This window comes from Leucopleurus acutus (assembly GCF_964270905.1).
Source record: "Leucopleurus acutus genome assembly, chromosome: 10".
NCBI classification, from domain to species: domain Eukaryota; kingdom Metazoa; phylum Chordata; class Mammalia; order Artiodactyla; family Delphinidae; genus Leucopleurus; species Leucopleurus acutus.
This window is the reverse complement of record NC_139153.1, coordinates 3562641-3706422: the sequence shown is the minus strand read 5'-3', so window position 1 is coordinate 3706422 and position 143782 is coordinate 3562641. Positions and strand designations below refer to the sequence as shown.

At 51.4% G+C, this 143782-nt stretch overlaps 1 protein-coding gene across 2 annotated transcripts; it reads left to right on the top strand.

Moving 5' to 3' along the window:
* Positions 1-40744: 40744 nt before the first annotated feature.
* On the top strand, positions 40745-108768 carry WNT7A (Wnt family member 7A; the record flags this gene model as incomplete). Of its 2 annotated transcripts, none has more annotated exons than XM_082847663.1 (4): positions 40745-40815; positions 45519-45745; positions 62967-63238; positions 108239-108768. In XM_082847663.1, the coding sequence occupies 4 exons, from the start codon at positions 40745-40747 to the stop codon at positions 108716-108718; spliced, it is 1050 nt and encodes a 349-aa protein (XP_082703789.1). The 2 variants fall into 2 exon arrangements, with proteins under 2 accessions (XP_082703789.1, XP_082703790.1); XM_082847664.1 differs by having other exon boundaries at positions 62967-63083; positions 108239-108270.
* Positions 108769-143782: the final 35014 nt, after the last annotated feature.

Genomic DNA, 143782 nt, shown 5'->3' with positions numbered 1-143782 from the left:
ATGAAGAGTAGCCCCTGCTAACTGCAACTAGAGAAGGCCCACGCACAGCAACGAAGACCCAACACAGCCGAAAATAAATAAATAAATAAACTTATTAAAAAAAAAAAAGTAAATGGATGGAGAAAAACATACCATGCTAACACTAATCAAAAGAAAGCAGGAGTAGCTATATTAATTTCAGATAGAGCAGACTTCAAAGCAAGGAAAGTTATCAGGGATAAAGAAGGCATTACATGATGATAAAGGGATCATTTCTCCAAGAAGTCTCAACAATTCTTAATGCCATATACCTAAAAATGGAGCATCAAGTTACATGCAGCAAAAACTGGTTGGGCTGCAAGGAGAAACAGATGAATCCTGCATAATAGTTGGAGACTTCAACACCCCCTTATCAGAAGTAGACAGATCCAGCAGGCAGAAAATCAGTTAGGACACAGTTAAACCCATCAATATTCAATCAACAGGATATAATTGACATCTATTGCTTCCATTGCCCATCTGTTCTTACATATTGTCTACTTTATCCACTAGAGCCCTTAGCATATTAGTCGTAGTTATTTCAAATTCCCAATCTAATTCCAACATCTCTGCCATGTATGCTTCTGATGCTTGATTTGTCCCTTCAAATTATGTTTTGATATGCCATGTAATTTTTCTCTGATAGCTGAACTAGATGCACCTGGTAAAAGGAACTGCTGTGGAGGAAAAACAGCATCTTTGGCAGTGTGAGTTTTTCCTTTTTTTCTCTCCCCCCCGATTTACAACTAACTGGATGTTCATAACCAAACCAAAGTGCCTCTGCACATTATGCCAGGACATCCAGGAGTTTCTACCACCTGTGCATGCAGCACGGCAGACAGGCCTTCAGTGGGGTTGTGGGTCCACGGGAGTCGGTGAGCCTGCCCCACACCCACTTTTCACACCAGGAAAAGGGAAACGTGGAGAGTGTAACACAGGGCGCCATTCATGGGAGACAGAGAATCTGTGGAGGTCCATCCAACCCGATGGGAGAAAGTGGTGTGCCATCAGAGCAGGACAGAGATGAGTCTGGAGGAAGAGAAGACAGAGGAACTCACCAAGCAGGTCCCCCTCCCCAGGGTGCCACTGTGAGGTACTGCGCTTTTTGCTGGTAACGGGGACAGCCGTGACCTCCCTGGCAGAGGAGTGGGATGCAAAAGCGGTGAGTGACTCACTGCCCGACTGAACACACTGCAGCTGAAGGAACCCGTTTCTCTACAGCAGCACCTGGATTGCTGAGGAGAGACTTCTGTGACGGGGATGGGGGTTGGGGAGTGAGAGGAGAGGGAAGGAGGCAGACAAGAGTATCAAAGCGCATTGAAGGAATGCATTTCCTGCTGCCTGCTCCAGGATTTCAGCAGGAGGTCTGCCTATGAACCTCTAGAGTCTCCCATTCGATCCCCCAACAGAGCCAGGGCACCCACAGCCCCAGGTGCTAAGGCCACACCTCCTTTCACTCTGCTGCCACCTCTTCTTGCATGGTCAGTAGGACTGCTCTGAAAGCCAGAGCCAGTAAGAGAAACCAAAAACTTGAGCTATAGTGCCACCTTCTGAAATACAAAAGAAAGGTTTCTAATTGCCAGCCTGTTGAACTGTAACAGCTAAAAAAGCCCAAATCCTTGCCTAAGGAGAGTGTTTGCTACTTCGAATGTGAAAGCAGAGGTGCATATCCTCAAACACTATGAAGAATCAGGGTAATACGTCATCGAAAAAGAAAATGATAATTCTCCAACCACTGAATTCAAAGGCATGGAGTACTGCAATGAAACTGATAAAGAATTCAAAATAGCTATTATGAAGAAATTCACTGAGCTACAAGCAAACTCAGAAAGGAATTCAATAAACTCAGGAATAAAATCAATGAGCAGAGGAGTTCTCTACTAAAGAGATTGAAATTTTAAAAAAGGAACCAAGCAGAAATTCTGGAGCTGAAGAATTCAGTGATCGAGACGATGCATACATTAGAGACCACAGGTAATGCAGAACAGATGGAAGAAAAAATAAGTGACTTATAGGAATTTAGAAATGATTTGGTTGGAAGAGGAGAGAGAACTAAGATTTTTAAAAAGTGAAGAAATTTTATGAGCACTATCAGTTTCAATCAGAAAAGAAAACATAAGAATAATTGGTGTAGCAAAGGAGAAGACAGGGAGAAGGGGGCAGAGAGTTTACCTAAAGAAATTTTTAAAAATAAATAAATAAATAAATAAATATTTATATAAGAAATAATAGCTGAGAACTTCCCAACCTGGTACATACAAGTCCACAAAACCAACAGAATACCCTATTACTTCAATGTAGAAAGATCTTCTCCAAGACATAATATAACATAGCATAACTGTCAAAAATCAATGGTGGGCTTCCCTGGTGGCGTAGTGGTTGAGAGTCCGCCTGCCGATGCAGGGGACACGGGTTCGTGCCCCGGTCTGGGAGGATCCCACATGTCACGGAGCTGCTGGGCCCGTAAGCCATGGCTGCTGAGCCTGCGCGTCCGGAGCCTGTGCTCCGCAATGGGAGAGGCCACAACAGTGAGAGGCCCACGTACCACAAAAAAAAAAAAAAAAAAAAAAAAAAATCAATGGTAACTAAAGACTCTTAAAGGCAGCCAGGGGAAAAAAGAAAGTAACCTACAAGGGAACCCTCATGAGGCTATCAGCAAATTTCTCAGCAGAAGCTCTGCAGTTCACGAGAGAATGCAATGACAAATTCAAAATGTTGAAAGATAAAAATTGCCATCAGTAATTCTTCATCTCACAAAGTTATCCTTCAGATATGAAGGCTAAATAAAGGGTTTCCAGACAAACAAACGCTGTGGGAGTTCACCACCTCTACACCTGCCTTGCAAGAAATGCTAAAAGGAGCTCTTCAAAACAATGTGAAAAGACGTTAACTAGTGACACAAAACATATGAACGTAAACAACATGCTGGTTAAGGTGAAAAATAGACAGTATTAGAAAAAGTAACTCTATTAGAATACTGTGTTAACCACTTAATTATAGTATAAAGTTTAAAGAGAAAGAACACTGAAAATAATTACAGTTATGATAATTTTAAAAATTCACAGCATAAAAAGAGGTAAATTGTGACATCGAAAATAAAAGGAGAGGAGTAAAAAGGTGGAGTCTTTATAGGTGAATGAAGATAAGCTGCTATCAGTAAAAAAGGGACTGTTTTATCAATGAAAAGTTTAATGTAAGCCTCATGGTAACCACAAAGCAAAAATCTAGAGTGGATTCACAAAACATAGAAAAAGGGGAGACTGAGCCTATCACCACGAAACACCACCAATTACAAAGGTAGGCAGAAACAGAGGAGAAAAGAAATGGTGGACACACAAAACAGCCAGAAGTCAAATGATAAGATGGCAAAAGTCAGTCCTTACATACCAATAATCACTTTAAGTGTAAATGGATTGAATTTACCAATCAAAAGGCATGGAGTGGCTGAATGAATAAGAAAAATAAGAACCCACCATATGATGTCTACGGGAGACTCATTACAGCTGTCAAGACATACATAGGCTCAAAGTGAGAGAATGAAAGAAGACATCCTAGCCACTGGGAACCAAAAGAAAGTGGGGACAGCCATAGTAATATCAGACAAAATAGACTTCAAACTGATAGTAGTAACAAGAGACAAAGAAGGTCATTACATAATGATAAAATGGTCACTATATCAAGAACATATATCAACCATAAATATATATGCACCCAACATTAGAGTACCAAGATATATTAAGCAAATACTAACAGATTTGATGGAGAAATAAACAACAATACAATAACAGTAGAGGACTTCATTATCCTACTGTCAGCAATGGATGAATCATCCATACAAAAAATCAACAAGGAAACCTTGGAATTGAACCATGTTTTAGACCAACTGGACTTCACAGATATATATAGAGAGAGTATTCCATCCAACAGCGGCAGCATACACATTCCTTTCAAGTACACATGAAACATTCTCCAGGATAGAGCATATGATAGGACACAAAATAAATCTTAGCAAACTTAAGACTGAAATCATACCAACTATCTTTTCTGACCACAATGGGTATGAAACTAGAAATCAACAACAAGAGAAAAGCTGGAAAATCTACAAATATGTGGAAATGAATAACACGCTTCTGAACAAATAATGGGTCAATAAAGAAATCAGAAGAAAAATAAAATATCTTGAAACAAATGAAAATGGAAACACAACATATCAAAACTTACAAGATGCAGCAAAAGCAGTTTAGAGATGAAAGTTTATAGAGATAAATGCATATACTGATATATTCGAAAGACCTCAAATAAACAACTTAACGTCACATCTTATAACAATAGAAAAAGAAGAACAAATTAAGCCCAAAGTTAGCAGAAGGAAGGAAATAATAAAGATCATAAAGGAAATAAATGAAATAGAGACCAGAAAAAAAAGACAAGACCAATGAAACTAAGAGTGGGTTTTTTGAAAAGATAAACAAAATTGGAAAACCTTTAGTTAGACTCACCAAGTAAAAAAGAAGACTCAAATAAATAAAATCAAAAATGAAAGAGGAGACATTACAACTGATACTGTAGAAATACATAGGGTCATAAGAGACTACTATGAACAATTATATGCCAATAAATTAGATAACCTAGAGGAAATGGATAAATTTCTAGAAACACACAACCTACCAAGTCTGAATCAGGAAGAAACAGAAAATCTGAACAGATCTATAATGAGTAAAGACATTGACTCAGTAATCAAAAACCTCCCCACAAAGAACCCCAGGACCAGATGGCTTCACTGGCTAATTCTACAAAACATTTAAAGAGGAATTAACACCAATTCTTTTCAAAAACTTCTGAAAAATTGAAGGGGAGGGAACAATTTCAAACTCATTCTACAAGGCCAGCAATATCCTGATATCAAAGCCAGATAATAACACAAAAGAAAAAAAACTATAAACCAATATCCCTGATGAATATAGATGCGAAAATTCTCAGAAAATATTAGCAAACTGAATTGAAGACTACATTGAAAGTGTTACACACCATGACCAAATGGAATTTATCCCTGGAATGCAAGAATGTTTCAACATATGAAAATTAATAAATGTAGTATATCACATTAATAACATGAAAGATAAAAATCACATAATCATCTTGATAGATGCAGATAAGGCACCTGACAAAATACAACTTCTTTCATGATTAAAAACCCTCAAAGAAGGCTTCCCTGGTGGCGCAGTGGTTAAGAATCTGCCTGCCAATGCAGGGGACATGGGTTCGAGCCCTGGTCTGGGGAGATCCCACATGCTGCGGAGCAACTAAGCTTGTGTGCCACAACTACTGAGCCTGCGCTCTAGAGCCCAAGAGCCACTACTACTGAAGCCCGCACACCTAGAGCCCACGCTCTGCAACAAGAGAAGCCACCACAATGAGAAGCCCGCACACTGCAATGAAGAGTAGCCCCCGCTCGCCGCAACTAGAGAAAGCCTGCACACAGCAACAAAGACCCAACTCAGCCTTAAATAAATAAATAAATTTTAAAAAACCCTCAAAGATTGGATACAGAAGGAACATATCTCAACATAATAAAGACCATTTATGACAAACTCACAACTAACTATACTCAAAGGAGAAAAATTGAAAGCTTTCCCTCTAAAATTAGGAAGAAGACAAGGATACCCACTCTCACCACTCTTATTCAATGTCCTACTAGAAGTCCTAGCTAGAGCAATTAGGCAAGACAAAGAAATAAAAGGCATCAAAAGCTGAAGGGAAGAAGTAAAATTGTTGCTATTTGCAGATAATATAATTTTCTATATGGAAAATCCCAAGACTCCACCAAAAACTGTTGGAACTAATCAATGATTTCAATAAAGTTGCAGGATATAAAATTAACATATAGAAATGAGCTGCATTTCTGTACAGTAATTATGAAATATCTGAAAAAGAAGAAAATTATCCCATTCACAATAGCATGAAAAACAATAAAATACTTACGAATGAATTTAACCAAGGAAGTGAAATGTCTGTACATTGAAAACTTCATTTTTTTTCACTACTTTGTTGAAAGAAATAGAAGATACAAACAAATGGAAAGACATCCTGTGTTCATGGATCAGAAGAATTAATATTGTTGAAATGACCATAACATTGAAAAGCATCCGTAGATTCAATACAATTTCCATCAAAATTTTAATGACATTCTTCACAGAAAAAACAATCCTAAAATTTGTATTGAACTACAAAAGACCTCAAATATCCAAAGCAATCCTGAGGGGAAAAAAAACAAAGCCAGAGGTATCACACACACTCCTGATTTCAAGCTATACTTCAAAGCTATAGTAATTAAAACTGTTCGATACTGGGGAAAAAAGACACAGATCAATTGCCTAGAATAGAGAGCCCAGAACTAAATTAAATTCCTGCTAATACAGTCAACTAATATTCAACAAGGGAACCAAGAACATTCAATGGGGAAAGGATAGTCTCTCCAAAAAATGATTTTGGGAAAACTGGATAAACACATGCAGAACAATGAAATTGGACCCTTATTTTACAGCACTCACAAAAATTATCTTGAAATGGACAGAAACTGAAATATAAGACTGATACTGTAAAACGTCTAGAAGAAAACATAGGGAAGAAACTCCTCAATATTGGTCTTGGCAATTTTTTGGAAATGACACCAAAAGCACAAACAATAGAAGCAAAATTTTAAAAATGGGATTATGTTCAACTTAAAAGCTTCCTCACAGGGAAAGAAAAAAAATTAATGAAATTAATAAAATGAAAAGGCAGCCTACAGAATGGGAGAAAATGTTTTGCACACCATACACAGTCCTCCATATCTGTGTGTTCTGCATCTTCAGATTCAACCAACCTCAGATCAAAAATCTTGGAAAAAATTCCAGAGAGTTCCAAAAAACAAAACTTGAATTTGTCACATGCTGGCAACTACTTACATGGCATTTACATTGTATGATGTATTATAAGTAATCTAGAGATGATTTAAAGTATATGGGAATATGTGTGTAGGTTATACACAAATACTACACCTTTTTTTTTTTTTTGCAGTACGTGGGCCTCTCACTGTTGCGGCCTCTCCCATTGCGGAGCACAGGCTCTGGACACGCAGGCTCAGCGGCCATGGCTCACAGGCCCAGCCACTCCGCGGCATGTGGGATCTTCCCGGACCGGGGCACGAACCCGTGTCCCCTGCATCGGCAGGCGGACTCTCAACCACTGCGCCACCAGGGAAGCCCAATACTACACCATTTTATATAAGGGACTTGAACATTTGTGGATTTTGGTATCCATGGGGGGTCCTGGAACCAATCTTTCATTGATACTGAGGGAAGACTGTATCAGATAAGGAGTGAATATTTAAAATATATAAAGAATGCATAACAACAAATCCAATTGAAAAATGCACAGAACTAAATAAATAGACTTTTTTTCTAAAGACATCCAAACAGCCAACAAGTACTTGAAAAGACGCTCAACATCACTAATCAGGGAAATGCAAATTAAAATCACAATGAGATATCACCTTACAGCTGTTAGAATGGCTATCATCAAGTAGAAAAGAGATAACAAGTGCTGACAAGGATGTGGAAGATCCTACAAAGTTGGTAGGAATGCAAATTGGTTCAACCACTATGGAAAACAATATAGAGTTTCCTCAGAAAGTTCAAAATAGAGCTACTACATGATCTAGCAATTCCACTTCTAGGTAAATACCCAAAGGAAATGAAAACAGGATTTCAAAGAGCTATATGCACCCCCATGTTCTTGCAGCATTTTTTATTCAGACATGAGAAAGGAGGACATCCTGCCATTTGTGACAACATATTTGTTTAATTTTTTCATTTCCTTCATGTTTATTACTTGCTTTACTTTATTGTTTCCTCATTTTCATTTCACCTGCTTTTTTGTTCAAGGTGTTCATTTCACTTTCTTTTCCTTCCTAATAAAGAATTTCTATTGTCAGTTTCCATCTATTGTTAGATTTCCTTTCCCTGATCTTGTAATCAAGCACTCTGTACCAAATATTTCTCAGAGTAAGATGCTCAAATTCCCTTCTATTTCCTTGAACACAAATAAGATAGATCTTTCCAATATTCTTTAAAAATTTATTTTATCTTTATTTATATAAATTTGTTTATAATTTGTTTCTGTCTGACTTATCTCACTTAGCATAATGTGTTAAGCACATTATGCTAAGTGAGATAAGTCAGAAAGTAGAGTACTGAATGATATCACTTATATATGAAATCTAAGAAAGCCAGACTCATAAAAACAGTAAAATGATGGTTAACAGGAGATGGGGGTGGGTGGACAGGACAGATGTTTAAGGGTACAAAGTTAGAATGAGTAGTAAATAAACTCTAGTGATCTAATGCACAGTACAGTGAATATAGACAACAATATTGTATTATAGTCATCAAATGTGTGACTCCACTAGAAATGTGGTTGCGAGGTATGAGAGGAGGGGAAGCATTCTCTATTTCTATGATTAGGTCGCAATCTTTCAGCGAGCCCATGCCTCTGGGCTGTGAACTTCACAACTGTTTCTCAGTTTTTTTCTGCCCGTTAAGGTGGGACAGAATGGCTAGAGAGAGCTGCAGTTGGGTATTCCCCTTACCTGGGTCAGTTAGGCTCTGATAATACCCCAGTTTAGCCACCGGTTAACCAGGTTCCTCTGAGGGCAGGGTTTGTAAAGAAGAACAGAGTGCTCTAGTTTATTTTTAAATGGTTCCTTTCCCTCTCCCCCTCCAGGAAGCCAGACGGGATTTTTCTTTGATATTAACTGTGGGAATACAGTGGAGCTCCTGAAGGTAAATCTCCCAATATAGTGTCTCTCCACCACCACCACCAAGGACTGAGTCCCCCTGGAGTTTTTAACTCTCTGAGTTGTCCACCCTGAATCTCCAGCAATCCTTTAATTACAGTTCAGGTCTTCCTACCCTGGCACTGGTTCTTGCAGCAATTTCCACTTGTGAGCCTCTGTTTTATTAATCCACGTCTTCCTGTATTTGCCTGTCTCTCCAACCTTGGGGGCCGTGGTTTACCCTGTGTCTTCCCTTCTCAACTGGATCCAAGATGAGTTAATGGTTTTTCAATCTGTTGAGCCATTTATTTGTTAGAATGGAGCGGTGACTTCCAAGCTCCTTACATGCAGAACCAGAAACTGGAAGTCGCGTTAACCCATTTGTTTTAAAAGAAGTATAGTTGATGTACAATATTATATGTTTCAGGCGTACAATATAGTGATTCACAATTTTTAAAGGTTATACACCATTTATAGTTACTGTAACATATTGGCTATATTACCTGTGTTGTACAATATATCCTTGTAGCTTATTTTATACGTAAGTTTGTACCTCTAAGTCCCCTACCCCTATATGGCTTCTACCCCCTTCCCTCTCCCCACTGGTAACCACTAGTTTGTTCTCAATATCTGTTAGTCTGCTTCTTTTTTGTTACATTCACTAGTTTGTCGTATGTTTTTAGGTTCCACATATAAGTGATATCATACAGTATTTCTCTTTCTCTGATTTATTTCAATTATCATAATACTCTCCAAGTCCATCCATGTTGTTGCAAATGGCAAAATTTTCAGTGTTTTTTTAATGGCTGAGTGGTATTCCATTCTGTATATATACCACATCTTGTTTATCCATTCATTTTGTTAAACCTTTTTTTTTTTTTTCGGTATGCGGGCCTCTCACTGTTGTGGCCTCTCCCGTTGCGGAGCAGGAGCACAGGCTCCGGACGCACAGGCTCAGCGGCCATGGCTCACGGGCCCAGCCGCTCCGCGGCATGTGGGATCTTCCCGGGCCGGGGCATGAACCTTGTCCCCTGCATCGTCAGGCGGACTCTGAACCACTGCGCCACCAGGGAAGCCCCATTTTGTTAAACCTTTTTAAAATCCTAATACCGGTGATTTGTTTTTTCTTTTTTGTTGGATCAACGTAGCTAAGAATTTGTAATTTCTGATCTTGGAAAACAGCTTTTAGGTTCATTAATTTTTTCTATAATTGTCAGATTATTTTTCTTTCCTTCCTAGGTATATTGTTTTTATGGATTTCTAGTCAAGTTGCTTGTGGTAAGAGAAAACAACTCTGTATAGTTCTGTTTCTCTTAAATTTACTGAGGCTTGTTTTATGTCCCAGCATATGACTTATCTTGGTGTACCATGAGCATGAAAAAAATATTCTATAGTTTTGGGATGTAGGTCTCCGTATTCGATAATTAGAGCAAGGTCATTGATAGTGTTGTTCAAACTACTATGTCTTTTCTGAATTTTTCTACTATTAATTTCTGACAGAGGGGTGTTAAAATCTCCCACCATGACTGTATTTCTCTCTCTTGATTTCTCTCAATTTTTGCATCATGCATTTGAGGTCATATGCATAGGTGAAGACACGTTTACATTTGTTATGCCTTCCTGATAAAGTTTTGCCTTTATCACTGGGAAATATCTCTCTTGTTATCGTAAATGCTTCATCTTTATGTTTACTTTATCTAGTATTAAAATAGCAACTTGAGGGCTTCCCTGGTGGTGCAGTGGTTGGGAGTCCGCCTGCTGATACAGGGGACACGGGTTTGTGCCCCGGTCCCGGAGGGTCCCACATGCTGCGGAGCGGCTGGGCTCGTGAGCTATGGCCGCTGAGCCTGTGCGTCCGGGGCCTGTGCTCCGCAACGGGAGAGGCCACAACAGCGAGAGGCCCGCGTACCGCAAAAAAAAAAAAAAAAGCAACTTGAGATTTCTTATGCTTACTCTTTAAATGGTGCATCTCTTTTACTCCATATTTAATATTCCTATTTTAGAAAACATATAATAGGGACTTGTTTTTTATCCAGCGTGTCCATCTTTGCCTTTTAATCTGACAGTTTAGATTATCAACATTTTATGTAATTATTAGCATGGGTGGACTGAAATCTATCATTTTTCTTCGTTTCTGTTTGTCCCCTATGCGTGTTGTTGCTGCTCCTGCTGCAGTTCTTCTTCTTCTCCTTCTCTTCCTGCTTGCTTTTGAATTATTTGAATAATATCAGTATTCTAATTTATCAATTGGAATTTTGGTGGTATGTCTTTGAATTATTTACTTCATTATTACCCTAGGAAAATTAATGTATATATCTAACTTTTCATGATCTACCTAGAATTAATAATAGTACCAATTCATATAAACCACCAAATTTTTAATATCATATAGGTTCATTTACACCACCATCATTGTTTATAGGTAGTACATTTGCACACAGAAAATCCCCAGTCCAAGTGTTAGAAATTTTGCTTTAAACAGTCATGTGTATTTTAAACAAAATCTAAGAAGGAATAAAAGTAGTGTTTTCTTGTTACCCATACATTTACCATTTCTGTGCTATCCTTTAAGTCCTAAAGATCCAAGTTTCCCTCATCCTTCAGAATGAAGTACTTTATTTAGCATATCTTGTAGAGCAGATATACTTGTAAATACTTCTTTAAGTTCTACTTCAGTTGAGGATACTTTTGCTGCATATAATGTTCTGGGTTAACAGGTTTTTTTGTTTTGTTTTGTTTCCTTATAGCACTTTAAAGATATTTTCACTGCATTCTGACATCCATTGTTACTGATGAAAAACCCATGGTCATTCCAATCATTGTTTTCCCACTTTTAATGTATCCTCTACCTCTGGCTTCTTCCAAGATATTTACATCTTTGGGTGTTAGCAGTTTTATTACCATCGATCTAGGCTTGGTTTTCTTTGAATTTACCCTGTTTGGGGTTTGCTGAGCTTCCAGGTTGATAAATCTATGTCACGTGTCACATTTGGGTAGTTTTCTGGCTATTCTTTTTTTTCAAATATTTTTCCCTTTTCCTTCTCTATTATCATAACACCAATTACATACACCTTAGACCTTTAGATATTGTCTGCTAGGACCTCGAAGCTCTGTCCACTTCTTTCAGTCCATTTTCTCTTTTTCTCTATTGGTCTTTCATCAAGTTTGTTGATGATTTTCTCTGTCATCTCCATTCACTATTGAGACTATCAAGGAAGATTTTAATTTGGTTGTAAAATATTTCAGTTCTAAATTTTCCATTTGGTTGTTTTTTTATAATTTCTGTTTCTCTACTGAGATATCCTATCTTTTCATTCATTTTTAGAGTATTTTTCTTGACTTATGGATCACATTTATATTCTATATTAGAAATATATAAATATTTACAATATAAATAAATATATAACATATGTTATATTTATAACTTGTAACAGCTTCTTTGAGTCTAGGTTTGGCTTCTATGTTTTATTATACCTTAGTATTGGTCACATTTTCCTGGTTCTGTCTTTCCTGAGTAATTTTTTTTTTCTTACATCTTTATTGGAGTATAATTGCTTTACAATGGTGTGTTAGTTTCTGCTTTATAACAAAGTGAATCGGTTATACATATACATATGTTCCCATATCTCTTCCCTCTTGCATCTCCCTCCCTCGCACCCTCCCTATCCCACCCCTCTAGGTGGTCACAAAGCACCGAGCTGATCTCCCTGTGCTATGCGGCTGCTTCCCACTAGCTATCTATTTTCCGTTTGGTAGTGTACATATGTCCATGCCACTCCCTCACTTTGTCAGAGCTTACCCTTCCCCCTCCCCATATCCTCAAGTCCATTCTCTACTAGGTCTGTGTCTTTATTCCTGTCTTACCCCTAGGTTCTTCATGACACTTTTTTTATTAGATTCCATATATATGTGTTAGCATACGGTATTTGTCTTTCTCTTTCTGACTTACTTCACTCTGTATGACAGACTCTAGGTCTATCCACCTCATTACCAATAGCTCAATTTCGTTTCTTTTTATGGCTGAGTAATATTCCATTGTATATATGTGTCACATCTTCTTTATCAGTTCATCCGATGATGGACACTTAGGTTGTTTCCATCTCCTGGCTATTGTAAATAGAGCTGCAGTGAACATTTTGGTACATGACTCTTTTTGAATTATAGTTTTCTCAGGGTATATGCCCAGTAGTGGGATTGCTGGGTCATATGGTAGTTCTATTTGTAGTTTTTTAAGGAACCTCCATACTGTTTTCCATAGTGGCTGTACCAATTCACATTCCCACCAGCAGTGCAAGAGTGTTCCCTTTTCCCCACACCCTCTCCAGCATTTATTGTTTCTAGATTTTTTGATGATGGCCATTCTGACTGGTGTGAGATGATATCTCATTGTAGTTTTGATTTGCATTTCTCTAATGATTAATGATGTTGAGCATTCTTTCATGTGTTTGTTGGCAGTCTTTATATCTTCTTTGGAGAAATGTCTGTTTAGGTCTTCTGCCCATTTTTGGATTGGGTTGTTTGTTTTTTTGTTATTGAGCTGCATGAGCTGCTTGTAAATTTTGGAGATTAATCCTCTGTCAGTTGCTTCATTTGCAAATATTTTCTCCCATTCTGAGGGTTGTCTTTTTTTTTTTTTTTTTTTTTTTTTGCGGTATGCGGGCCTCTCACTGTTGTGGCCTCTCCCGTTGCAGAGCACAGGCTCCGGATGCGCAGGCTCAGTGGCCATGGCTCACGGGCCTAGCCGCTCTGCGGCATGTGGGATCTGCCCGGACCAGGGCACAAACCAGTGTCCCCTGCATCGGCAGGCGGACTCTCAACCACTGTGCCACCAGGGAAGCCCCTGAGGGTTGTCTTTTGGTCTTGTTTATGGTTTCCTTTGCTGTGCAAAAGCTCTGAAGTTTCATTAGGTCCCATTTGTTTGTTTTTATTTCCATTTCTCTAGGAGGTGGGTCAAAAAGGATCTTGCTGTGATTTATGTCATAGAGGGTTCTGCCTGTGTTTTCTTCTAAGAGTTTGATAGTTTCTGGCCTTACATTTAGGTCTTTAATCCATTTTGAGCATATTTTTGTGTATGGTGTTAGGGAGTGATCTAATCTCATACTTTTACATGTAGCTGTCCAGTTTTCCCAGCACCACTTACTGAAGAGGCTGTCCTTTCTCCACTGTACATTCCTGCCTCCTTTATCAAAGATAAGGTGACCATAGGTGTGGGGGTTTATCTCTGGGCTTTCTATCCTGTTCCAATGATCTATCTTTCTGTTTTTGTGCCAGTACCATACTGTCTTGATTACTGTAGCTTTGTAGTATAGTCTGAAGTCAGGGAGCCTGATTCCTCCAGCTCCGTTTTTCGTTCTCAAGATCACTTTGGCTATTCGGGGTCTTTTGTGTTTCCATACAAATTATGAAATTTTTTGTTCTAGTTCTGTGAAAAATGCCAGTGGTAGTTTGATAGGGATTGCATTGAATCTGTAGATTGCTTTGGGTAGTAGAGTCATTTTCACAATGTTGATTCTTCCAATCCAAGAACATGGTATATCTCTCCATCTATTTGTATCATCTTTAACTTCTTTCATCAGTGTCTTATCATTTTCTGCATACAGGTCTTTTGTCTCCTTAGGTAGGTTTATTCCTAGATATTTTATTCTTTTTGTTGCAGTGGTAAATGGGAATGCTTTCTTGATTTCACTTTCAGATTTTTCATCATTAGTGTATAGGAATGCCAGAGATTTCTGTGCATTAATTTTGTATCCTGCTACCTTACCAAATTCATTGATTAGCTCTAGTAGTTTTCTGGTAGCATCTTTAGGATTCTCTATGTAGAGTATCATGTCATCTGCAAACAGTGACAGCTTTACTTCTTCTTTTCCGATTTGGATTCCTTTTATTTCCTTTTCTTCTCTGACTGCTGTGGCTAAAACTTCCAAAACTATGTTGAATAGGAGTGGTGAGAGTGGGCAACCTTGTCTTGTTCCTGATCTTAGTGGAAATGCTTTCAGTTTTTCACCATTGAGGATGATGTTGGCTGTGGGTTTGTCATATATGGCCTTTATTAGTTGAGGAAAGTTCCCTCTCTGCCTACTTTCTGCAGGGTTTTTATCATAAATGGGTGTTGAATTTTGTCAAAAGCTTTCTCTGCATCTATTGAGATGATCATATGGTTTTTCTCCTTCAATTTGTTAATATGGTGTATCACGTTGATTGATTTGTGTATACTGAAGAATCCCTGCATTCCTGGAATAAATCCCACTTGATCATGGTGTATGATCCTTTTAATGTGCTGTTGGATTTTGTTTGCTAGTATTTTGTTGAGGATTTTTGCATCTATGTTCACCAGTGATATTGGCCTGTAGTTTTCTTTCTTTGTGATATCCTTGTGTGGTTTTGGTATCAGGGTGATGGTGGCCTCATAGAATGAGTTTGGGAGTGTTCCTCCCTCTGCTGTATTTTGGAAGAGTTTGAGAAGGATAGGTGTTAGCTCTTCTCTAAATGTTTGATAGAATTCGCCTGTGAAGCCATCTGGTCCTGAGCTTTTGTTTGTTGGAAGATTTTTAATCACAGTTTCAATTTCATTACTTGTGATTGGTCTGTTCATATTTTCTCTTTCTTCCTGATTCAGTCTTGGCAGGTTGTACATTTCTAAGAATTTGTCCATTTCTTCCAGGTTGTCCATTTTATTGGTATAGAGTTGCTTATAGTAATCTCTCATGATCTTTTGTATTTGTGCAGTGTCAGTTTTTACTTCTCCTTTTTCATTTCTAATTCTATTGATTTGAGTCTTCTCCCTTTTTTTCTTGATGAGTCTGGCTAATGGTTTATAATTTTGTTTACCCTCTCAAAGAACCAGCTTTTAGTTTTATTGATCTCTGCTATCATTTCCCTCATTTCTTTTTCATTTATTTCTGATCTGATCTTTATGATTTCTTTCCTTCTGCTAACTTTAGGGTTTTTTTGTTCTTCTTTCTCTAATTGCTTTAGGTGCAAGGTTACGTTGTTTATTGGAGATGTTTCCTGTTCTTAAGGTAGGATTGTATTGCTATAAACTTCCCTCTTAGAACTGCTTTTGCTGCATCCCATAGGTTTTGAGTCATCATGTCTCCATTGTCATTTGTTTCTAGGTATTTTTTGATTTCCTCTTTGATTTCTTCAGCGATCACTTCGTTATTAAGTAGTGTATTGTTTAGCCTCCATGTGTTTGTATTTTTTACAAATCTTTTCCTGTAACTGATATCTAGTCTCATAGCGCTGTGGTTGGAAAAGATACTTGATACAATTTCAATTTTCTTAAATTTACCAAGGCTTGATTTGTGACCCAAGATATGATCTATCCCGGAGAATGTTCCATAAGCACTTGAGAAAAATGTGTATTCTGTTGTTTTTGGATGGAATGTCCTATAAATATCAATTAAGTCCTTCTTGTTTAATATATCATTTAAAGCTTGTGTTTCCTTATTTATTTTCATTTTGGATGATCTGTCCATTGGTGAAAGTGGGGTGTTAAAGTCTCCTACTATGAATGTGTTACTGTCGATTTCCCCTTTTATGGCTGTTAGTATTTGCCTTATGTATTGAGGTGCTCCTATGTTGGGTGCATAAATATTTACAATTGTTATATCTTCTTCTTGGATCAATCCCTTGATCATTATGTAGTGTCCTTCTTTGTCTCTTCTAATAGTCTTTATTTTAATGCTTCACATTTTTAAAATGCTCTTTAATGTCTGACTTAAGAGAAAAGAGCTGGATTCCTATATATATTACTCTATGCATAATTTGTGAAATAGTATCATGGCTGAAGCATATGGAGAAAATCTGATCTCACATGGATATGTAATTGGGAAATGGAGGAGTATTTTCACAGCCTTTTCATTATAGTGTACATTGCTTTTGAAACTGCATCAAAATGCAATGAGTGGTAGTCCTTTAAAAATTAGTTGCAAGATAGAAAAGAAACACTTTACAAATAGTAAGCATAATACATCTGGGATGTCTATTCTGATAACAGATAAAATGGGGGTATTTCATAATAACAAAAGGGTTAAAATTATTCAAGAGGACATAGTAATACTAACTGTGTGTACAACTACTTACAGAACTTTAGAACACATATAGAAAAAATGACAATTCAAAGGGAAGAAAATGACAATATAAAGGGAAGAAATTGACAAATCCACAATCATAGATTTTAAAAGTCCCCAAATGATAGAATGAGCAAACAAACAAGCAAAAAACAGTAAAGAGAGCAAAGTTTTGAAAGACACATTAATCACCTTGACTTGACTGAGAGTTATAAAACACTCCAAGAAGACATAAAGATCTTTAATATATATGTGCCTAGTAACGGAGCATCAACATACATGATCCAAAACTGACAGAACTGCAAGGAGAAACTGATCCATCCACCATTATAATTGGAGACTTCAATCCCCCTCAATCACTAATGTGCAAATCCAGCAGGTAGAAAATGAGTCAGAACATAGCTGAACTCACCAGCCATTCATCTAGATCTAATTGATGTCTATAGGCTACTTTATCCAACAAGGGCAGAATTATATTCTTCTCAAGTTCTCATGGAACATTTACCAAAATAGACCACATCCTGGGCCAAGTAACACATCTCAACGAATTTTCAACAAGAGAAATCATACAATATATGCTCCAGAGCGCCAATGGAATTAAACTTTTTCCAACAGCAAAAAGTTAGAAAATTCCCAAATACTTGGAGATTAACAATATACCCCTAAATAACACATGGGTCAAACATAAATCTCAGGAAAATTATAACTATTTAGAACTAACTAAAAATGAAAATACAACTTGTCAAAAATTGTGGTATGTACTGAAATCAGGGCCTACAGGGAAATTTACAACATTCAGTGCATATATTGGAAAAGAAGAAATATCTAAAATAGAAAATCTAAGCTTCCACTTTAGGAAATCAGAAAACAAAGATCAAATTAAATCTAAAGTAAGCAGAAATAAAAAAATAATAAAAATAAAAACTTAAATCAATGAAACCCAAAACACAAAATCAATAGAGAAAATTAATAAAACCAAAGTCTGGTTCTTCGAATTGATAAAACTCTTACCAGAAATGAAAGAGAAGTAAACACTACTGATCCTACGGACATGCAAAGCATAATAAAAGAACATTATGAATAACCCTAAACCCATAAATTTGATAACGTACATAAAATGGACTAATTGCTTAAAAGACACAAACTATCAATACTCACACAAAGAGGAACAGATAATCTGAATGGGCCTACATCTATTAAAGACATTAAATCAATAATTAAAATGTTTCACAAAAAAGAAGCAACAAGCCCAGATGGTTGCACTGGTGAATTCTACTAAACATTTAAGAAAGAAATGATACCAATTCTTTACAATATCTTCCAGAAAATAAAAGCAGAGGGAAAACTTTCTAACTCATTCTAAGAGGCAGAATTACCCTAATATCAAAACCAGATGAAGACATTACAAGAAAGGAAAACTACAGAACAATATCTCTTATGAATATAGATGCAAAAATCCTCAACAAAATATTAGCAAATCAAATCCAACAATGCATAAAAAGATATAAACAGCAGGACCAAGTGGGATTCGTTCCAGGTGTGTAAAGGTGGCTCAACATTTGAAAATCAATGAACATAACCCATCATATCAACAGGGAAAAAGAAAACATCATATAATTATATCAATAGATGCAGAAAAATCATTTGACAAAACTCAACACCCATTCATCATAAAAACAAAAAACAAACTAACACTACAGGGGGACTTCCCCATCGTGGTAAAGAAGAGCTAACATGCACCTCTAACATCATACTTAAAGGTGAGAAAGTAGATGTCTTCCTCCTAAGATCAGAAACAAGGTAAGATAATAATACCCTATTACACATCCAGTAGAACATATGAAATTACAGACCAAACAACAAAAATGTGGCAAGGATGTTAATCAGCTAGAAGTCTTACATATTGCTGGTGGGAATGTAAAATGATACAATGACTTTGGAAGGTTGTGGCAGTTTCTTATTGAGTCAAACATACAGCTACCCTTTTGCTCAGCAATTCCACATATGTATCTACCCCAGAAAAATGGAAACACATCCACAAAAAAGACTTGTGCATTCATGGGTAGACGACAATTGAAACAACACAAATGTCCTTTAAGATGTGAATGCATGGGGCTTCCCTGGTGGCGCAGTGGTTGAGTCCGCCTGCCGATGCAGGGGACGCGGGTTCATGCCCCGGTCTGGGAGGATCCCACATGCCGCGGAGCGGCTGGGCCCGTGAGCCATGGCCGCTGGGCCTGCGCGTCCGGAGCCTGTGCTCCGCAACGGGAGAGGCCACAACAGTGAGGGGCCTGCGTACCGCAAAAAAAAAAAAAAAAAAAAACCGGAGGAGACAAATAGAAAACACATAAGAAAATGATAGATCTCAATCCAACTGTATCCATAAGTATATAAAATGTTAATAATCTAAAGAATCCAAATTCATGCAAAGATGGAGAATGATTTTCGAAAGTCCATATTATATGTATGCTAAAATAGGAACAGTTTATTTTATTATTTTATTTAAAGGTTTTTTTTTTATGTGGACAAATTTTAAAGTCTTTATTGAATTTGTTACAATATTGCTTATGTTTTATGTCTTGTTTTTTTTTGCCGTGAGGCATGTGGGATCTCAGCTTCCCGACCAGAGATTGAACCTGCACCCCCTACACTGGAAGGGGAAGTCCCAACCACTGGACTGCTAGGGAAGTCCCCGAACACTTTACATACAAAGTGAGAGAGATGCCATGTAAAGAATGAGCACAAGAAGTCTCTTTTTAATGTCAGGTAATATAGACATAGAGTCAAAGCATTTACTTTTTAAAGACTGGGATACAATACATAAAAAAAAATTTAACATCTTCACCATTTTAAAATGTACAGTATAGAGGCATTAAGTACATTCACACTGTTGTGCAACCATAAGCACCATGCAGCTCCAGAACTCTTTGCACTTTAAATAACTGAAGCTCTGTCCCCGTTAAACACAACTCCCCAATCCTCTCCTCCAGCCCCTGGCAACCACCACCCACCTTCTGTCTCTATGAATCTCACTACATTAGGACCTCATATAAGAGGAATCATTCAGTATTTGTCATTTTGTGACTGGCTGATTTCACTGAGCACACTGTCCTCAAGGCTTATCCTCATGATTCAGAATTCCCTTCTGACTCTCAGAGGCCCCTTCTCTTTTTCCCTCTTTGCCAGAACAACATGGTTTCTGTTATTACTTCACGAGAGAAAAGAAACGGGAAACCCACCCTCATGCAGGATGCATCTCCAATGGGCTCCCTCCACAACTGGCCTGCTTTTGTTTACTTTTCAGAGCCCTCAGATAGCTGTCTTTTATATTTTGCCCAAAGATTTTATGTGTAATTGGCAAGAGCAATGGGTTTTACCATAGCAGAATTGAAACTTTTCCATTGTATTTTCATTTCAATTTTTTAATTTTTCATTTTACTTCTAGAACTTTCATATGGATCTGATAGTGAGGAAAGTTTTCCTTCTTGTTAGTTTGGACTTCAAATTAACAAATGTGTGTGATAAAGAATATATGTTCTCTAGTTGTTAGTCCTCAAGAGCAAGAAAGAAGCAAATAACAATCCATTCATAAAATATTCTCCAGAGTAAAATCAGCTATATATGAGTGAAAATCTAAATTTTCAATACATTGAAAAATCAAATTTCCATTGAAATTAAAGAGGAAAGAACTCCAAAAGTCCAGATCCTGTAATTACCACATATGTAAGATAAGCGTGAAAAACATTAAAGAAATAAATATGGGAATTAAAACATAAGCAAAGATCTAAAGACTTTAATAATAAACCAGATATATATGTATGAGGACAAGGTTTCCATTTCTTTTCTCTCATGGATTTTTTTCACCCATGAATTGGCCTGGCAGTAGTAACAGAAACCATATCCGCCTGGCCGGAGGATACAGAAGAGGTGCCTTTGAGGGCCAGAGAGTGTGGGAGGGAATTCCAGAGGGGAAAACCTGCAAAGGGGTCCTAATCCATCTATGTCCCTGCAGGTGTCTCAGCCTAATCTCTGAACACATATGGCTCACACCCGAAGCAACAGAGCTGTTTGATCCAACACACAGAAGCTGAACTAGACACACAGGCTGAACCAAACCAGGCTGATTGCCTTCTATAGCAAAACAAAACCTCAAAAGGTAGGGAACAGGACTGAGAACATAACATTCAAAAAGTTTAAATATAATTAAAAATAACTTAATATATAAAGAATCAGGAAAATGTGACCAATTTTAAGGGATAAACATCGTCAACAGATACCAAGCCTATACCATACAGATGTAGAAAATATTAGACATTTGTTATCAGGTCAGACTTCAAAAATGGATTTAATGAAAAGCATAAAATCACAGAAAGAAGTCCAATTCACGATTTTAGCCAAGATTTTTGGTAGAGGGAGAAAGACCTCATTTTGTGAATTAGGGCTCAAATTCAATGCTCTTTCTCTCTATACCTAATGAAATATTACTGAATTACCATGTAGGTGGGAGACTCTACAATGCACTTATGACCCATATCTCAACATCTTTGTATCATGATACATTTTATAATCTTTGAAATGACATAGTTTAATTGGGAATTTTTTTTAAAAGTCTTAGTGATACATAAAATAGTGCTACATTTTATAATTTGTAGCAATTCTGATTTGATAATATGTGGTGCATGACCCTCATAAAAATGTCTTTCTTAATTTGTTGTTTAAAAGAAAAGTAAGATATTAAGAAAATAGTAACTGTTAGTTATATCCTATTATATTCCTATTCCATTCGAATGTATGGAATTTTTACTCTGCTACCTGAATTATTTAACACGGAAAAAATTACAAACTTATACTGAAGACTTATGGTCTTATAAGTTTTTATCTTTAGTTTGGTATCAAATAATATCAATTTTTGAATATGTTTATATGAGTTTCACATTTTCCAAATTAATAAAACAATTGGGTTTGCTTTCAAGAAAAATTTAGTGATGTACAAAGAGGTTTCATTTCCAGATGATTTTCCCAGATTGGTTTTCCACCTACATATGTCTCACGTATTTTTTATTCCCATGTATGAGTTCTTGCATGGTAAGGAACTCAGGAACTTTCACACATTCTGATGAATTTATTACATTAGTAAGAGCAGTGTAAATTGGTGCAGCCACTATGGAAAACAGTATGGAATTTCCTCAAAAAATTAAAACTAGAACTACCAGATGATCCAGCAATTCCACTTCTGGGTATTCATCCAAAGAAAACAAAAACACTAATTTGAAAAGACATCTGTACCCCTATGTCAACTGCAGCATTATTTACAATAGCCAAGATATGGAAAAAACCTGTATCCATAGATGGATGAATGGATTTTTAAAATGTGATATATATATATATGAAATATATATATAATGAAATATTATTCAGCCATAAAAAGGAACGAAGTCTTGTAATTTGTGACATGGATGGACCTTAACAGCATTATGCTAAGTGAAATAAGACAGAGAAGGACTATAAAAGTACTATATGATCTTGGGCTTTCCTGGTGGCACAGTGGTTGAGAATCCTCCTGCCAATGCAGGGGACACGGGTTCGAGCCCTTGTCCAGGAAGATCCCACATGCCGTGGAGCAACTAAGCCCATGCACTACAACTACTGAGCCTGCGCTCTAGAGCTCGCGAGCCACAACTACTGAGCCCGCGTCCCACAACTACTGAAGCCTGCGCGCCTAGAGCCCATGCTCCGCAACAAGAGAAGCCACGGCAATGAGAAACCTGCACACCGCAACGAAGAGTAGCCCCTGCTCGCTGCAACTAGAGAAAGCCCGTGCGCAGCAATGAAGACCCAATGCAGCCAAAAATAAAAAATTAATTAATTTTAAAAATTACTATATGACCTCACTTGTATGTGGAATCTAAAAAAAAAAGAACAACAAAACAAACAAACAGAAACCAAGACCTCAGCTTACAGATACAGAGAACAGATTGGTGATTACCTGAAGAAAGGGGGGGGGGCAAAAATGGGTGAAGGCCTCCCTACATTTATTACACTTATAGGATTCTTTCCACTATTAATCTCTTGAGGTCTTACGAGGTTTGTTATGACTGAAGGTTTTCCCACACTGATTACATCCCAAAAGTTTTCCTGCTGCACAGGTTCAGCTATTGTAGAATACTTTCCCTCACTCATTATGTCCATGGGAGTTCACGCTAGCACAGTTTCTCTCAACTTTGCCTAAACTACATTAGAAATGCCCTCAAACAACTATGGGATATTTTTCTTAGAGGAATAAACTCTGAGCTTACATGAAATTGGCTTCCAATTTTACTACATTCGTTTCCTTCCTCCACCACAGTCAATGCTTTACTGAAAATGAATGTAACTGGCTGAGATCTCCTTTTTAAATAAATAACACAAATAACTATTCTTTGTGAATATTCTTATAATCTACCTAGGTGTATCCTTGGTCAGAAGTGTCCTGTTGTGTGTCTGGTTTCATGTCTACTTTTCCAGAACCAAAGAAAGCTCAAGTGCAAATAATCCCTTCCCTATCTGAAAAAATACCTGACAAAAGACAATCGGTACAAAAAATTTTTGGACAATTTGGGGAGGAGAACATATGAATTACTTCACATATGAACTTATACTATGCAGAAAACCCATAAAGTACACACAAGAAGTAAGCAGAAAAGAGCAAAAGAGAAAATGCACAGATTGGAGAGTTAGTAGAAACTAAGGAGCTAGGAAGACATCAGGGGGATGACATAGTAAGTGCCCCCAACATACCCTGCTTCATAAAAGTGATGACAACACCAGCAAAAATAGTCAAAATCAACTCTTTCAGAACGCTTGACATTAACAAGGCTTGTAACAATCAGGAGAGCATTTATTCAAGGAAGGTAAGAACAGCCAGCTCTGTGGCATTTAAATTGCTCTAGGGCTTCCCTGGTGGCGCAGTGGTTAAGAATACACCTGCCAATGCAGGAGACATGGGTTCGAGCCCTGGTCTGGGAAGATCCCACACGTCACGGAGCAACTAAGCCTGTGAGCCACAACTACTGAGCCTGCGCTCCAGAGCCCGCGAGCCACAACTACTGAGCTTGTGTGCCACAACTACTGAAGCCTACACGCCTAGAGCCTGTGCTTTGCCACAAGAGAAGCCACCGCAATGAGAAGCCCGTGCACCGCAACAGAGTAGCCCCCACTCGCCGCAACTAGAGAAAGCCCGCGCACAGCAACGAAGACCCAACGCAGCCAAAAATAAAAACAAATAAATAAATAAATAGCTCTATTTATACTCCCTTTACTCCACCTGTGGGTATCTTTGAAAATCAAGAGCCAGCAATCAGGGTGAAAATCTACAGTCCAGCAGCCACTGAAGGGGAAGGACTGGGCTGGAACACATTCAAAGCCCCGTTCCAAGAGAACTGTTATTATTTCACCTGTCTGGAAGTTCCCGAGATAACCCCACTCAAGGGCCTTCTCTTATTTTACCTTACTCAGAATCACCCACTGTGAAAAGCATTTTCTCCAGGTGCATCTGTCAAAGAAAATCAGCAGCAATTGAGCTAGCTGAGATGATGATAACAGGGTAAAAAACAAGCTAACCAAAAACCTTTAAAAAGTAAAATCTGGAGAATGAGGTGTCCCTAGGGGGCTTTGAATTCCTGGGGGATATAAAAGCCCACAAGCACACATACGGTAGTGAGCGTACTCAGGGCTGTAGGTATGCTGGAAAAGGCATTTTGCACAAGCAGGAAGCAAAGACTACAAGTTATAAACTGCCTCACCACGTTGAAGGCATGTCCCAACACACAGAGTGCGTCTAAACTACAAGACGTATTAGCTCCGTGTTTTTAAGCAAATCTCTCTCCAGTTATGAGCTGACCAATATGCTAACACAGCAGAGATTTCAGTGGCCACAAATGAGAAAAAAAATGCAGATTTTACAAAATTACACGAATTCCACAGCTCCAAGATCAACAATGTTAACACCCTGGGCAGGTATCCTTTTATCTCATTCTCCTTAATCAGAAAAATATCACGTGTTGCCTTCATGTCCTCTACCCACATTCTGCCATCAACTCACCCAACTGGCTTCTGCTCCCAACACCTGAAGGACACTGGTTCCATCGAGAGCATCCGTAACCTCGTTGGTGCCAAATCTCATGGTCTCCTCTCGATCTCCCTCTGCTCGTTCCCAGTGGTGCTTGGCTTGAGGTGGCCCCACCTGTCTTCCTGAAATCATCTCCTCTGAAATCCATGTCATTACACTTACCTGGTGTGCCATCTACTGACCGAACGTCCGTTCTCTGTCTCTTTCAGAGACTTCTCTGTCTCTAAGTGTCCTGTGCCCCAGGGCTCAGGGCGAGGCTCCCCAAGCTTCTCTAATTGGTCACCCTGTCTTGACCCTTGAACAATGCAGGGAGTTAGGGGTACCGACCATCCACACAGTCGAAAATCCACATGTAATTTAATAGTCGGCCCTCCCTATAAGTGGTTCCTCCCTATTCGACATTCAGCCTCTGGGGATTCAACCAACCAGGGATCATGCAGTACTGCAGAATTTACCATGAAAACAATCCAAGTAGAAGTGGACCCATACGGTTCAAACCTGTGTTGTTCAAGGGTCAACTGTAAATACTATCCAATGCCCGTAACTTCCTGCCGCCCCGCTGACCTGCAGTCCTCGCCGCATGGATATCTAATAGTATCTCAAACTTAACAGTGCAAACACAGAACTCTCCAACCCCAGGAAAAACCAATAGTATTTTTCCTGCCCCAAGTCTCCTCCCCTCTCTGTCCAGTATCAGGTGGCATGAACCACCTGTGTTGCCCAAACCAAAAACTCAGAAATCAACTTTAGTTTCTCTTATCCCTTATTGGTCACATCCATCTCTCAGCAAACCCTGCCTAATCTAGAGCCAAAATAATCTGTATCCCAGATCCAACCACTCTCATTCTTCTCTCAGCTAGTCATGCCGTCACAGAATACAATATGTATTCTATTGATACCCGGGACTCTTCTGGCGAGATCTGCTGGATGCTCACAAATCCCCGCCTCCGCCCAGATTTCATTCCCAGTCTCTCTTGCTATTACTTTAGACCATAGGACTGAGTTCAGGCTGCTGGAACCTGGGGAAGGAGGTAGCGTCAACTGCCTCCAGCCTGGCCCCTAAAATGTCCCCCTCAATCTTCCTTCCACAGGACAATTTCTCTTTGGAGAAAAACCACCTAAAAAAGGATGGCATGTTTCCTCATGAGCTGGCAGCAGAGGCTAGGTCAGGACCACTTCTGAATTTCGGATGAAATTCCATTTTGTGGTCCCTCCTAAGATAGGGAGGGGCCTGCATGTTCACACATTTGAAATGAAGGAAATTTTGGTGAGAAAGCAGCGCAAGTAATATCTGCTTTTGACCTAATCCTAGCGTGGGTGGAAGGTAAATGCGATCGGGGGATGGGGGGCAATCCTTCTGATTGAACTGTTTCCTGGCTTATGAAAAACAGAGCCGGACAAAGAGAAGGGAATGTCCCCAACCTTGGCCCAAGTTCCCTAAATCATCCTGGCGACGGAAGTTGCGGGAAGAGGCTGTGAGTTCGGACTTTGGGCCAGGTTCTGAGTACAATTACATGGCTCGCTCTCCGAGGGCGTTGTGATGGTACTGAAACAGTGCGGGCAGGTAAGCTGTATAATACTCCCATCTCTGTTTACCTCTGGAAAATTAATTAGATACATAAAATTCATTGACAGCTGTGCTAAAAATATATAAGCTGCTAATAAAACAAGTTTTAAGTGGCTTCCTAAAAGGTCCAACAACCAAGCCGGTTTCCAGGAAGCCCATGCTCAACGGCCACTAGAGAAAGCCTTGAGTACAGTTCTGGCGCCATCTCGTGTCAGTATTGAGCTCAGCACTTCTAAACAAGAAAAAACAGACAACCCACCCAGAGCAAAGGGATGCAGCGAAGCGTTCCTGAAATTTTGGGGAGAGAAAGGAGGTGCCACCGGAGAGGTAGGCTGGGGGAGCCCTGAGGGAGGCCTTTATCTCATAGCACTGAAGGGCTCTTAGTACCTAAGTGACATGATCAGATGTGTGTTTCAGAACAATTCAGCTGTAGGAATACAGGCTGGGACTGCGAGAAGGGATCAGACGCCTACGGGGACAGCGTATCCAAGACTATGCTTCCGCCTGAATTTGGGGGCCAGACCACAGGAATAGTTGCCTCCTACCAGGATACAAGCAGGGATTACTGACTTGTTTGTTCGCGTCTGTGTCCTCACTGCTTAGAACACTGCCTGGTACATAAGAGTTTTTATTAAAAATCAAAAGGGGTGGTATTTTACTATATAAAAGACCACAGGATAATACTGTCAAAATCCTGATCCCCTACCCCAACCATCCCCAAATCCGCTTTCTGAAAATTCCGAAGTTAGCTCCGGGCTGCACACCAGCCTGAGAGGCAGGGGTGTCTCCCCACCTTGCAGCCGAAAACTGAGGCTCGGGGCGGTTGCCCACACCTGGGACTCTTTCACCGCCCAGACCCCAGGGAGCGCCTCCTGCTTCACGTCAAGACGCCGGCCTTTGGGCGCAGCCCAGGCTCAGCTGGTGTCGGCTGTGTCCCACTCCCCGCTCCGGACCGGGGACAGTACCCACCGCACGACGAGGCGAGGACACGCTCTCCGAACAACGTGACGGAGAATTTCTGCCCCAGAGAAGCAGTCTTTTAAGCGACATCCCCCAGAACCCTTCCCAGGTTAACTGGACCCGAGGGACCCCACCGAGAAAGGTGACAGCCAGTCCCACCAGAAAATGCGAAAGGTCTACAACATCCCCTGAGTCGGAGACAGGCTGAGCCCCCAGCGGCTTCCGCCCCGCTCCACGGCCTCAGGTGTGCAAACGGGGAAACAAGGGCCTCCACAGGAAAAGACTCCTCTGACGTTACCTCGCGGGCTTGGTGAACGAAGTGCCCTGCTTTCCCTGTTTAGCCTGAAAATACGGGGTCTAAATGCGAAGGATCACAGGACTGCCAGAGCTGCCTCACCTCTACCAACTCCCACCGCCTCCGCTAGGCGGGACTCTCAGCCTCCTGGAGGTCGCCAGCGCTGCTCCGCGGGACTCGGCCCCGCTCGGCCCCGCTCGGCCCCGCTCGCCTCCGCTCGGCTCCACTCGGCCTTGCTCGGCTCCGCCCGACAGGCTCCGTCCACGTGCTCGGCCTAGCTCGGCCCACGTGCTCTGCTGCTCTCCAACTGTAGAACAAATTCGAATGGCACGCTTGCCGCGTTGGGCTTTGCGGTCGTGGCTGGGTCCGGCTCGGCTCTCTTCGGCCCCCCTCGGGTTGTGTCCTGCACAGCCGCTTCCACCCGCAGCCTCGCCCCCTCCTCCAGTCACCTGAGAAGACCCCCGGCACCTTCCCACCAGTCACCGACCCGGCCGCTCTGGGGGAGCCTGTCGCACACGACCCGCAAGGTTCCCCCGGGTTTCCATCGTCGCTGAGGCCGCGCGGGCTGAGGGGTGGCCCTGGGTTCTGGACCATCGCGGACTCGACCCACATGGCAACTGGATGACCCTGGGGCCTCTGAATCTCCGTCTCTCCTTATGCAAAATGAAGCTGCTGATAACCCCGCTCTCCTGGGGCTCGTGGCGGGGCTCGTGGCGGGGCTTGTGGCAGGGCTCGTGGCGGAGCTGGGGAGCAGTGAGTGCGTGTTGCGCGCTGTCGGTGTGCCAGGCCGAGGGTGGACGCAGGGGAGAGGCTGGGACAAGAGAGCGAGAGGCCTGGCCCTGAATGCGGAGAGGCGCGCGGAGAGGCGCACGGAGAGCTGGCCCTCTCTGCCTGTCCATAGCTGTGTGGCTTCGAGCACGTTGCTCAGACGCACTGAGCCCAGTTTCCTCTCAGTAAAGGCCTAACTCCTGGGCAAGTAAAAACTATCTGTGCGCGCCCTGCCTCCAGCCCCAGACATCGCAGAATGAGGCTGCACAGGTGTCAATCCCATTCGTCGTCCTTCAGAAGGTTGGGTTGAGGGAAGGACAGCCTCTTACAATGACTTCACTGTGACTGAGGTTCACCCACAAACCTTTAATAGCCTGGAACTCAGTATTGGGGAGACAGGGCCACAGTTGGGTACTTGAATTGCAAGCTGCAGAAACTGACCGTAGGAATTTACATGAAAACAATTGTTGAACGGATAGTCAAGAGATAAGGAATTAAGGGAGGCCTGAAGACAAGAGTCAACAAGGCAGCAGCTGGGCTGCCCCAGGTGGTCTCAGTACCCAAAACCTCTGAACAGTCACCCCTGGACACTGGGCTGCCACTGCTCAGACTATGTGTCCAGAGAGAGGATCTGATTAATGTGTCAGGAAATTCTTCACACTGGAGTAGCTTTTGAAGGATAATAGAAATTTGCCAAAGGGAGAGGGAAGGCCTTCCAGGTAGGAGAAGCAGGTCCAGGGCATGTCCATGAGAGGGCAGGGATCTTGGGGCCATCGCAGAATTCTGCTTGCCACACTACACCAGATGCTTTCCTGGCCCTCTTGTTCAGTCAGTGCTCACAAAACCCCACAAAAATAGGTGCTATTAATTTTGGGGAAAATGATTTTATTTTCTCTATAAAATTGCTAAATGCTTTCAAGCTTTACAGGAAAATACTGCAAAAGTGGGGGGGGAGAATCACTGTGAATATTAGTACCCCAAATATCCAGTATTAATATTAGCAGCATCATTCCAGATATCTTTCTAGGCATGTATATGACAGGAGGCAAGGAGGAGAGAAGAAAGGAGGAAGGTTGTGTGGAAGGAAGGGAGGGAGGGTAAAAGGAAGCAAGGAAAAGAAAGAATTCTATAAAGTGGGATCACACTCTATTTGCTAAATTTTAAAATACATGGAGCTTATTTATACTTGAATTTAACAAAATAAAAAAATTTAAATGAACTAAAAGCAGTTGCTAATTTTACTTATGGTTACCATGACATGTTATTTCCTACAAGACTCCCCCAAGATTATGAAGAACATTAAGAGGTTGGGGGTCATTTATTTTCTTAAATTACATGTTTTACTCTTGGCTCGATTTTTCCCTACTGTGGAGGATGAGAAAAGTAAGTCCCTCACACTCTCTTCCGTGCCCACGCCCAACATTCTGCCGTTGGGCTATTGTTTTCATAATGCCAAGGTCTTCAATATCTACATTTACTCTGCCACCTCCCTTCCCTGGGATGTTTAGTCCTAGTTCTGGGTTTATTTGGAAGCATTACTCACCTCTATCCCTGTTACCTTGGCTTTTCCCTCTCTGAGTTCCGTGTTTAGATTTATCTCTTGGTGGCCATAGCCTCAGTTGACAAATGTGAACATCGCGATTTGTTCAAAGACACTTTGCCCATGGCAGATCAGTGCAGGCGTGAATCCAGTGCAGGATTCAAGAGTCTGAGCTAGATTTTCCTGACTCCAGAGACTGCTTAGGAGATGGGAGATTTTGGTATGAGGTTGGTCTCTGGGGAATGAGACAGTCACTCTCTCTTCCTGAACCTTCTGGGAGGCCAGAGGAGTCTGGACAGGACACAGGGCTAACTCTGCCCAAGAGGTCAGATTTGAGGCAGGGCAGGTTTCCTAACCCAGCCCCAGGGGTCTGAGGAGGGAATTAGTGACACCGGCTGCTGATCTTCTTGTCCTATATTTATCTGGAGGCTGAGGACTGTGGACAGAAAGTAGGACAATAAGGAAGTTCAAAGCATCTGTTTTCCTTCTACTAGAAACAAAAATTCCCAACCAGGGGTCTAAACAATGACAAGTTTCTTTCACTTGGGGGGAAAAAAAATAAAGCCCAGAGGTGGGCAGTCTGGGCTGCTGTGGCAGCTCGGCCATGTCCCCAGATCCTCCTTGTTTCCCATTCTGGCCTCCTTCTCAAGATGGTGGCCAGAGGTCGGGGAGGAAGGGGGAACCCCAGGGACTAGGAGCCCCGAGACTTGCACCTGAGTCTCATTGGCCAGAGCAGAGGCCTGCAGAGGATGCTGGGAAATGTAGGTTTTTAGGTCAAAAGACAGAAGCTTTGTCTTCATGGTAACTGATATTTCATCATCACTTTTTAATATACAGTGACGACAACAGCTGCATTTATTCACTCACAGATGTTTGTTTGAAGTGCCAGCCGTGGGTCAGGCACAGAGCCAGCTGTTGGGTATATAATGGTGACTAGACAAGGGTCTGTCCTCACACGGGTCACTTGGGGGCTATGTGCCGAGCACCTGATAGTGATTCCTCCCTTTAATTCTCCCAACAGCACTGGGAAGTAAGCACTATTTCCCCATCTTATGGACAAGTAAACGGAGTCTCTGAGAAGCTAACGATCTATTCAAGGCTTATATAAGAGAGTCAGAATTCAAACCCATGTTAGTTTACTTTAAAACTTCGACTCTTTACAATTTTTCCACTCCTTGCTGTGCCCAGTGCCTGGGACCTGCTCCTCAGAAATGCTGACTTAATTGGTTGGAGGGGTAGAGCCTGGGCATCTGTGTACTTGTATTACCTTATTTAGCCCTCACAGCAACTGGAGATGGTATTTTTCTCTCTGTTTAAAATTGGGGAAACTAAGATCCAGAGAGGTAGGCTCACTTGCCCAAAGTCACAAAGCAAGTTCACGGTGGAACTGGGATGTGTGTCCACATCTCTTTACCTTCTGCAAAGAGCTGTCCTTGGCTCCAGAAGAAGATCGCTTCCATAAAGTTGGGGGGTACACTGGCCAACCCCTCTGCTCCAGCCAGCCCAGAAACCTCCCTGGGAATGTATGTGCCCGAGGGGCAGGGCACCACGTGGCAGCCGGGTGATAAAGGGCCGGGCCAGGCCAGGATGTGCAGCGGAAGCCCAGCCCGCTGAAGGCAGAGGTGTGGCTGGGCCCAGGTCGGGGCAGGACGTGGGGATGCACTTTTTCCCCAGCACAACAAGCTGTGGGTTTCCTCCTCCCCAGCTGAGCCCTGCCTGATATGTCAGGCCCAGAATGGGTCCCTAGCGAGGGACTGGAGGGCTGGCAGGCGGGCAGGGGCCCAGGGCCAGTCCCCGGAGGAAGTCACGTGGTGGGGGTCACAGGCCTGACCCAGGAACGGTGGAGGGAGGGAGATATTTCAGGCCTGAGAGGAAGGGCCCAGCCCACGAGATGAATCACCAGGGACAGATTATCCTGAGGAAGACCTTGGGGGTGGAATTGTGATAAGCACCCTCCTCCCAAGGTGACCAGAGCCCACGTCAGTGATCAGTGAGGCCACGTGTGGCTTGAGCACTCAGCTGTGTCTAAGAATAGTTCCAGGTGCTTTCCAGAAGAGGCTTTTTGGTGACCTTACGCCATGAGGATGAACACCTCCACGTTCGAGATGAGGAAAAAAAAAAAACAGAGACTTGGGGATAAGTCACTCGTTCAAGGTCACACGGGCAGAGGTGGGATCTGAAGTGGGAGTCTGCCTATCTGTTGCCGCCAGCTCCTCCCAAAGCAGGGAGCTCCTGCCCTCCTGTTCCCGCAGCTCCCGGCCTGGATGTGAAGTCTCACAAATAAAACCACAGGCTCTCGACTCCTCATGGCAAATCAGGCCTCGAGTCTTATGCTTGCTTCTAGAAGAGGCACTAGACTTGTCCAAACCCCTTGATGTCCAAATGGGAAGGGTGGAGTCCAGAGGGGGCAAAGGGGATTTTGATGCCACTGAACTCCAAGCTCCCCATCCCCCCACCCACACTATAGTTAGTGTAAAATGGCTCGTAATGACTCTAAGCCCAAAGTTCAGTGGAAAATCCCATGTGGTGGCCCACCTACGAGCTCATAAACCATGACGGTCCTTGGAAACCAACAGGGACAGTGTTTCTCGAATTTGAGAAAGCTGTCTGTGTGCTCCTCCCCTGCACCAAATGGTGGTTTGACCAATTTTTATTACAGGCATACCTCGTTTTATTATGCTTTGCAGATATTGTTTTTGTTTTGATTTTACAAATTGAAGGTCTGTGGCAACCATGCGTTGAGCAAATCTGTCAGTGCCAATTTTCCAACAACATTTGCTCACTTTGTGTCTCTGTGCTACATTTTGGTAATTCTCGAAATATTTCAACTTTATTATTATATTTGTTAAGGTAATCTGCAGTGCGTGATCATCGGTGTTATGGTTGCAAAAAGATCATGACTCACTGAAGTGTCGGTTAATGGTTAGCATTTTTCAGCAGTAAAGTATTTTTAAATTAAGGTGTGTACTTTTTTTAGACATAATGCTATTGCACACTTAACAGACTATAGTATAGTGTAAACGTAGCTTTTATATGCGCTGGGAAACAAAAAAATTCTTGTGACTCGCTTTCTTGTGATATTTGCGTTACTGTCTGGATTTTCAGTGGTCTGGAACCGAACCCACAGTAACTCAGAAGTCTACCTGTATTCCATTGTTTAATATACACTATCATAAAACTAAGTACAGGCTCTTCTAAAATCAGCAAGTTCCAGATTAAATATAGACAACTACAATCAACACAGAGACAAACTCAAGCAGGGAACTCAGCGGAGGGTGGCCCTCAGTCAGAAAGCTGTCATCCCGATAGTCCAAGGTACGTGGATGTTAGATTCCCATTGAATTGAAACGACAATTTAAAAATTCTCACTCCTGGAGCCTTGAGCCTGTCTCTGGAAAACTAAGGGTCTGCAGAAGTCCCTTTTGGGGAGATGCAGACTTAGGGCAGCCACGCCTGGCCCCATGTCTGAGCTGGAGAAATCAAGGCCCAGAGAAGGTGGAGACCCACTCTTCCCTTCTCTGATCCCTCTGACCCCCATCAGCTGCTTTCCCGTTGGTTTGACGAAGAACTGTGAACCTGCCACTGCTGTCCTCGAATGCCAGGGGCTCAGCTGAAGTAAAGTAAGCTGCGCTCCCTGAGAGAGGTCTGAGCACAGTGGCCACCACTCAGCAGGGATGGCACTGAGGGAGGATGGGCGCTGCGTTAGGACTGGGCGCAGCAGGGTTCCCCGAAGGCCTAGCTCCCCAGACGTGGCCGGCACCTGGGGAGCTGGTTAGAACCAGAGAGGTGACAACCTCCTTCAGGAAGTCCAGGAGGGGGACCTGGGCATCTTTTTATTTTTGTAACTAATTTATCCTGATGCCACGGAAGTTTGAGAAATACTGACTTAGATGACCTTTAAGATTCCTGAAGGTCCTTAAGGGCTGGATTCCAATATACATGTTACCACCAAAATCATCATCACCTTCTTCACCCACATTGTTATCACCATTATCATCATCAAGTAGCTATCATATGTCTCATGCATGGTATATAACAGACACTCTGCTAAATGCTTCACACATACGACTGCATGTAATTCATGAGGTAGCCTTATTATAATCATCCCAGTTTACGGAGGAGGAAGCCGAGGCTGAGGGAGGTTAATCACTTTGCTAAGGTCACACAGCAAGTGGCTGAGCCAGGACTCAAGGCTGGACCTGCTGCCCCAACGCCCTCAGCAGCGTTTCACATCTGACCCTGCCTCAAGCTGGCCGTGTGTCTTCGGAGCCTCCTGTAGCGGGGTCAGTATTCAGTCTCCTCAAGTATGGAATGGACAGTCTCTTGCATCCTTTGTGCTCCACGATCTCTGTCCCAAATCTGCAAACAGGCCTTTTGGGTTTTCTGCCTAGGTGGGCAGTCAACAGGACTTTGGCAGCAGGAGTGAGGCGCTGCTTTTCCAGGCCTGATGCCCACGTTCCAACTCCTCCTGGTCAGGATGCTTCTGCCCTACCGTCCTGGCCCCCTGTGTTCAGCACTGAATCACTCACCGGAGAGTGGGAGGGCTGGGATGTGGATGAAGACAGCGTGGAGGCCCCCATTCCTGGTAGGGGTGGGGAGATGGGGAAGGGGAGACAGAAAGGGAATTGACAGTTAACTATTAAGCACTGACTGTGTGCTGGGCACCCAGCTAGGTGCTGGGCAAGGGACTTAGCCACTCAGCAGCTCAGTTTTCTCTTCTGGAAAATGAGGGTGTTATAAGGAGTAAATGAGACCCTCTCAATTACTAATTTTCCAGTGATCATCCACTGGGGTCTGACCACGTGCCAGCCATCGTTCTGGGAAATGCAGCAGTGAAGTGACAAATACGCCTACCTCACAGGGCCAGTAGTGCAGGGGAAAACAGACACAAATAAGTCAACAGATAAACATACCATGTAAAGTTGGGGGTGGTGACAACGAATGCTAGGAAGAGAAGTAAAGCCAGGATAAGAGGTGTCTGGAAAGTGCCGTGAGGGGCAGGATGGATGCTTGGGGACTAGCTGGATGGAGTGACCACTGATAAAACTATCTGGGAGAAGAGTGCTTCCAGGGTGCAAAGACACAGAAAGGGTCCACTGGGAGGGCCTGGCACATAGCAGGGGCTCAGTAAACCGTGCTGGCCTAACTCTGAGGGAGGGGCGGCTCCTTTTTGTACCAGATGGCCCATCTCTGTTGCTGCCGCTCCCAGCCGTGGGAGTGTGGCCTGCAGGCCCCCTTCTCGTCCCATGTGCTCCCGTCCTCGGAGAGAGGACCTGGGGGGGAATCCACAGCCCTGAGACAGGAGAAGAGGGAGGAAGAGCTTCCATGGGAGGGGCTGCACCACACCCACCGGTCTGACCCACAGCGGGGGCTCCCCCAGCGGAAACTGCTATGTCAGTCCCAAGGGGGCCAGGTGCCGGGCAGCCACAAACTAATGGAGGCTCGCTTGCTTGGAAAACCCACATGGGACTGTCACTGCCCTCCCTGCTCACGTACAGGTGACATGGATGAGGAAGAAACAAAAGAGGCCCAGAACGGAAGGCAGGGGCCCTGCAGCAGCGAGCACTGTGAAGGAGCCGGACGGGCAAAGGGATAGAAGGAGGCTGGTGAGGAGGCCACTTGAGGTTGAGTGGCCTGGGCAGGTGGCTCTGAGGAGGTGACATGTAGCGACTCCCTTGAAGCCATGCAGAATAGTGACAAAGGAGAATGTCACTCTCTTGGCTCCCACACGAGAGCTCTGCCCCACACCCCACAGCCCTGTGCTCCTTCACGCTGGAAAGGCCCGCACTTTCACGACAGGCTGCCCCAGGCAGCAGGTCGCTGGGGGCCTGGCTCTCAGGAATCTCCATGCAATTCTCCCTGCTCCCAGCTGCTCCAAATACTGCAGCCATGCAAGCCTCCCCTCTGATTTGGGTTGCTGACCTTTTCCTATAAGCCCAAATGAAGGCAGAGACTGCCTTAAACATGATGTCCTTTCCTGATCGGTGGTGTCACCAAGAGGTGGCTGTGGCCTTCCCATTAACTGAATGTCCCAAATGCATCCACGGCCCTCACCGTGCTCCAGGCAGCCTTCTAAGCACTTTACCTTAGCATCTCAAACCTCACAACCACCCTCGGGAGGTAGAATCTGTTACCACCCACAGTTTACAGATGAGGCAAGGAGACATGTAAGGAGCTCTCCCAAGGTCACAGAGATAAACGTGGACCCAGCTTACAGCCCACACTTAGAGCAGTGTCTGGCAAGCAGCCGACCCAGTGTGTTAAAACCTGCTAATGCCAGTCCTGGGATCCAAGCAGCCACTCTGTGCGTCCAGCAGGGGGCACCAAAGCCCCCAGCCCCAAGCCCCGCCCCAGGCCCGCTAGGGGTGGCTGAAAGGGAAAGCCGCTGAGGAGGGGATCTTTGAACGCCAGGGAGCTGAGTGAGGCCCCTTCTCAGTCCTTGCCTCCCCTGCAGGGTCTGACCCTGCAAACTCCTTGCTCCTCCCCTGCTTTTCTCAGGGGCTCCCAACCGGTTCCTGAAGCTCCGGCTCCCAGCTGGCTCTTTACACCACGCTCAGCCCCTGTGGCTCCCGCACAGCACCCCATCCCCGCCTCGGCTTGACGACTGCCCACTTCTAGCTGTGGAGACCCCGGGCACCCTCCGTCCTGCGTGCCCGGCACACACGTCCCCCTGTCCCTTCTGTGACCCACAGACACACCCAACTCGGCACCTCCAAAACCAAGTTCATGGGCCTCAGACCAGCTTCTCCTGGGTTGTCCTCATCAGCCACACTGGTCCTGTCCTGGGGCTTCCTCACCCTGTCTACCCTGCCTTCACACCACCTCCGGTCCACCCACTTCTCTCCTTGACTCTTGTCCTGGCTGGGCCTTTTCTCCCTGGATAACTAAGACCTTCTGCCTCTCTTCTGCCCCCTTCTACTGGTCCCATAACAGTTACCATGAGCCTTCTGAAACACAAATCAGATGCCATCACCCGCCTGCAACCCTTTCTGAGAAGGCCCAAACTTATGAATACGCTCTGAATGTATCCCCAGACCCTCTCTTGGGCCTCATCTCTGCAACCCGCCCCCACTCCGTTCCTCCATTCTCCAGGCCTGCTTCCCCTGGCTCCAAAAACTCTACCTGGTTCACACCAACACATTTCTTCCGGATCCCAGTTTAGGTATACCTCCTCCAGGAAGCCTTCCCTGATGCCCCATGCTGGATTTGGAGCCCCCTTCTCTGTGTTCCCACAGTTCTCTGTGTGTCCCCCATCTTGAGGCCCGATACCGTTTCTATTGCAATGGCCTAAGTCTCTCTTCTCCAGGAGGTGGGTGGCGTAATTGAGGGGCTAAGAGCAGACGCTAAAGCTGAAAACTCTCTAGGTTCAAATCCCAGGTGTGCCATGGACTGGCTATGGGAGTTTGGGAGTATATTCAATCCCTCCACGATTCATTTTTCCCATACTGTAAAATGATGATAATTCTGACAATCATTGTATTAGCTAGAAGACTAACACCTATCTCATGGTATTGTTAGAGGACTAAATGAGTTAATACACTGACACTCTTCATGACAGCAGCTGGCACGTAGCACGTGCTACCTATGTGACTGATCATTAAATTGGTCTTCAAACTAGTTGCTTCTGGAGGGCGGACTCTGAATTTATTTGATCCACTGTTATGTCTCCAGCACCTGCTCCAACGTCCTGGTTCTGAACAACCCCTAACATTTGTGACATGAGCACATCTTTGGTCTAAGAATGACAGCGCATGTAGAAAAGAAAGAGAACATGTCAGTGATGTTCTGGAGGCAGACTGCTCAGGGCTGGGAGAAAAACAGGAGGAAGAAGATGGCCAGGAAAGACCTGTGACTTTGCTCCAAATCCTGGGTGGCTCCGTTCCCGCCCCAGTCACTCACTGCCACCTCTCTCCACGCAGGCACCCCAGCCAGCGTGGGGGACATTGCGGCTTCCTCGCTTCTCTCTCTCTCCCTCTGCCCCTCCCCACTGACTCCTTCCAAGTCCCATCAGAGCTGCTCATGTGCCAGCCTCCTCCCTCCTGTCTGCACCCCATGTCCACCCTAGTTGTTCCAGTTACAGTTGCTATGCAACAAGGGACCCCAAGACACAGTGGCATAAAATAACCATTGCATTATACTCGCAGGTTATGGGGCTCGGAGCTTGGTCAGGGCACACTGGGATGACCACAGAAGCCACTGTCCACAGTGCCTCGGCCGAGAAGATGGGAAGACACGATGGCTGGTGGCTGGGCTCTTCTAGAGGCTCCTTCACCCACACGTCTGGCGCCTGGGCTGGGGTAATTTCAAGGCGAACCTCAACGGGGATGGTGGACTGGAACGCCCCCCAGGGCCTCTGCATGTGCCTGGGCTTCCTCACAACATGGCAGCCTGCAGATTCTTCCCCTGGTGGCTCAGGGCTGCAGAGCAGTGTTCCAGGCAACAAGACAGAAGGCGCGTTGTGGTGTCACTCTGTCACCTTACAGGTCACCTTACCAAGCCCTCACCGGCCCGCCCAGACTCAAGCAGGGAGACACGGAGGACCCGCCTCTCACTGAGAGGCCACACAAAGTGAAGCCACCCATGTCTGGTACCTGCACCACAGGGTGGCCTCCTCTCTGCTCTGTCCCACTTTGCCCAGCCCTCTCCATGCCCCCGTGGACTCTCCACAGGGCAGCCTTTGAACACACAAGACACATGAGTCCCCCTTTCTTTGATCTCTCCAACGTCTTCCCGCCAAACTCTGTGCTGAAAGCTGAGCTCCGCACGTGCCCACACAACTCTGTGGGATCCGCATGCCCCCATCTCCTCCCTGGGGCCCGCTGCCCTTCCTTCTCTTTCTGGAGCAGCCCCTGGCCCTCCTGGGGCCCCGCCCACCTCTGAGCCTTTGCACTGCCTCCTCCTTCGTGCGCTGCTGGGCCCTTGGCTCCCGTGTCCTTTAGGCCACCTCCTCACATCTAAAATCAACCCTCCAGCCCCAGTAGTGCCTCTCCCATCACTCTGCTTTATTGTCTGCAGTTGCCCCTGTGATGTCTCAAATGATACATTTTTGTTTACTTCTGGTCTGCCTCTTCCACCAGCTCCGAGAGCAGGACGTTGTCCTTGTTCCTCACAGTATCCACGGTGCCCACCCTGGTGCCTGGCACAGAGATCTGTGGAATGGGAGTGAAGGCAAGAATAGTGGTTTTCAGGGAACGTGTATGATTTTTTTTTTTTCCGGCTGTGCCACGCGGTTGTAGGATCTTAGTTCCCCAGACTGTGGGATTTTAGTTCCCCCAACCAGGGGTCGAACCCGAGCCTCCAGCAGTGGAAGCGCGGAGTCTTAACCACTGGACCGCCAGGGAAGTCCCCACGTGTGTGTAATTTAGAAAAGCAATTCAGAAGAGCCCTGGGGAGGGGGCTGTTAACTAGAGTCAGGCACGCCTTGTTTCCAATCTGGCGCTGCCATTCACCAGCTGGTGACTGTGGGAAAACACCTTTGCGCCCCTGAGCCTCGATTTCTTCAGCTGAAACTTGAGTCCAACCGCCCCCTAGCTCACTGGACTGGGGTGTCTGTCACAGGAAAGGATCAAGACCTCTGGTCAGCCTGGACGCTGTCCCCGGGAGCGAGGCGGAGCTGCACCGCCCGTCGCGCCCGCCAGGTGTCGCCGCGAGAGCGCGCTGAGCAGCCGGCTGCGACCGGAGCCTTACGGCTACTCGGGCGCCCCACGTCTGGGTTGCGTGCGGGGCATCCAGGCCTCAGCCCGACTCCGACTTTCCTCTAGGAGCGGGACTCCAGAGGAGGCTGTCTCACCTGGGCACCCACCTGCCTCCCCGCCTCGAATAGACGGGGGCGGGGAGGAATACTCTGAGCCAGTCTTCCCTGCTCCGCCAGTAGCCCTGCGTAAGGGGGCGCCCTCCCCTGAAGCTGGACTGGAAGCCAAGGGGAGGGAGGAACCTGGGTGCGCCCTAACACCCCATAGCTCCGAGCGCTCGGCCGGGCCGCGGGGACGGGGAGGCAGGCCAGGGCGAGAGGGTTCTCGGCTGAGCCCCGATTCCCGCCAACCCGAGGGCAGTCCCTGCGCGTCCGCTCGCCCCGCAATTTACGAGTTAGCGTCGGGTGGAGCCCCTCCGGACTCCCACTGCCCCGGACCCAGCTCGGCGCCCCGGAGCCGGGAGGGGGCGCCACGGGAGCGCGTGGGGCAAGCGCGAGCGCGCTTGGAGCAGGCGGCCCTGTCCCGCGGGCGCGGGGGCGCGGGGCGGGCGCTCTGGGGAGGCGGGTGGGGGAGGGGCGGGGGAGGGACGGGAGAAAGGAGGGAGGGGCGGGGGCGGGGGCGGGCGGCTGCAGCGCCCCCGCACTCTCCGCGCCTCGCACACTTGCACCGGCCGCTCGCGCGCAGCCCGGCGTCGCCCCGTGCCGCGCTCGCTCCTCCCTCGCTCCTCCCGCTCCGTGGCTCCCGCGCTCCCGGCGAGGCTCAGGCGCCGAGCGCGCGGACGGGCGCACGACAGACGGCCCCGGGAAGCCTCGGCCCGCGCCTCCCGGGCGGGCTATGTTGATTGCCCCGCCAGGGCCGGCCCGCGGGATCAGCACAGCCCGGCCCGCGGCCCCGGCGGCCAGCGGGGACTATGAACCGGAAAGCGCGGCGCTGCCTGGGCCACCTCTTTCTCAGCCTGGGCATGGTCTACCTCCGGATCGGGTAAGGGCCGCTCGCACCTCCTGCACGCGCGTCCCGGCAAAGTTGGCGTGGCTTGGGGAGGGGTTGCGCCGCCCGCGAGCCGCCGCCGGCCGCCAACTTCCTTGGCTCCTCAGAGACGCAGGGTGGGCGCGGTGCGGGAGCGGTGGGCGCACAAAGGCCCCCCTCGGGCGGGAGCCCCAGGGGCGCGCACAGCTCCAGAGACACGGGCAGGGGGACCAGCCGTCCTGAGAACGCCTGAGGCTGGAAGACCCCCAAACCAAGGACAGCCAGTAGGGACGCTCCAGCTTGGGGGACTCTGAAGAGGGTTAGCCGCTGCAAAGGTCAGCGTCTCCCAAGGACCTTTCAGACCAGGGCATGGGAACAGCAGGTCCAGCGGGAACACGCAGCCAGGACCACAGCCGCTCGCAGGCAGCTCAGCCCCCAGAGCCCGAAAGGAGCTCTGTACACAGAGGCGAGGGCACAGCCGCTCCTAGTACAGGGCAGTCCCCGGGCGGCAGGCGGGGCCGGTCCGTGAATAGGGAACAGGTACCCGGAGGGAGGGACGTTCGCTGGCAAAAACACAAACCTCTCCTCAGAGCCTTGGCACCACCCGGCTTCCAAGGACCCTCAGACTCCCGGAGCCCCATCCCAGGCGAAGGGGACAGCGCCAACCACCCTAACAGACGCACACAAAGGTAGAACTAGAGATGGCCCGAGACACCCAGGGAGACAAGCTCGCAGAGCCAGCGCCAGAGAGAGGCGGGACACCCCGCCCCCTAAAACTGGGCACCCAAGGCGGCCGGCTCGCTCGCGGAGCAGCCCTCCCTGCCTCACGCCAGCCTTTCTAGGAGGTGGGGCCGGGGCGGCGCGCTGGCTGGAAGGTGGGAGGGGGCGGCTCGGGACGCGTCTTGGAGCTGCATTTGCGCGGCCAGTCACCCTTTGTACTTCGGCGATAATGCGCGTGAAGCACAGGAGGTGGGGGCGGGGGCTTTAGGGATGGGTAGAGGTTCTGACGCTCAAGGGCCACCTTGGCAGGTTTCACGCAACCTGCTCCCCCAGCTCCGCTCGGGGAGAGGTCGGACTGCAGCGGCTGCGGCGATGGTGTGTGTGTGGTGGATTCTTTGTGTTTTGTCACTACCACTCCCCCGTTTCACCACCCCGCGGCTCTGGCGTGGGGATTTCTCAAGTTGACCGGCCGTGGCGGCCAGCAGGTGCGCACAGAGCGGACCAAGCGGCTGCCAGCCCTGACCGCGGGCCGAGACGCGACCGCGGGCGGAGAGGCGGCTGCGAGGCTCGCGCGCTGCCTGCCTGCCGGTGTGTTTTAAGTGTTATTGATTCGCCCGCATCTGGGTGGCTTTCTTTTTTTTCCCCTGCTTTAATCTTCATCTTGGCCCGCGCCCCGCCGTCCCGCGCGCATCCAGGAAGCCGGTGGGGCTGATTGGCGCTGGCCGCGTGCGGCTTTATCTCCTTTTTAATTAGAAACGGGGCGGAGGGACTCGGGAGGGGAGAGAGAAAGGGAAAACAACAGAAAATAACTCCCCTGGCCGCCCCGCCCGCCCGACCTCCCGCCGGCGGCGCCGAGACCTCATAGTCCCCGCAGGGGCCCAGCTGCCCGGAGGGAGGGCGCCGGCCTTCCGCCCCGCTGCCGCCCTTTGGGGTGGGGAGAGGGCTAGGTCGGGAGGAGTTGCAGGGTGGTTTGGGGCCAGGCCCTGCTGCTGCTCTCTGTACCTCGGGTTATCCATCTGTAAAATGGGCATGGGAGGCCTTTCGGTTCCTCGGATGGATGGCGGGGCACCTGTGGTATTCTTATTTTATTTGGATAGTTCAAGTGACTCAAGCACTAGCCTTTTTGTGACAATCAGATGCAATAATAGTAACTACCACAGCAGCTCATTTATTGAGTACTCACTGTGTGCCTGACACGTTCAGAGCACTTCCCATGTTTTGACACATTTAATTTTTCAGCAGCCCTATGAGGTGAGGTCCAGTTAATATCCTCCTTTTAGCAATGGGAAAACTGAAGTACAGAGAGGGGATGTAACTTGCCCAAGGTCACACAGCTACTAGGTGAAGGAAGCTTAGATGGCGCCCTAGACCTGAGCTCTTAGCTGCGAGGCTATGGTGCCTGTGCATTTTTTACCCCAATATATAGTTTCACTCTCTGCCGGTGTAGGGATTTCCTGGCGGTCAACTAGGTGTCGACAGGTTCCTCCTGACTTGTGGCCAGAACATCTCCACTTGACCTCCTCTTTCTGTGCTGCGTCTTCCTGAAACATTTAAAATATCCTAGCTCTGTGTTACTCTCTTTGAGTGGCTGAGACGCATGACCGAGAGCTCTTGCTAGGGTCCTGTTTTAGATCCATCACCTGCTAGCCTCCAGGCCTCAACCTCGGTGAGCCTCGGTTCTCAGCTACGCAAAGTGGATATGTGAAATGGAGATGGTGATTCCTGCCCTACAGGGCTGTTTAGAAAGGCCCACTGGTCTAGAGTTAGTGGTAGCACCTGCCATACTGCGTTTGCATATAATAGGGATGCTGCAGAAGGTCCCGGATGCATTCAAGGCATAACTAGGGGCACCTGCTGTGTAATAGGCAGTGACATTTTTGAAGCTCCACAATCCATTTAGCAAGCCCAGCAGACAGCCTCCCTGTCCTCAAGGAGCTGATGGTCTAATGAGAAAGACAGGTGATAAAAAAGCAAGCACACAGGTTAAAAACAAACACATACATTAAAACATTTCAGAAGACCATGAGTAATCAAGAGTATTAAGTAAACAAAACAGAGATTGTGATGGAAAGTTAGGAGGGATGGGGTGCAGAGGCAGGTTCCCTTTGGTGGGATGGTCAGGGAGGGGACCCTTGAGGTCACTTGGATGATGGCAAGAAGCCAACCGTGTGAAGGTCAGGGAGTGAGAGAGCTTCCAGGGAGAGGGACCTGCCCGAGGCAGGAAGAGGGCTGGTGTGTGGCAGGAGCGGCAGTTATGTGCTTCGAGAGGAGTGGGGTCACCTCAGCTCTTGTGGTGCTGGTCAGGGGACCCTCGCCTTGAGAAATCCCAATTCCAGAACAACTTCCCACAGCTGAGCCTGGACTGGAAAGACGAGGCACTTAGCCCAGCGGCTGACCATGGCCCATGTAAATGGGAGCTCGTTATTATAACCAGAGTGAGGTCTTCTCTTTCAAAGGGTGCTTGATGACCTTTGAAGGATTATACAAAAGGAAGCTCCAGACAAGTGGGCCATCTTTGTGTAAAGGGAGGGCTAGCTGCATTGTCAGGGCTACCACTGGAGCCTCTTTGGGGTTATCTTGATATTAGGAAATGGGCCCACCCTCAGGCCAGATACCCACGAGCCACACTGACGCCTCTCTTTCCCTTGTACCCTTCCCCAGCCCTCCCATCGGCTCCACCTCATCCATCAGCGAGCTGGGTCGCCTCCATCTGCGGCCACCCAGGCCACGCCACCTCTGGCCTGCCCACTCTCCCTGCTGTTGTTCTGGAGCCCTGCAGTCCTCTCCCCGCTGGGGCTGGAGGCATGGGATCCTGTCAGTAACCTGCTTCCAGCCCTTCAGTGCTTCTTGATGTACCGAGATAGATCAGCCCTGAGCCGTCTCCTCTCCCCAGACCCCCCACCCCCGCCACCGAGCCCTGGTTCTGCATTGGGTTCTGTGGGTTCTTTCTGTTCCTTGGCGATCCCAAGCTTGTTCCCTTCCCAGGACTTTGCATCTTCTGTTCCCTCTGCCCAGAATACTCTTCCCCAGACCTTCCCATGGCTGGTTCCTGACCATTCAGGTCTCTGCTGCACTGTTACCTCCTCAGGGAGGCCCTCCTTGACCACTCATGCTAAAGCAGCCCCTCTCCCTTCCCTCTCAGACCCACCACTACTTGTTATCACAGCATCTTCATTTATTTTCTTTGTAGTGCATGTCACTGAATGTTGTGTTCATTTGAGACATTTGCATGGTCTCCCTCCATAGCCCCTCGAAGTTAGGGCCTTGCCTGCCTCCCAGCATGGTGCCTGGGAGCCTGGTGCCCTGATAGGTGCCTAGTACGTACCTGTGAATGAATTGGGAAGACAGGAACCTTGCTGTGATAGTCATAAGCGTCCTCTAGGCCAGTTATACCTGGAGTGGGATACACATATTCCATTGGCATGCAGGAAGGAAATACTACATCTTTTATTCACAGTTGCTTTTTAAAGATTTTTAAAAAATAAAACATATACATACATACATTATGTTGTCCATATATAACATGTCTGAACAGTTTTTGTTCTTTAATCAACATCTGTGCACCCATCCCCCTTTCGGAGGCAAACGCTACGTGAAACTTGGTGGTTACCTTTGCAGTTTTACCGCACACAGATGACCCCTAAACAGTGCAGTTCCATTTTGCATGATTTTAAACTTCATCTCGATTGAATTCTCCCATAGATGCAAAGGCAACTGGCTTAGTTCATTTGACAGTATGTTTGTGACACGCATCATCTTTCTTTGTGTCTAAGAAAGAAATTAAGCCTCACTAATATTGAATATACACGTGGTACAAGTACCGATGGGAATTATAAATGAGTGAGCATGGGTTGGGGGTGCAGTATCAAAAAAGTTGAGAGACCCGTGCTGGGAGCAGTAGCAGGGGGAGGGCAGGGCTGGACGCCTAGGGAGGGCCTGTAGGTGTGCCCCCCACCTTGCTGGCCTAACGCTCCATCTCTCTGTGTCCCCTGCTCCAGTGGCTTCTCCTCGGTGGTAGCTCTGGGCGCGAGCATCATCTGTAACAAGATCCCAGGCCTGGCTCCCAGACAGCGGGCGATCTGCCAGAGCCGGCCCGACGCCATCATCGTCATAGGAGAAGGCTCGCAAATGGGCCTGGACGAGTGTCAGTTTCAGTTCCGCAATGGCCGCTGGAACTGCTCGGCGCTGGGGGAGCGCACCGTCTTCGGAAAGGAGCTCAAAGTGGGTATGTGCTCACCCAGACACCCCAAGCGGGGTCTTATAAACTGTGGGGAGACCAAATTGCCTTGGGAGTGCTCTGGGACCCCCTTCTCTGCTGCAGGCCGGAACGCCCTAGCTAAGGGATCCTGCAGGTGCCACAACTTGAATTTAGGTCTGCTGACGAGGGTCAGCTCTCCGATTGGAATCCACCACCAGCCGTTCCCAGTAGAGTTGCACACCAGCAGCCAGTGGCCTAAATGCTAACTGGCTGATACAGCACTGATACTGTTTTTTAAATTGAAGCCCAAATTTAGAAACTATCTGTTTCGCCTAAAAATATGGACTTCTGGCTTTTGAAAAATTGGCAGATCTACGGATAGCTTACACCTGTGTCCACTTAGTTACTAATGGGCTGCAGCTGAGAACACAGTGCCCTTTAGGTGGAACCTGGGCAGCCCATTCACTGCCACAGTCCCCACCCTTCTGCATTGCCTTGCCTGGCCACTGTGGGCATTTGAATTTCCAACCCCTGTTTTATGGGAATGGTGTAAAAGCCTGGTGGAAAGGGCACGGGAACAATGTTGGTTGCCAGGAGGCCCCGGTCGATGTGGGGAAGGCCATGTTGTATGTCTTCTCGCTTGTATGCGTCTGGAATGGGGGGCCGGAAAGCCTGCAGCCTCACTGCTGAATCGAGCAGTGAACTTCCCTGAAAGTCGGGTCAGCCTCAGGTCCCTCGGCTGCAGTGGTTCACCCAGCCTGCTCGACTGCTCACAGGGCACCCCTGGGTTCTCTGTCTCCTTCAGCCCCGACATCAGCAAATCCAGTTCATGTTGAAAAGATCCACCCCAAGTCTGGCCACTGCTCCACGCCCTCCCTCGCTCCCCCTCGGGTCACACAGGTGGCACCTCCCAGCCTCCGGCCATCCTGCAGACCCTCCTGCGGGCACGGTTGTCCTTTGTAAGTGGAAATCAGATCCTGTCATTTCCCTGCTTAATCTCCTTGGGAGGCTCCCCCTGGCCTCAGAATGAAATCCCAACTTCTCACTGGTCCGCCGCTGCCCTCTGTCCTCATCCGCTCCCATCTTCCTGTCCCCCTTGCCCACCCAGCCTCATGCTGTTTCCCAAGCACACGGCACTGTTTGGGTCCTGCTTGGGGGCCTCGGCTCCACGCATTCCTTCTGCCTGGTATCATCTCCCACCATCCTGTGCACCTTCCCTTGTGGTTGCTATGGTTTTCCTGCCTTCTCCTGCTCACACCCATGCCCCCTGTTTCTGGGACCCAGACCTGGGCTCTGGCGTTATTTTGAGCTGTGTCTTTGTTGACATATGAGATGTTACATATGGGGAAACTGAGGCTCAGGGGGACTTGCCCAAGGTCAGCAAAAAGTGAGTGGCAGGGTCTCCTAGGACTGGGCTGATCCCAGTGTCACTCGCAGTCCTGGAGTAGCTAGCTTGTTGGTGGCATTGTGATAATGCCTGCCAGGGTGCAACAGGAGGGCTCCAGTGCAGGGAGTCCTGGGATGAAGGAGTCCCTGCTGTCCAGAAGCCCCCAGCTGCCCAGAGTTGTAGGATTGAGGGATCCGTTGCAGGCTGAGGCGGGGGAATACCGCCAGTATGCACCACCAGTTTATTTATTTATTTATTAAAATTTTTTTAAATTTTAATTAATTAATTTATTTTTGGCTGCGTTGGGTCTTTGTTGCTGTGCGTGGTCTTTTTCTAGTTGCGGCGAGTGGGGGCTACTTGTCGTTTCAGTGCGTGGGCTTCTCGTCGTGGCTTCTCTTGTTGCAGAGCATGGGCTCTAGGCACGTGGGCTTCAGTAGTTGTGGCTTGTGGGCTCAGTAGTTGTGGCTCGCAGGCTCTAGAGTGCAGGCTCAGTAGTTGTGGCACTCGGGCTTAGCTGCTCCACGGCACGTGGGATCTTCCCAGACCAGGGCTCGAACCCGTGTCCCCTGCATTGGCAGGCAGATTCTTAACCACTGCGCCCACAGGGAAGCCCCCACCAGTTTATAATACCAGTATACACTGAGCAGGAGCAGAGGCCTGGGGCAAGGAGCATTCTTTGAGAGGAGGACTTGGGTAGGATGGCTTCAGGGGATTTAAGCAAACAGAGGCGCCAAGAAAACCCCTGGGATTGCGATGCTGGACAGCAGGCCTGCGGGACCTGGAGGGGAGTGGGAGCCAGAGCCTGGAGGTGTGTGGGGTCACGGCTCGCAGTTTCTATTTCTAGGTGGTAGGAGATAACGGGGAACTTTGAGCAGGGGCATGACTGCCAAAGTAAGGTTGCACTATATGAAATGGCCACAAGTCAGTGGTTTCAGGCCCACAAAAATAACAATATTATGTGATTCAGTCCAATGGGAATTCTGGAAGAGTCATTAAAGAGTGGGTACAGAATTCATTCATTCACTCACTCATGCGTTCACCAAAAATTTCTTGAGTGCTCTCTGTGGCTGGAGGCTGCCCTTTCAGCCTCTGTGGTCAGGGAAGGCCTCTGGATTTGTGAGGGAGGTGTCTGGGGGAAGGCAAAGGGGACGGCAGGTGCAAAGGCCCTGAGGCAGGAATGTGCTTGGTGGTTTGACAAACAGCACAGAGGCTGGCGTGGCTGGAGTACAGAGACTCAGAGGTCAGAGAAGGAGCCAGGAGGCAGACATTGTGGCACCTGTCAGGCCAAGTCCGGGGTTTGGATTTTCCTCTGGTGAGTGGAGGGGCAAGTGTGGGAGTGAGGAGTCTGGTCCAGTCTTCCAGGCAGGAGGTGGCAAAGTGGTAGCAGTGGAGACCCGTTTTGGCCGTGAGCTGCCAGGATAGAGCGAGACAGACAATCTGGAGGCTGGTTAGGAAGGAGTTACCCTGGTCTGGGTTTCTCAGGTGGTGGCAGTGGGAGCAGAGGAAGGGGAGGTCAAGATGAGACCCCTGCGAGTCTGAGGAGTCACTTCCCCTCTGAGCCTTGGCTTCCGCGTGTGTAAACAGGCAACCTGCTCCAGGACAGCAAGAAGAAGCCTCAGATTTACGCTTTCCAGGCTCTTCAACACTGCTCTGCCCTCATGGGATTGCCTCTCTCTGGGAATGACCAGCCAGCTGGGGCTGCCTTGTAGGGGTGAGGGATCAGGATTGTAGTCTTTGGGCACTCTGGCCATCAAGTCCACACTCTGGACGCAGAACACATCACTGGCCTTTGCAGAGACTTCCCAGAAGCTCCACCCCACACTTCTGCCTACTTCCCATTGGCCAGGACCTAGTCACATGACACACCTAGCTGCAAGGGAAGCTGGGAAATGTAGTCTTTTTTTCCCCCTTTTAATTCTGAGCGGCTGTGAGATAAGCTAAGGGTCTGTGACGGAGCAGGAAGGAGGAGATTGACATTGCTGGGGGGCAGCAGCCCTTCACAGGTTCTGCATCCCGTGCTGAGACCCAAAGGCTCACCGTTCTCCACCTCCTCACACCCAGTCCGGTCCCCACTCTGCCTATGTTTCTGTCTCCCCTCCTTAGTGTTCTGGATTTTACTGCTTAGATCTGAGGAGAGGGCCCCAGGGCAGGACCAGGCAAGGCCCTCGGGGATGCTGGAAACCGAAACCCAATTCAAGCTGCCTCAGGCGGGAAGGGGAATTGTGCATCCTCGGGAACTGAAGGTTGGGGTGCCGACTTGGGGAGCCCTGGGTTGTGAGCTGGCATCAGCTTCCTCTGGGACAGAAAGGTGTCTGTTGGGGGGGTCAACCTCCAGGCTCAGGTCCTGCAGGAAAGAGCCTGACCTTTCTGTGGCAGCGCCTGCAAGAGCCCTGGAGCTCACTCTGATTGGATCTGGGGCCTGACTTCTGGGCGTGTGTCCATCCCAAACCATCACAGGGACCACTGACAATAGGGCTGTTGTTGTCCAGGCCTTGGAGCCACACCTGCACCATCTCCCAGGGAGGGGGACTGTTTGTGGGGCTTTCAGGCAGCTCGGGTGGCCAGAATGAGGACCGACCGCAGGCGGGGCGACTTCCACACACAGTCCTGGGGGCTGAAGTCCAAGATCAAGGTGCTGGCAGGGTTGGCTTCTTCTGAGGTCCCTACGCTTGGTGTGTAGAGGGTCGCCTTCTTCCTGTGTCTTCATTTGGTCTTTCCTCTGTGCACGTGCCCTGATGTCTCTGTGTGTCCTAATCTCCTCTTCTAACGACACCAGTCAGGTTGGAAGAAGGCTCACCTGAATGGCCTCATTTTAACTTAATCACCTCTTTAAAGGTCATACCTCCAGATACAGACACATTCTGAGGTACTGAGGGTTAGGGCTGGGCATATGAATTCTGGGGGGGGGGGGGACACAATTCAGCCCATAACAAGCAGCCTGAGAGCAGCCTGGTCTGCACTTTAGGGAAAAGCATATGGGGTGTGGTGGGTGCTCGGAGGTGAGATTCCCAGGTGGAAAGAGCAGATTGGACCAATGGAGATGGCCTTGGTCTGGGTCTTGAAGGGTGGGAAGAATTTCACGGGTCAGTGAATGGAATCCAGGCAGAGGGAACATCAGGACAAAGACGACGTGTGATTCCTAAGGGGATGGCGAGCGGGGGTCTGCAGCCTCAGGTGAGGTGACAGGCCAGCTCTCAAGGGTCTTAAATGCCAGGGCTTATGTGACCCCACGACAAGTTTATCAACTGCTAACCAGGCTCAGTGTGGCCCTTGGGGACCCAAAAAGGTGTTCACCCCACTCCAGGTTTTTCATTTTCATAAATAAAACAATGAACTCCCCCTTGAATCCACCACCAGCATGACAATTAGAATAAGGACCGGTAGCTTGCACCCCTGTGAACGTCCCTCAGGCAACTCCTGCTCCCGCCTCCCAAGTCACACTTTCTCTATCCTGAATCTTGATGTCTAATTTATGCTACTGATATATTCCCCAGAAGTACATTATTTAGTTTGAGTTGTGTTTAATTTTACAGAGAAAAGGCATCACGCTATAGGCAGTCTTTTGGAATTTACTTCTTTCCCCTCAGTATTAACAAAGCTCATCTGTGTTGTTCTTAGCTGTTGTTGATTCATTTCAGCTGTGGTGAATAGACCCCATCTGTGCACCCGTGCCTTGGCTGAGGGGCGTCTGGGTTGTCTCTGAGCACCTGCTGTCACAGTGCCACCGCGGGCCTTCCTGTGCGCGTCTCCCGGGGCCCACGTGTGTGCTTCTCTGGGGTGTATGCTGAGGAATGGAATTGCTGGTCACAGGGTATGAGGATGGGCCTGATTTCTGCAGTGACCGTGCCACGTGCCACTTCCCCAGCCGGCAGTGTTGCAGTGTTGACCCTCGGCCTCGCTCACACACGGGATTGCCCAGACGTCTTCATTTTTGCCTGGGGGATGGGTGTAAAATGCTTCGTCACTGTCCTCTTGATTTACATTTCCCTGAGAAGTCGTGTGGTTGAAATCCCTTCCTATGTTTACTGGCCGTGCAGGTTGACTCTTCTGTGAGTTGCCTATTCGTGCTCGTTGCCTGTTTTTCCATCCGGTTGTGTGTGCTCGTGTCACAGGTAGAAGAGTGAGGGCTGCATCAGGCAGGACCCCAGGGAGGGTGGGTCCCATGGGGCTTCACACCCTTGTCTTTCATCTTTTCGTGGAGGATCGGTGGGTGAGGGCCAGGAGCAGAGGCAGCCCTTCCTCTGGGTCCATCACCTCATGGGTCCTCTCCATCCCTGAAAGAAGGCATGTCCACCTACATCTCAGCTCAGAGCCACGTGGAGGCTGACCAAGTCACGCGGGTGTTCTGTGGCAAGACTGAGATGGCCGGCGAGTTCCCTGCTGCTGGAGGGGTTCTTGTTTGTGTGGTTCTGCCACACGTGAGATTCTTGAGGCCGCCGTGTGTTGGACAACCTCGTTTTGTTGGTGGGCTTGAGGCAGCCACACGAGCACGGACATCCGAGTCACGCAGCCCACCTTGTCAGGTGGCAGCAGCACTCACAGGACGTAAGACCCTAGCGCCTGGTGGGTTAGGGCCCCAAGGGGATGTCCCTTCACCCTTCCAGGAGGCCCACGTGCCCGTCTCCTGTGAAGAGGAACTCAAGGACCTGGGGATGCTCCGGATTTATTCCTGGTGCAGCAGGACAGGGAGATGTGGAGTAGAAAGGGGAGAAGCTCTTGGTCCCACTTCTAACCTGAGCTCATCATTTTGATTCTACAAAGTGTATCCGCCAGTCTGTCCACTTCTCACCACCTCGCCCATCATCTCCTTGTTCAAATCTCCATCTTCAGAGAGCCGTCACCCAACTCCATCAGCCCCCTAATGTACCCCCCCAACCACCTGGCACCCAGCGAAGAGTCTCCCCACGGTCGCTGTGACCACGGTGTCTCGCTGTGTAAAACCCTTCCTCTCGCTCTGAGAACAAAATGCCAGCAGGTCCCCTGGCGCTTTGCTGACCTCCGTGACCCGCATCCCGACCCCCTCTCCACCCCAGCTCTGCCACCCTCTTCCCACCCTCTCACGTGACTACGTCCTTCCCACCTCAGGGCCTTTGGCCCAGCTGGTCTCTCTGCCTGGGTGCTCTCCCATCCTTCCACCCTCAGCTCACACGGCAGCCCCTCACCAGGACCGCCTGTGTAGTGTAGACCATCCATTCTCCAGCTACCCCTCACCTTCCATGTTTTTCTCCTCATCACTTACTGCTCCAGGGCACATCCTCTATTTATTTGCTCATTTGTGCCGCCCAGAATTATAGTTCAGCCCTGCAGTTACCTGCCGCTTCTCTTCCCAGCTTCCCCATTGCCTGGCTGTGGACCAGGACCAAACGGCAATGATAATATACCCATCTTGCAGGTGTGGGCAGCTGAGATTACTTACACCCCACGAGGCACCCAGAACGTGCTCCATAAATCACAGCTATGTTATTCTTGAGTCTCTCCAGCCGGAAGGGCTCAGTGGATGTGGTGCACCCCCAGGTACTGGTGCAGACCCCCGCCCCAGCTCCTTCTGGAGCAGAGGTCAGAGCAGAAGGGCCACAGGGAGAAACTGCTGAGCGATGGTGGGTAACCTGCATACCCCAGCATTATGCAGGCCTCCACCCAGACGCCACCTTCTCCAGGAGGCCTCCTTTGACCATCTGGCCGAGACAGCCTCCCCTGTAGGTCATGCTGTGCTGTTGTCTTTATAGCACTTACCACTTCCAGAAGTGACTTTGCATACTTTTGCAAGGCTGTGTGTGTCTGCCATCGGTCCCTGGCTGTGGGGAAGTCCATGGAGCCCGGACCTGTCAGTCGTCTTCTCTCTGTGACCCCCAGCACCTGGCCCATGGCCTGGCACACGGTAGATGCTCAGGAAACACATGGAGAGATGCTCGCCCCCCTGGCAGGCCAGCTCCTCTCTACCCTACTCGCCCAGCTGCTCTGAGCCCTCCAGGGTCTTGTTAGTCTCGTGGCCCCAGGTCTGGGTGCACCACACACATGGGAAGCGATCTGTTCTCTTTGTTGAGTGAATGCTTTCCATTTCTCACCCAAAATACAAGACTGATCGTTCATTCCTGCATGTGAGCATTTTGATCCATGTTAGGCCAGCGTTCTGTTAGCTCTCCTCCCACATTTGCGTTGGCTTCAAATGGGATCAAATGTTGAGTAGGTCAAGGCCTAGGGGAGATCCCCCCTCCATGGCGTGCCTCAAGAGGACCTGTTCCCAGTCTGTTCAGCAGACTGGTTTCTATCCCTCCCCACCCCCACCCGCTGCTCTGGGGTAAAAAGGAGGACTCCCTGGATGGTAAATTTGGGAACTCAGCATGCTATACTCCCTGCTTGAGAGAGAGCCAGTGTATTAAAGGCTCTGAAAAGTCCTGCAGACAAGAGAGTAGCTTGAGGAGGCTTCCCTGGAGGTCCACACTCCCCTGACCTCAGACTCACTGGCCATCTGGTGGAGCTGCTCTTCCAAGGCACCCACACCAGGAAACACTGCTCTGGAGACCCTCACAGATTGGCCATGCTCCTACTGTGGCTTTTGGACTAACCAGGAATCCACCCAAAGTATATTCATCCACCACCAAGTCCGACATCCTTCCGCAAGGGCACAGCGGAGGCATGTTCCAGTATCTGATATGGACGTGGACGATGAGATCTATACGAGTCAGCGTCACTCTGCAGAGTCCCTGAAATCAGCCACAAAATTCAGAATATGTAGTTTTCTATACAAGTAGGAAGACATTCACGTGTGTATATAACGTGTATACAGTGAAGATGCACCCTATCCAAGGTATTCATACGCTATTTTTTTTAGTTCAATTTTTTTTTTTTTTTAAGATTCCACGTATACATGAGATCGTACAGTATTTGTCTTTCTGTGTCTGGCTTATCTCACTTAGCATAATGACCTCAAGGTCCATCCATGTTGTCACAAATGACAGGATTTCCTTCTTTTCTATGGGTGAATAATATTCCATTGTATGTACATACATATATATACACATATGCGTGTGTGTGTGTGTATCACATCTTCTTTCTCCATTCATCTGTCGATGGGCTCAGGTTGTTTCCATGTCCTGGCTATTGTGAATAGTGCTGTGGTGAACACGAGGGTGCGAATATATTTTTGAGTTAGCATTTTCATTTTCTCTGGCTAAATACCCAGAAGTAGAATTGCTGTATGCTAATTCTATTTTTAATTTTTTGAGGACTCTCCATATTCTTTTTCCATAAAGGCTGCACCGACTTACATTCCCACACGTACAGTATGTTAAATTTACTTTTCCCCGGGTGCATTTGGTTGAATTCATTTAAGTGCTCATGCGACACCCCCCTGCCACCCACAGTATGTCCACCCATTCATTCACTCATTCATTGGTCCCACAGATGTTTACTAGAATCTTCAGCGTGGTAAGTGGCTGATGAATCGGCCACAGGGTCTGCTCTCGGGGCGCTCACCGTCTGTTGGGGACAGACAGCAGAGTCGGGGCTGAATGAGGGGTCTGGTAGAAGAGCAGAGGGCACGGGTGGCACTGGACTGGAGCGTGGAAGGCTGCCTACAGGGTCACCTAAAATGGGCCGCCACAGCCCAGGAGAGGAAGGGTGTGGTGGGGATGGGCAGCTGCAGCAGGCTTGCAGGTGTGACCCAGCCAGAGCTGGGGATCCAGAGTGATCTGGGCACTGGCTCCAGGCTGGGGGGCAGGGAGGGCAGAAAGAGGCTGGAGAGAGTAGTGGAGACAAATCCATCCCACAGGGTTTGCCTGGGAGGGGAGCTGTCCGAAGAATCTCTCTCCCTTGTCTCTGGGGAGAGACAGGATGTGGGAAGATGATCAAATTCTTAGCACATATAGAAATTTGCTATGAGTCTAGCATTATTATCAACAAAGAAATGGTGATTTCCTGATGTGTGCTCCTGGGGACGGCTGCATTCTTTTTCACATACTCACGACCTCCTGTTTGGTACTCCCCTGTGGAATTTTTCCAGGGAAGGGCACAGATGACCTAGGATTCAGGCCCTAGGGGCCACCCTCTTCTGTCTACCAACCGGGGAACTTGGATGCATTTCTGGGCTTCTGCTCCTGTCCCGTTTCACCGCTTCTCCTCCCGAGTGGTCACTTCAGCAGCTCGCCCCTCTCCCTCGGGTGACCGGCTGGGCCCAGGATCCCAGGTCTGAGAATCCGTATGCCTCGCACAGTGGCTCCGTCTTTTCGTCTGTCTCGGGCAGGGTGGGTGGATGGAGCACATGTCTGGTGAGCTGATGACTGCTTGGAGGGATGATTTGAAGACCTTTCCGGTGAGAGACACAGAAGTGAGGGGCAGGCCAGCTCCACTTTCTCTCTGCCATTTCTTAACAATACGCCATCTTGCCGGAGCAAAAGACCTATTCTTTCCCTATTCTTGCTTAGAACGCAGCTAACAAAGGACTTTTTGTCTCGCGTGCATTTTTTTTTTTTTTTGCAAGCCTCAGTTCATCCTGGGTTTTAGCTCTCCTGACACCATTCTTTGAGATGAGTCTTTTGTTAGAACATTCTCTTGCCAGCTTTCTGATGGTTGACACACACTCCCACACTCCCACGCCTTTACATGCACAGTCATTCATTCATTCAACTGTCGAGGCTTCGCAGATGAATAATCCGGGTCCTCACAACCTTGTGGGGAGAGACTGATCTTTCAATTTAACACAGAGTAAGGATGGCAAAGGTGCTGAGCCAAAAGCCGAGGAGGGGATGTCAGGAAGGCCCTCGGACAGGGGACCCCGAGCAGTGTCTTGATGGAGACAGTTAACCAGTGCCACGCCTAGTGAGAGCTGCTGCGTACTGATCCCTTCCAGGTGTGGTCTTGGCTTGTTTCACCTTCCTAATGACTTTAGGAGGCAAGTGCTTTATTATTCCCATTTTACAAAGGAGGAAACCGAGGCCTTGAGAGGTCAGTCAACTCACCCCTGATCCTTCCCCCCGGGGAAGTGGAGCCAGGCTGCCAACCTGGCTTGATTGGCCCCCCCAGGGCCCTGCTCTGAAACCACTGAGCTACATGGCCTTTCACCAAGCCCGTGGGAGAGGAAGGGCATTTACCGACTGAGGGAGCAGCGTGTGGAAAGGCTTGGAGGCAGGACGGCTTGGAGGAAGGAAGGAATGCCCTGAGCATTTTTTTTGTAAAAATTTTTTTATTAAATCAGAAAAAGAAAGATACAGTTTACATGATATCAGTCAATCATATGGCTACTTTGACTTACATTTTAATACACTCATGGTCCTATTTACTCCTCTGTACAAGTATTAAAAAAAAAACTCAGGTATTTGAATAATCTTCTGTAAGTTGGTTGTTGACCCTTGGCGGGTGGCAGCAGTGCGGTCTGGCCTTCCTTGCTGGGAAGAGACGCTTGGATAGAACGGAGGTGGGAGAGAAGGGCGGGGGCTGGGAGACCAGAGTCCGTCTCTGCGGGCCTGTTACGTCAGCCAGGCCCCGCCCAGACACGTGCCCCCTGCAGCCCCCTAGTTCCTCTGCTCGAAGACAGCCAGATGTGGCGTTCTGAGCCCAGAAGGGCTGTGAGTGTCATGCCATGGGGCTGGCAAAGGCAACCTTTTTCCGTCTGTCTGTTTTCCACATCATCATATATTTCAGCTGGTGTCACTGCAGATTGCTCACCCTCTGACCCATTGGCTTTAAATAGCAAAATAGAAAAAAATACAATGCACTTTGTGGTTTCCAGTAAGATACTGTAAATACACCCAGATAATATTCCGGTGCAGACCATTTGCAGTGGCTGCACAGGGCGGTGGAATGGAATCTTTCAGGCAGGCTTGGACATCAGTTTATTTCCTCTGTACCCGCCGGGGTCGTTATGGAGCTGGGATGTGGGGAGGGCATCAGCCGGGCTCCCCGGGTTCATCTCAGTGATAACAACTGTCTTTGCTAAGCACCTTCTGGGGAACGGGGCCTCTCTGTACACAGAGGTTTCGTTTCGTCTTCAGGGCAGCTTGGCCGTGTCCTCCTGGTGGATCCCATTTCACAGGTGGGGAAGCTGAGGCCGGGGAGCCAGCATCCTTGCTCAGGGTCACCCCGCCCAGAGTAAGGAGCAGGGCGGAGGGACTAATAGGCTCCATCTTACCCAAGTTCTGAGCTGAGGCTGCCTGAGCTTCTGCGTGGAAAGTTACCTGGAGATGCAGGTGGCTTGAGAGTGAAAGAAGCTGTGGTGGAGGTGAGGGCAGAACTCCACGCTGGGAGCCAGGAGACCCTGGTCCTAATCCCCCAGGTCTCGCTGCTGAGTCATTGATGAGCCTGGGCACGTTTCCCGGCCTCTGTGAACCTCTCTTGTTCCAGGATGAACCCACGGGCCTTATGTCTGTGGCTCTGGGAGACTTTTCTCTGGTTCCGGGCACAGAGGGCCCTGTGCTGGGGCAGGATGGTAGGGCTTGCAGGACCTGCCTCTGCCCCAACAGCCTCATTTCCTCCCACCCCCGTGGGCTTACCTGCTCCCGCCACTGCCCAGGCCGGGTCAGGGCCACCGCAGGGTCTGCCCATCAGCCGGGAGCCCCCTCTCCCCTCAGACAGCCTCATGGCTGGCTCCTCCCGGCTCAAAAGTCCCCACCACAGGTGGTGCCTGCTCCCGTCACCTCCCTGTCCTGCGTCTGCAGAGTCCTCCGCTGCCGCTGAGTGAGTGATGTGTCTTGCTTTCTGCCCCCTCAGAAGCCAAGGCCATGTCTGAATCCCTCCTCTCAGTTTCCCCAGCCCCCAGCACAGTGCCTGGCACATAGTAGGTGCTCAAGCAATATCTGTTGAGTGAAGGAACAGGGCACGTGGCTCGGTCAGGGGGGCCGAGGAGAGGCAAGGTGTGACGGAGGTTCTTCCTCTGCTCGTGCACAGGAGGGAGAGGTAGGTGGTCAAGGCAGGAGGGGGCTAGGTCTGTTCTTGGAGGGGCAATGGTCAGTGATGGGCAGTAAGCCAAGCCCAGTGTCCTCTGCTTACTGGCCCCATGTGGAAGAGTCGGGAAAGAGCCTGGGCCAGGAGTCAGTAGGACTGGGGTGGGTGTCGTAACCTTAAGGCAGGAGACAGGGTCAGACTCTGGAACCAGGCTGACCAGGGTTGAATCCTGGTCAGAGTACACGCCTCTCTGGGCCTCAGTTTCCCCATCTGTAAAATGGAGATAAAAATGCTCCACACCTCATAGTGTCGCCAGAGTGAAGCGAATTGATCTGTATTGAGTGCTTAGGAAAGAGACTGGCAAATAGTAAGCGTTTTATGACTTTGCTGTTCTTCTTATGAACCGTGTGCCATTGGGACCATCACCTCATTCTGTTTCTGCAGCAGTAAGACACACCTTAGAACTGCCCGTGCAGACAGCCAGTAAAAGACAAATAGCTTCGGGAAATTGCCCAACTGGAGGGGCTTCCCCAGGCTGAGAGTGGGGCTGTCCCGGGAGCTCCGAGCGTGGTCAGGGTCGGGGGTGTCCTCCGCAGTGGTTGGATGCCTGTGACCCCTAGGTTTGCATCCTGGCTCTGCCTCTGTAAGTCACCTCCTCGAGCCTCAGTTGCCCACAGATACAATAAGGAACTGCTGCTTACCTGGGATGGGCGAAGGAGGCATGGACGGATGGAGGTTAAGATGGCCTCTCACGCAAGGAATCTGCGATGGTAAGATTCTGGGTTGCTCGTCTACCTTCTTTCTGCCATCAAACCCTGTTCTCAGGAGGCCGTCCTATTTGAATGCGTCCTATAAATTTATTGATGTTTTAACTGGTAACAGTTGAATGGCAGAAATAAAGGCATTTTGATCAGGGTTGCTGCCTTAAGGCAAAGGAATCTCTCTCAACCGTGGGCTTTGCCACGCAGCGAGGAGCTGGAAGGGTGGTTGGAGCAGGGGCTGAGGGAGGACACTGCCAGCTTGGGCCTGGAATCCCAGTTCTGGCTGGTTTCTGGGTTGGCGGCCTCAGTGAATCAGTTGACTTCTCAGAGCCCCGGTTTCCTCATCGGTAACACTGTGGAGAATGGTGGCCACCGAACGGGGCTGTTGGGCAACACCCCCAGGGGTGGGTCTGGCAGGTGCTTAACAAAGGTTACTTTCCTTCTACCCTCTCCCTGCACGGAAAAGCCCCGAAACCCCAGGCCTTGGGCAGACTCTGTCCTGACGCCCTGGGGGAGGTCATGCCGAACGGGTGGAGCCCATCGCTGCTCTGCACCTGCCTGGTCAGAGCCTCTCTGAACCTCAGTCAGCGGGTTTCCCTATAAATAGGTGACCAGAACACTTTCCCAAAGCGCCTAGCGCGGAGCCTGGCCAGTAATAAGCACTAAGTGAAGCTCACCTGGTTTTTGGCCACTGCTTGGAGCGTTCATTCATTCATTCATTTATCTATCCATCTATTCATCTAACAGATATGTACTGAGCACCTCCTACATGCCAGGCCCTGGGGACACGAAGGGCACATGACAAAGCGCTGCCTTCAAGGGCATTATGCTGTAGGGGCAGCAGGAGTGGTGGCTGTGGTGTGAGAAACAGACGACAAACAAATAAGTCTCAAATGGCAGGAGGGCCGTGGAGAAAACTCAAGCGGGGGAGTTTCTCTCTGTACCTCTCAGGGGGCCTGTAATTCCATCCATGGTAATTATTATAATACTCACTACCGTTTATTCATGCACTGGTCCCAGGACTCACAGATACCTGGGACCCCCACCCGCTGGGTGCCAGCTGGGTGAGATTCACAGATACGGAAATGGAGGATCAGAGAGGCCCAGTGACTTGCCCAGGGTCACCCAGCTTCTGGCGGGGTGGGGTTGGCAGTGAGGTCTGCTCATTCCTTTATCTGTCACACACAATCGTGGGGACTGTAAACAGCGGGAGACAGACAGACACGGGCCCTGCTCCCTCGGGACCCCCCAAGTCTGGCTGGGCAGCCGGAGTCTGGGTCAGCCCCACACACTGGCCTCTGTGTGAGGCTATCGTGTCCTTCAGTGCATCATGGAGCTCAACGAGGCAAAACAGACTTGGTGGTAATCGTGATCACAGCAGCAGCGGCCAGTGTTTATGGAACACGTACCCCATGCCGGGCGCTGTCCACTCACCAGCCCGTGATGCTGCTAAGCCCATTTCATGGAGGAAGCAACAGAGGCTTAGACAGGTTGACAGGCCTGACATTAGTTACACGGCCAGCCCACTGCCCAGGGCAGCTTTCCTGGTGGTCAGTGAGGAGGGGGAAGTATGGGGACTGGGCAGTCCTAGTCTAACACTGGTGGGCAAGGCCCAGGTCAAGGTCAATGGCAGGGGTCAGCAGTGACCCTTTAGCATCTGGAAGCGTTGGACTGCAACAGCCAGTACCTGGGTCCCAGGGAGCTCAGAAGCTAAGAATAACGGTCCCTCTGTTTCTCGGGGGCCGTGGGTGCAGAGGTGAGGGCCAGCTTGGTGGGGAGGGAAGGCTATGGCCCAGGATGGACTTCACTCTGGTCTAGGAGTGCACCTTGAACTCAAGGGAGTTGTGTGTGTGCCGGGTGCAGCCGCCCTTCTCCCACTCACCTTGGGATGTGCTGGGGGATCCTGGGTAGGAGCAGAAGCCATCTGCATTGCATGTGCTGCTCAGAGGGCTCAGAGATACCTGGGACCTCCGCCTGCTGCGTGGTAGAACCTCACACACTTGTCCCCACCCCCACCCCCAGGGAAGAGCCTGGGGGAAGGGCAAGTCTCAGGTGGCGGGCCAGGCTCCGACCCTTCCTCAATTTGCTGCTCTGTTCTGAGTCTGATAAAGGGGATACAGTTTCCCTTCAGCTGCCGGAGGCTGCCAGTGGGGCCGCTGCGCTTTGCAGTCATTTGCTCCCCGGAGAAAGTTCTTGGTCTGAACAGGGTGTCCAGAGGCCACGACTGCAGCTCAGCGCTGCTGCCCACCAGTTGGGTGGCCTGGGTGAACCAGACTTTTCTCTTGGCCTCAGTTTCTTCAACAAATGAAAACTCCTACTCCATACCTCACAGCCTTCTTATAAGGGACCATTACTACCATCGTCAATAGAAATCGTAATAAATCTAATATTTGGGGTCACTGTCTCATGCCAGGCCCTTTGCTAAATGCTTTACCTTTGTTAATTCTTTCTAGTTCTCTCGACCTCCCTAATTAAAGTGAGCGGTTGTTATCCTATTTTGTAGAGGAGGAACTGGCGCACAGAGCAGTTAGGTGACTCACCCAAGGTCACACAGCTAGAAAGTGGTGGAACAGAGATTTCCTCCCCCCATCTTATTCTCTGTGTACTCTGCACCTGATGATTCTTTCTCTGATGTCTGTGAGGGTCTAATCTCGCTGTCGCCTGGTTCCTCCAGTGTATCCTTTTCTCGTGGGTTTGATTCTCAGTAGCGTGAGCTGGTGCCTGGAGACGGAGGCTCAGGCAGAGGAGGAACTGGTCCAAGTCACGGTCAGTCAGTGGCAGAGCTGGGCTTGAATCCGGGCGTATGGGCTCCAGCACCCCTGTATTAACAGGGCCGCCGTGGAATGTCAGGGCCAGGCGTCGGCACAGTGAAGCCGTCGGTCCAGCAGGTGGACAGGCCTACGTGTCTGCAGGGTGCGGATGCGGTGGCCGGGGGTCGGCGTGCAGGTTGCTGGCATCCTAGCAGCCTGGGTGAGGGGCTGCGAAGTGAAGGAGGGACGGGTGAGAAGGTCCACCTGAGTCGGCGTGACGGTGTCCTGAGAGACTTCTCCATCCCTGGGGCCTCTTCCTCTAGGGTGCTTCCCTGACCCACACCCACCCTGGCTCCAAGAGCGAACGCGCTGAGCGCCCACACTAGGCACAGGGTCTGCGTTCATCTCCATCCCGGCAGGAGGTGCCGCTCTGGGACCCAGGGAGGCCGGGGGGTTGGGTGGCAGGGCGTATCTGCACCAGGCCTAAGTGACCGCCCCCCACTCTTGCACCCCAGCTACTCAGGACCCTTCCACCCCACTCAACAGCTCAGCACCGCCCTGCAGGGCCCTTGTAAATTCTTAACATGTGGCTCCCAGCCCCCCAGCAGGGCCATCTCCACCTCCACGTAGCTGGGAAGCCCTGCAGGGAAGTGACACCTCAGCAGCTCCCCAGGCCCCCACTGACCCTTTGCTGTCCTGTCCCTCCTGCCTGCCCGCGAGCAGTCCCTCTCCCCTCCCGCAGCCCTTGTCCCCTGTGTCAGTCGGAGTCCCGAGGATGCAGGTCCCAGCCTTCTCTGGAGATGCTCACAGTCGAGTGAGGGGGCCACGGGGGTCCAGACCTCTAGACAGCAGGTGACACAGCAGCGATAGCAAGGCCACGAGCACAGGAGCTGCTGTGTCAGGCAGGTGCCACGAGCCAGGCAGGGCGCTGAGAGCTTCACATGGACAAACTCTACTCTCTTATCATCCCCGTGAGAAAGGGACTATTGCTGTGTCCCCACTTTCCAGCGACAAGACTGAGACACGGGGAGGGGGTGGTGGCGGCTGAAGGTGACAGAACTACAGACCGATGTTCTGGGGTTTCAGCCTAGGCCTCTGGCTCCAGAGCCTGGGTGCACTGTGGTGGTCAGAGTGCTGCGTTACAGTTTGTCACCAGGTGCCACGAGTGCTGTGCGTGTGTGCAGCGGGCATGGCCACATCAGCCTGGGGGGAGTGGGTGGCCATCCACAGAGGAGTCCCTCTTCTGGTCTCCAGCCTCTCTCCTCCGCTGCCCCGTCGACTCCCCAAGGGCGTTCAGTGACTGGGGATTCAACGGGGATGTGCGTGATGGGGGTGCCTGGGACGGAGCTTTCTCGGAGTGAGGAACGGGCGCTCAGTCAGTCTCTGTGGTGCCCCGACAGTGAGCTCAGCCTCCCTTCCCATCCCAAGACGCCCTGGACCTGAGCCCAGCCTTTCCACTCTTGTCCCTGCAGGGAGCCGGGAGGCCGCCTTCACCTACGCCATCATTGCAGCCGGCGTGGCCCACGCCATCACTGCTGCCTGCACCCAGGGCAACCTGAGCGACTGCGGCTGCGACAAGGAGAAGCAAGGCCAGTACCACCGGGACGAGGGCTGGAAGTGGGGTGGCTGCTCTGCCGACATCCGCTACGGCATCGGCTTCGCCAAGGTCTTTGTGGATGCCCGGGAGATCAAGCAGAATGCCCGGACTCTCATGAACTTACACAATAACGAGGCAGGCCGAAAGGTAGGCAGCTAGGGAGGGGAGCCGGGCGGCTCTTGCAGAGATGCTGCAAAATGGCTTATTCATAACAACTGGTGTTGGGTGTCTGGCGATGGGCCACAGGGCTCTGCCCGTAGCCTCATTCTGCTTGCATCTGTTGTCGATTTGCTGCTGGTCAGGATTTCTGTGTGGCATGACACTTGTCAGTTACCGACAAGGTTGAATAATCGAATCTCTGTTTAAACATTGGATGTAACTCAGCAAGATGGAAAGAGGGACGGATGTGAACTGTCATCCTCGGGCCCACAAAATCAGCTGTACAAAACTCTGTGGGGAGGAGTTGAGGTGAGTGCAGTAGGAGTCATTGCTGTAGAGCAGATGCCAGGGTTGGTGACGTATCCTTGGTCACCTTAACCAAGATCTGGAGCTCAAAATAATGGAGGTGACCATTCCCTCTTCACCGCCTCCTCAGATCCTCCTAGATTCTGGGCTCAGCTTAGAAGAGAGTCCAGGCTGTCCCAGGATGTTTCTAATGGAGGTGGCTGGCTTACAAAGGGGATGGACACCCTATCCCGTGAGGCAAGGGAGCAGACAGGTTTGCCGGCAGAGTGCAGTGAGGGCCTATGGGGTGGGGCTCTCACAGGAGGGTGGGTCCTGCCTGTGTGAGGACCCGCAGGCCCCGGAGGTACTGGGCAAGGAGGGGCTCTGATGGGCCAGGCCAGACAGGGAGGGAGGGCTCCATGCCGCCGGGGTGGAGGACGGACCATTGCAGTGACAGGGTGTGTGTGGGCACCACTGGGGGGGCCAGGCAGGAGCAGCGGTGAAGAGAATGGGGGAAACTGTGCCCAGGGCTGTAGAGACCAAGGAGCACAGGCCCCGTCCGTGGGGCCCCCAGCTTGGCTCCAGCCCGTGGAGGCTGTGCGGGAATGCCGGCCCAGGGTGGCCTCATCCTTTGCTTTTAGACCCAGATTTTCATGCACAAGCACTTCTTTTTTTAGGCATTGGCATTTAAAATTGGTCATCACCAGTGACTCTTAAAAAATGTAGAAAAAGGAAAAAAGAAAGAGGATTGCTATAGGAGCTCACACACATGCTGGCTAAGGGTGGGCCTCGAGCTGCCCATTTGGGTGCCAGCTGACCTGGTTTGGCTAGAACATGTCCGTGGGCCAGCAGTCTTCTCGCTCAGTCCTGTGCATGAAACAGGACAAGCTGAGTTCCCTGTGCTTCTCACAGCGTCCCTGTGAACGGTGGCCTCATTGTCCCATTTTGCAGGTGAAGAGATGGAGGAACAGGGGGATTGTCACGGGCTAATCGGGAGCAAAGCCAGGATGTGAAGCCTGGCGTCTGGTTCTCGGGTTGGTGTCCTTTGCACAGTGCGGGCTGGCGGTGGGCTGCCTGGGTTCAGATCCGAGCTCTGTCGCTCGCTTCTTCCCGGGAAGGAAGCAGAGATGGCAGGAGTGTCCTCGTGGGGAGAAGGCAGGAGTGCCCTTCCCCAGGGCTGGCACACAGCTGGTCCTCAGCACGGGGTGGGTGTGACCCCAGACCGAGGGAGGGAGCTGTCTGGTAAGTGGTGTTGGGGGGTGGCTTGCCCACCCGTGTACAGACGAATGAGAGGCACCAGCAGCCCTTCCTCCTGCCTTGGGATTCCCTCCCTCCCTCCCTCCTCTGCAGTCTCCGGCCACATCTGGTGTGTCAGAGCCTCCCAGGCGGCCACGGTGAGTCACGCAGCAGGCTGCTCACCTGGTCTGTCCTAGGATGATGGCCGGGGTAGATTGCAAGGCCCTGCCGGCCCTGCCCTGTGCTGGAAGCTCCTGCTCAGGGCGGCACATTCCTCCAGGGTTCTCAGCTCTTCATCCCTCCCGATTTCTACGGTCAGATCACTTCCTAGGGCTGAGGTCATAGGTCATGGGGTCCCTCCTGGCCTTGAAGCTCTCATCCCTGGGAGTGGACAGGAGAGGGACAAGTGGCTTCTGTCTCCCCCTGTTTCCTCCTGTGTGGCTACCTGGTCCAGCCACAGTGAGAATGAAGGGAGAGAGCGCTCAGCTGGGGGAAGGAAGGTCCCACGCACATCAGGCGGAAGAGGGTTTCTTTTTTGGATTTCCTTCCCATTTAGGTCACCTCAGAGCACTGAGTAGAGTTCCCTGTGCTATACAACAGGTTCTCATTAGTTATCTGTTTTATACATAGAAGTGTATATATGTGAATCCTAATCTCCCAGTTCATCCCACCCCCCTTCCCCCCTTGGTGTCCATACATTTGTTCTCTACATCTGTGTCTATTTCCGCTTTGCGAATAAGTTCATCTGTACCATTTTTCTAGATTCCACGTATAAGCGATATTATATGGTATTTGTTTTTCTCTTTCTGACTTACTTCACTCTGTATGACAGTCTCTAGGTCCATCCACGTCTCTGCAGATGACCCAATTTCATTCCTTTTTATGGCTGAGTAATATTCCATTGTATATATGTACTGCATCTTCTTTATCCATTCGTCTCTTGATGGACATTTAGGTTGCTTCCATGTCCTGGCTATTGTAAATAGTGCTGCAGTGAATATTGGGGTGCATGTGTCTTTCTGAATTATGGTTTTCTCCGGGTATATGCCCAAGAGTGGCATTGCTGGGTCATATGGTAGTTCTATTTATTTATTTAATTTAATTTTATTCTATTCTATTTTATTTTATTTTTGGCTGTGTTGGGTCTTCGTTGCTGCGCGCGGGCTTTCTCTAGTTGCAGTGACCAGGGGCTACTCTTTGTTGCAGTGCACGGGCTTCTCACTGTGGTGGCTTCTTTTGTTGTGGAACATGGGCTCTAGCTATCTGGGCTTCAGTAGTTGTGGCCCTCAGGCTCAGTAGTTGTGGCTGGTGGGCTCTAAAGCGCAGGCTCAGTAGTTGTGTCTCATGGGCTCTAGAGCACAGGCTCAGTAGTTGTGGTGCATGGGCTTTGTTGCTCCGCGGCATGTGGGATCTTCCTGGAGGGCTCGAACCCGTGTCCCCTGCATTGGCAGGCGGATCCTCAACAACTGCGCCACCAAGGAAGCTCCGATAGTTCTATTTTTTTTTTTTTTTTTTTTTTAAGGAACCTCCATACTGTTCTCCATAGTGGCTGTACCGATTTACATTCCCACCAACAGTAGGAGGGTTCCCTTCTCTCCACGTGGGAGAAGGTTTCCTGAGCCACCAGCTCCAGCAGGCTTGAGGGCTGTGCTTGCTGTTGAGGGCAGCTCTGGGGTGATGCAGATGATGGGACCATCATATGTTGTAAGGTCAACCTCAGGGGCCTTTTTGGAGTAGGTGGACCCCAGAAGATGAGTGAGGTTTGGCTTGGCAGAGAAGAGAGGTAGAGGCAACCCAGGTAGTGGCCAAAGGCCCAGAGGAGGGGCTTGGGGCCAGTCCAGGCCCAGACTGGCTGGTCTGTGAGTCCCTGAAGGGGTGGCTGCAGCCAGAGGGCTGCAAGGTCACCTTCCAGGCCAGGGAGTGAGAGCCATGAGTTTTCCCCTCAGGGCTGCCCTGTCCTTACTGCTTGAGTTCCAGCTCCGATATCCCCTCTTCAGAGAGGCTTCCTTCTCAACCCCTTCCTAGCCTTTCCCCGGGCAGTGCCTTGTTCCGAGGCCTTCTCCCCTCCCCAGATCATAAGCTTGTTAAGGACAGAGACCTCATGCATCACATTCACAGCTGCACCCCAGGGCCTGGTGTATAGAGGCGCTCTATGTACGTACGGAGTGAATGGTTGAGGCCCCTACGGTCACTGGGGAGCCACTGATGGTTCTGGAGCAGCGGGTCAGAAGTCTCAGAGACTGACTCCAGGGCAGCAGAGCGAGGCCTTGGGCGGTGTCAGGAACGGGGTGTGGGCATCCTTGGTGGGGTGCGCAGGTTGGGCCTCACTTGACACTTCTGAGCAGGAATGGTTTTCCCAGCTCAGGGTGCCCCCTGCACTCCCACCATCCCCTGCTGCCTAGCTCCACTCTGGTTCAGGAGGACGCTTGAGGGTCACCTCCTGGAAGGGCAGTTCAGCCAGGCACTATATGTTTTCCAGAGCCAAGAGTTAGAATTTGGGACTCCCCAGTGGACACAGGAAAGGCCTGATTAACCACCAGTCCAGCCCCTTTGTGGTTTGGGGGTGCAAACAGAGGCCCAGAAAGGATCCCGACTGGCCCTCAGCTATGCAGGGCTGTGGCCACACCCCTTGGCCAGGGCACGGCAGGAAGGTGGTCTCCCAGCCTAGCCCCTCGCTCCCAGACGTGGGGCACCCCAAGGGCCCAGACACAGATCTGAGCGGCCAGGAGCAGGGCAGCCGCCTAGCCTGGGGAAGGTAAGGCTCAGTGTGTATCATCTCTGGGTTCCATCCCTTCTGGGGGCCTCAGTTTCCTCATCTGTCAAATGGCACTATGGTCCTCGATCTGTTCTGGATCCCAGGTGCTAGTCAGGGCCAGGCGAGGGCACACACTGGAGACCCCCAGGATCCTGTGGCCTGCCATTTATTCAAAGGCACGGGACCCCGTTCCAGAAACTCTGCCCACAACAGGCTTCCGTGGGCCCCATGCACAGTGGAGCTGGAACCGGCAGGAGAGGGGCCAGCCCGCAGCCGCCCCTGGCTGAGCATCTCGGGAAGGATCACAGATGTGTTTATCACCGGCTCCCTCCTCCTGCTGTGAGAAGACAAGACTCAACCTGACCACAGGCTCTGGGGCTTGTTGGCAGCTGGTGCGAGAGAAAAGGGGGAGGGGGAGGTGGGGAAGGGGTGTGTGTCCCAGAGCTGAGGTGGTGGCCCGCTGAGTGAGCGGAGATTCAGGGCTTGTCCTCCGGGCGGCCCTTGGGGTGGCAGGGTGCCCCCGACTCAGCTGGCAGATCAAGAGGAATAACGCCGCAGGGGGCAGCTGCCCTCACAGGTCTCCGGTTTGGGTCCGGCCCAGGCAGAGCCAGGGTTTCACCTGCAGATGTGGCCGCAGGGCTGGGGTGTCTGTGCCCTGCCTCCCCCCCGCACTGTCTTGTGCAATTGTGTGGTCTGCAGGGTTGAATCAGAGGGGTCACGGTAGAAGACAGGAATGGGGGAAGCCAACAGGTCCTTCGGGGACGTGATTTTTGAATCAGAGTCTATCTCTATTGGAATTTTAGGGCCATAGTATTTTGGCATTGAAATCACAGACGGTTCAGGTTGGGACTGTAGAATGTTAGGTTTACACTCTCACACGGGGGGCTTGGAATCAGGATCTTTGGTTGGGAGGGAGAGAGGCGTCAGAAGCGGTGGGTTGAAATCTTTTTGTTTTTTTTTAAGTATAGGTACATTTTAATGAAGTCATTTTTTTTTTAGAGTAACTTGAGTTAATCTAAATTTTAAATTTGCAATTTAAAAAACAAACAAAAAATGATTCACAAGAAATTTGCACTGGAGTAACTTTGAATTGTATTTCTTATTAATGGTTGAAGGTATAGCTCATAGTTGGTGGTAGTGCGAAGGAGCCAATAAGAAAACTTTAAATTGCTGTTTGAAATCTTTGTTTTTTTAAAAAATTGTATTTATTTTTGGCTGCATTGGGTCTTTGTTGCTGCATGCGGGCTTTCTCTAGTTGAGGCGGGCGGGGGCTACTCTTCGTTGCGATGCGTGGGCTTCTCATTGCGGTGGCTTCTCTTGTTGTGGAGCACAGGCTCTAGATGCGTGGGCTTCAGTAGTTGCAGCACGCGGGCTCAGTAGTTGTGGCTCGTGGGCTCTAGAGTGCAGTCTCAGTAGTTGTGGCACACGGGCTTAGTTGCTCCGTGGCATGTGGGATCTTCCTGGACCAGGGCTTGAACCTGTGTCCCCTGCATTGGTGGGAGGATTCTTAACCACTGCGCCACCAGGGAAGCCCCGGGTTGAAATCTTTGGATGGTGGAATCTTTGTGGCTTTGAATCGTTTCTTTCCCACCTTTGGGGCAGTGAGGATATGAACTCACCGTGCTTCTTGCCCTCAAGGTGCTCTGTCTGGTGACAGAGGCATTTAAGAGGAGCAAAAATGATGATTCAGGGCTAAACACCACAGGAGAAATGCAACACAGAAGGTGCGTAAGAGCTCAGAGGAGGGTACGGTTTCTTCTCGGAGGAGTCTGGACACTTTTGGGGCAAGAAGAAGGGACCCTTTAGTAGGGCTTTGAAGGATAAGTAGGAGTCCACCAGGTGGACAAGGCAGGTGGGGGGGAGGGCAGTTCAGGGAGAAGTAACGGCATCTATAAAAGCATGAAGTCCTGAAAAGGCATGATCAGGTGGGGGCGGACTGCGTGCATCTGGGGAGAGGGGTTGATGGGTGATGAGACTGCAGAGGTGGCTGGGGTCAAGTGCAGGGCCTTGCCTGCCAGGGTGGCCGCTGGTGCCCCAACCCAGCAGGGACCACGGGTAGGCAGGAGGGATAGCTGTTTTGGAGCAGAAGAGGCAGGACCCGCCTTGGGTTGCACTTGGGGTGGATAGGTGGGCGCTCTACCTCACTGGGGTCAGGCACTGTGGCGTGTGGAGTCTGGACTTGAGGGGAGATGATTATTAGGGTGCTTTTGGGCATGTGAGTGGGAGAGCCTGTGGGCATCACATGGAGATGCCCAGGGGCCACTGGTGCCTGGAGAGAGGTCTTGGTTGGAGCCACTTCCTGGCAGCCACCAACGCGAGGCAGTTGCCAAAGCCCTGGTATCTGGCAGGATTGGCCAGCAGGAAGATTCTAGTGGGAAAGCCCAGAGCCGGCCACAGCCCTGAGGAAATGGGCACTGGGGCAGGAGGGCTATGGGACACAGAAGAGCAGACAGGGAGGTGGGTCCTTGTAGATGCATCCCTGAGCACTGAGCTCAGAGCCAGCTTCTGCTGCATCCTGGCTCCGGAAGCTGGGCTGCGGGGCCGGGGGTCCGGGCTCTCCGCGCCTCGCTGATGCTGCTGCACCGGGCCGGGGGTGCCGTCGAGGCCTTGCCGGCCACTGAGGGCAAAGTGTGCTGGGAGCTCTGGGGGCCCCAGGGAGGGAGGGGGCCTCCACAACCCCTTCCTGGGAGCGTGGTGACTGAGCCCAAGAGAGGCAGCCCTGGGAATGGGGGCCCAGCTGGGACGGGGCTGGCCCCTGCTGGAATGTGCTCCAAGGGAGGTGAGCTCAGGGGGATGGAATTCCACCCAAACGAGAGTCACCTCCCAGTCCCTGCCCAGCCTCTGCGCGCAGAGGGTGCTGGTCTTGTCCCTTCCTGCCCTGCCCTGTCTGGTCTGGGTGCTCCTGGGAGCTGGATATCCACCCTGCCCTGGCTGCAGGCAGGCCTGTGAGTCAGGGGACACCAGGGACCTGGCCTCTGGCAGCTGGGGCGGGGCCCCGATAAGGCTTGCTCAGCTATGCTCTCCTCTGCTGTCCCGAGGGCCACTTGCATATTTGACCGGATAGAATGGTCAGTGGTGGCACGTTGAGGGCCCGAGGAGCCAGGCCCTGCCTGGCCTGAAGCCAGCTGACCAGGCCGGGCTGTGAGGAGGCCTCCGCAGGCCGCCGTGCCCTCCCTTCCTGCTCCAGCTCTGGTGCAGGTGTGGGTTCTTCCCTTCCCAGATGCAAAGGCTTCCAGCTGGAACTTGAGGGACTTGGACCAGGGGTGGCCTTGGGCAGATCCCGGCCCTCCAGGGCCTCAGTTTCTCCCATGGTGGGACCTCGTGTCTCAGAAGGGTCTTCTAGTTCTGACATGTGGGGGTAGGGAATACAGGGTTCTTAGGACCACTGGACACCAACTATGTCTCCAGCCACACGCTCCTGGAGTCCGCCAAGCTTGTTGCTGCCTCAGGGCCTTTGCACATGCCGTTTCCCCTGTCTGGAAGGCCCTTCCCTCAGATGTTTGCATAACTAGTTCCTGCTGTTCCTTCAGGTCTCTGCTCAGACGTCGCCCTCCCGGGGAAGCCCTCTCTCACTTTCTGACTTTCCTCCCCTTTCTCCACCTCGGCTCTGTCTGTACACTGTCTTGCTTTATTTTCTCGATAACACTTAACACCATATGAAACGATTTTATTTGCACAGTTCTTTACGTCTTTATTCCCTCTGTCCTCCGACTACAATGTCAGTACCACGAGGGTAGGGGTGGCCTGAGTTTACAGCTGTATCCCCTGTGCCTAGAACAGTGCCTGGCACATAGTAAGTGTTCAAGAAATATTTGTTGAGTGAATGAATGACGTGACAGGTGTCTCCTCTTACCTGGGGCAATTTCCCAGGAGTAGGGTTGCCAGATAAAAAACAGGACTCCCAGTTAAACTTGAGATAACAAATATTTTTTAGTACAAGTATGTCCCAAATATTGTGTGGAACATACTTATAGCAAAACTTTATTCATTATTTATCTCAAATTAAAACTTAAATGGGTTTCTTGCACTTTTTTTTTTTTTTTTTTTTTGTGATATGCGGGCCTCTCACTGTTGTGGCCTCTCCCGTGGTGGAGCACAGGCTCCGGACGCACAGGCTCAGCGGCCATGGCTCACGGGCCCAGCTGCTCCGCGGCATGTGGGATCTTCCTGGACCGGGGCACGAACCCGTGTCCCCTATATCAGCAGGCGGACTCTCAACCACTGCGCCACCAGGGAAGCCCCGGTTTCTTGCACTTTTAAATTCAAATTTTTATGTTGAGATATTGTCAACTCATGTGCAGTTGCAAGAATTCAGAAAGATCCTATGTGCCCTTGGCCTGGTTTTCCCCAACAGCTCGTAAAATTATATAGTATCCCAACCGGGTATTGATATCAGTATAGTCACGACACAGAACATTCCACTGTGAGGATTCCTGTGCTACCCTTTTGGAGCCAGATCTCCTTCCCTCCCTCCTTTATCCCCTCCTAATCCCTGGCAGCCACTAATCTGTTCTCTATTTCTACAGTTTTATCATTTCAAGATTGTTATATAAATGGAATGGTACAGTGTGTAATCTGTTGGGATTGGCTTTTTTCACTCAGCATAAGCCCCTCAAGATTCATTCAACTTGTTGCATTTATGAATAGTTTGTTCCTTTTTATTGCCGAGTGGTGTTTCACAGCATGGAACCGTTCATCTGTTAAAGGCCGCCTGGGTTGTTTCCAGTTTGGGGCTATGACAGATAGGCTGCTGTGAACAGTTTTGGTGTGAACGCAGGGTTCCATTTCTCTGGGCTAGATGCCCAAGAGTGTAACTGCTGGATCGTACGGTAGTTGTACGTTTAGCCTTGTAAGAAAGGGCTAAACTTTTCCAGAGTGGTTGTGCCGTCTTACATTACCACCAGCAATATGCAAGGGGTCCTGTTTTGCTGCATCCCCTCCAGCATTGACGGTCACCACTGTTTTTTGGTTTTGCCGTTCTGAGAGGTGTGTGCAACATCTCACTGTGGTTTTAATGACTGTTTCCCTAACAGCTAGTGATGTGGACTGTCTTTCCACGTGCGTATTTGCCGTCTGTACGTCCTCTTCAGTGGAATGTCTGTTCATGTCTTATGCCCATTTTCTAATTAGATTAGGTTTTTACTGTTGAGTTTTGAGATTTCTTTGTATGTTCTGGATCCTAGTCTTCTGTCAGACACGTGGTTTGCAGTTTTTTCCTCCCAATTTATAACTTGTCTTTTCCTCCTCTTCATAGGCTCTTTTGCAGAGCAAAAGTTTTTAACTTTGATAAGGTCCAATTTATCAGTTCTTCCTTTTACGGATAGTGCATTTGTGCTAAGAACTGTTTGCTGAGCCCTGGGTCCTGAAGATTTTGCCCTGTGTTTTTTTCTAAAAGCTTTGTAGCTTTACATTTAAATCTTTTGTTTTTTATAATTAATTAATTTTAAATCAACCAACTAAGGTTTGTTTCTTTTTTAAATTGAAATTTTTAGTTCGCAAATTTGATTTTTTTTTTTCTTATTTTCTTTGGCCGCACCTCATAGCATGCAGAACTTTCCTCACCAGGGATCGAACCCATGCTCCCTGCAGTGGAAGTGCAGAGTCATAACCACTGGACCACCAGGGAAGCCCCTTGAAATTGATTTTTAAAATGTATTTATTTTTTATTATAGTAAAATACCCATAACATAAAACTTACCATGCCAACCATTTTTAAGTGTCTGGTTCAGTGGCATTAAGTACATTCACACTGTTGTGCAGCCGTCACCACCATCCATCCCCAGAACTTTCTCATCTTCCCAAACTGTTGCCATTAACCACTAACTCTCCTCCGCCCTCCTCAGGCCCTGGCAGCCACCGTCCACTTTCTGTGTCTATGAATCTGACTGCTCTAGGGGCCTCATGTGAGTAGGATCAGACAGTGTCTGTCCTTTTGTGGCTGGTTTATTTCACTGAGCAGAATGTCTTCAAGGTTCCATGATCCATTTTGAATTAACTTTTATATAAGGTGCATATATTAGGTCAGGGTTATCGTTTTGTCTGTTTATGTTCTCAGCCTGGCAACCCCTGCCCAGCCCCTGCTGCCCCGTGGAGGAGGCTGGTCTCCAGACAGTACTGAGAAAAATCGTTTCAGAACCAGACTCCCTTCCTTGGGCCCATTTAATAGATGAGAGACTGACACCACCACGGAGGCCCTGCCAAGGCCACACACAGCAAGGGGGGCGGGGCAGGATTCACAGCCAGGGCCTGGCTCCCAGGTCCTCCTGCCCCCTCCTCCCCGCATGACTGGCCGGGGCAGGTGGGGCTGGGCGGGGCTGACGTGTCCACTGGGGAATGCCCACTGGGATGACCAGGCCGGGATGTGCAGGCCTGGAGGAAAAAGTCAGACAGGTCCGGAGCGGAAGCCACTGAGGAGGGGCTGGAGGGGAACCAACTCGGGCCCGGGTGGAGGACGCCCACGAGGCCTGAGGGTTTTTTTCCAGTTTTCTCCGATGACACAGCGAGGGCAGGGCCCAGCCAGGTCCGGTGGGTGATGCTGCCATGATAGCAGTGGATGGTGCCGGGGAAGGGAGGGGATGAGATGGGGGGGACGGGGGTGGGGAGCCGGGGCGGGGTAGGAGCAGCCCTTCTCACAGAGAAGGGAAATGTCTGTGGGTCCCCAGCCCCGTGAGGCCTGGTCCTCAGCACCCCACTTTGCTCTGGGCTACTGAGACCCCCTCCCCACCCCAGTCTGGGTGGGTGTGGGCGGCCTGGGGCAGGCCCACAGGGGGCGGCTGGACACACCAGCCTGGGAGGGGCTCGGGAACTCAGCCCGGAGTGGGCCACCTCAGAGGGCTGTCACTGTCCTGCAGTCAGTGAAGGGCTGGGGGCGGGGGCGGTGGGAGGGCGGCAGGCAGGACCAGGACCATGGAGTAGAGGAATGTGGGAAGATGCAGGTTGCAGCTGTGATGAGAAAATGGGATAAGCCGGAGGGCAGGTGCCTGTTTGGTGGGAGAATGTAGACGATGGCGTACATACTGACTTAACCTCCACGAGTCCTGTGAGGTTGACGTTCTCCGTTGTTCTCTCCATTTTACAAATGGGAAAACGGAGGCCCAGAGAGGTAAGGAAATTTGCCCAAGGCCACACAGCTGGCAGGTGCTGCCCTACGGTCTGAATCCAAGTAGTCTGGCTCCAGACCCAGTTCTTAACCTCTGAACTGTTTCACCAGCCCTGGGGCTTCTTGGACTCAGATATGTTTATCCTCAGACCCAGTTCTCACATCCTGCCATTCCAAAATGTTGTCCTAAGATTCTCCAATCCCCGGTTTGGGGCAACTTGGAGACTCTGGGGTCCCCAGCCCCCAAAAGGCCCCAGTGTCTGGTGGTTTGGGGACTGTAGATTATTCTGGCACTGTTCGTGCTCCCCCCTCCTGGTCGCTGCGGCCCTGGGACAGTCCTTGGGCCACTGTCGTCTGCCTGAGAGAGGCCTCTTGCAGGCCAGGAGGGAGCTTGGCCATGTGGAGAAGAAGATTCTGTGCATTGCCCCTCCCCAGCAGGAGAGGGGGCCTGGACCGCCATGGGGGGTGCAGGGGCTGGGCAAGGAGGTGCCCAGGAGTGCCCACACTGTGCAGAGACCTGGCACACCTCCTGCTGTCACGGGTTTTCTGGGCTGGCTCAGCCTAGGGAAGGCAGTGGGGGACCCACATCCCGTCCCCCTGCTGGATCCTCTCATCCTTCCGGGCAGGCGTGAGAGACACCTCGCCATCTCCCAGAGCCCAGCCTGGAGCCTGGCACCCAGTGGGTGCTCTCAGCGACGTGGCGTGACGTGAGTGCGAGGCTGGCATCCAGAAGGGGACTTAGAGGATTGGCAGGCCTGGGGGTTGGGAGTGCGTGTCCTCTGCCTTCCTGGGCACGGCTGTGCAGTGGTTGGGGATGGACTGAGGATGGCTTGTCCTGGTGTGGGAGGCGGCCTCCGGAGACCATTCCCGGCTTCCCTGCTTCTCAGCTGTGTGGCCTTGGGCATGTTCACTTGCCTCTCTGTGCCACAGCTTCTCCATCTGTAAAGCAGGGACAGTGATCGCTTTGTAGAGTGTTGTGAGGGTTAAAAGATTAAATGCATTTAAAGTGCTTGCAGCTCTGCTGTCCTATATGGTGGCCACAGGCCACGTGGGGCTATTTAGATGTAAATTAATCACAGATGAATAAGACTGAGCATTCACCCCCTCAGTCCTCATGTCCAGTGCTGGGTAGCCACGTGGCTCGTGACTTGCTGCAGGAAGGTCCGGTGGACAGGCCAGCTTGGAGCGGCAGGTGCTGGGCTCGGGCTTTGGTGTCACTACTAAAGGGACCCGGAAAAGTCTCAGCAGCGCGGGGGAGCAATCCTTTCACCTCCCTGGGCCCCTGCCAGCCCAAGGCGGGGTCTCCGGTAGCGGCCGTGTCACTTCTCTTGGAAGGAATCCCCACCATGGCTGTTGGCCCTTCAGAGGGGGCACATTTGAAACCGGCTGAGGTGGGAGGGGGCGGCGTGGCGAGGCCCCGGGAGGCCTCCCAGGTGAGGTGCAGCCGAGGGGGCTCGGTTACACCACGGTGAGACCAAGTCAAAAGGCGCCCACCAGGGACAATTACCGCCTTTGTCCTCTGCAGGGGGAGTGGGACTCTCGGGTGTTATCAAATCTGCCCAGACAGGGGACGGGGAGCCAAGTGGTGGAGGGTGGGCAGGGGCGGGGCGGGGGGTGAGGAGGAATTGGCACCCAGGCGGCAGCGTCACTTGCCCTAAGCTTGCACACTTGTGTGTCCTTTGAGGAGAAATCCAGGTACTATTATGTCCCGAAAAAGGACCCCTTACCTGACACAGGGCCTTCTTCAAGTCTTTACCCTGCAGTGTGCCTTCCAGACACTAATCCCGTGCTCTGTCTACACGAGTGAATCCGTTTCACTGGCCCGACCACCTTGGGGGTTCTTCTGAACTCCATGTCACAGATGGGCAGCTGAGGTCCAGCCAGTGACTTGAGCAGCGTCCCAGGGCAGCCCCCGCTGCAGCAGATGAAGGGCTCACCTGATCTCAGGATCTCCCCAGGATGTCGTGTGGAGGGGGCAGGCCCAGGGCCGGCTGGGGGTGGGCAGGGTCAGGCCAGCCCTCAGCTGCTCTGCGCGCCTCTCCCGAGGCCTGATGCACCATGTGCTGCCCCACACCTAGTGCTCTCCATAAATGATCCCCCAGGGAAGGTGTGGTTAGTCCCATTTTACAGATGAGGAGAGTGGAGGTAGAGTGGGTTTACTGAGGTGGCCCAAGTGGAAAACATCGAGCCAGGATTCCCTCCCAGCCATCCTGCTTCTGTAGCCCACGCGCTGCCCGTCCTCTCTGGGTCTCTTCTTAGCCCTCAATTGTGTGTGTGTATCTAGTTTAGACCTGGAAGGATTGGTCGTATTTTGAAATAACAATTCTCACAACGTTTGTAAAAACACTTTATAATTTGCGAGACCTTTTCTAACACTTTTCTTTGGCCGAGCCTCACAGCTTTCCTCCAAGCAAGCGGTGTAAATGTGCCCATTTTTCAGGCGACATACCTGAGGCTCAGGCCGGGCACCGCTCAGCCTGCAGGGTGGGTGGCTCTGCGGGGCATAGAGTCCTGGGTTGGGGGGAGGCCGGGGGCTCCTAGCAGGAATGACACGGCTGAGAAAAGTGGCCAGAAAAACCCTGACTCTGCAATTTGTTTGCTGCGTGCCCTTGGGTAGTCTCCCCCAGCCTTGGTTCCCTCAGTGGCAGAAAGGCCGTGATGACCTGCACTTCTCAGAGCCATCATGCTGAGTGAGTGAGATGATGCCCGGGGAGTACCGAGGCCCACACTCTCGGGTGGTGAGCGCTCAGAAGACGGTAGCTATTGGTATGAATATTGTTATTACTATTATTAGTGGTGGTAGCAGCAGTGGTCATTTTAAAGCCACAGTTAGGTTTTAATTCCTGTATTCCATTCTGTAGGATCTTTCCAGCTCTGAAGCTCCATGTTTCCCACGTACCATTCGTGTAGCCTGCTAGGAGGACTTGGGGAGGAGATGTCTGGGAATCCACGGAGATTTGTCACTTCACTGAAAAGAGGGGGTCGCTGGGGAGAACGCTGTTGCAATACCACATTGGCCCTCCTCACTTTGTGACAGGTGAGGTCCATCTGGGTCTCTCGGGGGTATCTGAGCTGCTCCCTGTGGAGAGAGCCCACCCAAGCCCGTGCCACACTCTGGGACCTGCACAGTTGTCCGCAAAGTCCAGTCTCCAGCCCAGACCTCTTTCCAAACTCAAACCTCGTGCATCCAGCTGCCCCCCGCCCCCCGCTCCTGGACGTCTGCTGGCCCGGAACCCACCTGTTCCAAACCTCGCTGCAGGTCCTTCTCCCACAGCCATGCTCCTGCCTTCCATCCCCTGCCAGCTCAGGAAACAGCAGCCCCGTCCTCCCGGTTGTCTGGGCCCAAAACCTTGGCTTCATCCTGACTCCTTTCACACCCCACATCCAGCATGTTGGCTCTGCCTAAAACATCTGTCCAGGACCTTCCCCGTCTAACAGCCCACACCCCTGCCCCCATCATCTCCCACCTGGAGTAGCACAACAGCCTCCTAACCCGTCTCCCTGCTTCCACCTTGGCCCCGGCAGCCTCTTCAAATGTAAGTTAAATCGTCTCCTCTCCGCTCACAACCTCACAGCGGCTCCCAACTCAATCAGAGGAGAAGCCGAAGTCTTCACAAAGGCCAACAAGGCTCTTCATGACCTGGACCCCTGGGCCCCTTTGACCTCATCTCCTACTTCCCCTTCACTCACCCTGTTCCACCTACATTGTTCCTTAAACACACCGGGTGTGTCCCTACCTCAGGGCCTTTGCACTTGCTGTTCCCCCCTGCCTGGAGCGTTTGCTATCTGGACATCCACACCCTCCCCTCCTCAAGTCTTTGCTCAAGTATCACCTTCTTAAGGAGGCCTTTCCTGACCACCCTATTTGAAATTGCCCCCCATCTGCCTCACCACTTCCTGTCCGCTGTCATGTTTTCTTTTTCTACATGGCACTTATGACCACCTGACATAATATTGGTAAGTCGCCAAATGATCCCAGCGTGGCTGGGGAAAAAGTGCTGTAGGAGGCTTCTGTGGGAACTGTACAGGCTCAGACAGAAGCTTTCCTCTCACCTATGTCTTCAGTATTTGTTCTAGAGGGTCGGTAGTAAATAGAGATTTTATTTTTAAATTCCTATGTCCCCTTATCTTACTCCAGGCACTATTCTAAGTACTTCATATATATTAACTCATAAAATTCTGATAAGAACCTAGTGAAGTAAGTACTATTTCAAAACAAATTTTTTGAAGTATGGTTGATTTACAATGTTGTGTTAATTTCTGCCATACAGCAAAGTGACTCAGTTATAAATATATATATATATATATTCTATTTCATGTTCTTTTCCATCATGGTTTATCACAGGACATTGAATATAGTTCCCTGTGCTATACACTAGGACCTTGTTGTTTATCCATCCTATATATAATAGCTTGCATCTGCTAATCCCAAACTCCCAATCCTTCCCTCCCCCACCCCCCCTTCTCTTGGCAACCACAAGTCTGTTTTCTATGTTTGTGAGTCTGTTTCTGTTTCGTAGATAGGTTCATTTGTGTTGTATTTTAGATTCCACATATAAGTGATATCATACGGTCTTTGTCTTTCTCCTTCTGACTTATGATGTAAGTAGTATTATCTCACTTTTACAAATGAGGACACTGAGGCACAGAGAGGTTCACTAACTCACCCAAGGTCACACAGCTAAAAAAATAGCCAGGATCTGAATCCAGGCAGTCTGGCTCCAGAGTCTCTACTCTTGCTATAGTTCTTCTCTTGTGTGCATTCATTCACTCAATCATTCACTAAATATTTATAACATATCTACTTTGTGTCAGGCACAAGATTTTAGAGACCGGCAGATGACTAAAAAATGGTCTCTGCCATCTCACACCAATTAGAATGGGCACCATCAGAAAATCTACAAACAACAAATGCTGGAGAGGGTGTGGAGAAAAGGGAATCCTCCTGCACTGTTGGTAGGAATGTAAATTGATACAGCCACTATGGAGAACAGTATGGAGGTTCCTTAAAAAACTAAAAATAGAATTACCATATGACCCAGCAACCCCACTACTGGGCATATACCCAGAGAAAACCATAATTCAAAACGACACATGCACCCCAGTGTTCATTGCAGCACTGTTTACAATAGCCAGGTCATGGAAGCAACCAAAATGCCCATCGACAGATGAATGGATAAAGAAGATGTGGTACAGATATACAATGGAATATTACTCAGCCATAAAAAGGACTGAAATTGGGTTGTTTTTAGAGACGTGGATGGATCTAGAGACTGTCATACAGAGTGCAGTAAGTCAGAAAGAGAAAAACAAATATCGTATATTAACGCATATATGTGGAACCTAGAAAAATGGTACAGATGAACCGGTTTGCAGGGCAGAAATAGTGACACAGATGTAGAGAACAAATGCATGGACAACAAGAGGGGAAAGTGGCAGAAGGTGATGGTGGGATGAATTGGGAGATTGGGATTGACATATATACACTAATATGTGTAAAATGGATAACTAATAAGAACCTGCTGTATAAAAAAAATAAAATTCAAAAAAAAGGTCTCTGCTATCAGGGAGCTCACAGTCTAGTAGGAAATGCAAAACAAATAAATAAGGGGGAGGGAAAAATATATTCATTCAGCAAACATTCACTGACATCTACTAAATGTCAGCCCTCTGTTAGGCACTGGAAATCAGAGATAAGACACAGTTTCTGCTTCAAGGTGCTTACATTCTAATAACAGGGAAAGTGTGAATTACTGCATGTAATCATGGCAGCATGAGCTGAATAGGGTAAAGGAGAAGGTAGGGGACGCTGGGACCCCGGGATAGGAGGTCTAAGCATCTGGGGGTTGGTTTGGATGGGTCGATGGCTGAGTGGTTGGGCAGATGGATATGTGGATAGTTGGATGGATAAATAGATGATAGACAGTATTTTGAAGGATGGTTAGATGAACGGTTATATGGATGGATGAACAAATTTATGATTAGGTGGATAGATATTAGAAAATGGTTGGATGAATGGATGTACAGATGGATGGATGGATGTATAGATAGGTATTTGGAAGGGTAGGTGGATAGATAGAAAGAAAGTGTTTGGAAGGATGGTTGGATGAATGGTTATATGGATGGACAGATAGAAGGATGAATGGATAGTTATTTGGAAGCATGCTTGGGTGAATGGATGGGTAAAAAGCTGAGCTCATTGCTGGCAAGTTGGACATTATCCCAGTGAGATCACCAGAACAGCTTAAAGAAAGGGATGGAAATCCATTCATTCTTTCAGCAAATGTTTATTAAGCACCTATTTATGTGTCTGGTACCATTTTAGGCTCTGGTATTAGATGGTACTTGCCTTTATGGAACTGACATTCCAGAGAGAAAACAGAGGACAAACAAATAATCAAATATATATAGAATCTGCTGTCAGAGACTAATAAATACTATGATGACAAAGTAAAGCAGGTCGAGAGGGCAAAGGTGATGGAGGGGGCATTTTATCTTAGGGAGTCAGGAGAGACCTCTTTGAGAAGGCGAGTTCTGAACAGGAAGTGAGGAAGTGTGCCGTCTGAGGAATAGCATTTGAGGCAGAGGGAACAGCAAATGTAAGAGCCCAAGGCAAGGAGGCCAGTGTCACTGAGTGAGGGAGAGAGGAGATGAGGTCCCACATGGTGTGTTTGGAGTCTGGGGTCCGGTTGGGAGATATGGGCAGATCACCTTCTGGGCCCTATAAGGAGGGTGTGTGGGTTTGGTTATGTCCCGGAAAACCAGTGGCAGACTTTGAACCTGGGCCGATTTGTGTTTGTGTTCCCTGCTCCCCTCGGTGGGGGTCCCAGCCCTGCATCCTCCTGGCCTCTTCACAGCTGGGAGGCTGTCAGCATTTTGATTACAGCTCCCAGCTCTCAAAGGTTTACGGCTCAGCGGTGAAACAGGCCCTGGGCCACGGGTGGCACCTCGGAGAGATTTACTTGCTCAACATTTCTATATTTAGTGCTGTTTAATGCCTCTAGGCCAAGTTTTCAGAAAGAAAAAGGAGGAGGAATTTAGGGGGAGTTGGTTACTTTTTTTTTTTTTTAACACGTAGATCCAGTTTTCAGTTGTTTTCTGAGATTATTGCCCAGACTTTAAAAAAGTTGCAGGATGCCAACTAATGGTGTATTCTGGGACATCGTTCGTTTCTAAGAGAGGCTAGTCTCCGCTAAGCTGCCCTTTTCTCTTGAAGGTTTGTGTCTGCTTTCTGGTGAGCGCGAGCTGGACCGAGTGTGTGACTCAGGGGGCGAAGGTATCCATTACTTAATATTTCACAGAATACGGCTGGACTTCAGGCCGTTTGCTCTCACTGACCCCTAAAGCGGGGTCCCTCAGACCCCCAGCCAAGGCATCTGCAGGGCATCTCAGATTTTAATTTGCACACGAATCACCTGAGGAGTGTGAAGACGCAGCTTCTGATTCTGCAGGTCTGGGATGAGGCCTGAGAGTCTGCATTTCCAACAAGCTCCCGGGTGATGCCCTGGGACCAGTCTTTGAGCTCAAGGATTTTCATCAGTGCTGTCCAATAGAAATTAATACGAGCCACACAGGTAACTTAAATTTTCTAGTAGCCACATCAAAAAGGTAAAAAGGATGACAGTGAACTTACTAATATCTTTTATTTAATCTAATATGTCCAAAATATTGTCACTTCCCTGTGTAATCGATATGAAAATACTGAGATGGTTTGCGTTCTTTTTTTTTTTCCGTACGTCTTTGAAATCTGGTAGTTGCTTTACACTTAGAGCACATCTCCGTTCAGACTAGCCACAGTTCAGGCGCTCGTGTGGCTGGTGGCTCCCCTCTTGGATGGCACATATCTCAATGTGGCTTGAATACCTCTGGTGACAGGGAGCTCCCTCCCTCCTGGGACGTTCACTCCATCCCCACAGGCTCTTAGTTGGGATTTGCCCCCAGGCCAACTGGGAAGAGCCAGCTTCACTCCCTGGGTCCCCGAGCTGGTTGGCATCCTCTGCAGAGAACCGTCTTGCAAAAATGCGGAGGGCCCCTCGAAGCCCTCCCCTCCGGCTCCCTCCTGTGAGCAGGCCCCTCACGCGCTCTGCCTCAGCGATGGTCTCTGTTGTTGTTGTTGTTCTTTCTTGTTGAAGAACCAGGGTCAGGGAGTTTCAATGCTGTTCCCCTGATCACCCAGCCAGGAGGTGGCAGAGCTAGGGCTCCAAGTAAGGACATTGAGACCTCTCCTCCCTCTGCTGTCAGAGGCTCCAGGTCCTTCCTGGCCCACTCGAGCTCCTCCAGGCACACAGGGCCGGCCCACCTGGACTGACGGAGCCGCAGCGCTGGCCGGGAGGGTGGGCATCAGAAGCCACACGGTCCCGGAGCTCAGATCCTGTGTCAGCTCCTTGTTGCCACGGAGCAGTAAGAAGCAGCTCGGCCCCCCACCATGCCCACCCCTGCCCGGGAGAGAGCCCCCGCCATCTCGGCTGGAAACTGCCCTGGGATAGAGATAACCCAGGGTGTTTTTCCCAGTCGCTGGCCTGGAAAAAAACCTGACTCCACTGGGGGCAGGAAAGAGGCTATCTCAGGGGAGGTGCCCCTGCGCCCGTGTCCTCAGGCCTGGCTGCAGGGCAGCAGGAACTGTGGCCCAGACCAGCCACCCTCCTGGACACCCACACAAAAGGAGCTTCCGCTCTGGGATGGGGGCTTCAGAGGGCTTCAGTGGTACCTGGTCACTGGGCAGGGCCTTGCTGAGGTCAGGGCAATTCCTCTGGGCGTGGCCAGGGGCACAGAGGGTGGTCAGCCGGAGGGCGGATGCCTCTGTGCTCTGGGGCGTCCGCTCCTATGTCCTCTGTCCCACAGCCCCTCCCTGGGGGCTCCAGCTTGATCTTCTATGGACTGAGCCAGGGTCTCTTGTACCAGACCCCACCGTGAAGGAAATGGCCGTCCAGGCTCCCGAGCCAGGGTGGATTCATTCATTCGCTCATTCGTTCATTCAGCAAATGCTTGCTGAACATCTCAGCCTCGTCTTGGTGCCTCCTGAACGAGAAAGATGAGGAACCGGAAGAAGGGTGTCACAGGCAGAAGGGACAGCAGGTGCAGAAGCCCTGGGGGCTTGGAGTGGTTCAGAAGGGCCTGGCATTAAGTGTGCACGGAGGGATTCACAGAGCTGCACAGCCATCAACACAAGCAATTCTAGAACTTTTCATCGCCCCAAAAGGAACCCCCGTACCTGTTAGCAGTGACTCCCCATCCCCCTTTCCCCCAGCGCTGGGCAACCAGTAATCTGCTGTGTCTGTGGGTTTACCCATTCTGGACATTGTGTGTAAACGGAATTGTACAATATATGACTTCAGGGGTCTGGCTTCTTTCACTGAGCATCATGTTTTCAAGGTCCATCCGTGGTGTAGCAGGTGTCGGCACTTCATCCCTTTTTAGGGCTGAATAATACTCCCCTGTATGGATAGACCACATTTAGTTTCTCTGTTTATCCGTTGACGGACATTTGGGTTGTTTCGCCTTTTGGCTGTTTGAATAGTGCTGCTGTGAACACGCATGGACAAGTTTTGTGTTTCTGGACGCGTGTTTCTGGTCTGATTGTTGTGCCGCGCTGTGGTCAGTGCCACACATCCTTGAAGTCCATCCTCTTCAGGGCTGTCCCTGAAAAAGCCATGTCTGTGGGTCAAGAGAGGAGGAGGGTCTGGACAGACGCAGGCGGGACCTGCGCCCTGAGTACTCTGGCTCTGCATCCCCGTGGGGCTGGCCAGAGCCTGCAGCCCAGCAGGTGCCGTGGACACTGGCTCGGCCTCCGTCAGCTGGTTCGCGGGGGCTGCCCCTGGAAAGCGGTGAGCGGGCCTCCGGCTTCTGTGCTTCCTTGCTCCCCATCTGTGGTTCTGCCTGGCTGAGCCACTGTCCTACTTCTTCCCGCACCTGCTCAGGCCTCTGGTCTGTCCCCCACGTGGCTGCCTGAGGGAGCCTCTGCAGTGCCAAGTACCCTGTCCTGTCTGGCAGCGGGTCGGCCCTCCCCCCCGACGGCTGGCTTCCTTCCCGTTTCTGGCCTCCCCCTGCTCCCTTCCGCACTGCCCTTCTCCCGTGCCGTTCCCTCTGCCCGGCTTGCCCTTTCCTGCTTTCTGTCCAGCCTGGCCCTCCTCAGGTCCTGTCTCAGCTCAGGGCTTATTTCCTCACCTCCTCATTCCAGTCGGGCTCCTTTGTTCCTGCTCTCAGCCATTCACCCAGCAAGTATTCGCTGAGCACTGGCTGTGCTCTGGACGCCAGTCAGAGTGCTGGGGCCACGGCAGGAGCAGACAAACCGAGTCCCTGCCCTTGGGCAGTTGGCATTCTGGTAGGAGACAAGAGAAACCGAAGACAGAAATGTGTGCTATGTCAGATACCGATGCCCGTGGGGAGCAAAACGAACCAGGGCGGGGGTCAGGGAGAGTCCCTGCAAAGGTGAGATTTGAGCAAAGGCCCCTAGGAAAGGAGGGCGGGAGCCATGGAGAGGGTGGGGAAGAGTTCCAGGCAGAGGGAGAGCTGTGCAAAGACCCTGAGGCAGGAGCATGCCTGGTGTGTTGGAGGAGCAGCAAGGAGCCCATGGCGATTAGGGTGGAGTGAACAAAGGTGTAGGGGATGAGGCCAAAGAGGTAGCAGGGACCAGGGGGTGCAGGTGGAGAGAGAACAGTGTAAGGGACTGTGGAGTGTAGGTGGAGAGAGAACAGTGTGAGGGAACATGAGGTGTAGGTTGAGAGAGAACAGTGTGAGGGACCATGGGGTGTAGGTGGAGAAGAGAACGGTGTGAGGGACCACGGGGTGTAGGTGGAGAGAGGACGGTGTACGGGACCACGGGGTATAGGTGGAGAGAGGACGGTGTACGGGACCACCGGGTGTAGGTGGAGGGAGGACGGTGTACGGGACCACGGGGTGTAGGTGGAGAGAGGACGGTGTGAGGGACCACAGGGAGTAGGTGGAGAGAGGATGGTGTGAGGGACCAAGGGGTGTAGGTGGAGAGAGGGCGGTGTACAGGACCACGGGGTGTAGGTGGAGAGAGGACGGTGTACGGGACCACGGGGTGTAGGTGGAGAGAGGACGGTGTACGGGACCACGGGGTGTAGGTGGAGAGAGAACGGTGTAAGGGACCATGGGGTGTAGGTGCAGAGAGAACACTGTATGGGACCACGGGGTGTAGGTGGAGAGAGGACGGTGTACGGGACCATGGGGTGTAGGTGGAGAGAGGATGGTGTACGGGACCATGGGGTGTAGGTGGAGAGAGGATGGTGTGAGGGACCATGGGGTATAGGTGGAGAGAGAACGGCGTAAGGGACCAAGGGGTGTAGGTGGAGAGAGGACGGTGTACGGGACCACGGGGTGTAGGTGGAGGGAGGACGGTGTACGGGACCACGGGGTGTAGGTGGAGAGAGGACGGTGTACGGGACCACGGGGTGTAGGTGGAGAGAGGATGGTGTACGGGACAATGGGGTGTAGGTGGAGAGAGGACGGTGTACGGGACCATGGGGTGTAGGTGGAGAGAGGATGGTGTGAGGGACCACGGGGTATAGGTGGAGAGAGGACGGTGTACGGGACCACCAGGTGTAGGTGGATAGAGGACGGTGTACGGGACCACAGGGTGTAGGTGGAGAGAGGACGGTGTGAGGGACCACAGGGTGTAGCTGGAGAGAGGATGGTGTGAGGGACCAAGGGGTGTAGGTGGAGAGAGGACGGTGTACGGGACCACGGGGTATAGGTGGAGAGAGGACGGTGTACGGGACAATGGGGTGTAGGTGGAGAGAGGACGGTGTACGGGACCACGGGGTGTAGGTGGAGAGAGAAAGGTGTGAGGGACCACGGGGTGTAGGTGGAGAGAGAACATTGTATGGGACCACGGGCTGTAGGTGGAGAGAGAATGGTGTAAGGGACCATGGGGTGTAGGTGCAGAGAGAACACTGTATGGGACCACGGGGTGTAGGTGGAGAGAGAACGGTTTAAGGGACCACGGGGTGTAGGTGGAGAGAGAAAGGTGTGAGGGACCACGGGGTGTAGGTGGAGAGAGAACGGCGTAAGGGACCAAGGGGTGTAGGTGGAGAGAGGACGGTGTACGGGACCATGGGGTGTAGGTGGAGAGAGGATGGTGTACGGGACCATGGGGTGTAGGTGGAGAGAGGATGGTGTGAGGGACCACGGGGTGTAGGTGGAGAGAGAACGGCGTAAGGGACCATGGGGTGTAGGTGGAGAGAGAATGGTGTACGGGACAATGGGGTGTAGGTGGAGGGAGGACGGTGTACGGGACCATGGGGTGTAGGTGGAGAGAGGACGGTGTACGGGACCACGGGGTGTAGGTGGAGGGAGGACGGTGTACGGGACCATGGGGTGTAGGTGGAGAGAGGACGGTGTACGGGACAATGGGGTGTAGGTGGAGAGAGGACGGTGTATGGGACCATGGGGTGTAGGTGGAGAGAGGATGGTGTGAGGGACCACGGGGTATAGGTGGAGAGAGGACGGTGTACGGGACCACCAGGTGTAGGTGGATAGAGGACGGTGTACAGGACCACAGGGTGTAGGTGGAGAGAGGACGGTGTGAGGGACCACAGGGTGTAGGTGGAGAGAGGATGGTGTGAGGGACCAAGGGGTGTAGGTGGAGAGAGGACGGTGTACGGGACCACGGGGTATAGGTGGAGAGAGGACGGTGTACGGGACCACGGGGTGTAGGTGGAGAGAGGACGGTGTACGGGACCACGGGGTGTAGGTGGAGAGAGAAAGGTGTGAGGGACCACGGGGTGTAGGTGGAGAGAGAACATTGTATGGGACCACGGACTGTAGGTGGAGAGAGAACGGTTTAAGGGACCACGGGGTGTAGGTGGAGAGAGAAAGGTGTATGGGACCACGGGGTGTAGGTGGAGAGAGAACGGCGTAAGGGACCAAGGGGTGTAGGTGGAGAGAGAACGGTGTACAGGACCATGGGGTGTAGGTGGAGAGAGGATGGTGTACGGGACCATGGGGTGTAGGTGGAGAGAGGATGGTGTACGGGACCATGGGGTGTAGGTGGAGAGAGGATGGTGTGAGGGACCACGGGGTATAGGTGGAGAGAGAACGGTGTAAGGGACCATGGGGTGTAGGTGGAGAGAGAACGGTGTACGGGACAATGGGGTGTAGGTGGAGAGAGGACGGTGTACGGGACCATGGGGTGTAGGTGGAGAGAGGACGGTATACGGGACCACGGGGTGTAGGTGGAGGGAGGATGGTGTACGGGACCATGGGGTGTAGGTGGAGAGAGGATGGTGTACGGGACCATGGGGTGTAGGTGGAGAGAGGACGGTGTACGGGACAATGGGGTGTAGGTGGAGAGAGGACGGTGTATGGGACCATGGGGTGTAGGTGGAGAGAGGATGGTGTGAGGGACCACGGGGTGTAGGTGGAGAGAGAACGGCGTAAGGGACCATGGGGTGTAGGTGGAGAGAGGACGGTGTATGGGACAATGGGGTGTAGGTGGAGAGAGGACGGTGTATGGGACCATGGGGTGTAGGTGGAGAGAGGATGGTGTGAGGGACCACGGGGTGTAGGTGGAGAGAGAACGGCGTGAGGGACCAAGGGGTGTAGGTGGAGAGAGAACGGTGTATGGGACCATGGGGTGTAGGTGGAGAGAGGATGGTGTACGGGACCATGGGGTGTAGGTGGAGAGAGGATGGTGTGAGGGACCACGGGGTGTAGGTGGAGAGAGGACGGTGTACGGGACCATGGGGTGTAGGTGGAGAGAGGACGGTGTACGGGACAATGGGGTGTAGGTGGAGAGAGGATGGTGTACGGGACAATGGGGTGTAGGTGGAGAGAGGATGGTGTACGGGACAATGGGGTGTAGGTGGAGAGAGGACGGTGTATGGGACCACGGGGTGTAGGTGGAGAGAGGATGGTGTGAGGGACCACGGGGTGTAGGTGGAGAGAGAACGGCATAAGGGACCATGGGGTGTAGGTGGAGAGAGGACGGTGTACGGGACCATGGGGTGTAGGTGGAGAGAGGACGGTGTACGGGACCACGGGGTGTAGGTGGAGAGAGGACGGTGTACGGGACCACGGGGTGTAGGTGGAGAGAGGACGGTGTACGGGACCACGGGGTGTAGGTGGAGAGAGGACGGTGTACGGTAACACGGGGTGTAGGTGGAGAGGGATACGGGACCCCTCGGACCCAGCACAGAACCCCAGCATTGGCCAGCAGCCATCAGCATTGTTCTAGTCTCACCCCCAAGCTCCCACAAACTGGAACGGTATGGGGCGAATCCAACAAGATGTTATTTCACCTACTGTGTATTTCTAATCAATAAGGATTTTAAGAACATAACAGTGGCAGCGTTAGTACTCGGAGCAACGTGAACAATCCCTAGGGCTTTGTAACACCCCACCTGACTCAGATCCTTCCATTGTCTTAGAAACATTTTCCAGTTGGGCTGTGGAGCGGAGGACCGCTGGGGGACTGTGACCACAGGAGGGGCAGGTACGCGCTTTCCTTCAGAGCCGCTGATGGTGGAGGCTGGCCTTGGCCTCGTGCCCATGGGACATTTGGATGCATGGTTGCCTTATCCCCCAAGAGCGTAAGCTTCCAGAGAGCAGGGGCCTGGCCTCTTTCTGCCACCTGGCCACCAACCTCAGGCCCACCCAGGCCAGGGATTAAATTAACATGTGGTAGGAAAATGAATTAGTGAGTCAATGAATGAATGCCAAGGCCAACCCGCTGACGCGTCAGAGGTCGGGAGGGGCGTGTGTTTGATAGCTCCACCTACTCCCGCTGGCCTCCCTGCCCCTCAGGCGATAGTTGGGGTCCCTGACTGCCTCACTCAGTCCGCAGTCCACACTCCAGGGCGGCAGACCCCGTCAGAGGCCACCCCCAGGTGAGAGCCGCAGCCAGAGCGGTGGCAGGGCTGGGCTGGGGCAGGGTTGCCCGTGGGGCTTGTCTGTTCCACGTTGACAGTGGGCCGCGCTGGCCCCGGGTACAGGCGAGCACAGCAGAGGCTGCCCAGGCCCTGGTGGGCCGCACGGGGACCCCCGCTGCTGGCTTCCACCATCCAAGAATCTGTGTGAGCTTGTGTCGGGGGTGGTGACTGTGAGAGTCATGTCAAGAAAGACACAAGTCTGGGGGTGAGGGGTGTCGGTCCCTGAGAAACGGTTCCCCCGAGACCCCGGAGCTGGCAGAGGCCAGTTCGTGGAGGCCTCGAGAGCCAGGCCACGGACTCCGGGCTTCAACCCCCGGATGACTGGGAGCCAGAGACAGTGTTCGAGCAGCCGTAGTCTGGCGAACACTCCTTACAGGAGGTCCCAGTCTAAACCAGGAAGCTTGTCCCTCGGGATGGGGTTGACACCCCTTTTCTTCCTGAGGCCCTGGCCGGAGTCCACGCCTCCCGTGCCGTCGGGCTAACCCAGCTGCATTCCAGCGGCCTTGTTCTGTGGAACGCAGCTTCCCCTGCCATCCCCACCCGAGGCAGACAGGAATACTTGCTTGAAGTCGGTGCATCCAGTGTGACTCAAAGAATGTGACCAAGAAGAAAATACTCCAAATGTTTACTAAAAAAAAAAAAGCTGTCTTTTCCCCTCTTTCATCTGAGTTGCCCAGAGGAATACAGCTGCAGCTGAAAGAAAGGTAGCTTTCTGCTCACGATGGATGGACGTGCAGGAGGAGGGCAGGAGGAGGAGGAAGAGGGGCGGGGGCAGCGGGAGAGCAGGGGCGGTGCTGTCAGCTCTGGGCCCCCAGCCTGCAGCCCCCCCCCAGGGCGGCGCTCAAACCTCGCGTCTCCTGTGTATGTTCTGTGAGGGCAGTGTCCACGGCTGCCTGCCCGCTGGCTTCCACGTTGTCTTAGGTCAACATCCTTGGAAAGGCCTGCGGCATGCAGGGCATTTCCCAGGAAGTGGGAGCAAAGCTGGGCTGCGATGCGGCAGCTACAGAGGCTTCAGCTGGTCCGATGAGTGGCTCTGGGCTGGAATGGCCCTTTAGAGTTGTCCCCAGCATCAACCAGTGGATTGGCCTGGCCCAGGGCACACTGGCTGAATGCAGCCGTGCCCCTTCCAGGTGGGTCTGGCCAGTGGAAGGCACTGGAGGGAGCCCTGAGGGCAGAGCAAAGTGGCCTGGGCCAGGCCACTCACTCCCGGGGCTGCCCTGATGAGGGGCCATGACCGCGGGTGAGGCTGCTCCCGTGATGGGAGGACGGTTCCAGGAGGGATGCGGCTGAGGGTGTCAGCGGCTGACACTCCGGGCAGCCAGGCAGCGAGTGCGTGGTCCTGGAGGAGGACCTGGGGGGGCACCATGGCGTCTACAGCACTCTCCAGTCCTGTGACCGTGGCCTGGGGGAGCAACGCCATCCCGGCACACCTGCCTTCCTTCTGTTCAGCTGCATTCCGTAGTGCTACAGCCAGACTGCCTGGGTTCACATACCAGCCCAGCACTTCCCATCTGTGGCCCCTGGTGCCTCAGCTTCCTCACCTGTAAAATGGGGATGATGGGGATAAATCTGCCTCATAGGGTTACTGTGCGGATTCAGCGAGTTGCTGTCTGTTAAGAGCTTGGAATGCCAGCTGATGCTGTCAGTGGCTTTTACTGGAGCTGGGCACGGTTCCTGCCCTCGTGGGGCTCACACACAGCCTGGCGGGAGGGATGGGTGTGCAGACAGGAAGTTATGACACAGGGCAGTTTGGCATGGAGCAGGCATGGGCCTCTGTGTGAGCAGCCGTCTCTACTCTTATCCAAGAACACAGGGAGTTCATGCAGTGCCGTCAGTAATCTAACCACCATAATGACACAGCTGCCCTTCCTGAGGGCTCCTCCGGCCGGGCACCACGCCTTTGGTCACTGGGTCCTGATGCTGCCACCACTGGATGTGTTCTGTTGAACAAGGAGACACAGCCGAGGCCAGTGGAGGGGTGGCACTCACCCCGTGTCCCAGCCGGGGTCTGGTCAGTGGCACAGTTGGGATCACGGAAGGAACTTGAACGAAGGGGTTACTTACAGGGCATACGTAGCATCCAGGCTGTCCTCCGAGGGGTGCTGCAGCACCTGGGGCTGGCAGCCGTGGGGAGCTCGTACTGTCTGGGGCCTGTGGGGCAGAGAGGGGAGCTGTGGACTGGAGGGCGAGCAGCTGGAGGAGAGGGGCCACCTGGCGGGAGCCGTGGCCCCAGGTAGAGGAACGGGGTAACGGCCACCACGTGGCCCTACAGAGAGGGGATCCAGGGAAGAGATGTCCCTGCCCCTCTCTCCTCCTGCTGTCCAGTCTCTTGCAGGACTCCCTGCTCCCCACTGCCGGCTGGGCCTGACCAGACGCTGGAGCACAGGAAGCCTGTGGGCGCAGGGTACACAGGTGAGCCTCCAGGGCCGGAGAAGGGGGCACAGAGGTGCCCAGCACATCCAGGCCCTCAGCCTTGACTCCAGCATGGCCCCCACCTTGTGGGGCTCCTTAGGCAGATGGCATGAGGGGCCCAGCACAGGGCATGGCCGTAGCACGTGCACAGCGAGGGACACCTTGTGTCACACACAGAGGACGAAGGACCAGTGCTGGCCTCTGTTGTTGCAGGTGGTTTGGGTCACGGGCAGCTGGGGCCTGGAGCCCTGGAAGAGGAAAGTAGCGGGACGCGGGGACCATCCTCCTGCCCGCGTCCCCTGAGTCTAGCCCAGGCAGGGCCTTCTGTGGAAACCACACAGCCCCGGAGGAGGAGGCCTCGGCACCCAGCAGATCTGCCTCCTGCTCTCTGTGTTCTCCCTGCTGGTGCCGCCTCTCCCAGGTGGCCTGGCTGCCTCGGGTCAGGTGGAGAGTGGGTTTGGAGAAGGTTCGGGAGCCAGGTCTCCTGCTGGGGGAGGGTGGCTGGGAGCTGAGAGCGGGAGAGGGCACAGCGGTAACACGGACGGGCAAGGATGCTGCCGGGAGTGGGGCAGATGGGGTGAGGGAGGAGGAGGTGACTGTGGAGGCTCTCCCGTGCAGGTGGCAGCAGCGCAGACGCGCCGCAGGAGCTGCGGGTGCAGGTCACAACAGGACAGGCATCTGCGTGTGGGAGGAGGCAGGAGGCAGGGCGACGGGCCGAGCTGCTTCAGGGGGCCCACTGGCCACTCACGGTGGCCCCGGGGGGACGGTCACTTCCTCATGTCTCTGCACTACCGCACTACCCAGAGGTCGACTCCTACCCGGCAACGTCTGGGAGAATGTGCCCTCCTTGTCCTTCTGTGTCACTGTCTTCTCTCTTGGAAATCCCCCTCCGGCGCCTTCATTGTGCAGGCAGGGGAAACTGGGGCCCAGAGAAGGAAAGGGCCTTGCCCGCAGCCACACAGCAATGTGGAGGCAGAAGCAGAACCAGCGCCTGCCAGCTCCTTCCACCCCATAACCCTGCCCCCGGCCCCTCCAGCACCACGCCACGCTCACCCCGGCACCCCCAGCATTCGTTGTGTGGAAACGGGAAGAACTCACGGGTTAGGGGCCTATAGTGTGAGATGCGCCACACCAGGCCCTGATAGCCCTTCTCTCCTTAATCCCCACCATTTCTTCTGAGGAAAGAATTGCTCCTACTTTACAACAAGGAGCAGATCACTGAAGAGGCTTGGGTGCCAAGTAACAGAATGCTTAACCAGATGTGGCTTCATTGATAGGAGCTGGCTTTTTCTTACAAAATGAAAATCTGGATGTAGTTTCTTTCAGACGTTCAACAATCTCTTCGAGGCCCAAGCTGGTTCCCATCCTCCCGTTTGCAGATTGTCACCTTGTTGGCCTCTGGTTCTCTTGCCTCGGCATCACAATATGGCTGCCTAAGCTCCCAGAATCACGCTTTCACACCACAGCACACAAAGACGGAAAACAAGAAGTTGCTCTTTCAGGTCTCTCTTTTTATCAGGTAGTTCCCTGTGTTTTCAGCCTCTGTGGTCAGCAGCAGGCAAGCTGTGGTTAGGCCGTGGAGGGCCAGACAGGAGGTGTGCCCTGTTCCCTCTGGCTAGTTCTGCTATCACCAGCGTGTGGTGGCCAGAGGTGGGATTCAAAGCAGGTTCTTGGGCTGCCTGGCTCTGACACTGGTGCCTTCTCTGCTGCTTCAGGCTGCCTTTTGTCACAGTGTGCTGCCATGTTGAGACTGATTCTGACTGCCTGGGTCACTGCTCACCAGCTGGGGTGCACACGGCCCAGAACTGACCTCTCCCTGCAGAAGAGTCAGGCTGGCCAACAGTGGGGGGGTCAGACGGACAGAGCAGCAGATGCCCAGCTAACCCGCAGCCTCCACCTTCAGGGCCTGGTCTCCCCAAGGCCCTCAGATCTGCTTCCTGCTGTGACTTCAAACCCATGAAGTAAGGACTGGCTATTGGGTCTATGTAAAACATCTTACTGCACAGACAAAAGGACCTCTGGGACAGTTAGGACATTTTAATCCATAAAGGACAGAAACCCAACTCAAGCCAGCTTAAAAACAAAGGAAATTCGTTAGTTCATGGAACCAAATGGTCCTGAGTTAATGGATTCAGGGCCAGCTTGATCCAGGGTACAAATGATACTCCCAGGAACCAAGTCCACACACCCCTCATTCTCTGTTTCTCAGCTCTGCTTTCTTAGTTAGACCCACATCGTTGCGAGATGCCTGTCCATAGCTGTCCGCAGCTCTGCCCTCGGTATCCCATGCTGTTCCTCTGGCAGGAAATTACCAATAGTTCTTGACTTCTCTTCACACCAAATCCCCAGGACTCCCTCTGATTGGTCCTGACTTGCCTCAGTCACCAGCTCATACCTAGCAATGACCAGAGGGAACTGGCAGTGATGACCAGTGGGAACTGGGGGTGATGACCTGTGGGATCTGGACGTGATGACCGGTGGGAACTGGCAGTGATGACCGGTGGGACTAGGGGTGATGACCTGTGGGATCTGGGAGTGATGACCGGTGGGAACTGGGGGTGATGACCTGTGGGATCTGGGAGTGATGACCCATGGGAACTGGGGGTGATGACCCATGGGAACTGGGGGTGATGACCCGTGGGAACTGGGGGTGATGACCCATGGGAACTGGGGGTGATGACCCATGGGATCTAGGGGTGATGACCAGTGGGAACTGCGGGTGATGACTGGGGGGAACTGGTGGTGATGACGAGTGAGATCTGGGAGTGATGACCCGTGGGAACTGGGGGTGATGACCCATGGGAACTGGGAGTGATGACCGGAGGGATCTGGGAGTGGTGACCCGTGGGAACTGGGGGTGGTGACCCGTGGGAACTGGGGGTGATGACCCGTGGGAACACGGGGTGATGACCCATGGGAACTGGGGGTGATGACCCGTGGGATCTGGGAGTGATGACCCGTAGGAACTGGGGGTGATGACCCATGGGATCTGGGAGTGATGACCCGTGGGAACTGGGAGTGATGTCCGGTGGGCACTGGGAGTGATGACCCGTAGGAACTGGCAGTGATGACCCGTGGGATCTGAGAGTGATAACCCGTAGGAACTGGCAGTGATGACCCGTGGGATCTGAGAGTGATGACCCGTGGGAACTGGGGTGATGACCAGTGGGAACTGGGGGTGGTGACCCGTGGGAACTGAGGGTGATGACCGGTGGGAACTGGGAGTGGTGACCCGTGGGAACTGGGGGTGGTGACCCGTGGGAACTGGGAGTGATGACCGGTGGGAATTGTGAGTGGTGACCCGTGGGAACTGGGAGTGGTGACCCGTGGGAACTGGGGGTGATGACCGCTGGGAACTGGGGGTGGTGACCCGTGGGATCTGGGGGTGATGACCAGGGAGATCTAGGTGTGATGACCGGTGGGAGCTGGGAGTGGTGACCCGTGGGACTGCTTTAGCATCTGCGGCTGGGGAAAGGCTCACCGAGGAATCAGAGTTTGCAGAACTCGGAGGCCCAGCTGCGCTCGCTGTAAAACAAGGCACAAAGAGAAGGGCGTCAGGAGTGGGAGAGGTCAGGAGAGGTCCGTGCTGGAGGAGTCCTCCTGGGGCTAGGCGGGGCGCGGGCAGGGCACTCTGAGGAAGAGGTGGCATTTGCCGAGGCCCTGGAAAGGCTGGGATGGACTGGGCCATGCCGGGATGAATGGAGGTGCATTCCTGGAGGAGGGCAGGTAGGAGGACCGGTTGCCCTGAGGTGGAAATCCTCCTGGGCTGTTTCTTCCTGGGGACTGCAGTTTGGCGGAGAGGTGAAGGGAGGCGGTGGAATTCAACACTGGCAAACAGCTTTTGGCTTTAATACTCAGATGCCTCTCAGAATGCTGTGGCAGGTGACAGAGGCTCCTGGTCCCAGGAGCACCATGTGGCGGGGACGTGTGGGAGCCAGAGGTCGCTGTCTGACCTCCCTCCCCTGAGAACCCCTCCTCCTCCAGTAAGTTCACCCCTAGATCATCTGGGCAGCCCCGAGAATTTGGACAGCCCAGGAGGCCAACCTTGATGGTATCTGTTGGGTGTAATGAATCAGGAATCTTTCTGGAGCCAAGTTTCTCCGGAGGCCTCTCCCAGGCGTGGGAGCCCCGCCCTGGTAATTCTGGGCTCTGGGCAGCACCTGGTACATTGTTGGCACTTCCTGGGGGACCTGTCAGAAGGAGATTGATTTTCTTCCCTCCAGCGATGCAGAAAATCCTTCCTACTGCTCCAGACAGGTTTGGGGCTGGGCTGGGGGACAGAGAAGCAGGGTGAGAGCAGCCCTGCCCCACCTGGTTCAGGAATCCCCACTGCAGACCCCACACCCTCCCAGGACAGGTGCTCACCAGCACCCCCCCGCCCCCTGGCGGCCCCTCCAGTGCTGGTCAGCCTAGTGGGGACGGCTGGCATCTCACTGAGCTGGGATCTGTTGCCTTATGACTCCCCTCCAGCTGGGGTCCCAGTCCTGTCCTCGGAACAGACACAGTCCCTCCTATTCACCCTGCCCCAGGACAGGCCTGCAGAATGTATGGGGCGGTGACCAGGACCCCAGACACTGCCTTCTCTAGGCGGGACAGCTCCAGCTCCTTTAGCCTGGGCTCTCCAGTCCCTTCCCCTCCACGTGTGCTCTGGTTCTGTCCATCTGCTGGGGCGTAGCCCAGTTCTGTAAACGGTAGAGCAAGACCATCTCCTCTGGTGTTGTGAGCGCTAGACCTCTGTTAATACGGCTTCAGATGGTTGGCTTTTTCGCAGCCTCTGAGTTCATAGTGCTCTGGTGGTCAGCTAAAGCTTTCCGTCTTTCTCAGTCTCTCCTATCTTGTGCTTCCGCAATCTTTTTTTTTTTTAATACCAAAAATTATAGGTGTTCGTCCTACTTCTGGCTGTTTTCAACCACACGTTTCATTTAGTCTTTGAAGTGACTGAATCCTGACTGGGATTATCCACTGTGGACACCCAAGCTGGCTGGGGCCAGATTTCAGTGGCACCAAAAGACCCTTCTGCTCCCCGAGAGGCCCCTTTTCCTGGCCACTCATGTGCCCCAAATTTTCTCATCACACCCTCAACACAAGCCCTTCCCCAAGCCTGGCCCCTCCTCCGGTCCCTCGTCTCAGTGCACGGCCTCCGTATCCATCAGAGGCCCATGAGTCACCCCTGGGCCCCGCAATCCTCCCCCACCGAGTATTGCCTTCTCTTCCCTCCACTGCACCCTCTTCATCGGAGCTGCCGTCATCTCTGGCCTGGGTGATGGGAACATTCCCTCTGGATCTCAATCCTGCCACTCTTGACTCTCTGACCTAATTTCCACTCTCTTTGGCACGATCTTTCAGAGTGTCAGTCAGACCTCATCACTCCCTGCACGAAAGCCCCTTGGCTCACAGGTACTCCAGGTGCATCCCTGCCCTGAGCGTCCAGCCCTGCCGCCTCCCCGCTCCATCTCTTCTCACACGGCCCCAGCCGTGTCTGCTCCGTTCCTCTCGGGGGTCGGGCCGCATCCCTCCCACCTCTGGGCCTTGGCGTGAGCTCTTCCCTGGTTTGAACTGCCATTGCCCCATCCCCCTAAGTCTGGCTGATTTTTTTTTTTAATTTTTATTTTATACTGGAGTATAGTTGATTAATAATGTTGCATTAGTTTCAGCAAAGTGGTTCAGTTATACGTATACATGTACATGTATCCTTTTTCAAATTCTTTTCCCACTTAGGTTATTACAGAATATTGAGCAGAGTTCCCTGTGCTATACAGTAGGTCCTTGTTGGTTATCGATTTTATTTTATTTTTTTAATGTCAGGTATTTATTTAGAAAGATTTTAGTTTCTTTTCCTTTACATTTTTACGTTTCTTCACTTTTCTCAGGTTCCATAGAAATTTTTTAAAAAATATTATTCCAAGTTTGAATAAAAAATTTTTTTTATTTTATATCGGAGTATAGTTGATTAACAACGTTGTGTTAGTTTCAGGTGTACAGCAAAGTGATTCAGTTATACATATGCATGTATCTGTTCTTTTTCAAATTCTTCTCCCATTTACGTTATTACAGAATATTGAGCAGAGTTCCCTGTGCTGTATAGTAGGTCCTTGTTGATTATCTGTTTTAAATATAGCAGTGTGTACATGTCAGTCCCAAACTCCCAATCTGTCCTTCCCCCCTGGTAACCATAAATTCGTTCTCTAATCTGTGAATCTGTTTCTGTTTTGTAAGTTCATTTGTATCATCTTAGATTCCAGATATAAGTGATATCTTATGGTATTTGTCTTTGTCTGACTTATTTCACTTAGTATGATAATCTCCAGGTCCATCCATGTTGCTGCAAATGGCATTATTTCATTCATTTTTATGGCTAATATTCCATCGTATATACGTACCACGTCTTCTTTATCTATTCCTCTGTCGATGGACATTTAGGTTGCTTCCAGGTCTTGGCTACTGTAAATAGTGCTGCTGTGAACTTTGGGGTGCATGTATCCTTTTGAACCATGTTTTTCTACGGATATATGCCCAGGAGTGGAACTGCTGGATCATGTGGTAGGTCTATTTTTAGTTTTTTAAGGAACCTCCATACTGTTCTCCATAGTGGCTACGCCAGTTTACATTCCCACCAACAGTGTAGGAGGGTTCCCTTTTCTCCACACCCTCTCCAGCATTTGTTTGTAGACTTTTTAATGATGCCCATTCTGACTGGTGTGAGGTGATACCTCACTGGAGTTCTGATTTGCATTTCTCTAATAATTAGTGAGGCTGAGCATCTTTTCGTGTGCCTCTTGGCCATCTGCATGTCTTCTTTGGTGAAATGTCTCCTTAGGTCTCCGCCCATTTTTTGATTAGGTTGTTTGTTTTTTTGATATTGAGCCACATAAGCTGTTTGTAAATTTTGGAGATTAATCCATTGTCGGCCGCATCGTTTGCAAATATTTTCTTCCATTCTGTGGGTTGTCTTTTCGTTTTGTTTACGGTTTCCTTTGCTGTGCAAGAGCTTTTGAGTTTCATTAGGTCCCATTTGTTTATTTTTGTTTTTATTTCCATTTCTCTAGGAGGTGGGTCAAAAAGGATCTTGCTGTGATTTATGTCCTAGAATGTTCTGCCTACGTTTTCCTCTAAGAGTTTTCTAGTATCCAGTCTTACATTTACATCTTTAATCCATCGTGAGTTTGCTTCTGTGTATGGTGTTAGGGAGTGTTCTGATTTCATTCTTTCACATGGAGCTGTCCAGTTTCCCCAGCACCGTTTATTGAAGAGCCTGTCTTTTCTCCATTGTATGGTCTTGAGTTTAGCTCATTCTAATATGTCCTTGCTGGTATCTGGCCCTTGCTGCAAACAGAGCAGCTCCTCCTGGGTCAAGTTTTCTTCGCTCTCTGTGTCACTCCTTCACAGCACTCACCAACTTGTAATTAGATTTGGGGGGAGTATTAATTCCACGGCTGCTTCTGGTGTGGGTCTGCAGGCTCAGAGAAGGCGGGGCAGCATCTGTTTGTATCATGGTCCTCCCAGGGCCTCCACAGCAGGAGTGATGCCAGCAGCACACAGTAGGTGCTCAGTGCAAAATGAGTGAGCAAGTGAATGAATGCACATCAGAGCAGACACACAGTAGGTCCTTCTTTCCCCTCGCAGTTGGCCGGCACCTGTTCTACGCCAGGCTCTCTGCCCGGGGCTAGGAGGTGGAGGGGAATGTCCCCAGCCCCCCAGGAGTGTCACAGGTAGGGTTCTCCAGGAGGAGAGGCTGAGATGGAGTTCGGTCTAAGCTGTTTATTAGGGGTCAGTGAAGAGGGTGGGAGGAGCAGGACAGGGCAGAAGTGCAGTCGTGATGCTGGCCTGCAAAGCCACGGTGGGTGCTCTGGAGCTGCGGTGGGAGTGGCCGGACCTTGGGACCCCTGCCTCTCTCTGTCCCCAGAGAGGGCTGAAGGGATCTGGAGCTGGGACAGACCCTGCAGGATCTGACAGCTGGAGCCTTCCCTGTCCCATGGTGTGCTGGTGCCAGGGCTTATCACTCGTAAGATGCAGTATTAAATAAATATTAGAGATTTGCAAGCTGATTGGGAAACCACCGGTAGCTTAAAATTGGCCATGGTGGGAGGATTTATCCCACAGGAATTGGCAAACACTACAAAACAGGGCATTTTTTTTTTTTTTTTGAGAGTCTGTTCACCAGCACATCTCTACATGTAGCTGTGAAGCAAGACCTCCCTTGAAGGGGGTTTGGGTGGTATATCTCCATGTCCACCACAGAGGGCTGCTGGCCTGATGGGGGAAGCTAACAGGTAGACAGTCACCACAGGGACAAAGTGAAAATTACCCAACAGCCCAGGACAGTTATGGAAACCATGAGGGAGTGAACGACTGCCCTGGCAATCAGGGAAGGCTTTGTGGAGGAGACTTTTTTTCTGACAGTGTAGAATATTCAAATGGTACAAAGAACAGTCCTATGAAAAGTAAGGCCCCTGATACCTGGTATCCTCCCCGGAGGCAGCTACTCCTACCAGTGTCTCACGTATCCCTCCAGGGATGTTATTCTGTGTTCTTAGGAACACGCACGCACAGGTCTTTTCTGTCTCGTACAAACAGCTCCTGCTCGGCATACTTTCCTGCACCTCTGTTCTCTCCACTGTGTACCTCACTGGAAAGTGCAGGGCTGCCTCATTCTCTCCGGCAGCTGCAGGACATTCCAGTCTACCCGTGCACCATGATTTGTAGAACCAGTCCCCACTGGTGGTCTTTAGATCCTTTCGGCCTTCGATATTTCAGATAATGCCTCTCTGAGGCTGTCATTTTACACATGCATGAGCCTCCCCGGAGGGTACATATTCTGTGGCGGAATTGTTGGTTTGAGCCTCTATAATGGCAGTAAAGATTGGCCTTCCAGATAAGGGCCGGCAGGTGCAGAGCCCAGAGGTGGACGAAGGGGAGAGAGGACAGGCTGGGAGTCCCGGGGTGGGCTCGTGCTTGGCTCTGCCACGAGGAATGGTGTGCAGCGCCGGGGTCAGGGCCCATGCAACAGGCACATTCAGACTAGGAGATTCGGGAGAGTTTTAAACAGAGACTGCAGGCCAACAACTGATGAATGGGTGGATGGAGTGCGGCATACCCCTACAATGGAATATTATTCAGCCATAAAAAGGAAGGAAGTGCTGACACCTGCTACACCATGGATGAACTTTGAAAGCATTATGCTGAGTGAAGGAAACTGGACACACAACAGGCCACATACTGTATGAGTCCATTTATATGTCCGGAACAGGCAAAGCTATAAAGACAGAAAGTAGATGAGTGGTTGCCAGGGACTGAGATGAAGGGAGAAACAGGAGCAACTACTGATGGCCATGGGGTTTCTTCTGGGGTGATGAAAATGTTCTAAACTTAGTGGTGATGGTTGCACAGCTCTGCATATACTAAAAACCACTGAATCGTGTACTTTAATACAGTGAATCGTATGGTATGTGAATTATATTGCAACAGAGCTGTTTTGTAAAGAAGAGGTTGCTAATAAAACAAAGGACAAAGTTAAAGGAACCAAGGGGGATGGTGCAGCACCCTGGGGCTGGCGCCAGGGGTCCCATTACTCCTTAGGGTGGTCGGGCTGCTAGAACCCAGGGGGACTCACAGAGAGGATGTGGGAGCCATGACCTCTGCTAGAGGAACACAGCCACCCTGTGGGCCAGCAGGGGGGAGCGGGAGGACTACTAACCAGGACTTTGCTCTGCCCTCAGGGCTCCCTCCAGTGCCTTCCACTGGCCAGACCCACCTGGAAGGGGCGCGGCTGCATTCGGCCGGTGTGCCCTGGGCCAGGCCACTCACCGATAGCCATCAGGGAACTAGATCAAGCTCAGGGGTGCCACCCTCTGGTCCAGCCTCCTGGGGAAGGGTGGGGAGTGCTCTGGAGAGACGTATGGAGGAGATCCAGCCTGCTCTGTGGTCTTAAGTCCCTTCCTTTCTCTGAGACTCAGTTTCCTCACCTGTGAAATGGGATGGATATGCCCATCTCTCAGCAGGTGTCAGACTACCAGATGCCATCAGAGCTCTGAAAACGCTTGGTCTGGGTTAAAAAACAGTGTGGATATGAGGTCAGGATTCTCAGAGAGAGTCAGAAGCATCCTCGTAAATCATTTACTTCAAACCCTTGAGTTCAAAATGGGGAAACCCAGGCCCAGTGAGGACATCCAGCCGGTCAGCTGCAGAAACAACCAAATCTTGACTCCAGAAAAACTCCCTCCTCCTCTCCTGGGATTTTTTTTTAAATAGACTATTTTTTCAGAAAAGTTTTAGGTTCACAGCAAAACTGAGGAGAAGGTACAGAGCTTTCCCATATTACCCTCCACCCCCAAACACACACACACACAGTCCCCCAGCACCAGCGTGAGTGGTGGGTTTGTTACAGACAACGTGAGGCCTTTCTAAAATCGTAAATCCTGCTCCGGGCAGCACTGGCTGCCCTGTCCACACGCAGTAAAACCCCGTCTCCCGGCCCAAGGAGACAGGATGACTAAATGCCGTGCGGTGGCCGGGATGGGATCCTGGAACAGAGAGGGACGTACCTTATCAACCAAGGGAATCTGAATAAAGTATGGACTTCAGTTCATAATAGCAAATTAATATCAGCTAATTAATTAATTTACCACACTAATAAGTTTACATTTACCACACTAATGTCAGATGTTAGTCATAGGCAAAACCGGATACAGGATGTATGGGAATCCTCTGTACTATTTTCACAATTTTTCCGTAAATATAAAACTTAAAAGTTCAACAAAAAAACACTGAATAATAAAAAAAAAGTCGCACCTCCTTAACGTGGTTGGTAGAGCCTCTGGGATGGGCCCCCCTACCTGTGCCACCTGGGCACCTGCACTGTAGCCCGGTCAGCGCAAGGCCTTGGCCCTACTGTGCAGAAGCCTCGGGCCCTCTGCCCTGCCTCAGTCCGTCTTTCAAGTGGAGATGAAACGAGAGGACAGGTCTGTGCTGCCCTCTGCTCGGGTGTCCCCCTACCGTCAGTGTCACGTAGCCGCCCCTGCCTCCTCCCGCGCGCTCCAGCCCCGATCCTCTCCCACCTTCTCCGTCTCACTTATTCTATTATCTGAAGTGGGTGCCTGCTCCCCTCTCCCCACAGCATGTCTTCTTTACAAGGGCGGCAGCTTCGTGGCCTTAACTTTACCGAGACCGCAGTCCTTGCACGGTGCCGGCACACAGCAGGTGCTCGGCGTGTCCCAAGCTCTTCAAGTGTAAGGGGGGTGCCCCGGAAGTCCCCCTGGGCAGCTTGGAAGCTGGGAGCCAGCTGGCCTCACGGTGGGAGCACAGCGTGGCTCTGTCCCACCCACTTCCTCTGCTGTTGTCCCCTGCTTTGGGCAAAGGGCTCGGTGCCCATCTGGGTGGCCAGCCCTGGCCAGGGCGGCTGTGATTATGCCCAGCTTAATGCGGACATAATGTGATCACTGAGGCTCTCAAGATGCAGAGTTTGCGACATGAAGGGGCTGCGTGTCGTCTGATTAGGGGCCCACACAAATGCCGCCACGGCCTCAGGTCATGGTGGCCACAGAAGAAGAGGAAGGCAGCTGCCTGCCCAGCCTGGGCGCCTGGGCCTGGCGCTGGCACTCGTTGCTCAGGGGCCACCACCGAGGACACATTCAGTGTCACAGACGCACAAATACAACCCAATGCTTCTTCACGACATCCTACCAGGGACTTTTTCTTAAAAAGCCAACTTAATTAGTCTAATTCATATACTGTACCATGCCCTCACTCAAAGTGTACAGGTCAACACTAATATATTCACAGATACGCGCAACCATCACCACAATCAATTTACCTCAAAAAGAGACCTACACCCTCTTCAGCCGTCTCTCCCCATTTCCCCAACCTCCTCCCAGCCCACTAGTCTACCGTCTGTCTCCACAGAGTTGCCTCTTCTGGGCATTGCCTATAAACGCAGCTATACAGTATGTGGTCTTGTGTGTCTGGCTTCTTTCACTGAGCATGATGTTTTCAAGGTCCATCCATGGTGTAGCAGGTGTCGGCACTTCACCCCTTTTTATGGCTGAATAATATTCTGCTGAACGGATGGACTTCATTTATCTATTCATCAGTTGGGTTCATTTATCTGTTCATCAGTGGTCATATGGGTTGTTTCCACTTTGGGGCTATTTTAAAGAAGGCTGCTATAAACTTTGTTTTATCAGTTTTTTATGGGGATGTGTGTTTTCATTTCCCCTGGGTATATGCCCAGGAGTGGAACTGCTGGGTGTCTTAGTGTGCCTGAGTGGCTACAACAAAATGCCCCAGACTGGGCGGCAGAGAAACAACAGAGATTGATTTCTCCCAGTCCTGGAGGCTGGGAGCCCGAGATGAGGGTTGAGTCCTGATGAGGACACACTTCCCGGCTCATAACTGGGGCCTTCTCACTGGGTCCTCACGAGTTGGAAGGGGCTGGGGTCTCTCTGGAGCCTCTTTTATGAGGTGCTAATCCCATTCACGAGGGCTTCACCCTGATGATTTAAGAACCTCCCTAAGGCCCCACCAAATACCATCACTTTGGGGGTTAGGATTTCAACGTATGAGTTGAGGGGTGGGGAGGGCGAGACCCAGACATTGCGACCATAACCCTGGGTCACTTGGTAACTGTATGTTCAACACTTTGAGGAACTGCCGGGCCATTGCCACAGGGGCTGCACCATTTCACATTCCCACCAGCAGTGTTTGAGGGTTCGTTCCCTTTTCTCCGCATCCTCGCCAACAACTGTTCTACCTGTGTTTCCTCTTGTAGCCATCCCAGTGGGTGCGAACTGGTGTCTCACTGTGCTGCTGATGCATTTCCCTGGAGCGAATGATGCTGAGCGTATTTTCTTGTGCTTGTGGGCTACTGTGCCCACTGCATTTTTATAAATTGCAAGTACAGCTTACACGCAGAAAAGCACTCAGATCATCCACGTGGATTTAAAAGAATAATTTTAAAGCACTCATATCAAGGAACAGAATATTGCCAGGACCCCAGGCGCCCCCTGGGTGATCCTCACCCGCCACAGCCCCTCACCTCCTACCCGACGGACAACCACTGCCTTGATATTTATGACCCTCATTTCTTTCCTCTCCATTGCACTCACCGCCTCTGTATGTGCCCCTAAACAACACAGTCCAGTTATGCCGCCTTTGAACTTGATACACATGAAATCATTCTGTGGAAATCATCCACGATTGCCTCTTTCCCTCCCCACTGTATTTCTGAGGTTGACCTCTGCTGCCGTAGCTGGTCATGGTCACTGCCCTCGAGTGTCCCCCTGAGCCCACACGCCTCCGCTTATCCATTTAACCGTGGATGGACATCAGGTCCCGCCCAGTTTGGAGCCACAATGAACGCTGATGCTCTGAACATTCTTGAACCTGTTTCCTGTGCGCACAAGCATATGATTCTCTAGGGCACACATCTTGGAAGGGACACTTCTGAGTCACAGCTCTGTGCCTCTCAGCTTTCCAGGTGCTCTGTGGCCTCACCCACACTCAGCGTCAGAATCTGTTCTCAATGCCCCCTGCCCCCAGGCATCCGTGTTGGAGTCTCTGACACACTAAGATCCACCAGCCAGGCCGTGCGGCCTCAGAAACGCCTGCCCAACTCTGCCCCCGGCACACATCACACCTCTGCCCCTCGCTCTTCCCCACGCTTTTTAGGCCAGCACGGAATGGTCACATTTGGGAACTATCTCCTCACTGATGACCAAAAGGGACATCTGTGTGATCTGGGGGGCTGCTCACCCACCACCAGCTGCACGTGTGTGGAGGCTGCAGGACAGTATGTGCTCTGTCGCTCTAGGTGTCCTGGAACCAGGCATTCAGCTGACCGCAATCCATCCCTGTCCCCAAACACTCTGGATGCCCCGGCCTCGCTGGCTTGTTTGAGTGCAGACACCGTGGTCTCCCCTTCTGTTGAGTATACTGACCAGCACGGGTCACCTCCTCCTGGAAGCTGAGCAACTAGGCTTGGGAGGACCCTGGACATGGGCCCATCCTTGGAGACGGGAATCTTATCTTGTCACCTCTGTGTCCCCAGCACCAGCACAGGCCCAGACCCAGAGGCAGAACTAATGGCTATTTTGGGATATCTGATTTCGTTCCAGCCCTCTAACTTTTGTCAGAAAAGATGGAATTGCCTTCACTCCATGTTCACTGAAGGCAACTGAGGCCCGGAGAAGGGGATGGGACAATCCCAAGGTCACAGAGCAAGTGTGCAGCCACCAAGCACTCGATTCGCACCCTTGGCAGTAGGACCCTCGTTCCCGAACACCTCACAGACCCGCTCCGGAGTCAGCCGAACCTCGGTTTTTGCCTTGTTCAATGGAGTCACGCTAACTCCATGGAGTTAAATAAGACGCCACGTAGAAAAGCACGGACCCAGTGTGTGGTGTGCACAGGTGACAAATAGATGTCTAGTCACTGACTCGTTCATTCACTTACTCTTTCACTATATAACAGGCAAAGGCAATCTGGCAGTCTGGATGAAGAAGCAGGAAAGTGACCCAGAAACCACGTTCACTAATACATCCCCAACCCACTGCCTGGCACACAACAGCAAGTGTCCGTTAGGATGAAATCAGGCTGAAGATGAGGGGAAGGAGGAGAAGCTTTAGTTCCAAAAACACCTCCTTACACATTACATATAGTTTGTAAAAAAACAGAAAGAAAGGAGGGAGGAGAAAAATTGGAAAACAAACAAACCAACCCTGAAAGCAATATAAATATCTTATACGATGGGGGGTTTGGTAAATGGTGTCTTCTTTTATTGCTGGGATATTCCAAAGCAGGGGTCAGCAAAATCCAGCACGTGGACCATCTCTGGCCCACTGCCTATACGTGTAAATAAAGATTAAGTGAAAACCGGTCGTTAGCTTTGCCTGCCCTTGAACTTCCTATCAGCGGAATCACACAGTATATTCTCTTTTGCATCCAACTTCTTTCATGCAACATTACATCTTAGAGACCTGAGCTTCTTGTGTGTGTTAGAAGTTCATCCTCATTTCTGTCCAGCATCTCATTGTACGATTATAATGAAGTACTATCATCCTCCCCATTCTGCACGTGGGGAAACTGCAGCTGCGCTGAAGCAAGTTGCCTGAGGGCACACAGCAGGTTCATGTTAGATCTGGGATTTAAACCCAGGGTCCAAATCTCTGCTTTTCACTCCCTGTACAATGCTGCCCCTCATGCTGTGATGATGCCTGAGAGGTGCTGGGAACTCAGAAGAAGGAAAACATCATCCAGGCTGGGAGTCAGGGAAGGTGAAATCAGAGTCAGGGTTCCCAGACTCAGATGTCCATAGCAGTGTGGACATCTCTCTACACTGGGTCCAACTACATCCAGTGCCTCTCAATCTGGAAAGCTTTCCTCCAGAAGGGTATGGTGTCCTAATGTGTGTCCATTTGCATTTCCCTGTGGTGTGTGTGTGTGTGTGTGTGTGTGTGTGTGAGTGAGAGAGAGAGAGAGAGAGAGAGAGAGAGAGAGAGAGAGAGAGAGACTTTAAGGATGCTCGGGGTTGCCATGTGACGGCACCCTCGAGCACCTCCCGGGTGCTGATGTGTGTACGTCTTGTGTGCTCCTGCATGTACACAGCTATCTGTATATCTCTCTCCATGTGCCTGGGAGATTCAGGTTGCTGCCACAAGTGATCAAAGAAGCTGCCACAAGTGATCAAAGCAGATGACCTCTGAAAAAGCATAGCTTGTGGTCACGGAAGCAATAGGGAGTGGTAAGGACTGTGGCAAGTTGAGGGATGCCGACCCGTGAGGGAGGCAGGTGCTGATAGAACTCCAGGTATCATGCCATGCGATGATGCTGGCTGAGGGGAGCCAGATGCAGCAGGACTGCCGTGCTGGCCTCTGTGGCCAGCAGGTCAGTGCCCAGCTGCACTGGTTATGAAATAATTTGAGTATCACTCCAGAGTTGCCAGATGCCCTTTCTGTTTGCCAACAATCCTGGCAGTCTGTCTTTGAAAGTCTCCTGGTTTTTAAATGTTGGTTCAAAAATGATTTTAAGCCTGTGCAGCCCCGAGAGAACCTATGTGTGGTCTGGACTGGCCTGAACTGATCGAAGCGCCGGCAGGAGGACCACTCAGGGTGGGCTGGCAGGGAGGGGAGGCGAGTCCTGGGGAAGGCACAGCACAAAGGCTGCAGGTGAGAGTGGTTCGAATCCAGGTCTCAGTTTCCTGCGCCAGAAAGAAAAACACACGCCAAGCCCAGCCAGGCGGGGCAGGGGGCGGGCGGGCCAGGGGCCCCACTCGGCCGGCCACGCAGTGACGCGCTGTGCTCTCCCTGCCACCCCCGCAGATCCTGGAGGAGAACATGAAGCTGGAGTGTAAGTGCCACGGCGTGTCGGGCTCATGCACCACCAAGACCTGCTGGACCACGCTGCCGCAGTTCCGCGAGCTGGGCTACGTGCTCAAGGACAAGTACAACGAGGCTGTTCACGTGGAGCCCGTGCGCGCCAGCCGCAACAAGCGGCCCACCTTCCTGAAGATCAAGAAGCCACTCTCCTACCGCAAGCCCATGGACACCGACCTGGTGTACATTGAGAAGTCGCCCAACTACTGCGAGGAGGACCCGGTGACGGGCAGCGTGGGCACGCAGGGCCGTGCCTGCAACAAGACGGCCCCCCAGGCCAGCGGCTGTGACCTCATGTGCTGCGGCCGCGGCTACAACACCCACCAGTACGCCCGCGTGTGGCAGTGCAACTGCAAGTTCCACTGGTGCTGCTACGTCAAGTGCAACACGTGCAGCGAGCGCACCGAGGTCTACACGTGCAAGTGAGCGGCGGGGCGGCGGCCCCACTGGCCGCATGCGGGGCGGCGAGGACCGGACGCTCTCCACGCCGTGGGCACGGCCCAGACCTCTGCAGCCGCGCTGAGCTTGTCTTGTCTGCTGTGGGGTCCCCTGCGGGGGACCCCTCCAGGGCCCCGAGTTGTCCACGCCACACCCAGTGCCGCTCCCTCGGCCCCAGACGCTGCCTGGGGCCTCCTTGGCCGGAGCAGAGCCTTCGCACCAGAAACTCTGGACTCCGGGGCCTCAAGAGAGCAATATTTAACAATTTATTCTGATAAAAAATAATATTAATTTATTTAATTAAAAAGAACCCTTCCACCTCATCGGGATCCGTTTTCTGCAATCAAAGTGGACCGCTTGCTTTCCTGTGGGATAATTCTGTCGCTAGGACAAGGAGCTGAGTAGAACTGTACATAATGATTCTTTCTGCAGATACTTCTACTAGTTGGTTTCGCAAGTACCCCCTTGCCGCACTAGATGTTTAAGTGCAAGGGCAGACATCCTGTATACCTATGTAGACATATACACACACACTTATATTTTTTTGCTGTTTGCTGCTAATTCTCCAGAGATTTAAGCTGGTCCAGAAATGGAGACGTTTTCCAGGATACGTTTCCCATCCTGTAGTCCTCCCCAGCTCAAACGTCACCATTAGAAAAGTCCAGTTTGGAATATATAGAGAGAGGAAAGGTAATACTAAAACTCCCAGCAGTTTCCATCTTTTGGAAAGTGAGCCACTGGATAAGAGAGAATATTTTGTAAGAGACTATTTTTATATGAATATTTTATTTATATTGAGTCTGCCTGTATCATTCCATGGCTTGTGCTTCTTCTTAATTCCAGTACTCCCTTTGGGGTAAGGAGGGGCGAGGCCCGGGTATGGGGTCAGCCCCACGGGGACCCTCACATGGCTGGGTTCTCAAGTTCTGTGGGCAGAAGTGGCCCCTGATGCCTGGGCTGCAGTGTCATCGGTATCCCTAGGAAGGAAGCAGGTCTCTGGCCACAGCCTGTTGAGCTCAGGCCTTTTGAGCAGGGTCCCTGAGCAGTGACCTCGAGTTGAGCCATGTAGTGGGCAGGCTCCTGCCCTCGGCATCACATGACCATCACAGGGACAGGTCATCGTCACTCAGCAGAAGCCAGCTAAGGGAGCCCGCTCCTCACCAGGATGCCCTGCCGTTGCCGTGTATCCTCAGTTATGGGGCAGCAGAGCTGGGGTGAGGGGTCCCACGAGCAGCAGTGAGTTAGTGGATGGCTGGTTGGTGTCACAGACCCAGGGCAGTTATCCCTGGGTCTACACTGGGTCCAACTACATCGAGTGCCTCTCAATCTGGAAAGCTCTCCTCCAGAAGTGTGTGGTGTCCTAATGTGTGTCCATTTGCATTTCCCTGTGAGTGTGTGTGTGTGTGTGTGTGTGTGAGAGAGAGAGAGAGAGAGAGAGAGAGAGAGAGAGAGAGAAAGAGACTTTAAGGATGCTCGGGGTTGCCACGTGACGGCACCCTCGAGCACCTCCCGGGTGCTGATGTGTGTACGTCTTGTGTGCTTCTGCATGTACACAGCTATCTGTATATCTCTCTCCATGTGCCTGGGAGATTCAGGTTGCTGTGTGCCCGTGCATCTGCTGGTCCCGGGTTGTCTCTGCTTGCGGTTGACAGCTCGTGGTGTGAAGCAGACAGCGAGGACCTTTGGTGATTGTGTTGAGCCACCAAGAGATGGCACCTCTGAACTACGTGCCCATAGACACTGATGAAACTCAGATACCTCTGAGACCACAGCCCCATGGCCCCACACACTGGGAGCCCCTCAGTGTCTAAGCTGTGTTGGACTCCCCAATGTTAGCACTGGGCCTGGATCACAGCATGGACAAATAAAATGGCTGGACAGTTGGTTGACTTCTTCCCTTGGACCATTTTTTTCTTCTTTACATGGGTGTCAGGATGGGTAGGCATGTAAAGGGATGAGTAGATGGATGAATGAGTGAGTGGATGGATGGATGGATAATGATGGGTGGGTCGGTGGATGGATGGATGGATGAGTGGACGGATGAGTGGATGGATGAGTGGATGGATAATGGATGGGTGGGTAGGTGTGTGGGTCAGTGGATGGATGGGTGGATGGATGAATGGGTGGGTGGATGGATGAATGGGTGGGTGGATGGATGGATGGATAATGAATGGTTGGGCAAGTGAATGGGTTGATGGATGAATGGATAGGTAGATGGATGGATGAGTTAGTGGATGGGTGGTTGGATAGATGGATGGATAATGCATGAGGGGGTAAATGCGTGGGTCAGTGGATGATGGATGGATGGATACATGGATGAGAATGTGGATGGATAAGTGGATAGATAGATGGTTGGATAATGGATGGATGGGTAAGTGGGTGGGTTGGTAGATGGGTAGATGGATGTGTGGATGGATGAACAGGTAGGTGGATGGATGGGTGAGTTGGTGGGTGGATGGATAATTTGATGGGTAAAGGATGGGTGGGTAGGTGGGTGGGTTGGTGGTTGGGTAGATGGATGGATGGATGAATGGGTGGGTGAATGGATGGATAGATAATGAATGGGAGGGTAAGTGGATGGGTTGCTGGATGGGTAGATGGATGGGTGGATGAATAATGGATGGGTGGGTAGGTGGGTGGGTTGGTGGATGGGTAGATGGATGGATGGATGAATGGGTGGGTAGAAGGATGGATGGATGAATGGGTGGGTAGACGGATGGATGGATGGATGGATGGATGGATGGATGGATGAGTGAGTGGATGGGTGGATAGAAAAGTGGATGGATAGATGGATGGATAGTGGGTAAGTGGGTGGGTCAGTGGATGGTGGATGCATGGATGGGTGGGTGGGTAGATGGATGGATAGATGAGTGAGTGGATGGTGGATGGACAGTGGATGGGTAGGTAGGTGTGTGGGTCAGTGGATGGATGAATGGATGGATAATGAATGGGTGGGAAAGTGGATGGGTTGATGGATGAATGGATAGGTAGATGGATGGATGAGTTAGTGGATGGATGGTTGGATAGATGGAGGGATAATGCATGAGTGGGTAAGTGGGTGGGTCAGTGGATGGTAGATAGATGGATGGATGGATGAATCGGTGGGTAGATGGATGCATGAGTGAGTGGATGGGTGGATGGATAAGTGGATGGATAATGGTTGGGTGGGTAGGTGGGTGGGTCAGTAGATGGGTAGGTGTATGGGTGAGTGAGTGGATGGGTGGGTGGATGAATGGGTAGGTAGGTGGGTGGGTGGATGGATGGATGGATACATGGATGAGAGCATAGATGGATAAGTGGATAGATAGATGGTTGGATAATGGATGGATGGGTAAGTGGGTGGGTTGGTAGATGGGTAGATGGATGTGTGGATGGATGAAAGGGTAGGTGGATGGATGAAAGGGTAGGTGGATGGATGGATGAGTTGATGGGTGGATGGATAATTTGATGGATAAAGGATGGGTGGGTAGGTGGGTGGGTCAGTGGATGAGTGGAGGGATGGATAATAGGTAGGAGGGTCGGTGGTTGGGTAGATGGATGGATGGAAGAATGGGTGGATGGATGGATAATGAATGGGTGGGTAAGTGGATGGGTCAGTGGATGGGTGGATGGATGGATGAATGGGTGGGTAGATGGATGGATGGATGAATGGGTGGGTAGATGGATGGATGGATGAATGAGTGGGTAGATGGATGGATAATGGATGGGTGGGTAGGTGGGTGGGTCAGTGGATGGGTAGATGGATGGATGAATGGGTGGGTAGATGGATGGATGGATGGATAATGGATGGGTGGGTAGGTGGGTGGGTCAGTGGATGGGTAGATGGATGGATGGATGGATAAGTGAGTGGATGGGTGGATAGCTAAGTGGATGGATAGATGGAGGGATCATGGATGGGTGGGTAAGTGGGTGGGTAGGTGGGTGGGTAGATGGATGGATGGATGGATGAATGGGTGGGTGGATGGATGGACGGATGGATGAATGGGTGGGTAGAGAGATGAATGGATGAATGGATGGATGGATGGATGGATGGATGGATGAATAATGGATGGATGGGTAAGTGGGTGGGTTGATGGATGGGTAGATGGATGGATGGATGAATGGGTGGGTGGGTGGGTGGATGGATGGATGGATGAATGGGGTGGGCGGATGGATGGATGGATAATGGATGGGTGGGTAAGTGGGTGGGTTGGTGGATGGGTAGATGGATGAATGTGTGGGTGGATGGATAGATGGATGGGTGGGTGGATGGACAGATGGATAGATAAGTGGATGGATGGATAATGGATGGGTGGGTAGGTGGGTGGGTTGGTGGATAAGTGGATGGATGGGTGGATGGATGAATGGGTAGGTGGATGGATGGATGAGTTGATGGGTGGATGGACAAGTTGATGGATAGATGGATGGATAAAGGATGGGTGTGTAGGTGGGTGGGTCAGTGGATGGGTAGATGGATGGGTGGACTGATAAGGGAGGAGAAAACATACAGAAGTTTCTTGAAGCCCCCCACCCCATGTCTCAGTTTATCTCTGCCTTGGAAAACCTACAGTGTCTACCATGAGCAGAGACTTCCCAATCCTGTGGTCCCTCTGCTCCTGGTCTCATGGCCCCTGAGAACGGGGGAGTTTCTGACCAGACTCCCCAGATGACCATTTAATGCTAATCGCATAACATGATATCAAGAATCACCCCATGATTCCCCTTCAATCCAGGTGAGGAGCGGGCGTGGCATGAGGGCAACCAGGCCTTTGAGAAGAATGACCAGGTCGGCTGCCAGGCTTCCCGTGGCCCCTTAGAATACTGTTAGTTCCCAAGCCTGGGGCCTGCCTTTTCTCTCGAGGTGCCCAGCTCAGCTGTGCTCTGAGACTCAGCTTCTCCATCTGTAAAGGGGGAGAATAATCCCTCCCTCACAGGGCTGTTGTGAACGTCCTCCCTCCCGGTAATGACTGCAAGGCCCTCTGAGTGGCAGAGCAATGGATCAATGCTAAATATTAGTATTATTAATTATCACTACTACTATTACTATATTCTTCCCATAATGATGAGATTCTTCAAACATGGCTTATGGTAATAAATATTTGGCTCTGTGGTGGGCAAAGGTGTTTTCCCCCTCTTTGGTTTATTCCTAAAGTGGCTTTTCCAGAAAACTGACTTTAAAAAGGCCAAAATCATAAGAGGCTGAATCAAAAATTAGAAAGCCCCAGGACTGTGTGCTGAACACCCAGATGCCGGGGCCCAGGCGTAAAAAAACTGTGGGAAGTGAGCCGCTCAGCACAGGCCCGTTGCGGCCACACAGGAACGTGGGCCACCCGGTGGCCAGATCTTCTGGTTTTTCAAGAAGGGCTGAACATTTAGGTTTTTAAAGTAAAATCTACTTTTTCTGTATGTTGACAAACACCACAAGGATGGCGCAAAACATGACTGCAAGCTGAACTTGGCATTTGTGTCGGCGGCGTGCAGCCTCGGACTCGGACCAAATCTCTTGTTTCAGAGACAGAGAAACTGAGGCCCAGAGATAGGCAGGATTCTACCCCAGACCACACAGCAAGCACAGTAGAGGGATGACCAAGGCTAATGTGTTGTTCAGACATACATATGTGAGTACGCGTGCGTGTGCACACTCTCACGTGGCCCCTGGACTAAAGTTTAAAATCAGCTCAAGGCTCCCCAGGGAGGGAGCTGAGCCTTCCCACGGCCCCGCAGGGATGGGCTGTGCCCTGCACCACTCTGCAGGGGGTGCCCCGGCAGAAGGCCTGGGACCACCCCCCAATCTTCCCACGCTCCCTGCCCCATGCCCCTCCACTCAAGGGACTCCCTCAGCAAGACCCGGGTCAGAAGAGTCCTGGGACAAAGTTTTCTCCACCTGAGGTACAGCCGTCCCCTGCCAGCTTCAAGCCAGTCCGTGACATGTTTCCTGAGCCCCTAGGAGGCTGATCACTCCCACACACAGGTAAGAATCTGTATTTCAGACTTGGCGGCTATAGGCTGATCTAGAACAACTTTAGCTAGGATGGCTGGGTCTTTGCCCACATGATCTCATCCTCCAGCAGGCCTCATTCACACCAGAGAAGAAGGATTTCAGAAATAGGAGCAGAAGGGGCCAGGCTCCTTGAGGCCAGGCCCAGCACCGGCACTACGTTAATTCCGCTACATGCTAAGCGCCAAAGCAAGCCACAGGGCCAGCCCAGGTTCCAGGAATTGGGAAGGAGACTCTGTCTCTTAATGGGAGCTGCTGCCCAGCCACACAACAATGGGTGTGGCACCAGGAGGGGACTTGAGACAGGACCCCTGTGAAGACACTGGCACATGCTGTCCTGAGCAGAAGACAGTGTTAGCACTGACCATGTGGCAGGGACACAGCCACTCTGTTTGATGGACCCCCACTCCCACCCCAGAGCCTCAGCCACCTCCACCAGCTGCTTGGTCCTAGAGTCGGTCTTGGGTTTTGTCTTCCTCCGCTCCCCCAGCCATCAGCAAATCCCACAGGACTACTCTCTGTCTGCAAACCCACCATCCACTGGTGTGGCTGGATCTGGCTGAATTCCCGCCACACAGGTCCTCTTCCTCCAGGTGACACTGCTGGACCACGCTTCCCATCTCCCTTGCACTTGGAAGTGGTCATGGGACTAGGTTCTGGACCGTGAAGTAGGGGTGGTGTGCTCCACTTCTGAGCCCATCAGCACCCCCCACACTCTTTCCCTTCCACTAGCTTGACACAACGGGCCATGAGGTGTGGGCAGTGGAGCCCCAGAAGGAAGAGCCCTGCGTCCCTGAATGGCCACCTGGAGGAGAGCCACCTGCTGATCAGGAACACCCAAGGGCAAGAAAAACACGTCTGTTGTGGCGAGCCACTGAGATTCTGGAGTTCATCTGTGACAGCACAGAGCCCCTCCCTTACTAGGCTCCAGCCTCAGAGGCCTTCCTCCTGTTCTTCCAACATGCCATGTTCCACCCTGCCCCTGGGCCTTTGCATGTGCTATCCCCTCTGACCTCTGCATGGCTGGCTCTTTCTGGTTGATGAGACTCAGCTCAAATGCCAACACTTCAAGTATATACCTCTAGCACCCTGGCTTCCAGCACCCCTCATCCACTATTTTTGTCTCTCTGTGGCATTTACCACTATCTGAAATGTTATCTCTCATTTACTAAAGGTTGTGCAGTATAGGTGGTTAAGAGCATGCACTCTGGAGCCAGATACTCTTATGTTCAAGTCTGCCTCTGCTATTTATTGCTGTGTGGTTTTAGGGCAAGTAACATAACCTCTCTGTGTCAGCATGTCCCTATTTGTAAAATGGGAGCAGTAATAGAATTATCACAGTGATTAAATGAACTAACACGTGTAAATGGCAAAACACAGTGCCTAGTACACTACAAGAACTGAGGAAGTGTGAGGTTTAATTAACATGTTTACTAAATTTCCTGGGGGCAGGACTTTGTTTCTCTTTGCAGCCACTGGGTCTCCAGTGCCCAGCACACAGCTGGGGTTTAATATTGGTTGACTAAGAATGAATGACAATAAAAGGGACAACCTAGAAGAAATGGATAAATTTCTAGAAATGTACAATCTCCCAAGACTGAACCAGGAAGCAATAGAAACTATGAGCAGACAGATTACCAGTAATGAAACTGAATCAGTAATTTTAACACTCCCGACAAACAAAATTACAGGACCAGACAGCTTCAAGGTGAATTGTACCAAACATTCAGAGAAGAGTAACACCTATCCATCTCAAACTATTCCCAAAAATTGCAGAGGAAGGAACACTTCCAAACTCATTCTAGGAGGCCAGCATCACCCTGATACCAAAACCAGACAAAGATATTGCAAAAAAGAAAATTACAGGCCAAAATCACTGATGAACATAGACGCAAAAATCCTCAACAAAATATTGACAAACCAAATCCAACAATACATTAAAAGGATCATACACCATTATTAAGTAGGATTTATCCTAGGAATGCAAGGCTTTTTCAATATCTGTAAACCAATCAATGCGTTCATCACATTAACAAATTGAAGAATAAAAATCGTATGATCATCTGAATAGATGTGGAAAAAGCTTTTGACAAAATTCAACATCCATTTACGATAAAAACTCTTCAGAGGGAGCATACCTCAACATAATAAAGGCCATATATGACAAATCCACAGCCAACATCATACTCAACGGTGAAAAGCTAAAAGCATTTCCTCTAAGACCAGGGACAAGACAAGGATGCCCACTCTTGCCACTTTTATTTAACATAGTTTTGGAAGTCCTAGGCACAGTAATCAGAGAAGAAAATAAATTAATTAATTAAAAGGCTCCATTAAGAAGTAAAGCTGGGCTTCCCTGGTGGCGCAGTGGTTGGGAGTCCACCTGCCGATGCAGGGGACGCGGGTTCGTGGCCCGGTCCGGGAGGGTCCCGCATGCCACGGAGCGGCTGGGCCCGTGGGCCATGGCCACTGGGCCTGCGCGTCTGGAGCCTGTGCTCCACAACGGGAGAGGCCGTGGCAGTGAGAGGCCCGTGTACCTCAAAAACCAACCAACCAAACAAACAAACAAAAAAAGCTTTTGTACAGCAAAGGAAACAAAATGAAAAAACAACCTACTGAATAGGAGAAAACATTTGCAAATGATATGACCAATAAGGGGTTAATATCCAAAATAAATAAACAGCTCATACAACTCAACATCAAAAAAACCAAACAACCCAATTAAAAAAATAGGCAGAAGACCTGAAGAGACATTTTTCCAATGAAGACGTACAGATAGCCAAGAGGCACATGAAAAGATGCTCAACATCATTAATCATCAGAGAAATGCAAAAATCACAATGAGCTATTTACCTCAGAGAGAATGGAACCCTTGTACACTATTGGTGGGAATGTAAGCTTGTGCAGCCACTGTGGAAAACAGTATGGTGGTTTCTCAAAACACTAAATACAGAACTACCATATGACCTAGCAATTCCACTCCTGGGTGTATATCTAAAAAAATGAAAACACTAATTTGAAAAGATACATGCACTCCCATGTTCATAGCAGCACTATTTACAATTGCCAAGATATGGAAGCAACCTAAGTGTCCATCAATAGATGAATGGATAAAGAAGGTACGGTGTACACACACACACACACACACACACACACACACACACACACACACACAAAACGGAATACTACTCAGCCATAAAAAGGAATGAAATTTTGCCATTTGCAACAACATGGATGGAATTGGAGGGCATTATGCTAAGTGAAGTAAGTCAGAGAAAAACAAATACTGTATGATATCACTTAACATGTGGAATCTAAAAAATAAAACAAACTAGTGAATATAACAAAAAGGAAACAGACTCACAGATATAGAGAACAAACTAGTGGTTACTAGTGGGGAGAGGGAAGTGGGGAGGGGCAAGACAGCAGTTGCAGATTAAGAGGTACAGACTATTGTGTATAAAATAAATGAGCTACAAGGCGATACTGTAAACACAAGGAATATAGCCAGTATTTTATAATAACTGTAAGTGGACTACAACCTTTAAAAATTGTGAATCACCACGTTGTACATCTGTAACTTATATAATATTGTACATTAGCTTTATCTCAATAAAAAAATTTTTTTTAATAAAAATAAAAACAGGGAAAAAAAAGAAAGAATGAAGACCTGGATCTGTTCCCAGACTAGCCCGGCCCCTGCCCCGATCCAGGCTGGGGGACAGTGGGCTTAGGAAGGCTTCTGGAGCCCAGGAGCTGGGGGACAAGAGGTGGCCTGTCCTGAGGGTTGTCTGCCTGCTCAGGGAGTGGCTAGGAGTGTAGAGACAGCTCAAGCCCCCTGGATGTGGTCACAGGCACATCTGTTCCATTGACAAGGTGGCCACTGGTTGCCATGACGACGCTCCTGGCCCCAGAAGAATGTGTTGAAGACAACGGGAGAACTCTGCAGCCACCCCCAGCTTAGCCTCCAAGACGGCAAGCCACCTCTGACCCAGAGTAAGTGTCACACCACATGCTCATGTGCAAGCACACACGGACCCACGGTCACAGGCGGACTGAACAAGACACCCGGAGGGCCTGCACACACCCAGAGGGCCTCACGCCCACGGAGAGGCCAGACACCCACGAGAAGGGCAGACACACATCCGCCCTGACCAGAGCCCCAGACAGACCCCCGCAAGAGGCCCTGAGACGCGCACAGGCCTCCCCAAGGCGCACAGGGTCACTCACAAGATGCACGCCCACCCAGACGCGAGACACGGACTAAGCAACCTGAATCACCTGCGAGGCCACGGCCTGACCTCGCCATTCACCTGTGGTCCCTGGGACCTGCTCTGCGGCAGGCCCGCAGCGAGCGTGTGAACGTGTGTGTGTAAAGCCAGACAAGCCCTGAGGCTGAGCCCTGCCCCCACAGAGCAGTGTGCCCCCCACCAAGCCCCTGCTCTCAGCCCCAGACGCAGGGTTCCAACCACAGCTCGCTCCCTCTTACCTGGAGAGATGGGGTACACGGATGATGCCAGGCGGGGCTCCCTGTTGCTAGCAGCGCAGTCAGCAGCAGCGCCCGGACCACCTCGACACCGCAGGTCCGGGTCAGCCCCACTGCCATTGTGGCCGGGTGGGTTCACGGGCCGTGCGGGCTGGCGGCGGGGGGGCGGGGGGGGTAGCTTTGCCCCAAACGAGCCTCAGACAATGATTCTCAAAGCGAGGTCCTGGCGCCTCTCTCAGAGGATCAGGAGATCAAAAGGTCAAACTATTTTCATGGTAATAACTGGGATACTTGCATTTTTCACACTCACACGCTCACAGGCGTACTGTGGAGTTTTCTAGAGGCTACGTGAGGTGTGATATCGCGAGAGGTGGAAAGTGGTGGCTGGTGTGAGAATCCAGCTGACTTCTATTAACCACACGTTCAAGAGATTTGCAAAAGTGAAAAACAGTGCCACCCTTTTCGCTAAGTTTCATTGTATTTCATTGGTTTTAAAAGAGCTATTTTTCATTAAAAATGTATTATTTCTGTAAACACAGTGGGTTCATTGTCATTTAAAATGAATGCATAAGTATTTATATTTTTCTCAGCTTTAATTTCTATCACCGTAAATACTGATAGATAATACACATACACAACAGCTCTGGGTCTGCAATAATTTTTTTAAAAGCTAAGGGGTCCTGAGACCCCCAATGTTTGAGACCTGCTGCCTTAGACACATGGCTAACGGTTGATTATAGTTCCTCTGTGCACCCCAATTCAGTGAATGATAGGGAGCATGTACTGAGTCCTTACTGTGCCCAGGCCCCATCTGAGGGCTTTAGAAGGGTCATCTCAGGGAATCCTCACTCCAGTCCTATGAAGAAGGTGATCTGAAGACGAGGAGGAAACCCAGGGTGAGCTTCCAGTAACCTGAGGGGACTGACCATGGGCCCAGTACGTGGCAGAGTCAGGACTGAAACTCAGGCGGTCTGGCTTGAGAGTCTCCTGCCCGAAACCCCACCTTCTTCTATATATTAAGCATTACATGGGACATACTTATACTAATGCACTGTTTATCTGAAATTCAAATTTAACTGGTGTCCTCTATTTTTATTTGCTAAATCTGGTGACCCCAGCTGTGCCAGGCCTGCTCTGGGTGCTCAGGGCCCCTGCCTTCTGGACATCTGTCCTCAGCAGCATGACCTGACCACTTTCTGGCTGTGCACCCCAGGGGCAGTCCCTCCACCTCTCTGATCTGCATTATAGTCCCCCTCCCCAGAGCAGAGATGAGGGGGTGGCAGGAGCAGAGTTGTGGTGATTGTGGGCACATTTCATTCTAGTAACATTTTCCCTAAAATTCAGTGTCCACAACGTCCACTCACCCACCCTACACACCCGCCCCTGTACCCCACACGCTATAGCCACTCAGGTCTACTTGGAGAGGTTGTCCCACAGCTGCTGCAATCTGCTCTCCCACCCTCTCCCCAGCCCTGGATGACTGGGAAGGACTGTGTCCTCTGCAGCCTTGCTTTGACTCTCTCTGGCCTCCAGCAGGGCACGGCTGGGGAGGTGCCACCCGGCAACAGGCTCTTGAACGTCCACAGGTCCTGGGGCTTCCCCATCACAGTGACACCCATTTTACAGACAAGGAAACTGAGGCTCGGCTCCCAGGGCCTGTGATTTAACACTTAATTAGGGGCCAGGCCGCTGCATCCTGAAACGCCACGCCCTCCTCTCCACGGGAACGTCTTCTGCCCAGAGCAGCCTCCAGCCCACCCTCCAGCCCCCACAAGCCGGCAGACCTGGATGGTGGCAGAGAGGTGACTTACAGCAGACACTCTGACACAGCTCTAGCCACTGGAAGGCAGCCAGGGCTGCACATCTGACAAGGATGTGGCAGTGCTGAATCACTGAACACACTGGTGAGCTTTTCCACTTAATATATAATTAATTCCTTGAGTAAGATCCTTCTTCTGCCAGCCTGGCCCCCTTCTCTGCTGTTTCAGTTTTTTCCTTTGACCTCTGAAAGCATGATCGATTAATGTGGTTAAGCACCAACTACAGGCAAAGAAGGCCCAGGGTGGCAGGAACCCCACAAAGCGCACTTGGAGAGAACTTAGATTGGAGTTCAGTAGGGTGATCAAGAGATCAGGAGCACAGGAGCTGTGTGATCCTGGGCAAGTTGCTTAACCTCTCTGGGCCTAAGCTGCCTCATCAATTATTGTGTGTTGGTGTGGGCCAGGCCCTTTTCTAAGCACTTTCACACATCTGCTCTCGTGTAATCCTCTCCATGTGAGACAGGTCCTGTTATCAGCCTTGACATATGGGTTTACCAAGGCTGCTGTAACATAGTACCAGAGACTGGGTGGCTTAAACAACAGAAACTTCTTTCCTCACAGTTCTGGAGGCTGGAAATCCAAAATCAAGGCATCAGCAGGCTGGTTCCTTGTGAGGGCTGTGAGGGAGCATCTGTTCCAGGCCTCTCTCCTTGGCTGGTACATGACACTCTTCAACCCGAGAATCTGCACACTGTCTGCCTTCAATGCGTGCCTCTGCGCCCAAATGTCCTCTTTTTATAAGGACTCCAGTCATACTGGATTAGGGCCCGCCCTAACGGCTTCATCCCAGTTTAATTACATCTTCATTGATCCTCATTCCAAATAAGGTCACATTCTGAAGTTCTGGGGGCTAGGACTCCAACATATGAATTTGGGGGGGGGGCGGAATTCAACCTCTAACACTTAGTTATAGGTGAGACAACTGAGGCTGAGTTTAAGTGACTGGTCCAAGAGCACACATGCTTTAAAAGCTAGAAGCAGGATTCAAACTCAGGTCCCAGAGGCGCTCGCTCTCTCGAACCCTCAGCAGCAGTGCTGGTTCAATACTGAGCCAACCACTCCTGCCTGACAGGGCTGTGCTGCGGATTAAACATCATGAGCTACAGAAAGCATTTCGATCGGTGCCTGGCACAGAGTAAGTACTGAACACATGTTAGCTATTAATACTACGGTCCGCCAGGCCTGGGTTCAGATCCTGCCCTGACTTCTCATGCTGTGTGACCTTGGGGGGGCTCCACCTCTCTGGGCCTCAGCTTTCTTACCTGTGAACGGTGGGGTGGGTGACACGTGTTGCCAGGTGCCTGGACCGTGCTGACTGTGACCCCTCCTTCTCCCCAGGCGCTGGGACCTCTCCAGGCCCAAGGCTCTCTGGGCCTCCATGTGGCCTCCCTCAGGCGTGGCAGGAGGTCTGACCCAGGGTGCACATCAGCCTTGGCTGGCAGAGGGAGGAGAGAGAAGAAACAAGTTTAATTCAGGTGCAGAGGCCCAGAATCACTGGGGATTGTCTGCTCTGGCCAAGATGGAGTCATAGGGACCGATTTAGTACCTGAAACAAACTAACCAAACAGATAAAATACATGACTCAGCGATTATCAAGACACTGGCTTCAGGCCACAAAGGACCATGATCACTGCAACACAGGAAATGAACACAGTGAGCTCTTTTTTTTTTTTTTTTTTTTTTTGCGGTACGGGGGCCTCTCACTGCTGTGGCCTCTCCCGTTGTGGAGCACAGGCTCCGGACGCGCAGGCTCAGCGGCCATGGCTCACGGGCCCAGCCACTCCGCGGCATGCGGGATCCTCGCAGACTGGAGCACGAACCCGTGTCCCCCGCATCGGCAGGCGGACTCTCAACCACTGCCCCACCAGGGAAGCCCCCACAGTGAGCTCGTATGATTACCCACCTTATTGCCTTGAGAGCTTTCAGGCTGGGTCGTGGGGAAGGGGAGCTCACAGGGCTCAGAGAACTCCTGGGGTACACGGAGACTACAGCAGCCATGGTTCAAGGGCAGAGCACAGGAGGAGAGAGTGCCCAGAGGGAGAACCTGCTGATCCAAGGAGGGGCCCTCTTGAGCACCAGCAGGTAGCCTGTGCAGGTGTGCGAGGATGCTATCTGAGGCCGGGGAAGAGCCAGCTGAAAGGATCAGAGAGACGGTGGCCTGGTATCACACAGGACAGGGAATGGTGCCTGTGTCCGCCAGCCAGAACAAAAGCCTCCCATTTCACAGGGCGGTGAGCAGTGCACTCAGGAAGGCCTGGCCTCAGGAGCCGGGGATGACTGAGCCTTGCCATAGACTGAGCCTTGCTCCAGACCCACCGACCAGGTCATAAAAGCAACACCTGAAAGAACCAAACCACTTCCAAGTGACTTGACTGCGTCTCTGAATAAAGTTCAGGAAGATTCATAGGACACAAAAATACTAGCACCCAACCAGGTCAAATTCACAATGTCTGGCATCCAAAGATCACCAGGGGGCAAAGAAGCAGGAGAACACAACCATGACGAAGAGAAAAAAAATCCACTAAATCGAAACCAAACCAGAGCGGACGTAGACACCAGAATTAGCAGAGAAGGATGTTAAAATAGTTCCTGTAATTGGGTGCCACGAGCTCAAGAATTTTAAATGTGGAAGAGTAAAAACACCTTCTCAAGATAAGAACTATGAGGTCTGAGATGAAGAAATATACTAGACAGGGATAAAGGCAGATGAGACGCTGCAGAAGAAAATAGTAGCAACTTGAAGACACAGCAACAGAAACTATCTGATACGAGAGACACAGAGAAAAAATTTTAAAAAACTGAAAAGTGCATCTGTGAGCTGTGAGACCACTTTCAGCCACCTAACATACAAGTCATTGGAGTCTGGGAAGGAGAAGGCGGGGAGGGAGGCAGAAAAAAATACTTGAAGAAGTAATGGTTGAAAACTTTCCAAATGTCATGAAAATTTATAAACCAATAGGTCTAAGAACCCAACCAACCCCAAGCATAGGAAACGCGAGGACAATCACAGTAAAGGCACATCGTATCAAATTGCTCAAAAGCAGTGATAAAGAGAATATCTTAAAAGAAGCCAGAGGAAAAAAAAATGTTACTTTTTCAAACACACAAAAACTAAACTATTTCATCACCAGCAAACAAACACTACAAGAAATGCTAAGGAATTAGCATTTAGTCTTTTCGGAGGAAGGAAAATGACACCAGATGGAAACTTGGATTTACACAAAGGAACAGATTGCACTGGAAATGGCGACTCCATGGGGAAATGTAAAAGATGACATTCTGCAGTATTTAAATGCCTTTCAAAATAACTGACTGTCTAAACACAAGCAGCGACGCATCTATTGTGGGAGTTATCATTTAGACGAGGAGCACGTGGCAGAGAAAGGTTAAGTTACCTGCCTAACAGGTGAAGGCAGGTGTGAATCCAGGTCTGCTTGAAGCTTAAGGGTTTGGTTTTATTCTTGGTGGAAATCAAAGTATTATAGTTACGAATACTTGTATATACATACATATATATGAATCTATAAGTGTATAATTAATATATTTACCTGAGATTTGCCTGTAAGGTTATTCACAGTGATTTCCCCCCAGGTGGTGGACTTAGGCATTTTGTGTTCTTTTTCCTTACCTGTGTTTTGTAATTGTCCTTTATTCCGATTTGGTGTAAAAACTTTCAATTACTTTGAGAGGAATAAAGCTCCCGGTTACACTGACGGGTGGGAACTGTTTTCACAATCTGCTTCCTTTCTTATCCATTTTTTGAAGTCGATCCCCACAGGGTTCCCTTTTCAGGAAGGCCCAAGGCAGCGACTCCCACTGGGAAGTGTTCTGACCCACGTGGCCGGAGACCAGGGTCTGCAGCACCAGGTAGGACCTCCGTCCAGAGTTAGCTCTCCAGCTGCCTTCTCGATATTGCCACCTAAATAGCGGTACAGAAAATAACAGCATCGAACCTGAAAACGAAAAGCTCCCCAGTGTGCCAGGCAGAGCAGGTGGCGCAGTGGTCCCCAACTTTGGCTGCACTTGGCCTCATCCGCCAAGCTCTGGAAGGACAATGCCTCGCCCCCGCCCTGCGATTGAGTGGGGCTGGGGAGCCGCTGGGGCGTGGGGTTCTCTCAGAGCTCCCTGGTATTCTTGTGAGCAGCTGAGGCTAAGGGCCACCGATGCGGTACGTAAGTGACATCAGTTAACCGCCCCCCAACCATGCCAGAACTTTGCAAAGTACATAATATTCATTCCCAGGTTACAAGTGACAAAATAAGGCTCAGAGAAGGACTGGCTTCTGACTTGTCCCAGACCGTGCAGCCAGGCAAGGGCAGACCCAGGTTCGAACCCCACAGGCCTCCAATGAAGCAGCACGACGTCCCACCAGACACCATGTGGTCAAGCCTATACTCATCATTTTGTGCCAAGATGTTTCTGCATCCCAACTTCTTCTTCTTTTTTTTTCTTTTCCACTGTGGTCTATCACAGGATATTGAACACAGTTCCCTGCGCTGTCCGGTAGGACTGTGTTGTTCATCTTGCCTCCCACGTTCTTAATCTTCCCTTCTCAAGCTTCCCAGTTACCCCAGGTGGGACCCCCAAAGTCACCCTGGGTTATCCCTTCTCCCAGCCTCCAAATCCAATCAGTCACCGGGTCCTGCTGATCCCATCTCCCAAATCCCTCCCCTCCAGCCCCACTGTTACAGTCAGCCTTCGTCATCTTTCCCTGGGACTGCGGCCCAGGTCTCAGAGCTCTCCAAGCCCCGGGCCCCTCTCTGGGCAGCTCTGACCTCTGTGCTTCTCTCTCACACTGGATGGCAACGGCCTTCCCCACCAGGCTGGCACAGACACCTGTGCCCAAGCCCCCGTACCCCACACAGAGCAGGGTACCCTGTGGGCACTAAATAAATGCTTAGTGGATGGATGGATGATTAATTCATTAATGACCAGGCCTTTCCTTTCTTCCCCAGTGGGCTCTGAAGTCTTCAGAGTTAGGGATTATTTCATCTGGCTCTGTGTGCCGTGCTCTCAGCACTTGCCCAGCCCGAGTAGGGCCTAATAAGTGCTTGTCGACTGAGTGACAGAACGGGCCTTTGCACGTACTGCTCCCAGCGTCTGGAATGCTCTTCCCAGACATCCCCATGGTTCACCCCCGCACCTTCTTCAGTCTTTGCTCAAATGTCACCTTCTCAATGAGGCCTGACCACCCTCCTTAAAACTGAAGGGCCTCCTTCCATCCAGGATGCCAACCTCCCCTCCCTGACTCTTGTTTCCACCTTCTCACTGAGGCTATCCCTCACTCATTTATTATGTTGACTGCTTATGTCTCTGTTCCCATGACCACCAGAAAAAAATAAAGTTTGTTTTAAACACAGAGCTTTTTGGCTCCGTTCTGTGTGGTTTCTCCAATGCCTAAGACAGGGTCTAGCACATAGTAGCTGTTCAATAAACAATCGTCAACCAAGGCAATGGCTCTTGTTCTGCCGGTGACTGCCCTGTGGTCTGGGGCCGTCTCCTTGGTCCCTCTGAGCCCAGCGTTTAGAATAATGAATAGTGACGATGGTGATGAAGGAGGCTGGCTGGGCAGGCAGTCACTGGCGCGGCTCATACATAAGGTGCCTCTCCATCCTCCAGGTGCAGCCAGGGCCGTGCTCCTCCCTTGGGACTGGCCATGTGACCTGCACTGGTCAGTTTCAAGGAGAAGTGATGTGTCTCACGTCCAGGCAGACACTCTAAGAGCCAGTAGCAACCCCTGCTCCCTCCTCTCTGCCACAGCAATTGGCAGTGTTCCTGACGCTGGCTGCCCCATCAGCCTGACTCGATGACAGCGCAAAGCCACAGCTGAGCCATTTGGGGTGTGCTGAATGAGTGAAAAATAAACTTTTGTTGTCTTAAGCCCCCGGGATTTGGGCTTTTGTTACCGTAGCATAACTTCGCCTCTCCTGACTGACAGTCCTGATGAATGGGATGCCGTGGCCCACGTGTGCCCCAGAGGCCTTGGTGGACGTGCAAGAATCACAACGACAGTGGCTCACCTGTGTCGTGTGCCTAACGTAACAACTGCCCTGCTGCGTGGTCACAGCAACCCTGTGACTAGGCCCCGCTGCTGTCCCTGTGGTGGCACAGGCAGGCGACACACGTGCCCAGGGAGCCGTGGGAGATGGGCGGGCCGCAAACCAGGCCGTCTGGCCCCAGTGCCTGGACTCTTCACCGTGAGCCACCCTCCGCTGGTTCCGGTTTCTTCCCTGACGGTCTGAAGGTTCCAGCCACCCCAGCCCGGTGGCCAGCTTGTCCCCCGAGGAAGGCCGGCAGCTCAGTGTCTGGCCTCTCTGTTCTGTTCGGGCCCAGGCGGAGTGCAATGGGTGTCAGGTCCAAGGGTCTTTGCTAAGGCAGTTATGTGGGTGAGGCTCTGCTGGTGAGAAAAGGGCTGGGGCCTCTGGCTGCTGTGAACCCCTCCACGTGCCCCCACGTTGGTGTGCAGGTTAGTCCACACTCCCTTGGGGAGTCTCCCTTCCCCCCCCCCCCACCCCGGGCTCTTTCATCAAGAGCACCCAGAGTTCCTGGCCCCCAACAGAAAGCATTGCTTGGGTCAGAGTGTCAGCTCCCCTGGACCATCTGGCCTAACACTGGTGGGGACGGAGGCCCGAGAGTGAAGGCCTCACAACTGAGTCAGCCTGGATTTAACTTCTGCAAAACCAGTCTCTATGATTCCCCGGCTGAGAAGCCTTTCCTATTGAAATTTGGGGTGGTGATGGGAGAGTTCCCCCGTGTGCATGGGGAGTTGGGGAGAAGGGGAAGACACATCAGTTGTGTCAGGGGCTGGATATAAGAAACCCACTAAGGGGACTTCCCTGGTGGCACAGTGGTTAAGAATCCATCTGCCAATTCAGGGCACACGGGTTTGGTTCAACTCCTGGTCCGGGAAGATCCCACATGTGGCGGAGCACTAAGCCCACGGGCCACAACTACTGAGCCTGTGCTCTAGAACCCATGCACCACAACTACTGAGCCCGTGCGCCTAGAGCCTGTGCTCCGCAACAAGAGAAGCCACCACAGTGAGAAGAGTAGCCCCCGCTCCCCACAACTACAGAAAGCCCGTGCGCAGCAACGAAGACCCAACACAGCCAAAACAAAATAAGTCAAAATAAATAAGTTTAAAAAAAAAAACAAAGAAACCCACTAAGGCCTCTGAGGTGGGTGCCCCTGTGCCCACCTCACAGATGGGAAGCCTGAGGATGCCCAGCAAAGGGACAACTTTTCTGAAGTTGTGGGGCTGCTGAGTAGCAGGGCCACGACTCACACCAGGTTCCTGACAATGGCCAGGGCGCAAGACCACCTCCTGCCGCCTCACAGCCACCATCCCTGCAGAAGCTGCCCCTGTGACGGGGAGTGGGGTCAGGAGCTGAAGCCACCAGGACAGCTGACTCTGAGTCAGACCTTAGCTCTGGACACTCAGCCTTGGGCCAGGGGGTCCCACCTGCTGAGCCTCAGTCTCCTCGGCAGTACAATGGGCACAAGAGAGATTCTTTCTGCAGTGGAATCATGAGGTCAAGTGCATGGCACAGTGCCTGCAAGTCACAAGTGATGGGCACCCAGGTGCCTGCAATGCCCGCTGCCCCAGACAGCACCCCAGGGCGCCACAGGGACCTGTGAGGGAGTCTTGGGACAAGTGTCCAGGAGCAGAATTGCTGAGTCCCAGGACGGGGGCACTTCATTTGCATGAGCCCCAGAGGTGGCTCTCGTGATTGGCTCCAGCAGCTGCTGTTCCCGCGCAGGGCACCAGGGGTCCTCCACGCCCACACCCATGCCCGCACCTGGCAGCACCCAGCCCTGTCCTTCCCAGTCTAGTGGATGAAAGTGAGACTGGCGAGTTTGCCCATCTCTGCACGTGCTTTGGGGCCTTTCCTGTCTCCTCTGCTGTGAATGGCTTTGCTTACAACCCTGGGCCTCGTTTCCCACCAGGGCCACTACCTGAGAAAACCTTCCCGAGCTCCCTGGCTGGCCGAGCTCCCTGCTCCCCGGCGTTGTCTCCTTATGTCTGGGGGGCTTCTGGACTCGGGGGGTGCCCTGCGCTTGGCCTCTCCCTGCCGGGGACAGACCACGCTGCATCCTCACCCCTGTCTGCTCTTTTGCCTCGTTCATTCATCCACTGGTTTCCCGTCACAACTGGAATAAATTCAAACTCCTTACCGTGGCCGAAGGGGCCCCGGGACCTGGCTCCTGCGGCAGCCCACCTCTCCTGAACGGCCTGCTGGCGGCCTATGCCGGCGATTCCAGGCTGGGTTTGACCTGCCACGCTCATCCCCACTCTGGGGACTCTGCCCGTCCTCCCCTCCAGGCAGGCCCCTGTTCCCAGAGGCGACCCCCACCCACCCCAACATGTGCCCTCTGCAGACTTAGGAAAAGCAAGGGGCTGGCCTGGACTGCATGAAGCCACCAAGATGCCGAGGTTTCGCTATTAGAGCAGCAGGAATGAGCAGCTGGAACAGCGGGACTGGGGCCGTGTCCGTCTCATCAGCTTGGCCCGGCCCTAAGTCTGGTGACAGCGCTGACAGACGGGATGAATCGAGCAGCGCTTCCTTCTCCTGTGCTCGCTCCAGGCACAGGAGGGACGCCCTCTTTCTTTATATCTTCAATAACAAAAGTTAATACTTGTTCCCTGGTTTAAAAACACACAGAAGTGTCTAAAGTAAAAGGTAGAAATACACATGTCTCCTCCAAAATCCTACTCCCGGGAGGGAAGCCCCAGGACGGCACTGTGTCTCTGTGAACCAGGGACATGCACATTCTCATCTCCACCCCGCCCCGGGCCTGTTTGCCAGGCTGTTCCGCTAACTTCACCATCCATGTACGTAGACTTACCTCCTTCTTTTTACCAGCCGTAGAGTATCTCATGGCACGGAGGGACCCAAATGATTTCATCAGCCTCCTGACGACGGACACAGGAAAGGGCCCTGTGCACTCTTCCACCATCACAAACAACACGGTAACAAAGACCCCTGAACATCTACCTTTCTATGCTGGTGTGAGCCTTGCCGTAAGCCTGCCTCCTAGAAGTGGGGTTTCTGGGTCAAATGGTGGTGGCTTTTATATTTTGATGGACCTCCCAGGAAGGGGGTTGATCGTCCCCTAGGATGACCCTGGATCAGCCCTGAGGTAGTGAGCTTTCCTTTGCTGGAGGAATTCAAGGGATTTTTAAAGCACCGCTCGACAGGGTGCCGCAGACAGGGGCTCCTCTATCAACGTCTGAGCTGCCCTGGACGACCTTTCATTTGTCCCCACTTGCAGCTTTTATTTTTGTACAAACCTACTGCAGGCTGATCCTGGCTGAGACCTGCATGAGGTTCCTTCACAGCCGTGATCTGAAGGGGGGGTGGGGTCTGCTGAGGGAACTAGAGCAGCCTCAGCCTAGGGATGACACTCCCCCATCCTCCCCCGGGAATGCCCTGTGAAATACACACGAGAAATGCAGTGGCACTTGTAGAATCAGTGCCACTGTTTGTCACCAGATGTTCAGAGGCAGGAGTGCTAATTTATGCAGGCAAGTAGGAAGGGGAGATGGGAGGGAGGCTGCTAGGAGGACATGCGGGCTGGGGAGGTGGGAGAGCCTCACAGTGGGGCAGTGCGAGAAAATGCGTCCTAGGAGGGACAGAGCAGGAGGGGGACCGCAGGACATTCAGGGGCTCCCGGTAGTGAGATGTAAGGAGGCTGTGAATAAGGATCTCCGATTTTACTACAAGGTCTTGTAATACCATTGAGAATTCCCATCATCGGATTCCTGTATCTTACGACTCTGCTTTAAAATGCTCCGATAACGTCATTCTGAGCCTGTGATTCTATGTTAAAGCTCCAGGGCGGGCCACACAGAGCAGGCGGCTTTGGAGATCACATCCAGCTCCCAAGAGTGCTGAGAACTTGGGTGCTCTGCCTGGTGGCTCTGCGCCTCGGCTTCCTGGCTTGTCGATGGGGACAGAAGGTACCAGCTCCAAGTGTCCCAGGGAGGGTTCAAGGAGCTCACCTACGTGGACTGCCGCAAAGGGGGCCTGGCACACAGTGGGTGCTCAGCAATGCTGGCTTCAGCTGCTTTGCAACTCAGCTCAATGGCCAGGAATCCAGCCGAGTCTGGGAGCTGAGACCGGGGGCTGAGCTGTTCTGAGCGGCCTCTGCAGCTCTGGAAGCATCAGGGGCTCCAGGGCCCGGGTCCACTGGGTGGCCAGCCCTCCACAGCAGACAGCTGCTGGGAAGGAAAGCAAACACGCAGAGGGAAGGAAGCTCCCGGGGCTGCAGGAAGGCAAACAAGGGCCACTTCCTCCAGCCGTGCACTGTGGACAGCCAGCCTTTCCCAGGGCTGCTCCTTGGGAGTCCTCCTCGGGCGCCCGGCCCGTGTTTGGACAGCTTGAGGAGCGCGGGGCAGAGCGAGCAAGGGAATGCAGACAGCCAGGCCCGGCCAGACCCTCATCCTGCCCGTCCCCCGGGCAGGGCACTGCCCGGCAGCCTTCCTGGCCACACGCTCAGCTACGCCCACGGGGCCCCCAGGATGGGGCGCTGGGGCTGGGGATACAATAACATCAATAATAATAATTAGCATTGATTTAATGCTTACCAGGGGCCGGGCACTATTCTTAGTGAGGTATGCAGTATATTTCATTTAATCTTTTTTTTTTAGTTTATTTATTTTTATTTATTTACTTTTGGCTGCATTGGGTCTTCGTTGCTGCGCGCGGGCTTTCTCTAGTTGCGGCGAGTGGGCGCTCCTCTTCGTTGTGGTGTGCGGGCTTCTCATTGTGGTGGCTTCTCTTGTTGCGGAGCATGGGCTCTAGGCGCATGGGCTTCAGTAGTTGTGGCACGTGGGCTCAGTAGTTGTGGTGCACGGGCTTAGTTGCTCCGCGGCATGTGGGATCTTCCCAGACCATGGATCGGACCCACGTTCCCCCACGTTGGCAGGTGGATTCCTAACCACTGTACCACCAGGGAAGTCCCTCATTTAATCTTAATAACATCCCATCACCACTGCAATTTTACAGATAAAGAAATCCTTATGAGTAATTTTACAGCCCAGATGGTCCAGTTCTGGGCACTACATGCTCAGGAAACCACATATTGCCTTTCAAGAGATAATAAGAATGATGCCAACAGGGGACATTTTCTGAACAGTCTGCTCGCACGGTACCCTATTAGGTGGGTATCATTAAGAGACCCATTTTCCAGCTACAGTAAACTGAGGCACAGAGAAATGGAGCCACTTGCCCAAGAGTATCCACTTAGAAAAAGTAGTAGGTGGGGGACTTCCCTGGAGGTCCAGCGGTTAAGATTCCATGCTCCCAATGCAGGGGGCTGGGGTTCGATCCCTGGTCAGGGAACTAGATCCCACGTACTGCAACTAAAGATCTCACATGCCGCAACGAAGATCCCGTGTGCCGCAACTAAGACCCAGTGCAGCCAAATAAATAAATAAATATTTTAAAAAAAGCAAAAAGGAGAGGTAGTAGCTGTATTTCAAACCTGTTTCCAGTGCCAAAACCCATGATGCTGACCACTGTGCTAGTGTATTAGTTTCCTCTTGCTGTTAACAAATGACCACGAACTTAGTGGTTTAAAGCAACACAGACTTACCCCCTTACAGCTCTGGAGGTCAGAAGTCTGGAATCACTTTTACTGGGCTCAAGGCAAGGTGTCAGCTGGGCTGGTTCCTTCTGGAGGTTCTGAGAAGAGAATCCGTTCCCTTGCTTTTTCAGCTTCTAGTGGCCGCTTGCATTTCGTGGCTCCTGGCTCCTTCCTCTGTCTTCAGAGCACATCACTCCCTGCCTTCCTCAGAAAGCCATTAAGATAACATCAGGCCCACCTGTGCAATTGAGGATCAACCCCCCCCCCCCACACACACCTCAAGACCCTTAATCTGTTCACATATTCAAAGTCCTTTTGCCATACAAAGTAACATATTCAGGTTCCAGGTATTGGGACACAGGCATTTTTGGGGGACTGTTATCCTGTCTCCCACAGCTAGGTTGGGCTGTGTCTTGGCAAAGTAAAGGTAGTGATCTCCCCGTCCCCAGAGGTATGGAAGCACATCTTAGGCCCACTCAGAACCCTGGTGGTGGGAGTCATGGGTGCTTAGCTCAGACCTGAAACCTCGGAACTCACTCTCAGCCCATCCTGCACATTTTGGGATAGAGAAACTGAAGCATCCCTTGCCCCAGTGGGGGTGACTCCTCCTCACCAGGCCCCCAGCCCTCGGCCGGCACCTCCCTCAGGTATCATCACACCCCAGGGCCGTGTTACCCCACATGCATCCACTGCCTGCTGCGAGCCTGCCCAGGGCCCAGCTGGTATCCCCTCCCTCCGGTGCTAGCACAGTGCGTGCCCCACACACGCGCGTGGGAAGAGCAGCAGTGAGGCTGGAGGGCGCCTGTAACCGGCCAGCTCACGGACAGCCTGGCTGGGGCCTGGCACACGGCAGGTGCCCGGCCACTGTGTGCTGGTTCACTCTCCGCAGGCTCTAAAGCAGTGCCACCGCAGAGAACGTTCCGCAGTGTCCAGGGTGCCAGCGACAACCATGCCTGGCTACTGAGCTCTTGCAATGCGGCCAGTGCGAGTGAGCAACTAGTTTTTACTTTTTCTTTCTTGAATGTGAGTAGCCGCACGTGACAAGCAGCTCCTGCGCTGGATGGTCTGGCTCTCCCAGGACCTGGCGCTCCCACAGACTCAGAGCCTGTTTCGGGGACAGGCCACCGCTTAGGCTGAATTCTCTCAAGAAACGCCAGTCCTGGCCTGAAACTGGGCCTCTCCAGGCCGCCCTCCCCACTGCCCTGAAAGGTGCGGCTTCGAAGGTCTCAAGCCCAGTGCTTGGAGCTGCTTGGCCTTCTCGCTGCCCCGTGTGAACACCCTCACACCTGACTGTGCGGCTGCCAGGCCTGTCGCCACCGCTGCCAGTGTGAGCTGAGGGCCTACTGTGCGCTGGCGTGAACAGGCAGGCCTGCAGCAATGAGGCAGGCAGCCGTCATCATCACCGACCTGCAGGTGAAGAAGAGCAGGTTCAACGAGGGCCGGAGGATTCCCCCATTCATCCAGGAGAGCTTGGCCCCGCTGGACCACAAATCCCAGTCTCCCAGGTGCTGCTGCGGAGAAATTCCTCGAGCAAAGGAGCCCAGCATCTTGGGGGCAGGAAAGCGACAAAAATCAGGGCCACCTGAGGCGGCCGCAGCACCCTGCCTCACCACCCCCACCCCCCGACCTGCCTCCCGGGACGGGGACTGTTGTCCCACCGAGCCGGCCACAGCCCGAGGGCCGCGGGGGTCAGGAGGCTCCATGGGCAGAGGCAGGGCCGGCCCTCGCCGGGCCGGGCCCTGTTTCGTCCAGGGCCGGGAACAAAGGGCTTTCACGGGGTGTAATCCAGGCTGAGGGGAGAAGAATGGTCAGGTGTGTGGAGAGGCAGGTTCACATGGAGGGGAAGAGGCCGCCGTGCGGGCCCGGCTGGCACGGGGGCCCGGGTTCCGGCCACTCCCCGGGCGCTGGCAGCCGGTGAAGGCCCCGTTTGTGCACCGTGTCAGCAGGGAGGGCTGGCCTTCTAAGGGGCGAGATCGTGTGGCCCGATAGCTCGCAGGGGCCTCTCCCTGGGGGGGGCCAGGCCCCCCGTGAGGACTGTCAGCCATTGTTAGCTGCCCTCGTGTGAAGGAAAACGGGACACAGGTGGTCAGCTGATACCTGTGCGATCCGGCGCGGGACTGGCTCCCCGGGCTGCGGCTCCGGTTACACGGCCGGGACAGGGGAGGGGGGCGCCCGCCCCAGGAGGGGCCACGATGCTGCTGGCCCTGCGGGAGGCCCCGCCCATCCACGCGAGGGAGGGAAGGCGGAGAGCCCAGAGGCCACAGAGCCCTCACCCAAGACCCCTCACCCAGAGAGGAGAGGACATGAACACACCCTCCAGGACTGTGTGGCCACACCCACCCGACCATCAGCGTGGAACAGGAAGCCGAGGAGAATCTGGGGAAATGGAAGAGGCCCCATGTGCCGTGTTTGTCAGCGTCTACGGTGTAAATGAAGGCGGGCGCCCACCGCACCCCACAGACCACGGGCACTTAGCCTCTCACCAGCACACATGGGTGTCCATGGCCACTAGGGAATGGCAGTCACAGCCCAGCTGGGAAGTGTGCTTAGTCCTCATGTGACAGGTGTTCTAATACTTACCACCCCCATTTTACAGGTGAGGCACAGAGAAGCTGAGTCATTGGCCCAAGGTCACACGGCTGTGACATGGCCGCGATGGAATTTGAGTCCAGACCGTCTGGCTCCAGAGTCCGTGCTACTGACCACTGCTGTACCCTCCCCACCCCCATGGCCCAGTTAAATAACAGCCATTTACCGTGCACTAGTGATGGGCTGGCCACGCCGCTGGATGAATTCTCTCACTTAACCTGTTCAACCAGGTGTAGCTCCTGTGATCACTCCCATTTTACGGAAAGCAAGACTCAGCTACAGGAAGGGGTGTGCCTGGTGCATCAGGCAGGGTCCTGGCAGGAAACAGTCAAGTGGGTAATTAACACAGGGGACAGTTACAGAGGCATGGGCAGTGGCTAGGGAAATCAGTAGGGATGGGAGGCACCTGGGGGCTAGCAGCCGCGGGGAGCTGTTCTCTCGAGGCCTGCGGCGCAGAAAAGCCGTTCCTGGGACCAGTGGCAGCAGAGGAGTGGGCTGCCGGGCAGGAGTCACAGGCCTTGGTGGACGCAGCCACCTGCCGCCCTGCAGGAGGGCCAGGGAGCCCCACTCACACGCTGTGGACAGCCCCGGGGTCAGCCCCAGGATGCGCGGGGGTCTGGAGGGGCTGATGGACAATAGCCAGTCCAGCTGTCTCCACAGAGCTGGTGAAGGCCAGAGCTTGGGCTCCCGCGGGGCACACAAACCTGCCCGCACACACGCTTGCCATTGGTCCCCAGCTCGCCTCACAAGTGCTCAGCCTTGGCACTGGCCACAGAGACGATGCAAAGTCCCAGGAATACGGTGCCTCCATTTCTTCCTGTCCAGGGGACTGGAGGCGCCGAGCCAGACGCTAGCTGGACACAGAGCGAGCCAGGTAAGCCGTGGAGGCTGCAGAAAGCATTCCATCCTCCATCCAGCGACGGGAGCCGGCTTACCCGGGCATCCAACTGGCATCCGCAGGGCACAGTCTGGACACTTACGTGGCATTTTTAATGGTTTTTACAATTTTTATATACGTACATACATACATATGATATACATGTATACATGTATTATGTGAGTGTGCACGTATGTGTATATGTATATACGCGCACGTATACACCATACATGTGTGTGCAGGATTGTATGTGCATGTGCATACATATATGTGCACACGCACTGGATATGTGTATGTGTATATGTGTGTGTGAACATGTGTGCATATACACAAGCTTGTATATACCAAGCTCACTCACAGACGAGGGTATCACACAAGCTGCTACAAAGCTGCACGCGTGCGGGGCCAGGACAGAACAGCAGGTGGGACCTGGGTGTTAGATCCAACCGGATGCGGTGGTGATGCCAGAGTTTCAGGGCGATGAGGTTAAGGACGGGCTCCAGGCTTGGTGAGGGCCCCCTTGGGGCTTACCACGACCTGACACCCTGGACACGGGGGTGGCCACTGGCATTGCTACCAACCTGAATGCCCTGAAGCTGCAACCCAGCTCTGAAGCCTCCACCCAGCTCTGAAGGCTCCTGGTCTCTGCCTTAAACCCCTGCATCTGGGGGCTTTGTTTTCTAGAGCCCCCGCACCGAGATGGGGTCCGAGCACAACCACCCAGCAGGGCGCCTTCAGCCAGTCCCTCCCTTCGCCCTGTCAGTCAGACTAACGGTATGGACACCACGTCACGGTGTTTTGTCAGCTGAAACGAGTCCCCACGCTCTGTCCACAGCAGCTGTTACTGTCCTTGCTACTCTGTGGTCACACATGTTAGTTTAATGTCATTTCCAGTAGAAATACAAGGTAAGCCACACAGATCGCTTAAAATTTTCTAAAAAGTGAAAAGAGGGAAGGGATACGGGGACATATGTATGCATATAGCTGATTCATTTTGTTAAACAACAGAAACTAACACAACATTGTAAAGCAATTACGCGCCAATAAAGATGTTTAAGAAGATAAATAAAATAAAATAAAAAGTGAAAAGAAACCAATGCAAGTAACTCTAATAATGTATGTTATTTAACTCAATATTATTTCAAAACATGGTACCAGCCACATTTTAAGGACTCAGTAGCCACATGTGGCCTGTGGCTACTGCACTGGACAGTGCAGGGTAATGAATGCCTGCGAACATGAATGAGTGAATGAATGGGTGTTCGCTTCAGGCTAGGACACTCAAGAGACTTCCTGTAGGAGGAAGTATGGGTGCTGGATATGCAGGGTGAGCTGATTTGGACATGTGAGGACGGGGAGGGTCGCCCAGGCTCATGCCCTTCCCATTCTAAAGATGGAGAAACTGAGGCCCAGAGAATCTGAGAGCAAGAAGTCTTGGCATGAATTGCAGAGAGAAGGCACAGTATTTAGAAGGTGAGTAGGGAACAGGTATGATCCCTACTGCCAAGTAGAGTGTTGGTGAGAGGGAGGGAGAGAGGGAAGGAGGGAGGGAGGGAGGGAGGGAGCAAACAGCGTTAAGGAGACAGGGTGGTACAAGGGGAAGGGGAGGCTGTGAAGTGAAGGAGGCGTAGAACCCTGAAGAGAAACCATCTATGGCTTTAAAGGATCCCGCTGCTGCTTAAGATGCTCAGCCTGCTGTCGCCCTGGTAACGGGAGAAAAATCACAGAGCAATTTGTAATCAGCGGTGGTTCCTGCTGCTTCCTGGGAACATTGTTCCCCGCTGGAGGCCGCATCTTTGAGCAGAAGGGGCCCTGCGGATCGCGGAGTCCAGCCCCCACCCCGTGCCGGAGACCACTTGCATCACCCTCCAGGTGAGGCTCCCTGAACAGGGAACTGCCCCCTTACTGGTCAGCCAGCCCCATCCCTGCTGAGTCTGCCTGGGATGACGCTATCCTTCACACCAAGCTGGAGCCTGACTCTCTGTGCTCTGGCTGCTGGAGCCCAGCTTGGCCCTCTGGGCCCACGGCCCACCTCCTCCCCTGCCTGGGGCAGCCAGCAGAGACTCCAGACGGAGCTCGGCATCTCCCCAGCCCCACTTATAGCATGGTGTCTGCAGACTCCGCCCAAAGCTGGTTGGTGCCTCTCAACCAGCCCCAGGCACAGGATCCAGGAGCGGTCTGAGCAACCTAAAGCGCAACTACACCTCCCTCATTCTAGGTATAGACCTTGATTAATGGGACCCGAGTCCAAGTTGGCCCAGCCAAGAGCCCATCCTCCCTGCTCTCTCCGTGCTTGTTTCCAAGCGATCTCATCATTGCTGAGACACCCGCCCCAGTGAGATCAGGCCTCCCACTGCCTGCGTGTCCTGTCCATTTGAAGGCCTCACAGGCAACCTGATGAGGCCAGTGTGGAAACGCTGATTACCCCCCCAGACCTTCCTGCTCAGACCAACTTCAGCAGTGCTCCTCATTTTTCCCTCAGCTCCCGTGTCTGACCCTTGAGGCCGCCCTTCCCTTCTCCTAACAGATCTGGAATCCATCTACTTCTCCCTCCCCGTCTCCTGCCACGTGGATGCACCACCACCATCTCCCGTCCAGGTTATCGCCCTGCTTAAAACAGCCCAGGACTCCCCACCCCACCGGGAACAAAGTTACTCCTCGCCGTGGCCTGTCTCTGCCATTGACTCCCGCCCCTCCCCCCTGCTCCCAGCCACACAGGCCCTTTCTGTTCCTGGGCTCTGCTCCCACTCAGGCCCCTGGCACGTGTGGTCCCTCTGCCCAGGATGCCCTTCTCCCAACTCTGCTGTCCAGCCTCAGCTCCAGTCTCCTCTCAGAGGGCGCTCCTTAAGCCCCTGTTCCCCACCGATAACTTTCTCATTTCCTCCAACACCGGTACAGGTTTTCACCGGCATTTGTTCCCTTCTCCCTACTCAGTTGATGGGGTCCCCAGTGGGCTGGGAGCTCCTGGGGGCTGGGACTGGTCTACAACACCCGGTGCTCAGTACACAGCAAGTGCTCAATAATAAGTGCTCCAGGAATGAGTGCTCAATAAAGTGCTCCAGGAATGAGTGCGTGGCCCCCACGTGCCCACCCTGCGCTGCAGGCAGGTGACGGACGACAAGCTTCAGGGCCTAGGGACGCGTTCACGCTCCGCCTGGGCTGCTCAGCCTCTCGGTGACCCTGAGCAGGCTTCCCTGGGACCCCGGATCACTCTGCAGCACCCCACCTAGGGGCCTTTCGCCCAGACTGTGTCTGGGCATCCTCTCCTCCCTTCAGGCATCAGCAGAGCCCAGGCCGCCTCTGTGGTCGGGGGGCAACTCCAGGGTCTGGGCCCCAGAAGCTCCAGGGGGTCAGGGGGACAGAGGTCCACCCTCCTCGGGGCTACGCCAGGGCTGTCAGGACCCCCGCTTGGATCTGGGCTCCAGGATCCAGCATGCCAAGCGTCAGGGCCCAGGCAAGCGTGCCCCGAAGGGCAGAGGCCCTAAGGGGCTTTCTCACATTGTCCCCAATTGCTCTGTGACCAGGTGTAAAAATCATTCTCCATTTTACACATGAGGAAAGACTCATGTGAGAAGTGATTTGGTTAACGTCACACAGCACGTAAAGGTGAAGCCATGGGCCCAGCACCCTCCAGCAGCAGACCCAATCCAAGGCCAGGGAGACAGCAGACTTGGGAGCCTCAGGGCTGGACCCCGCAGCACTGGAGCAGGTTGGGGAGGGCTCATGGCTCAGGCTGCTAGGAGGGTCCCCAGGCACCTCTGCGCCAGGACAAAGGACCTCAGACTCTACAGGTCACTTATTCTGTGACCTTGGACATGCCCCTCCCCTCTTCCAAGCCTCAGTCTCCAATTCTGGATAATGGAACCGCCCGGCCCACCTGGGGTAGAAGGGGGAGAGGACTGGAGGGAGGCTCCGAGGAGACTGGGGCATCGGGGAGGGGCCAGGCAGGGAGGCGAAGGGCGGAGGCATTTCACACCTGAGTGCCCCCAGCCCCCATCACCTTCTCCGAGGTGGCCCCCCACCCCCCACCGCCCCATGGCTGCATAACTCACTCTGTGGTCCATTACTGTCTGCCCCACTCCGGCCCTGGAACTTGTCCAGTCGCAAATGGAAGGGAGCTGAGAGCAGGCGAGCCTGTGGTTCTGAGGACAGGAGCCTCCTGCGATCAATGGGGTCTGGAGAGGGTGGTGGGGAGGAGAGAGAGGTGCTGTGTCCACACCTGCTCCCTTTGCCCTCCCACCCCTGGCCTGGGAACTGCTCTTCACAGGTTGCAAATGTCGCCCTCCCTGCCCTGGATGCCAAGACCCTGGACTTGCCCATCGAAACCGGGTGGGGAGGGCAATGACTTACCTACAGTCGTAGATCACACACACACGGAGGCCAGAGGCCGCCTGATTCCTGATCGCAGGCCCCTCCCAGTTGCCCCACCCTGGGTTTTCACCCTAGAAAGTAGTGGCATTTGCATCTGTAAGTGAAGGAGCTTCACCAATCATTGAAGAAACTGGAGTGGGGACGACTGTCCTAGCTAAACCTCTGCAAGAGGCAGGTCAAAGAGTGGCTCAGCCACGCCCTCCCCCTGTGTCTCTGTGTGAGTGGGCCTCCGTTTCCACATCTGCAAAATGGGTTCAGCAAGGGGAGGTTTAGCAAAGGGAAACCATCTTGCGACTGCTGCCGGGCTTAGGAGGTACCCATCTAGTTCACCCCGACCTGCATTACCCCAGCGCTCCCACCCCAGCCCCCAAGAGGAGTGGGACAGAAGCTGCGTGGGCTCTGCTGGTGCCTGGAGAGAGGAGGGTCTGGGGGGAAGGCCCGTGGTGGGGGGCGTGGCTGCAGAATGATCAGGGGGCCCAGAGAGGGCCTGGCAGAGGGCCTACGCACGAGGTGCCACGAGCCAGGGCCCCGGGGATCGCCTTTCTCCTCTCTGTCACCGGCTGTGAAGGCAGCTCCAGAGGGGGAACTGATCCCGAGAGAGGCGGAGCGCCCTTTGCGGGGTCACAGCGTAGGTGAGCAGCCCTGGCAGAGTGTGGGCGTGCCCGCTGGTCCCCTTTAGAGCTCAGCCGTCCAGCACGACAGCCAGCAGCCACGTGTGAACCCTGGGCCCTTGCGAGGGGATTGAGATGTGCAGTGTGGGTCCGATACCCACCAGAATTCAAAGGCTCGGTATGAAAAAAGTCAAGTGAAATGTCTTGTTAACGGTATTTTCAATATAGATTACGTGCTGAGATGCTTTTTTGGGTGGACTTCCATAAACTATCCTATTAAAGTTCATCTTACCTGTTTCTTTTTACTTTCTTTTAACGTGACTACCCGGAAGTCTGAGATGACGTGTGGTCTGCGCCCCTTTTCTGCTGGACAGCGCCGCCCCCGCTTTGCACCCAGCAGTCTGGGGGCCCCCAGCCATGCCTCCCGCGCCCCTCCATGCCACTCAGAAACGCCGGCTGTTGGGTGGTGATCGTTATTGTTGTCGCTGAGGCCCAGAGAGGGGAGCGCCTGTCCTGCCGTCGTGCAGCAGGGCAGGGGCAGCAGCAGCCTCTCCCGGGTGGCGGTCTGGGAGCCCCTCCGCCGCACGCACACGGCCAGGCCTCGTGGCGGGAGGAGGGAGGGAGGGAGGGGCTAGCTGGGGGACCCTTTGAATTGCTCAGGTCCAAGCTCCTGACACAATGGAAGTACTGACCAGGCCAAGGCCGGGTGGCCCAAGGCGGGCCGGCCCCTGTCTGCTTAGCATACGAGGCGGAGGCCCCCGCCCTTCCCGGAGAGGGTTCCAGGAGCAACTATAATGTCCTGATTGTCGGACAATGCCATGATGGAGGGCCCTGTCACATTTTTGTCCCGGTTACTGGGGTCCCCATTCACGGCCACTGTCACCGAGCTCAGAACAAGCCAGGCCTGGCAGCCTCCTTTGCATTAAAATGGGATGAGAAATAAGCCTTCTCCGCTGTTCAGCTGGGCAGAAAACGGGATTAGGCCGGGGCACAGGGCTGCAGGGCCCCGATGGGGGCTGCTCCGGCAAAGGGCCCCTAACCCCCGCCCCAGGCCCGAGCAGGGCCTCAGTCTCCATGCCCCCCTCCCTGGGCCTCAGTTTCCCTGGGTCTAAAACACGGAGAGAGAACAGCCTTTGGACATGGTTCCGTAGCTGAGAAACTCCACATTTATAGTAAAAAAAAAATCCACGTAAGACTGGGCAAAGCAGAGTTGCCCCAGTTGGCTGGTGGTGATAGCAGACGGAGATGGCGGAGATGTACCTGTCTGCCCATTGTCTCACCCTCGAGGGTGTTTCCCATCAGAACCTCGGAGCTCCTGAACGGCGGAAGGAACCACAGGAATAAGGCCCTTTCTAAAGCAGTGCAGAACGAGCGCTAAGCGGCTAAAAGACCCGCGAAACAGCAAAGGACTGAAAGCAACGGAAAGGCCCAGCAGTGGGGGGGCAGGCCGGGCCACTCAGGAGACCTCACCGCCGTCCACTGCTTCACCACCTGCAGATACGCATGCCGACGGGTATGTACAGAGATGCTTGTGCAGCCTGGCTTGGGGGAGCAAAAATCAGAAACAGCCCAATGTCTATGAATAGGGGGCCAGCTAAATAAATCAAGAGGCATCGGTACCTTGGAACTCCACGCACCACTGAAACAAATGGGGGTGGTCTGTGAAATCTGAAATTGAAGGATGGTCAAGAAATAGCAGCAACTGAAAACAGGAGATGCAGACACGTGTGTTTTGAGGGTCCATTTGTAGAGAAATATATACTGCATGTAGATGTATAGAAAATGTCTGCGGTGAAGTACTAGAAACTATAAACACTGGCTGTCTCTAGAGAATTCGAGAGGTTGAGAAGGAAAATTTTACTTTTACCCTATATAATTAGTTACTGTTAATACATACATTTTTCCTTACAAACATGTTTCCTTTAAAAGAAAAAATGAATTAAAAAGCATCTACCCTGGTACTGAGTCCTCTGAGGGGCCTCCTTGCTTGCTAATTCAATAGGACCAGTTCAACCAACGTTTAGCAAGTTCTCCTGGGTGCCGCGTCCAGGGTGGTTATGATGCCAGCCACCAAAACGCTCCCGAACACTTCCACTCGGAGACAGAGACAAGCCAATGGCCCCCTGAACTGGATGCCACCAGAGCAGCCAGCATCCAACAGATATTACCCCAGAGGAGGAGGGGAGTAGCCAAGACTGGAAAGAAGAGGGAAAAACCAGCTGGGTGTTGAGGGATGAGCACAAGTTCTCCAGGCAGATCAGCCAGGGAAAGTTTTCAAGGAGAGGGAGAGGAGACTCGTGCGCCTGTGCGGGAACTTGAGCTATCCTGTCTTCCACTTTACCCACAGCTCCCCGCACACGGTAGGTATTCACAGCTACCATTTCTTGAGTGCCTACTGTGTGCCAGGCACTATTTTAAGCCCTTCCTATTCATGAACTCATTCCATAAACCCTCTGAGCTAGGCAGCACTCTTTACAACCATCCCCATTTTACAGATAGAGAAATGAGGGTGTCCAAGGGTATGCAAGTTTGGAAAGCTCACAGATGCCAGTGCTGGGATGGGAACCCGGGTAGCTGGCACCAGAGCCCACGCTCTCATCCACAATGCTAGACTGCCTCTTGCAGCTGGAGAACGTGTCGGCTGACCCTGAAAGCTGGGCATTTTATACATGCGCATAATCTCTCTCACACACGGAGAGGCTCAGGGATCCCTTTCCTTGCCTAGGGCCACT